The 144,179-nt window shown below is 34.2% G+C and overlaps 3 protein-coding genes across 5 annotated transcripts; 2 read left to right on the top strand and 1 right to left on the bottom strand.

Moving 5' to 3' along the window:
* Nucleotides 1-7: 7 nt before the first annotated feature.
* TRMT44 (tRNA methyltransferase 44) lies at nt 8-9,857 on the top strand (the record flags this gene model as incomplete). The annotated part of the gene is made up of 9 exons (XM_051219619.1): nt 8-18; nt 165-372; nt 409-477; nt 513-596; nt 671-703; nt 2,368-2,703; nt 3,736-4,063; nt 6,868-6,984; nt 9,634-9,857. The coding sequence occupies 9 exons, from the start codon at nt 8-10 to the stop codon at nt 9,855-9,857; spliced, it is 1,410 nt and encodes a 469-aa protein (XP_051069255.1).
* A 29-nt stretch (nt 9,858-9,886) lies between these two features.
* MS3_00005261 (uncharacterized protein) lies at nt 9,887-53,260 on the bottom strand. 2 transcript variants are annotated; one of them, XM_051213290.1, is made up of 27 exons: nt 53,011-53,260; nt 52,756-52,980; nt 52,517-52,719; nt 51,788-52,069; nt 50,114-50,302; nt 49,730-50,002; nt 48,188-48,508; nt 47,875-48,066; nt 47,615-47,767; nt 47,119-47,412; nt 41,509-41,814; nt 39,843-40,272; nt 36,319-36,532; nt 34,994-35,222; nt 33,454-34,077; nt 32,833-33,056; nt 31,514-31,651; nt 30,669-30,805; nt 28,634-28,889; nt 24,180-24,495; nt 19,300-19,531; nt 15,525-16,025; nt 14,084-14,250; nt 12,706-12,996; nt 12,341-12,590; nt 10,738-10,996; nt 9,887-10,495 (listed from the first exon to the last, which is right to left on the bottom strand). In XM_051213290.1, exons 1-27 carry the CDS (start codon nt 53,198-53,200, stop codon nt 10,210-10,212), a joined length of 7,182 nt encoding a protein of 2,393 aa, XP_051069254.1. In that variant the 5' UTR covers nt 53,201-53,260; the 3' UTR covers nt 9,887-10,209. The 2 variants fall into 2 exon arrangements, with proteins under 2 accessions (XP_051069254.1, XP_051069253.1); XM_051213289.1 differs by having other exon boundaries at nt 9,887-10,996; nt 12,706-16,025.
* Nucleotides 53,261-67,612: 14,352 nt separating this feature from the next.
* On the top strand, nt 67,613-132,388 carry DAPK1_1 (Death-associated protein kinase 1). 2 transcript variants are annotated; one of them, XM_051213287.1, is made up of 13 exons: nt 67,613-67,691; nt 67,726-67,787; nt 67,825-68,046; nt 71,030-71,168; nt 71,255-71,378; nt 91,123-91,198; nt 108,429-108,581; nt 113,293-113,338; nt 117,946-118,092; nt 119,080-119,437; nt 123,415-123,791; nt 125,599-126,084; nt 130,807-132,388. In XM_051213287.1, exons 1-13 carry the CDS (start codon nt 67,674-67,676, stop codon nt 131,083-131,085), a joined length of 2,487 nt encoding a protein of 828 aa, XP_051069251.1. In that variant the 5' UTR covers nt 67,613-67,673; the 3' UTR covers nt 131,086-132,388. The 2 variants fall into 2 exon arrangements, with proteins under 2 accessions (XP_051069251.1, XP_051069252.1); XM_051213288.1 differs by lacking the exons at nt 108,429-108,581; nt 113,293-113,338; nt 117,946-118,092; ... (2 more) ...; nt 125,599-126,084; nt 130,807-132,388 and adding an exon at nt 104,485-106,301.
* Nucleotides 132,389-144,179: the final 11,791 nt, after the last annotated feature.

The following is a 144,179-nucleotide window of genomic DNA, read 5'->3' as shown; positions in this document are numbered from 1 at the left end:
GAAACTGATGAATCCTGCGTAAGATTTATCTATCCGAAGCTCCGTACTGGGATCAGTGAATTCACTGAAGTTTGTTCCAAAGGACCAGCTTATAAGTTTTCATCGATCTCCATAACTTACATTATCGAGGAAATAAAGTAATTTTACTCTATTATACTGAGTAGTAGTGGTCGCATTCAAGTTTCCGTCTTGAATGAGTCTCCTGGGTTTCTCCAGAGTTCTTGGCTGAAAGACGTCCTTGAACAGAAGCTTAATCTTTGGTATTCTTGTGATGCAAAAGTTAATATTCCTTCCCTCTCACTAATTGATTGCCGTTTATATCAATTGCAATACGAACGCTTGAAAAATACCTATGGACCTACTCTAGTTAAGGTATCCATTAAAATCGTGATTGATTATTTGTAGTAGAACTGGTCGGAGAAAACAGACCCAATGAAATTCGTGTATGAAGATATTGGCATAGCTTGCTACCTTATAGTATGTCAAATTGCACAATAAATTTGCTTTTTTAGTGTTTATGGAAAAATGAACATGTTAATTTCGTCGATCTTGGTTGTGGAAACGGATTGTTGACGTACATACTTTCGTCGGAAGGAGTAAGTTACTTTGTCCTTTATTCAACAAGTTCACTGGCATAGGAATAGATGTACGTAGAAGGCACATTTGGAAGTCTTATCCACTAAGTGTACAACAACGTTTAAAGGTATGTTTTTTGTGCTTTCTCAATCCCTGAATTGCATGTGATCTTTAAGTTCTCGGTGTATTTCACATTTAAAATCCCGATTCTACACCCTACCAAGATAAAATGTGATTTTCTTACAGGATACAGAACGGTGTTTTAACTTCTTTGACCTCAGTAACTCTCAACCATTGTTTTAAGTGACATTACTACGTGATATTTAGTTTGTATAATTTTATCTAATTTTAAAAATAAATCCTAGGACGGTGATGTTAATATACAGCTTCCGATCATTTTAAATAAAAGTGGCTTCCCGTACACCAAATATTTTTTTCCCATAAAACTAGCTAAGTATTTTGTTTTTTAAAATATTCGAGTTGTAAAAACCGCAAGTAAGGATGTTATACTTGGGTTTAGCTCGTGGCAATTTAAATATTATGGTCGATCTGAAAGTCACTTTTTTCTATCTTCAAATGGCTGATCTCTTAATTAGTAGGAGACCTTGACATCATATATAAGTGATATTGTCGTCCTGTGTAATGAATAACCAAATCTCATTTATCTGCAAAGTTGGAAAAGCCATGAATAACAAAGCAATAAAAAATAGCGAAGTATGACATTAATTTCAGATGTCTTTAGGCACAATGGTCTAGTATTGTCGGTAAGGTTAACTAGGAGTTTAGTTTGAGTTCGGGATCTAAACGTGATTTCATTTAGTGAGCCTAAATCGATAATTGATCTATGTCGTAAGAAAAGATAACAACGCTCTCGTAAAATAACCATAGGACAACCGATTAAACCAATACAGTTTCTAAAATCATCTAAATTATGAATGATACTTTGGAACAGTAAACTCGAAAAAAATCGATTTGAAGATCAAAAGAGTTGATCATAGGAAGTTAAGGGCAGCTCAATCATCACGTGGCACCGGTTTATGAGGCCACTGGTTGTCAAATCGATCATTGTTGATAAACGCAGATTTCTCGATCGCGGTTCATAATTATCTTAACATTCCTCGTTCGCAGTGATACATATCAAGTCATATATGGCTGGGATCTGTCGATAAATCAAGACTCCCCTGTCGGGTTTCCAGAGATCTAGCAGATCGCTGACTTGAAACGTTATCAGACATGAATCAGCATTGAAGCCAGTGACGATTGTAATGTAGTTTCCTACTACAATGTTACCACTATTAAGATAAACTTTCTTAACTAAAAGAAGTGTTGGTTGTGTTCTTAATTGAGCTCTATCCCATATTAAATACTCTTTCTGTTTATTTATTGATTGTACGACCCTTCTCTCATTTCTTTACAATATTATAGCTTCATTTGCTTGGCACACTTATTTATGCCCTATTATACCAGAATATAAATATATTTCTAATGGAAATATGAACAAAAAATCAATGTTCTTCATTTAAAAAATCCAGACGAATTCATACTCCCTTTTATGACCCTTCGGATATTCGACCCAACTCTAGTTTTTTTGGTTGTTTCTATTTTTCTATGGTTACCTCCATATTCTTTCCCATTATATTTGTGTAATATTGGCTAGGAGTAATAGTTTTATTCTGATCCAGTCCATCAGCTACAGCAATCCAGTTTTTTCTGAATTGTATTTTTAACTAAAATTCATTTATAATGTTACTCAACTCTGTAAAATCTCGCTACCATTCTTTCATATTTTAGGAAATTTCGTTAAATCCAGAAGAAGTTTGTGGGTTTCCACAAGCCAATTGGCTAATTGGGAATCACAGTGATGAACTTACACCTTGGTTGCCTATACTGGCATGTAAAAGTGGACCATCATGCAAGATATTTGTTTTACCATGTTGTCCTTACAGTCTTTTTGGAAAATTCAATATCCCGAAAAGTTCACTTTCATTTTTACCTGACGACATAAATGTCAAACAGATAACAGAAAATAGTCGATATGGTACATATCTTAATTATATACAACACATTTTTGCCATTTGCAGTTTTATACCTGAAGTTGATGCGCTCAGAATACCATCAACCAAACGTGTAGGTTTGTAACTATTAGTTATTTGTCGAATTTTTGAGTATATATATAAAGAGAGAGGGAAGGAATGTAAAATTGCAATATACTCTGCTGTCAGTAACTCAACAAAATATCTATTGTATTTCTACGAACAACCTGGTGGCTGAAAGACGAACCACGATCACGTGTGAGTTACGTCACAAACCTTGCTAGATTCGAAATGCACCGTAGCTATATTGCCAGTTGCAGCCGTCTACAGTTGTGTATGTCATCCAAAAACGAACGTGAAAATTTCTCATTTGGTATTGTTGCATAATTTTACTCTGTGGTCATTAATTCACTGGTTGAGATAAAGCTGATGGCATACCATATATGACAAAGAGAGGTAGTTAAAACGGTTGCTATAGTGTCCAAATCATGAAAATGGATTCTATGAGACTGCTTAATTTGATCACAAACTTAAGGCTATAGGCGGACAAGCTAGTAGAGACTTTATTGTTGGAGACAGTCATTTGTTTAGTTTAACATCGACAGCTGTATCTTATCGTCCATTGTTTGGGGGGTTCACATAAGATTTTTAGTCTTAATTAACTTTACCTGCTTGTTTTTTTATCGGATTTTTCTTAACTACTTTAGCTAATATCATAGTCGTCTCTAGCTTTTGTAGTGCACTATAGTATGATATCGCGGCTGTCTGTAATCTCACAGATCACAAAAACGAAGCTATTGATTCAGTGACCTAGTTTGTCTTTAAAATCCACTAGCCAACGTAATCTTTATCACTAATTGATAGAAATAGTTTCGGGACAATAAATGGTTTAGTTTTCTTCCAAAACCAAAGAACACACACTAGCATTAGATAGTAAACATTTGCTTCGCATTGATCCAATGACATATTTCTGTAAGTCAACAAATAAAATGAGTTTCCCGGTAATTCCACCTCGTTTTAAACGATGTATTCCGACTGTTTATGAAATTCACATAACTTTCTACTGAGTAATTGTTAACTCCAGTTTCTGTTTTTTGCATGTTATTTTTATGTTTCGTTGTTCTAGATATGTATTGTTGGTCGAGATATAATCGATTCAAAGTGTTTTGGAAATAATGAGCACTCAAATCGTTTGTCTGCTGTTAATAAATACATTGAATATGAACGTGATATTACTTCAAAGCCTAACAAAACGTTTGTTGCACGTCCACCCACAGAGGTTCCCTGTAATTGTACAAGAGTTTCGAAATTTGTTCTTGACAAAATATCACATACAGTTTTCAAAGCCTTATTAATCTGTAAACCAGATAAATATCGTTTACAATCCCATAATCTTATGCTTTCTGATAATTTAAGAATAAGAACTTTGGACAATCGTTGGTGGAATCCTGGTGGTAAGTTTCCATAACAGTTTTATTGGTAGATACTTTTCCAAATAGTATCCAATTTTTCACTGTAATGTTGCAAGTTCAATAAGTTCAAGGGTATTTTTAGCGTAAGATAAATAGGGATCTAAATTATCATACGGATCACTGGGCGGTTAAAAATGCGTTTCACACTATTGACGGCATGATACATAACCTGTCTCTATTCATTATGACAGCTAACGTAAAACAAAGAAGGTGTTAATAAGTAGCTCAGCTTAAATTCTCGAAGAAAAATGCTCATTACTCTTATTGTATACGATCAAAATCTAATCGCCGTATATAACTGGTCTGATATATGTCTACTGATTAATTATATGAAGACGACTCCTCATGGAATTAATGTACGCATTAAACTGTCGTGCCAATTATATTCCGACTTTTAGATTTAAGTCGGTTTGGAATCTTCATTTCATGCCTTAAATATTGTTTGCATATATCCGTATAGTTTCATCTAAATATTTCATTTTATCAGCATAATCTTTTCATGTGGCTGGCGCTTTTTTACTGTATATAAACAATTTCCTAGAGGTTATTACCTAATAATACCTAATAAAAATCGTTTAAAACAGTGAAGGTGGTGATAAAATTTATATTGTTAATATAGATTACGTATAATAATTTCAGGTATTAGTTATTGTAAACTGTCATATGTGATCACAATAATTGCAGTATATAAATCTCTCAACAAGGTATACTCATCTAGCATTTATTTGTGACAGAAATTATCACAAGATGCAGTAGAATACAATATGTGAAGCTGCCGTGAAGTTTATTTGGATGGGTGTACTGAAATATCAGGATAAGAATTGTTATTAAAACGTAGATTTATGAACTGACCAATTGTGGTATAATCCATAATAACGAGTAACTCACTTCTTTTGGTTATCCGTTACTAAATGACAACATCTAAACTCGTCAGTACTGACTACAGAGTTTATTCTCATCCTTTTCTCACCAGAATTTATCAATCAAATCGATAAGCGAGTATAACGATTTCAAAACTTTCTTTGCGACTATAAAAAAGCTCAGGTACATATTTTGTATGGTTATGTGTTCTCTGGACCGGTTGGTTTAGTTACGAATCTCCCATTGTCGTCTTGGGCATCATCAGAGTCTACTTCAAGCAGAAGTGAGCTGTTTGAAGATCACTCATCAGGTGATCAATCAGTCTGTTCTCATTATGCTTTTTGTGATTGATGATCTTTGTAGGTTTTGTCATTTTCGAGTATCTATACATACTCGTTGACTGTGCTGTTCAGTTGACCATTGACTGTATGATTGGTAAGCATCCTCTTGTTTAGCGTTTTTTTAACAAGGTTGTTTCTTATTAAATGAAACTGCTACTCCTCTGTCCAATACTCCACTTTTACATGGACTTGAAACCGGTAGTAACTCTAGAAAGGCTCCAGGCAGTTACGTTATTGGATTAACAAGACTGTATTTTATGCCGGTGTGTTTATTGATTTCATGTTGAACAAATTATCATGCTTTATTTGGGATTATTAGAATGTCATTGATTACTACTTTCCCGATCAAATTCATCCGGACAGATTGATGTAATTGATAATATGTCATGTCGTTCTGCTGCTAGTCTATGTTCATGTATAGATCGGTTTGCAAGTGATGTGTCGCCGAACATAACGATGATTGGTTGTTTGCTTACTCAGACTTGTAGATAGTCTGACAGGCGTTAAATGAGTTATATATTCTCCTATCCCTATTATCATTGATTGTTGTTGGTTTTTGGTGTGAAAATATATCTACGTTCTAGTTAGGTGAATCATGTGTCCTTGATCTGAGTTGTGTTGAAGTCTTGTAGAATAGACATTAACAGGGAATCTAGCGTAGATATTCGTCTAATATCCCGGAGAGAGACACTGGTATCTAGTGTGAAAAATTGATGATCTTTCACCATATATACGTGTCAGGCATTCGATTGTTTTTCTGAAGGTCACATCGGCTGGCTTCTTTGGGAGAATAAAATTACAGGACTTCTCATGTTCAGAAACTCCGAGCCTCCGTAGTAATAATCTTAGTTTCGACCCTTCATCCCGCTCTTTACAATCATTAATAAACAAATCCTCATAGCACTTAAACCACGCCTCAAAAGTAGTCCCACTTTCTGGGTCAAATCTAAATTCATTTATTGAATTCGCAGTAGAATCCGAAGTCATAATGGAATTAGATACTTGGGTTCTTGGGGATACTGACATACTCTTGACCAATAATTCGATAAGAGCATTTTGCTGTTGCAATAAAGAATCCAGATCATACACTTTATTGTTACAAAATCCGCTTTAACTGAATATATAGGCGTAGATGCGTTTTAACCACCGTCGCCGCTGTTATAAAGGTCGGTTTCCCACGTCTACACGAACGGAATGTTAGACGAATATCTACGCTAGATTCCCTGTTAATGTCTATTCTACAAGACTTCAACACAACTCAGATCAAGGACACATGATTCACCTAACTAGAACGTAGATATATTTTCACACCAAAAACCAACAACAATCAATGATAATAGGGATAGGAGAATATATAACTCATTTAACGCCTGTCAGACTATCTACAAGTCTGAGTAAGCAAACAACCAATCACTGTCATTGTCGGCCACACTTAATATTTTTCTTGTACTAACTTGAGTATTGCTAGGTTTTTTCTTTTTCATGGTTGTATTGATGCTTTTCTCTTAAATATATTTACTTATTATAAAAGATAGTATATGAAAAAAAGTTGGAATAAAATATTCTTCCCTCTTTCATAATAAGGTACATTAACTTTATCAGAGTGCAGTGAACTTGTGTCACTAGAAGATATGAAATTATTAAAATCTCAGCATGGTGGTTTGCAAACTGTCTTGAGGAATCACCATCAGTGTTTTCGAAGTGAGTTGACTTAACATGAAATTAATTAATTAGTCTATGTGACCTGTATATTTTCATGCAATTTTACATTGTATATGTATTAGCAGTTCAAACTGTGACTAGTGTTTGAATGTAGTAAGTGCATACCATTTAATCGGATAAACAGTACAAAGAATAAAGGATTTTAAAAGTTCTAGGTAGTACTCTCCAGCTGGAATGAACTGGGTGCATAATCTTTAGAGGGGTATATATATATACTTAAATTCACGATGCAGTTAGAGCTAGAAGTACTGGACGGCCGTTCCGTGCTAGTATGAGACTCATCAGCAGTCCGCATCCACGACCCCACCCCGCGGGATTAGAATTCAGGACCTATCAGTTTCGCGCGCGAACGCTTAACTTCTATATATGTATGGATGTGTGTATGTAAATTTATTACACTTTGACAGGGTGAGTAGGTGTACATATGACTAGATCCGAAATCAAACCTAGTGATTAAATTTAGACAAAGTAAATGAGTATTATACCATCAAATAAGTTAGTAGTGACCGATCAAGAAATTTCTTAGCAGTGTAGACAGGTGTACAATAGTGAAGGTATCTAAAAATGTAGAATAAAGTAGAAATCACAATACTTCAAAAATGATTCCTTATTAATCACCAGAACCTTTTATATTTGTCAACTTAGTTTATTGAGTTAAATCAGAATGATTTGTGTCGGTTCATATACTTTCGTATTCAGTAGTCTGTTAACAATCGTAAATGGCTAAGAATTTTCCTCTCCGCTTAGCTAAAGGGGTTAAGCAAATACTCACTCATAAAAGTGGTTAGCCATTTTCGAATGTCTTTAGTTTTCTTGTCGCTTAAGATAATTTGAAGTGGCGATAATCAATGTAATATGTCGAGCTAATCGTTGCAATATACGCTCGCTAGTGCTCGAAAGATGAGCTTTGAGAAGTATTATAAGAATTGTTGAACCTCAATCTAGCCACTTCATGTATATCATTCTTACATGGTAACTGGTTTGTAATTGTGGTAGCAATTTTCTTATTTCTTTATTGGTAAGTCATTCAGGATATTTTTAGAAGTGATATATTTAACAATTCGCATCTCGTATATAAATGCTGTCGAATAGATTTACTAAATGGCTAACTATTCTTTCCACAGATACCTCAGTTTTTATGTTATCTTGATTTGTTTAATATTTCCTCACATTAATTCTCGACGCATATAAACTATAAGGGGTATTTTAACTAAACGGCTTTACTGAAACCCGTTAGATCTTGTTTTCCTTACCGTGGTTGCTAATTTTATCTTTGTTATTTAGTGAAAAAATAATGAATTCCCTTATTTTTTAAAACTTGGTGGAAATTAGGAATCCAGAAGAAAAGTGTATATCGTCAATGTGTTTGCTTTACGTGTGATACGATTAATAAACAATGTTAGGCCAATGAAATAGTAGATTCTGGATAGTACATAACGGTGTGCTAGATTGGTTATTTTTTGCCATTATTATTTTTCTAGGACAGTTGTAGTAGAAGTCAGAGAGACATAAGTGTGAGTTCAACGAAAGCATCAAAAGTATGTTTTCGAAGACAAATTTGTATTGAGTAATATACTGTATGTTAACTAAATTAAGTCCGCATTAAAGATTACCTAGTGATTACGGCACTCAGTTATACACATATTCAGAAGAAATGTAGTTCTTTTCGTCCCTAGCTCACATTACTCGAAAGTTTACAACTTCTTTATAGTGTATTGTTTCTGGCCGTAGATTGCCGAAAGATGTAGCATTTCAAACGATAAATTGGACAAAGTAATACTAATGCAAATAAACTAGATAAGATGGAAAACCTTACTAAAATCTAGTGGTATTGTAATAAAAATAATATACTTATAAATATTCCAATCCATAGAAAAACTAAATTTTTAAATTTTCCGACTTAATTTTCCTGCTCATTTGGACATTACAAATATATTGTTATTGATAATAACAATATACTTAATACTCAATTTATTTGAAATTATCAAGTCACACCTTGGTAATGATACCTAATGGTATTTTATTTCCGAGATATTATATCATATCTTAATGTTACACTGTGATACGAACACGCTTGTAAGCAGCTGATGGGAAACCATAAGATAAAATGAATTCATATTATTTTGCTTCAGTTGTTGTTTTGGCTTTATTCAAATTCGTAAAAGAAACCAATCGTATGAAAAACTTATTTATTCGATTGGCTTATAATTACTTTCTAGCAACATAGTTGTTTACTTAATAGCGTAATGTAAAATAAACTTCAGTATGTGATTAAAATACCCCTCGTGTGAACAACAAAACAGAATACTTAGTTATCACGAGATGGGTAGTTTAAAAACTCTACTCACCTCTACAGATAACAGTGACCTCGTAAAGTCTGATCATTCGTCTCATTGGATAAAGGTGCTTAAGAAATCCGCTTCATTAAGGCCATTTCCATTTTCGCATTTCACGAATCGCAAACCAGGACGATGTGTTCATGACAAGAATCAATCTGTCTACTAAGTTTATTCTCAACTATGCGTTATTAAGATCTAAATGTTTGTTCTATTCCCATGCTCATGTAAAACTGGTTATTTTTGCGCCTATGGAACTTTGCTTATAGTATTTTTTTGTTTATTCATCAAGCTATCAAAAACACCGTTCAGTTACGTTGGTTACCAGATAAGATGGCGAAGCTTAATGATTCTGGAATTCCGTTATTCAATAACAAAAATGGGAAGAATCGTAAAACAAAACTCTGCTGGATGTCACTTAACCATCCAGATGGTTGTCCATACACTTCTGAATTGTGTGACTTTGCCCATTGCGAAAATGAAATCCTTATAAAAATCGGTTCCATGAAACAATAAACAACAAAGCATTTTCAACCAAATAACGTCTTTGTTTTCTCTCCACAATGTTTTCGTTACGCAATGAACGTAGCTTATGAACTGTGTACTGGCAAAGATTTTGGTATTCCAAACTTGTTTAGAACATGAAACTGCACTAAGAACTAATTTTATTCTTGATACTACTTATAGAATGAATATAAAAAGTAAATAATTAATAGAGTAACATTTCCCATACAAAGTACTAGATTAGTTTAATATTTCACATCATGAAGTGTTTATGTATCAAAGTAATAAACAAAATAGTGACATTTTTAATATACCAAAATAATGTTTAAGAAATATTGTTCATTGTGACTGAATCATAATTAGTTCATTTCTGATTAGCCAGCACTATAGCCAGGAGGGCCATGCGAACATGCGTTCCATACTCCGCTTGACGGAAGTAAGCTGCTCGAGGGTCGGAATCGAACTTGGGGCTGATTTCTCCAACACGAGGTAGCGGGTGCATTACAATCATTCCTCTAGGCTTGGCTAGTGTCATCAGTTCAGGTGTAACAACAAATTGGTCACGCCGAGCATCTCTGTCATCACTCATTCTTTCTGTTTGCACACGTGTCATGTAGAGAACATCGGTATCGGGAAGTGCCTCCTCCAAGCTATGAATAAAAAATAATTTATTAGTTTAGTTTCAACTTTAATCCTGAATAGAATCTTGGTTTACACAGTTGTGTATTGTAGTCGTCCAACGCATGATCTGATGTTTGTGATAGGCTTTAGGAAAGATGGAATGCATCGAATTGTATTTCCGCATCTCTGGCTTTACAGAATATTTAAATAGAATAGTTTTTATAGATACAAACATTCACAGAAATTGTAGTCAAGTTCAAACTAAACCTACCTAGTCATCTCTTCTTGTGGAATGCCACGATCAGCAACATACGATTTAACTTCTGGTGGCATCTTAAATTCATCTCTGTGAGTAACATAACGTAGTTTGACTTTATATAAGCATAATAATCGAGCCAAACTATGTACTGTGCGTCCATTAGCGAGATCTCCGACCATAGTGATAGTTAAACCATTCACTGTCCCGATCTCCTCTCTAATTGTGAAAACATCGAGGAGTGCCTGAGTAGGATGCTCGCCTATTCCATCACCTGCATCGATAAGAAGAAAAACATGAAACCTTAGGTTCAAAAGACGAAATACTATAGGTAATAAAGGTTAATAGTGACAAAAACACGTTTTGTTTGTTTCAAGAACAAGCTACTTTTATAATTCAACCATATATTTAAAGTAGTCTTCGTTGTAATCCCAGCTGATTTCACAGAAATTTGCATCCTCTTAAAAGTCGAATATTATCATCATACTGTGGTTGATAAGTATTAGTACCAAGAATTAACAACACCAGATAAACGTTGTTTTCGATAGTAAGAATAATAGTATTATCTAAATATCAAAGGCTTTGTGACTGGTTAAATTGTTTGCTCAAAGAATAAATAAAAATCTTAATTTTAAACAAGCTTAGATGGCAGAAAAAGAAAAATCAAATAACTTAGTTAGAAGTTATTAAGATCTTATTGTAACTCAGTGTTCCAGATCCATTAAAAGCAGTGTCTGGTCGCACTTATTGCGGCGTAAAAATCAAGGAGGGTGTCGTATACGTTGAGAAAAAACGAGCTTTAGCCATATGATATAGTTTAATTACTCATTCCACAATATCAAGCACCATATAAGGTATACGATTGTTTCCTACAACGCTCCATTCATTTGGCGGTGATAATACCCTGTCCTGAGTGAATAGTCAACAAAAAAGGAAGTCTTTGTAACAATTGTCGACGATTCTATGCATCAAATATGAACAATGTCTCTTGTTCTTTTGCATAATGACACATGAAATAGCAATTTTGTTTTGGCCGTTTGCATTTGATTAACCATAAAATGTAAAAAGTATTTCTCTAAACAAAGAAATTTTAATTTTATCATGATAATATCAAAGATCCTAATCACTATTTTCAGGTAAGTTATTAGTTACAGTTTACTTAATGATAACTCGGCTGTGATCACTTTATTGTTTTGTTTGTACTTACAATAGTTCACTATATAAACAACAAAGTTTTACGCCTCCGTTATGACATTGTTTTTGTCATTGTTATTATTTTTAATAAAATAACTAGTCGATAAAAGACTTTCATCTACATAGTACATTTAATATTCGCGAAATATTAATATATTATCATGGGATAAAGTTATCCATAAGCATATCTTAGAGAAAAATGCCAAAATTCTGTCATCTTAAATAAAATAAGTGATGAAAACTTTACAGATCTTAGTTTGGATTCGTTTATTTCGGAGTATGCTGAAACTTTTGTATTTATTCAGGGGCATTTAGTTTTGAAAACAGCAATAATTAATTTTAGTTTAATACTGTAGTCAGATTACAACATATTCAATTGCAATAGACACAACTCACCAAGAATATAAAGACAATATGAACTAACCTGCATTTATAATTGGTTTGTGTACTATTGAATTTGCTAAAGCGTGTATAGCACCTTTTCCAGGATGCCTAATTACCAAGCAATCACAATAACTGGCCAATATCCGTACAGTATCTAAAACAGTTTCACCTTTTGTCTGGGAGCTGGTAGATTCTGAAAAATGCATTACAGTGCCGCCCAGTCGTTGCATTGCTATAGCAAATGAATTAGAAGTACGCGTACTTGGCTCAAAAAACAGATTTCCCATTACCTGATAAAGAATTATGCAAAGTGAAGAGATAAATATACTAAAGAAGAGTTGGTGAAGTATAAATATTTAGTGAGTTGTTTTTATTTAATAAAATATGTATTAAAGTTTTACATACTTTTCCACGGCATATCTGATCTAAAGGTTTGTTTTTATTTAGAGCAACTCTAAAACTATGTGCTAAGTTATACAACCGACGAAGATGATCTCTTGAGAAATCCAGAGAAGAAAGTATATGCTTCCCTGATAAACCTTCTAACCACATACTTGGAAGGGTTTGGTGAGTTTGAGGTAGTTGGGCAGTTGGAATCAGACCAGATACGGAAGGTTGGTATGCAACAATTGGACTACGAGGTCCCTCATCGCTTTGGGTGGTAGCTGGGATCGGTGTACCAGGTTCATCTTGAGACTGAAGAACAAATACAGATGGATATACACACGAAAAGTAAATATTATTTATCAGTTTTACGGACAGATATTTTCATAATAATAATTGCAATTATGTATTTCCTTATAGAATAAGTTATGAAATGAGATCCATGTTGCTACTAATCGATTACTTTCCAATTTCAGTGAATATTTCCTAAGGAAGTGAATCAGCACTAATTGGGAAGTGCTGTATAAATTTAAAAAGCTTCGATTAGGAATACATGACTTGCTTTTCTATTAAATAGATATGAAGCATTACAAAAGTGGTTTTAATGGACATGTTACCATTAACTGAGTTCGGGGGTAACAACCATTCAGTGTTAATCTGGATAACATTCCTATGCAAGTGAGTAGTTTACTTCTCAAAATTGGTCGAAAATGTAAAATGATTGTTGTCAGACACCTCTATTAAAATTGGAATTATTTACCCCGAACAAGCGAGTAACCTTGGTGAGTTTAAAATTTTTTCACCAAACTCTTACTATCTGGTTACAAAGAAAATAAATGGTAACACAACATTCATGTAGATATATGTAGTACTGTAGTGAACAAGAACATAGGTGGTGACAATCGAATATATTCAACACAAAATTACAGGACTTGTTAATAAAATCTAACAATCATAGAGTAAATGCTTAATTTGCAAAATGTCCACCAATTGTCTCAAAATGACTCAGACTTCATTGTTCTTGCATTTTCATACAAATTGCATCCTGTTTCCATTCGTTACTGTTCGATCCTCTTGTCTCTCTGCTGCCAGACCTTCTGTTCACGACTAACATCATATACTACTTATTTCAATATAAGTAGCACACACCACAGTACTAGCTACTTGAAAATACCACACCTTAAGCTGCAAACTTTTCTTGTGCTTAGCTTCACGACGTTGTTAATTTTCAAAATCTAATGGAATGAAATTTTATCAAGAATTTATCTAATTGTTTAAAGCAACAGATAAACTAGATAGTAAAGTCACGAATATGATAAAATGTCACATGCCTTGGAATAATAATTTACAAGAATACATAAGTGTAATCAACGATAATTGTACACAATAGGTAACTTACTACCTGAACACGTTCATTAATTGAATTATACCGGTTTCTTAGAGTGGGAGAACCAGCTGAGACAAGAATATGTTTCAAAGAAGTGTCAATTGTTAGTGGGTCGTAAGAATTCTTAGGCAAGGATATGTCTGACGACACATCTTTACCGAAACCAGGTTCTACCAAAACTGGAACAGGACAGAAAAAGAATTTATTCACTGGAAATGTACATTTTATATATATATATATATATATATATATATATATAAATAAAAGAAATGTAGTTCAATTCAATAACTTTCAACATTAGAGACGAGGGGAAAAGACAAGTTGAATTGCGAGGAAATTTTATTCAGTTGGTTCTCTTTATGAATTTGAATAAGACCAAAACAACGATTGAGGTAAAATAATATGAATTCATATTTCTCCTCAGCAGCTTAAAACCATATTTCGTATTAAGGTTTAACACTCAGTCAGAGACTGAGACTGACTGACACTGGAATATAATATAATCTGAGATAACATACATAGGTGACGAAAAGAATTGAAATAATGATTATCTACACAATATAAGTGAATAAAAGTGCGTGAAGTCATTTGTAGAGTGGATGAAAGAGTACTTGTTTAGAACTTGGAAACTGATAAAACGGATTACTGAATAATTGTAGTAGGTTTGAGGAGTTTACATAAACATGGGGATTAGGCGAGTCTATCATTTCATCAATAATTTCTATTGTTTTTCTAAGACCATATTCCCAGCAGTGGGGAATAAAAAAATACCCTTTGATATAAAATTTAGGAAATGGGAGCAGCGCATAGTTCATCATACAGCTTCCAATCAATCAGTGATACACGACCTATAACATGGTACATGCGTGCACTGAAACTGATAATATGCGAAATAATAAAAATAATTTTAACTAGTTTTCTAGGATTCACATAGGTATCTAGATATTTATTTAACGTGGAAACTCAAAATCAAATTATTATTAACACAATTTAATTGATTTATCCTCCGTGGTGCTTTAATGCCACTGTTTACTGTGCCATTTTATAACCAAGGCATTTATGTTGTAATGAATTTCCCAGCCACACAGAACCACAGGCTAGCTATTGCATTACATGTTTCTAGCAAAACTATTTTTGAGAAATTAAACAAAAAAGAGGTGTATTAATCAGCAGATGAGGTCACTCATATTGGCGAAAAATATTAGCAGAAGTATGAAATACTCTTAATTATAACTTAACACAGCGACTATGACTATGTTTAAATAGTAAGCGATAAGGCTCACTGATTCTGTATCCCCTTGAGATAGTACATAGCTTCCTGTATCAGAGTAGGTAATACATAATTTAAACGCGTGACTTTGAACCGACCAAACGCGACATCCTAAATATTACTGCCGAGAAAAACTATGATTTAAACAGTGAAAATTAAAAAAAACGAAAAGATTAGTCATACCACGTCCATCGACAAACGCTAGGTGACCTCGGAGCATGACCCGACGAACTTGACCACGAACAACTCTTCCAGCGAAGGGGCTCCAATTAGCACGAGTAAAGAATGAAGGTGCAGATTCTGATTTGGTTTCCCATGCAGCTCCAGGGATACGCCATTCAGCACTCATATCCACTTCAACCCATGTTTCGCCATATATCCCCCGACTAACTGAGTTTACAGCTTCATATAAAGTGTGAGCAGTCGGTATTCCAAATATTTTGTATGGATTTATATACAGGCGTTCAATCAGTTCAGTAAGCGTAAGCCGGCCATTATACATAGCTGTCAGTAACAACGACAACATTGTTTCCAAACCTGGAAATCCAGGAGGTGCCCCTGACACTTTACTCTTTTCAGAAATAGTGTGTGGTGCATGATCAGTTGCGAAACAATCGATTGTGTTAATGTTAGCCCAAAGAGCGTTTATATCATCTGCTGTACCCAGTCTTGGGCGCACTTCATCTGGAAAATAATATGTGAAATATTTTTAACTATTGACGAAATTATGTCATGATGAATGTCAGTTATATTCATAACTAACAAATCAAATCGTTGTTCAAGCGCCCACCACACTGATCTGGCCTGATGTGTCTGTAAACTATCCCTGTTGCATAGGACCTACTAATTGAAAGACATTATTATCCTATTATATTAGTGTGATTCATAATTTTATTCATTTCGATAAGACACGTAATACTGGTTTGTATGTTTGTGCATTTCACTTAATAACTGTAATTTCCTTAATCATTATACTAATCTAATTGTTTTTAAGTTCAGAAACAGATGAAGTTTAAAGTCAAGTTGTCCTTGTTCTGATTATAGCTTTTACATAGACTTTGTGCTCGTCAGTATCGCGTTTACGGTTCTGGTAGTATATCTATAGGACAAATTAAATCCTACAATGAATATTACAGTTGTAAGTCATATGCAACGTAGAACGTGGTACATGTATACGTCAGTTCACGTTGCCACGCTCCATTAGCAGAGCGTGATGAAATTGTCAAAACAAATCCACAAGTAGTACAGGTAATAACAGTTCTGTTGGTGGCAGAAAGCTTAAGCATAACAGATATGATGCGGTAAGAGAATATGGATTAGTGGAATAAAAAAATTTGCAAGTTCATTTCGGAAATTAGGATCTAAGGGAAAACTAAAAGTGAATGCACCTGCGAGATTGCGGACGATTCTGGGTCATGTTACCCAAAGTATCCGACTGTTGGTTGCAATAATTACGTGGACCCCAAACAGGTAGTCTGCACTTACCTACATGGCTTAGTTCAACAGTCAGTGTCTTCATGGGTTAATGTCATGTCTTGGTTTAGACACCATTAGCTTTCTTCCAACTTACCCCTACACTAGGTAACATTGCCCGTCGAGGTCGTCGGTGCATGGGAATACGTAATACATATCCTGACCATCTCAGTCGATGAAGGTTCACTACAGCATCAATCGATTTTCCATACATATCGAGTGCTCTACGTCTAACTTGATAATTGCACGAGAAATGGATTAAGTACACATATGATCGAATACTAATAACCTACGAATATCCTCTATATCTAAAGGCCACCGTTAAAGATAATCAGGAGAACCAATTGAATACACAATTCACTGTAAGACACGCTGGTTAGGACTACGGCATAACATCACTTGAATACAATAATCAATTACTTTCTGAGGAATTATTTCCATCCATGATGTATTTTTGAGTTGTTACATTTGTTAATTTTGATTCAGTTTGTAAACAATATTACCGTTAATTACTACCTAACTATTAACATAATCCAATACGAAATGCTTTCCCAGAAAGGCGGATTTGCAAAGAAATTTCACTCATGAATCGCTTTTCATTCATGGAACTAAGAAACCGCATCAAAGCCTAACAACCCTATAAGAATTATATATGTGTTATTCGAAGATAATCTATTTGTGTTCACAGAGTTGTGTAGAGCTTTGTGGAAAATTATCATGTAAGGCGATGATAATTAGATGGGTACATCATGAATCTCACCGTCACCATCTCCGCTTACATTTGTTATAAACATACAAATAAGTGAATCTTGGGTTATTTCCAACTCCCTAAAGATTTATTACTTTTCAAAATAAACCCCATCAACAATACGAAAATCAGCATGAGCATCAGATAAATCAGGAGTAGGAAAGCAGCAGAAGCACTAAGGTCAGATACAGAGGTAACTTCAAAGATGCCCCGCATTCTCTACAGAAAGATTTAGAAGAAGAACCAGTACTAAAAAGCTAGAAAAGGGGATATTTTATCAACATATCGAAAAAAGACGTTAGTAAGAGTTGGGACTAGAGAGGTTGCACACTACTGTCAGTTTCAGACAGTGTCTAACAGTGTTGTTGAACCGAATGAAGGACTCAGTAGACGCTCAACTTAAAGATCAACAAGCTGGCCTTTTTAAAGATCAGTCATGTACAAAACTGAGCAGCAATCAAAATCACGTTTGATGGTGCAGCATTGGAAGAGGTGGACGCGTTTACCTAAGCACCATTATCGATAAACAAGGGTGACCTGATGCAAATATAAAGGTATGAACTGGCAAGGCAAAAGCAAAATAAAAGAACTCAGCCAACACCAAAGACAGAGTTTTCAAGACAGTTCTGTTTTACTTGGAAAACTACCAAAACCATCACCAAAAAAGTAAATATATTTACAAACGGCTGTTTATGCACAATAATCTAGATCATTTGGTTAGAGACCATCAGCAATTACCTATTCTGGCAGAGAACAAACTGGCTGCTAGTTAAGGAGGGAATTAAGAAATAAACGTTGGAGGTGGAAAGGACACGCTATACGAAAACCATCAAACTACCACAAAGCAAGCCGTGACTTGATGTCTTCAAGCTAAATGGGTGAGTGAGAATAAGGATCACAGAGCTGGGAATCAGTAATATCATGAATACCTCTTATCAACAAGTGGAAAGGAGAGCTTAATACAGCGTTGACCGGAAATCCCGGATGGGTGGCCTATGCTTCAGCAGGAATAACAGACTTAAATAAGTAAGGAATAAATTAAGGGACGCTTCGTTAATAATAAGTATATCTGATAATCACACAAAAAGCAAACGGTACACCGAGTTATATACATACTACAGTGACTGATATAACGATGATCTTATAAACTAAAACTAAATTCATACAAGTATTGTAACATCACATAACACGATGATTAAGTAGAAAACCAAACTAAGTCATCACTCGCCAGATTAATTTAAAGTACATTAGCTTTAAAGATTTGCAATGAAAATTAAGCACTTCAGTTTAGGGATGAGTAGATTTCTGGTTATAAAAAATTTACCGGTGTTCGACTAGTCACAGTTCCAAATAAAGTCAAAATAGCAAATCGATGCTGCGTTTGCGGTCTAACATAAACAATAGTTTAAAATAAAACCTGACTTTAATTTATCAATTTACAATGTTGACTAATCATTTGAAAGCATGTAGACATTGTAGTTGTTGTAATCCAAAAAAAGTCTTAACCAACCGTCATCTACCCGTCCCTAATTAGCGTAGTAATTTATTGACAATAAAACTCGAGTGTTCTGATCGTGATGAACTTTTAACATAGGATTAAAATTCAACCTTTCACCTCTTAATCGAATACTTTGAATATGCAAATAATTATTAAAATTTGCAAATTAGTATTAGAAAGAGTGACTAACTATTATGTCAACAGCATGATGACTTTCAACAAAAGAGAAGTAGACTTACTCCAACCACCTTCTTGAGGTAAGTCATCTGCAGTTAAGAATAAATGATGTGGACAAACTTCACATGTGACTTTTAGACCACGTTGTTTAGCATCACGAATTAATTCAATTTCAGCTCTACGTGCAACATGACAAATATGTACACTGCGTCCAGTGATTTCTGCTAAAAGAATTACAGCGGCAATGGTTTCACCTTCAGCATGGCAACAAATTGGACGATCACTTGGCCAGTTCTTTAAAATATATATATATATATATATATATATATATATATATATATATATAAGAGAGAGAGAGAGAGAGATGAAACTTTGTTAGAAATGATCAATAAACGCACTAATAACTAAGTATTTTTTATCAAGATTGAACTTAGTTATTTCAAATAAATTGAGTATAGAGTAGAATGTTAATAATAAAATATCGATATAATTTTGATACTCAATGAATAGAAATCACGGTGAGACTAGTTTATGGACGACCTTTGAGCGACGCCAGACTGACCTTGAGAGTGTCTACCTACTTACTAGGGCTAAATGAGGGTTATAAAGCAGTTTGAAGAATAAGGATTATGATTTACAGTTGATGGTTAGGGTTAGGAATCAAATTTAGGGATTTCATCACGAACTGACATCAGATATAATGCCAAGACTCTATTTAGCCAAATGGATGAGTGAATTTCGCGTCGAAATCTAAGACAAGTTATCGTAAATGTGATTGGTGCGTCCATAAACTATAGTCTCACCGAAATCACATTTTTAATCTTCGTAACTTGATGTAAGCTACCTTTTCAGAATAAATAAATGAATGACCGTTTCAAAGTAACACAAGTTCAATTAATATAAACAGGCTAAATATTTGGTTGAATTAAAATCAAAAAGGGGTCAATGTCATGCCATTTTTAACGAAGTGATTCGGTGTGAGGCATCATATTTTTGTAAAACAGCCGACACTCTTCGAAATGCTGCAGTTTGACTAAAGGAAAAGATCGTTTTTATATCTATGCAGAATTGTGTCCATATATTATAATCCCATACTAGGACGAAACGCCCATCCAGTGCTTCCAGGTCGTCAATGGTGGTCTAACATTGAAGTGTTCGTGATTTTAATGGAACTCAACATTCTCTACAACCTTATACTGATTAATACCATGCGTTCTCTGGTGACTAGCTTCGAGAGGTAATTCTCAGAGTTCTATTGAGAGGCCGTCGTCAGTGCAGTTGAACAATGTCAGGTTTGAGGTAGTTAACCAATGAAGACAATGGAAGATAGTCGCGCGACATCGTGGGTTAGTTGGAGTCATACGATGAAACCGTTCGTGCAAGACCGGAGTTCCTGGGTCCAACTACCGCGTGAGGGGCCTTGCATGCGCACTTCTGAGGAGTCTCATTCAGGGACGAAACGGCCATCCAGGGCTTTCAAAATAATTCAGGAAGGTTTTTCCAATAATAGAAAAAATTGAGCAACTGGGGTGTTTCGAATGATAACTAAATCCCTCTTCCCTCGATAGAACGATTATTCATTCGACTTGGACCGTTCAAACAGAAAACTATACTTAATTCTACTGTTTTCTCACATCACTAACACACAAATACACACGGTAATGTCTCACAAAATTACCTTGACTAAAAATGGCATAATCAGATGTATTCTGATATTGGTTGAACTATATAGTCTGCCTGTTCCTCCGTACTTTTTAATTGGCTTAATTTTTAATCTCAAGAAGTGGGTTACACGAAATGTCAGAAATTCTAGTTTCTACTCATTGATGTATGACAAATATGTTATTATTTTATTATCATACTAATAAATGTCAACTACATACCTGAAATTCAAATACAGCTTATGCAAATTTTTAAACATAGTTAATGTTTAGTAGGACCAGATAGAATAGCGAGGTACAATTCGTTTCGTTTTTTTATTAAACAAAAGAGATGTGTTTAAGCAGTAAAAAAAGAACGGAAGTGTACAAGTGAGGGGTGGCATAATTCCATTGCACTAACATATCAATAGTTGTTTACCATATACAGCTTATTTTAGTGATGAAGGTATGCACTGGTCATAAAAGGTTACTGAATACATTCCATAAAAATTTTTTACATGAAAGAATGCAGACAAAGTACGCATATCTGCTATCGAAATTATCTGAAATATTAAAATAATGAGCAATATAGGGTTGTGGAGAATGCTGAGTTTTTATTGAGTTCATGAAATGATAAATGTTAGACCAATATTGAAAACCTGTATGCACTGGACGGCTGTTTCGTCTTAGCATTGGACTCCTCAGCATTATGCACCCACTATCCTGTACGCGGGACTAAAATAATAGATAATGCGATGGAAGCAAAAATGATGGAATTAACGTGGAAAATTCTTTTGAGTTGATAGGATCTTAATGATAGTTAAAGTTAAGTACGATTACTTACTTTCTACTGAGATTATATTAACTAGTCCTTGTTCCTAATTGAATAACACCTCCAGGAATCACTTTTACTTTGGTAATCGATTTATATCTTTCTATGAATTAAGTCTTTCTTCACGTAATATATCCATATACACAATCCTTGTTTTATACATTAATACCATTGAGGGGACTACTTTTATGAATTTGGTGTTCATCTTGTTGTGCTAATGAGATGTGGCAACTTGGACCGTTCCATGTACGTGCCTGGTCCTACGTTGTAGCTAACTGAGCAATAGTTAACACATACAATAGATTTAGACTTTTTAAAAATGTGCGACAACTTAGGCTAAACTTACTAAGAACCATGGTAGCTAATTGCTTATCACTAACATTCATTTCAAGTAGATGAGTTACCTAGTACTCTACATATACCACGTTTCTGGTTTTTAAACCCCTAATATTGTCTAGTTCATAAATTAGAAGGGATTTCAAGTAAAAGAAACTCTATCATGATAAGTAGAAATCCGTCGAGTAATTAAAGCAGTCGATCATTAATTGTCATTAAACCACTGTTTTTGATATAAATTTTGTTCACTTTTAGTTAGAAAAGGTTTGTGAAGTATACGGATTACGTATGAATTTAATGATAGACAGCAACATTATGTAATTTTGTAGTGATAATTAGAACAAGCATTCCTATCGTACGGTGCGATTGACAATATAAAGATATACCTAAAAAGCTTTTATTTGATTTTGTATCGAATGGTTAATTTGTACAGATATTTTGTAAACATTTGAATTTGCATTTGTTGAAAATTCTGGCAGCTGAAAACATAAACAAGTAATGTCTAAACAGGGATGATGGAGAAGACTTGCAGCTCAGGTAGATGATTTCAGTTGAGTTTTGTTCTCTCAGCTGGATGGTTCAGTCGTGGAGCTTTTATTACTATTCTGAACAACAACATCAGCACAAAATTCCGGTAGAGGTGAAATATTCGAATTTTTTAATATATGACTCACAGATTATCCTGTTGACCTCGATCTTGAAAGATTATTGTTGACCTTTAACCTGCCATTGTCTGCATCTTTATTTCGATTTTATTCCCCTTGGGTCTGATTCTTGTATCCATCTTTATCCATGGTTTATTTAAGTGGTTGGTAAATTGGATTAATTTCGATATGCTTGTTGATTGCTCATCGACCTGGGTACCAAGCTCCTAAAAATTTTCTGGTGTTCTTAGTATCAGCTCTATCTGAGATTTCAGTGTTTTTTCAGTGGAATGTGTGTCCACGATTGGCCACATTCATAATAATAAGCAAATATATATCATGGTGTTTGACCGCCAGTTGATGTTTATGCAGGCGAAGATAATTAGGACCTCCATTTCGTCCGGTTTAGTGTTTATTTTAGTTGGAACAGTGCATTTTGTTGATGTTCACTTTTTTTGCCATTTCATCCTTTGGTTTGCTTGCCATAAGATTGATTACAGTGATTTTGACGGTTTATATACTACATCTATTTCAAACGGTTTTAATAATCTCGTAATTTCTTATACATATCGTAGAATTATTCGTTTGTTGGTTTCCATATTTGCTTTCAGTCTGGTCAATGAAATGGGGTTGACATTTTTTTAATGAAGCTGAGTGGATAGCCACTCTTTTGAAAGATATTTTTCTTCATTTTTTGGCTCTATAAGTGTGCTGTTGTGTTTTCAACCTTTTAAAAACGTTTGTATGAAGTTAATTTTGTGAGTTATCGAGTTGTTGCTACTGCAAATGAGAATATGATCTGTATGGGTTGGTTTCCGATAAACATTAGTCCCCAGTTTCCCTGCGTTGATTCTTGTGATCAATACAATCAAGAATTATAGTTTGTTGTTGGACTCCTTTGCCGTTGTGAATTTTATTTCATCGAAAACGTTGTTGATCAGACTGTAGGTGTTTTCCAGCCTGTCTTTTTTGATGATGACGAACGTGTCGTTCACATAAAGAATCCACATTTTCGGGTTGATTACTGGTAAATTCGATGCTTCCAATCTCTGCATCACTGCTTCTGCAATAGGTTCTGATATTGCTGATGAAACTGGTGTTCTTTTCATCTGTTTGTATATTTCATGGCTGAATTGAAAATATTTTGTTAACCATAAATCGATGAGTTCTAATAGACTGTGAAGAAATTCGAATACGTCACCTCTACTTGAATTTTGTGCTAATGCTGTTCAGAAGAACAATGAAAGTTCCATGAATAAAGCATCTGGCTCAGAAAACGAAAATTCACCAAAAACATAAATGATTACTGTATAGTGTTATTTTTCATTTATTTATCAAATAAACTAACGTGTTTTCCTAAAAAAATATCTTGAATAATGAATTATACTCTATGCTAAATTTGTCAACATTTAAATAATATAGATAATAAGAGCTTCAGTACTAATACTGTCAGTTGTAGTGAAGAAAAAGCTTTGTTGCGTCTTACTCACTTCAAAATGTTGACGCCAAATATTAAGCTTATTGCCTAACGATAAGCAAGTAAATGTTTCATTAAGATACATCTTGAGTCCAACAGCTTTGTGTGACAGTGAGCTAATAGTGGAAGCATTTTCCGATGATGCGCCAACATAAAGACCATAATCACAACACGCTTTAGATGTTGCATTTCTGCTCATAATGTTAAATGTATCTTCATCAACTATTGCAGGATCAGTGTTTGGCATTGCTAAAATAGTTACTATACCACCCGCAAGCGCAGCTTTAGTAACAGATGTCCAGTCCTCCTTATATTCCATTCCGGGATCCCTGTATAAGTAATAGACAAAGATGAAAATAACAAGTCATCAATTTTTAAAATACCCAGAGAATAGTCATGAAAATATTTCATTAACTGACTTTTTCATCAGCCAAAACCCATATTATTTGTGGAGGATCTTATAATAGAGGAATTTATAGTCAATCACTTTATCACGTAGTTAAATTAAATGGTCATAACTTTTACCTTGTAAGACAACTTGAAAGGATTATTTGGGAAAAATATCGAAACCTGTTTAACCTGAAAAACATTAAACAGAAAGCATTTAACCTGTATGTGAAATTAATGAAGTGATCGGAGTTTCTTGATGATGACTGAAACAACCTATAGTGAGCGTAATGTTCGTTGTCTGATATTCTAACATCCAAGACAGGTCAGTTGAAGAGTGCTTAGGACCAAAAATAAAATAAAATATAAGGTCCATAAATGATGTCTTACTATCGGTGTGGAGAACCAACACAATTCAGCCATCATCTACATGGAACTTTATTAGTGACTTCTGGTGATCCCATTGGTATGATTCTAGTTTGGAATCAGAAAGTGTAGTGAACATTCGTGAATTAGACCAACGACATAGTCTGACTTGGGGACACTCAACAGAAACTCAAAGATTGACACTAATAAAACTTTGTTGAGGAGGTTTGGTATAAATTTCCAGCTCTTTCCAGAGTTTATTTCTGGATTTTGATGATGTTCATGTACAAGACCAAAGTAACTGGGACAAGGAGGGCTTTTGGAGCTTAGTCTAAAGTTGTAAATGTTACGGATATATCCAAGGAAGAACTAGCTGAACACTTATAGCCACATAAGAATACTCGTCTCTAACTAGTTCGATATAGTATTCAACTAGGTGTAAACACAAACATATCTGTTAGCAACCTACATCAAAATGTTTAGAAAATGAATAGTGAATGTTTAAAATATTTACTGAATTGATTTCTGCAGCTAAATATATCTCGACAGGGTCCGAACGCGATAGTGATTCGAGGCAACTTAAGCGTAAACAAAATGCTTGTGTAGCAATTGAAAGCAGAAAGGATGGAAAAAGCAGCTGCAATAGTTAACATAGAATAGTTTTCCAGATTTATGAGATATATATATGTTAAAAGATCAGCTATCATTGAAACTATCTCGGAAATAGGTGGAGCTGTGATTTACTTTCAATCTAGGCGACTGGAATGATAGATTCAACACTTTGTGAAACAGCCTAAATTCGCTCCAGTTACTCTTCCCACTTGCTACTATTTACAGACACTTTGAACGAAAGACAGATATAAACCGTCTGAATCTAAGTGAATTTTGGAAGACAATAGCTAACTTAAAGCGAACAACAGGAACAAGATTTAATAAGTTGGTTTCAAAAGTCTTTATGAATGATGCATTAGCATTACCATTAAAATTGGTTTAATTACTAATCAGATCTTAAAAGCTGGATGCCGTTACACCTGAGTGTTGCGATCGTCCTCTAAGAAAGGAGATCCTTTTTTGATAGCCACGGACGAATCACTCCAACTAATATGGCGTCTAAAATATTAGCTTTCTTAATCACCTGACGCTTAAATGTAGAATGGTAACATTGAACCAGAGAAAGCTATATAGATTTTAAACACAGTGGTGGAAGTATTAGCCAAATATTTGTAAGTTAAAATGTTCTAAAAAGATATATACGGACGTCAGATTTAGTCATATTAAACAGTCAGATTCCAATCACGTTAAAAAAATGTTTGTAAACCTACTGAAAGTTCTTTGTTTGGGTACTATTGGTAAAGCTGGATATTACGGTAAACTACCAATTCGATTATCTGCATCAAGTGCAGTTCATGAAAACTGATAAATTCTCTAGTTTTATCTAATTTTATGAAAGGTATACCTCCAAAAACAACACTTTTCTATCTGACTTTCCGAGGATTGATCTCTTACTTATAGAGCTAGTCGGTGACATAGTAGGTAGATAACAGTTTCATTTAGTAAAGTAAATGAGTCTTTTCAATAGCTTGAGCAACAATCTGAGATAGTTTGGGATGAGTTTGTCTACCACTAATTCAAAAACTCATCTGTATTAACTTTTAATCTGACTATAGAGATTAACGTAGTCCAACTTGTCAATCAGTTCATTTATCCTGAAAATTACAAGTCTTAGTAAGTTGGTGGCTGGCGAAATCTTGGCACCGATCAAAAGTGTTAATTCGCTTACACCAACTTGCTTTGGATGTATAGAGATGAAAATAATGGTGACAAAATCATTGCCAAATAAAGATTCATAGTCAGAATGTCAATAGCAATCATACACATCCTATTGAACATTAACCTCTATTTAACAGAACAAACAATTAAAGGTGAACATATCAAAGGGTATCAGTAATAGCCTCTGGATAAGTGTTTGAATGTACTACAAAAACATACTACTTGTTGTTAATTACCATCTCATGTGATTAATATAAATGAGATTTATTATCTTCACAATATTTTCATCAGGAAAACCATAATCACTTCTATAACAAGAGGTTATATTACTTATAGTGAACAGTTTAAGTCACTTTTTAGTGAACTATTAACATAAAATCTATGCTTATCAGAAAAACGTTTTACATGTAACATTTTCATCTTCAAAAACGCTATCAAATTGATTTACAAAGAACTCATAAACCTTTCAAATCAGAAGAAACTATCTTGTTATGTCCCGATAAGTATAATGAATGGTAACTTTTGGGATCCATTTATGGACAAATACTAAACGTATATTTTTATCGTATAATTGTTAAGTAACTATACTATGCATATTCATATTCTTCTTATCATAAGCTTTATTTTGAACTATGAACTATTATTATACGTCTCACCATTCTTGAATTATGCCCTGTCTATTAATCACTACCTCCCTCATTCACAGCCACTTTTGGTCAAATCTTGTACAAATGTTATTTTCTATTTTATGGTACGTTGTGGTCTGTTTGATTGAAATGCTTGAAATAAATAATTCATATCGCAGAGGCTGGAATTTGTGTTCTGGACTTAACTGGCTGGGCTAGGCACGAAGCAGGGCCAGTAAGGACTCTAGATTGCCCATACGGGTTTAAGCGTCATTGATCCGATCGATATGTCACTGCTCTCTAATTGGCGGTACCGTTACGTTATACATTAACAGGGCACATAGTTCACAAGTTATAACATATCTAATTTACAACCAAATGAATATGATTTGCCGAATATATTGCCAACACAATGTTATTATAAAATAAGGATAACTTCAGTTAGACAACGGCTCCATTCATTTGCCATTAGAGCTGGTTTACTGAAGATTCTTTTTAGGCCTGTGCACATTTTACTGACTAATTAAATGTAATCTAGTCGACATAATTTTTAAACTAAATACTAATTAAATAAGTCATTTCATTCGATAAATTAGCTTACTCAATTATTACAGTTCCTATTTTATCGATCCAGATGACTTTTCTAAGGCTTTTGAAGGGCATGAAAACGAAATCATCCTGTTAGATTTAGTTATACCCTTATGATATAACTTTCCAGAACGATTTGGGATTTATTTGGTCAATGAGTTCTCAAATTTACAGAATAGATGATAACTTTAGGTATTTTACCTAAATTTAGTAGATTTTGAATTTAAAAGTTCTACAAATAGCTATTGATCCAAACTAAACACAGACCATGTTTAACACTATTCAATCAGCACATTGAACTTCAGTTATGGAATAACCATAAATAAAAGAATGTTTAACTGTAATTCAGTTGTTCAATAACTTGATTTTTGGCACTGATAACAGATTCTAACATTTATCACTGATTTTGATTTGTCTAATACCTTAGTGCGTAACGTTTACACAAGTGTAATTTCAAAGTGAGTACAATAATCGGTACTTCGTTAACAAACTGAATTAGATATAACTTACATTAGGTGAATGATAAATCACTTAATAACTACTCCGTAATTTTCACCAATAATCAAACGCCAGTATTAGAACGAATGTCAAACAAATTGTGAAACACCTCAAGTCGTTCTAATTAGGATAGTCTAATGGCATGTTTCTACGCAAAACTATGTTGCATATTATCAGGTCATCAGTGAATAAATATAAAAAGATACAAGGTGACTATCGCATAAAATATTACCTGGTGTGGACGTGAATATCGATCAATCCTGGCAAATAGATTATTTGACTGGAAGTTATTGAATGCAATGGAAGTAAACGATGAAGGAATGATTGTTTATATACGTTATATTCATTGTCTTCAGATTTTATTACTGTTTTATTTGCATTCTGTCCATGAAAATAACGGTAAAGAGCTTCGATTAGGAGTTTAGCCAGTTTTACATCAGTTAGGAGAGGTACATTTGTGTCAACGGCAAGACGTCTAGTTTGATAGCCTAAATGAATTTTATGAACGAAAAAGTTACTAATAATAGATGCGAATCACCAAACAACATGCTGAGTTTCGTAAATCTTTTGTAACTTGATTAGCTTTTGATTGTAAATTGCTGATGCAAAAAATAAATGTCATATACCAAGGTTAAACCAGAATGAATCTACTACAGGGATTAAAACTGCAATCGAAATCCGTTTACTCAAAGAAATTCAGAGATTTCAATGGCGATTCATAACAATTGCAGTGAAGGTAAGAAAAATGTATCCTTTCATATTATATTCGATTTCATTAAAACAGAATTCCAAAATTTGTTCAGCGTCTTACACAAAAAAACTTCATTGTATATGATTTTTGAATTATAATTACTATAAAGAGACAATCTCATAGCATTTCAGCAACGCAGAGTCTTGAGTATAAAGGAATGTATAGATATTACGTATTTGCTGCCCACAGTACTCTGGTACAGTTGAGAGTGGGAAGGGTCAGTTCTCCCTCTCGAAATACTCTCACATGGCCACGCGTATACAACCTCTCTCAGAGAAGTCCTACTCACTGCCTTCTCGTAGCGGGAGTGTTGTTTACGAAATTCAGAGGACGAAAAGCGGATGTCCGGCGCTTTAACTGGGTTAGTGGACACAGAGAGTTCACCTAGAGAAGTTGGAAAACCCTGATTTCAAACCAATGGTGCACATGGGCTCCAGTATCCTGAAGGAACAAATGGTGTATGAATCTATTGTTGGTGACTGGCTACCACGGGACAGCATCTCTCAACGTTGCTCCACTGTCTTGTGGATCAGACCTTTAGGTCAAAGGCTCCAGGTGTGACCCCTTAAGAAAACCACCTGCTCCGGTCTGGGCAGCTGAGTAGTATCACAGCCAGCACACAAATCAAGTGGCTTGTGTGGTGCATATGTATTCGGTACACTTTAGTACCGAAATTTATGTGTTCAAATAAATAATATTTAAATAAGCTAAGTTGGTAGGTGAAACTCGAAAAAATAAGTTCACGCTTTTACACAGAAAAAATAACTTTTATTAACTGTTACTGCGTTTATCTCAACCTAACATGAGCATAGTCGAAGGCTTCAGGTGTGGCCCCGTAATAAAACCACCTGCTTCAGTTTTGAAGCCCGGACAGTATCCCAGGCCTCGTAAGAACCAAATGATTTGTTCGACGCATGTAAATTTGGTTCCTCTTTGTTCCAATGTTTATATGTCTGAATAAGTAAACGTGTTTGTTCCTAAACTAATTAAAGACGATCTATAAAATATAAGGTTAGGGAACTCGTATAGATTTAATCTATAATTTTCATTTCGATGTGTGGGCGAGAATGATAATGATTGATTGTCTGGTTAGTCAGACATGTAGATAGTCTGACATGTCAGATGAGATACATATTCCCCTATCCTTATTATTATTACTCACTCACTTACTATTGATTGTTCATTGTTGTTGAAATGTGTCGGGGTTTTGGTGCGGAAATATATTTGCGTTGTGGTCAGGCTAATCACGTGTTCTTGATCTGAGTTGTGTTGATGTCCTGTAGAATAGACACTGGGAGGAAATCTAGTGTAGATATTCGTCTAAGACGAAGTCAAACTGAGCGTTATAACACATTTATTTCAAAATACCTACAGTAGTTTATAATTTAGTACAGAATGTCCTGTTGCATTTTACTTGTAATATTTAATTAGTGTTCCTAATTTTAGACACGGTAAGTCTAGTGTGTGAATTGAAAAATTTTGTATAACCTGACAAAATGAGTGACATGTTGCTCACCACGTGTAACAAATGCTGAAAGACGTCGAGATCCCACTTTTTTCAATGATAAACTAACAATCAATGAAAACAGTTTATCTTTAAGATACTGCTGAATTGTACCGTCTTTTGAGTTTGCATCCATATTATTTTGAATTCTAAAAAAAAGTTTAAAGAAACCTAATTTAAGTAAATGTATAGCAACTATCCTACAACCAATTTCGACTGTGATTAATTTTCTGTCGAACCCTTTTATTAGCTTACTTAACAGACCACGTTATTTGAACAGTAACAATTCGTATATTTCTTTGTAGCGTTATGATCATTAGATCATATGACAGACTCCAGCTAAAATGTTGATCGCTTAATTATCACTCGATGATTCATCCTCCTTCCCTTGTACATATGTACTAAAATCCTATTATTAGTCCATGCTTTGCCTTATGAATTTGACTATAAATTTGCCTATGTAATTGCCCGTATATTCTTATTCGCCTCTCGCTTCGAATACGCTCGATGTGCTTATAGCTTTATGATCTACGCCATCCGCTAATAAATTGTAGTTGTCGTTTCTCATTGCCTTCTGATTTATATGCCATTGAGATTTATATTATAACGGTCATCGAGGTGATCGATTAACGAAGCAAAGCCACTAAAAATAGCTAAACAGCACCAATAATACGAGGGAAGATTTCCCACAACATATTAAACAACACGAGGCTAAAGCAAGAAATAGAAGATTAATCATAACATACAGTAAGAACATTTGTTCGAAATTCTCCTGAACATTTTTAAAGACAAAGTGAGCTTTGATTACAATGATAAATACCAAAAAAATTGAGGAAAATGTTACAAAAAGACCTCACTTATTATCAAAAATGCTTATATCTGATTCTTCGTAAGGCCATTCAACTGGGATGATCGAAATGCCTTGAGTTTGATAGAAGTCAGCAGTTCCACAGCTTCCGTATAATTTGTATCCAAGTAGGTGTAACTGTTTAACACTGTGAAACAAAGTATGATAAAGTTAAAAATAGAAGAATTTTTTCATTCCGGTGGTAATGTTACTTATCAACTAGAAATCACTGGATTAAAAACCGTGTCAGAACAAGCTGTTTACACTTCATGCAAATATACCTTGAGTCATTGGAATCAAATGATACAGAAAAGTAAATAAAACTCTTTAACTTAAAGAAAATAGGCTCTTATAGAGTATGATGAGGTGCGGCCAGCAGAGAAGACAGGAAGCGCGTTTCGTTACATTTGAAATTCGTCAGCTAAACATACACCTAGATTTCAATGTTAATGCTTACAACAGAACTCGAACCCAGTACCTTTTCCATCAAACGCCCGAGTTATCTGTTGAGGAACTTAGCTCAGATATCCACTAGCTTGTGCAACAAGTACGAATTTTAATTTAATTTTTAATGGATTGGGTTTCGGTGCCAGTGTGAACATCAATACTGAGATTCACGTACACTCATCTGACGAGACTTAAATAGAATGAAACCCGCATCCTGGATTCCATCTATTGTGTAGAAATTTGTGACAAAATGGCTGTATCAAGAGCCTGTATAGGAAGCACATATGACAATTAAGACTGATCGAAATGAAAATTATTTTTGTTTATTCTGATTGCACAAATCATTCTAGCTACTAGTGATGTAAGAATGAGTTGATATTAAGGCATTACTATACAGAAGATATCATAAAATCCTCATTATCATTAAATTTGTTTGCTAAGCCTGACCAGTTTTTTGATAATTCGGTTTATCAAGAAATTGTTCTGAAAATATGTTGAAACACATTCACAAAGGGTTTGTAAAAACTACTTATCTAATGAAATTCTTGAGTGAGTTCCGATGATGACATCTTCTAAGTTCCAGTTAGTTAGAATTTCCAGACATTATTCTAACTATTGTCAAGCAAATAACATTAGCGCAAATAAACAGTAGAAAATACTTTTCCGAAAGTTTAAGTTTGTTTTCTTAGTAATGAGATGCTAAGTATAACATGTAAAGTGTTTTACTGTTCCCATTCATCATAAAATATAAAAACGTCACAGAAAACACTGGTCTTTGGATAACTTTGATTTAAATGTTCTGACTTGCAGAGAGTAGGTAATCTAAGTTTATATACTTATAAATTGCTTGAAAGAAGGTAGTATTTGAAGAATTTTACTAACCTTGGAAGCATTTCCAATTTATGACGATAACTTCCTATAGATAAGAATACATTATCACCTGGTTTAGGAAGGAGTCCATTGGTATTACACAGTGCAGCAGCTTGTGCTAACAGATAGGCTTCATAGCGATCAACACCAAAACATGCTACTTCACCAGTACTGACCATTTCGACACCCAACAAAACATCAGCACCCAAAAGGCGTGCGAAAGAGAATACCGGAACCTTGGATATATAAATGTTTTTGCAATTTAGATATACATCAGTGAAATAAAAGTATGGTGTACAATACTATAATTTGTAGAATTTATGGCTTAGCTTTAAATGACTGATAGACTGTTACAAAAGAAGACTTAATCTTACCGAACGCTCGATACCAAATATAAAGGTATATAGCTTCTACAACAGATAGCCTTTCAACATATTTCGTTTTGTTTCTTCGACTAAGATCTTAAATCACGAAATACAAGACTGAAAATATGCTTCTATTTACATTTGCTATAATTATTTTTCAAAACGGTTACCGAAGATAGAATAACGATAATAATAGTAAGTACAGACTCAATTTTTCTATAAACCGAGAAATACCTAACACAAAATGACTTTAATCATAGAAGCATACCTTTACACCAACATATCCTACAGTGTTCTCCAAAACGTTGACAGATGGTTCAAGAAAGGACTTGGATAGAGACAATCTTTCCACCTTTGAACTATGTGTATCAAATGGGGGATGTATGGAATCACGTGCCGCACCAAGAATGGCTCGTGTAGCCGCTGCTATGAAATCATACTTTAGTGTTTTAGATACAAATGGAAAAGAACGGGAGACTCTTAAGTTAGCTTCTATGATTAGAAGACGATTGTCTTTAGCAAGAAGTTGTAGGTTGAATGGACCCGATACTTCGAGTTCATCTGCCAGAGCTCGAACTAGTTCTTTAATAAGCTTCAGAGTTTCTTCGTTGAGGTCTTGAGGGGGTGTGACAAGTGTTGCATCACCCGAATGAACGCCAGCATTCTCCACATGTTCAGAGACAGCCATTGCAACTAGGCGACCAGATTGTGCAACAGCATCAACATCTATTTCTTTGGCATCCAAAATAAACTGACTTATAACAACTGGGTGTTCTGGACTAATATTTTTTGCAGCAGTCAAGAATGTAATTAATTGATCATGATCGTTTGCAACATTCATAGCAGCACCAGATAATACGTAACTTGGTCGAACAAGACATGGGTAACCGACCTGTAAATCAAAATAGAACAAAAAGTTCTGAATGACAGAATATGATAAATAGTAGTACTAATAATAAGATATTTTTTATTCACCAATATTATTTTCGTGACTTAAATCAATCAGTTTAGTGAACATGTTGCCAAATTGATTTGTAATGCAACTTCAAGTCCATTCTGGTAGAGGTGAGATCAGTTACCTCCAACTGATTCATCAATCGGTAAGTCATGACAAAAATAGGACCTCACTCTTATTTTAATGTCATCGATGGGTTTTTAAAAATAATTATTTATCCTGAGACATGAAAAACAACAAGTACCAACTTCTTCTCGATACAGATAAACTTTCTTTCAACTATTTAAACTTAGATAATAAATTATCTAAGTTTATGCGTCACTCTAAATACTCTTCTCAGTTCAAAAGCGTGTTTTATGCAAATCGTCTTTTAGATCTACGTGCGTTTACTGTTTTAGTCTTTAATTTTGTATCCAAAGCTTTAAATCACGAATTTATAGACAATACTGCAGAGGTAAAGTATAATAACAGGGGTCGATATCCATTTAAGCTTTATAAGAATTACTGGCTGAGTTCAAACAAGCATCTACTGTAGAACGGTTATTGCCTATCAATACGATCACTGACTGAACTATTTAGTCGACCATAACAAACGATAAGATCTACTAAAAATTGTACGGTTTGTTTGGGACTGATTACAACTCAAATAAATAGATGCCGAGTTGAAAATCTACTTGATCAAATTTTAAAGGGGGTAAAGCCGATTTCTGAGAATAATATTTACCCATCTGGAAAGCACTTTTCAAAGAATAGCTATGGATCAATTATTCACGATGGGAATTACGTCATACTGTTGAAGATAACAAGATTATGAACAAAGTATAATATCAGAAAATAGAGAAACCTTGCTTACTTCTTCACAGAAGGCCTTGGCTGAATCAATATCAGTGAGTTCTTTCCATCTAGGCTGTGACAACCCGATACAGTCTAACAAACGTGAAAACTTGAAACGGTTTTCAGCATTGTCAATGGACTCAGCACTTGTACCGAGAATAGGTACACCCAAACGATGCATTGGCATAGCAATATTATTTGGTGTTTGGCCACCCATGCTTACGATAACACCTATGGGTGATTCGAATCTATAATTACAGTTAGGAATTAAGGATGACACACAAAACATAGTTAAATGATCTCATAGGAAGTATTTCAGTATCAAATTCAAGTTAAATCTCGGGCATAAAAGTGTTTTGTATAAAAGTAGTGATATACAAGAAATGAGTTACCAAAACAATCAACAAGTTGTTCACATCAAAAACTCGCACTCAAAATTTATTGCATCTGAATGATGGCCTGTCATATCAATGTAGTAGCAGTAGTTTTCTTTGTAAGTCCATGGGTCGAGATAAAAGATCTCCTTAGTGAACGTTGAACATTATCTGGATCATTTAAAGAGACCAAAGTACTTTGATATCAGTAGTGACATGGTAAAGTCATCCAGCTATTAACCATGGATCACAAGATCTAATCCAGCTTAAGCTACTTCAGTTCAGGCAGATGAGTAATATTACTAGATCTTGAGAAAAGACTTGTAGCTCAAGGCCTAATAAACGGATTTCTAGATTTCCTGAGTTGTTCTAAGGAGAAAAAGACAATAAAGAAACACTAACTGCAACACATCACATTTAACACAGTTCCGGATATCGTTTTGTTTATACTGAATAGTAAACCTCACTTCATCAACTGAGTGAGTATAAAAAGAATGATACCCAAAAGCATATTGAAATAATATTTTAATAGTATATTCAAACTGATTGAATTGAAGTGGTTGGAAGTTCATCAACCTGAAAATCAGTCGCATCTCATCAGGAGATTTACTTCAAAGGCATTTGCGGCCATCTGATCAACCTGCACACTACGATATATATATTACAGTTCTGAGGACATCAGAGAACTAAAAGTGCCACCAAGAATACAGATCTCACAATACTACATGGTAACTGTTTTTTGTCAACAATACCTTACTAAACGAACTAACAAGTCGTTAGGACGTTTATTTGTTTAATTAGTGAAATAGCAACGAACTAGTAAGGTAATTTTTAATTAAGGTACAGAGTTTCATTCGAATCACTTAAGTAATAACTGGACTGCTTGGAAAACCTCTTTTTTCAGAAACGTACAATTTCTGTGAAATAGAACGTCAAGTTACTTAAAATGATTGGATTATATGAGACTTACTCATATATATCTAGAACACGTTCAAGAGATAGTTCATCAAAATAGAGTCGGTCACACATATCAAAGTCAGTTGATACAGTTTCGGGATTACAGTTGATGATAACTGTTTTCCATCCCAGGCGTCGAAGTTCTTTGACACAGCCGACAGCACACCAGTCGAACTCAACACTAGAGCCAATACGATAAACTCCAGAGCCAAGAACCATAATGCTTGCTTTAAAGCAAAATTAAAACAATGGAAGGATAGTGTATATATAATTGAGAAAATTGTCCTAAATAGTAACTTTCGGTCATTCTCTGTCTGACTAAGGTTCTCTTTACAAACATTTATCTTCCACTCAAAAATCTACTAACTACGACTTTGTCCATTTTACATTACTTTACTCAAAGTGCAAGTGAATGTCTACGCAACTTTAGTGGCCAGGCAATGAACATGTATGTTGAGTAGATTTACTTGTTTGCTGTCTTCAAGCATTTATTTGTCTGTCACTTCTAATTTGCCTGCTAGAGCTAACTGTAGTAGGAACTTTTAGTATTAAATGTCTCGGAATTCATCTAGCTGTACAAATATACACCTAAAAATGTCATTGTCTTGGTGATACTGTCTTTCTTCACACCTATGTTTTATACTAAGGCACAAAACCCCAGCAATACTCTTCAAGAGCAATGAGCGAATGCAAAATTTGACTGACATTATGTTTGTGGGATTTTTATCAGATCCACTTAGAGATATTATCTAGTGGTATTGTGGTGACATGACCCATATTGAAGTGTCGTATATAAAAGTTTAACTCCACCTGTAGCCAATCCACGGTTATAGCTGGTCCTAGGCCAGGGTTAATGAACAGAGTTGAACATGAGTTCGGTAACCCCACCCCGCTGAAAACAACTTTGCCAACAAAACGCCGACTAGATAAAATCATTCAAAAAATTCAGACTCTGTCCTGGAAGTTGAAGGATCTTCATTTAGAAGAGTTATGACGCCTCATAGTGAAGGACGAGATTCCTAGGAAGCCACGAACCTGATGTCCTTTCTAATAACTATAGTAACAATCAACAAAGATACATGGGATGTTTGGGCAATGTGGGAGACCGGCGAGATCAGTAAAATTACTGCGAAAATGACGAGTTACAACTCGGTGGTGTTAGAACAAAGAGAGGAACTGATATAGCTTCGGACCACCACCTGTTTTTGGCCAAGATGAAACTAAAGCTAACGAAGCATTGAGCAATTGGAGAAACAGCCTTACGAAGGTTTAGTACAGCCTTTTGCGACATACTGACAAACTCAGAAAACTCAAGACAGCTCTCAGTAACAGGTTCCAAGTCTTACAAGATCTACAGAAGGAAGAGGAAATCACTATGGAGAACAACTGGAAAGGTAATAAACAAGCTATGGCTTCAACGTGCCAGAAGGCGCTGGATTGCAAGAAGCACCAGTACAACGAGTGAATTTCTATTGATACCCCGGGTAGGACTCAATAAATGAAAAACAAGACGCCAATTAACAACAGCCAAGCAAGAGCAGGGAAACCTAAAGCACAGGTCAGATACACGGAAGTAAACAAGAGAATGAGGAGGTGTAATAGACACATAGGTGGAAATACGTGGGAGACAGCAGAAAAATATCCAAAAGAAGGAAATATAAAACAACTATATGACACAAAGAAGAAACTGACAGGGAAATATTGTAAACCAGAGAGACCAGTCAATAATAGATAAGTCAACTCAGTCACTGACATTCAGAAACAGAGGAACAGGTGGGTGGAACACTGAAGAACTCTTGGATAGATCAGACTCACTGAACCCACGAGACATCGAAGAAGCACACACAGACCTTCCTATAGATGTCAACTCACCAACGATCGAATAAATCGGCATGGTAATCAAACAAATCAACAGTGGGAAAGCAGCAGTTGGACCAGACAACATACCAACCAAAGCACTGAAGTCAGACATAGAAGTAACTGCAAACATGCTCCACATTCTATTCACGAAAAGTGCTTACATACCAGAAAGAAGAATGCCACATCAAGATACGAAAGACAGGAGATCTCAACTAGCATGAGAACTACAGGGGCATCGCACTACTATTGGTACCATGAAAATTTCCCAACAGAGTATTGTTGGACCGAATGAAAGATTTGGTAGACGTCAAACTCTGAGATAAACAGGCTGGATCCCGTAAGGATAGGGCGTGTACAGACCAAATTGTAACACTACTGTTGGTTAATTATTTATTCTCTAGTGAAGTGGTTTATACTGAGCCACGAATCCTAAAAAAAACCCAAAAATTTAATTCATCTACTCATTGGGATATTACAAATATATTATTTTTATTAATACTACGGACCATTGTTGAACAACCAATTGGATGGAATTTATGACTACACATCAACTATGAGAAGGCACTTGACAAAGTGGATAAGGGGACCTTGAGGAACCTTCCTCAACGTTATGGTGTATCTGAGAAAAAGCGTGATCCTAAAATACAACACAACGGGCACTAACCAAATAACACTTGATAAAGAAGCTCTGGAAAAGGTGGAAACTTTCACTTACCTCGGCAGCACCATCGATAAACTGGGACAATCTGATACAGATGTTAAGGCACGCATTAATGAAGCAAACACAACATTCTCACGTTTAAAGAAAATACGGGACTCAAAACAACTATCAGCCAGAATCAAAGAATCTTCAATACAAACGTCAAGACAGTTCTATTGTACGCAAATGCAACTTGGAGAACTACTGCAACCATCATCATAAAGGTACATTTATTTGTAAAGAGATGTCTACGCAAGATACTCGCGAACCATTGATCGGATACAATCAGTAACAACCTACGATGACAGAGAACAAATCAACTTACTTTCGAAGGGGAAATTAGGAGAAGACGCTAGAGACTGGTAGGATGTACATTGCAGAAATCACCAAACTGCATCACAAGGCAAGCCCCAACATATGAACTTCTGAAGAAGAAGAAGAAGAAGAAAGGAAACGAAGGAGACCAAGAAAGAGATTGCTGTGGGAATTGGAACCAGATATCAAAGGAATGAATAGCAATTGGAAACAACAGGAAAGGATGGCCCAGGAGAGAATTAGTTGGAGGATCATGGTGGGAACCCTGTGCTTCACCAGGTGTAAAAGTTGAAACATATCAAATATTGAACAATCATGTGGTACATCTTTTCAAAAACATAGGTTTAATATTTAGGTGTTTATAAATAACAAGCAGACAAAATGCTCTAAACACACGTAGTGATAATATGAAAACATTCGATGTCAGGGTAGGAATATTGAAACTATTCACTGTGATTTGAAAATAAATAATGTTGGAAAACTTTAGATAGGAGCTAAAATTTACATTAGGTGTATTGGCCTGGAAACAAAGAAAACACTATTATTATTGGTTCTGTATTTTTATCAATGAAATATAATAAATCATTGCACACAATCAACATCATTAGAATGGGATTTTCAGCATATAAAAATCGACTAAGGAATAGGTTATATAAACTTACATTTTTGCTCAGGTGAGACATCATGAATTTTGGTCACAGTCATGCACTTTAATAGTAAGTCTATCATTTCCTGTGATACTAAAGTTTCTGTTTGACCGTCGTGGAAGGATTTGAGTAAAAGTTGAATATTTCCTAATGGAATATCTGCATAAGTTGTGTAAAGATAATTTGTAGTTGCAGGCCACTCTCCTGCCACAGTGTCGACTAAGCGGATCAGTGGCTTTAAGTTAAGGTGTTTACGAAACCAACGAACCATGACTGAAGTCGAACGTAAAGCACGAGCTAACTGGATATCACTGAAACCAAGCCTTTTAGCAATCATCACTTTTTCAGCATGTCGCACTAAAGTATGAAAGGAGCTCATGTCTGGAACGGTTGTTGGTATACATTCTAATAACTTCATAGCATTTGGGAGAGCTCCGTCATGTAGCTAAAAGTTAAAGGTTATAGGAATCTCAAGTCAAATACGAGACATAGGTTTATTTATCGTGTTGATAAAAAAAGCAAATAATTATTATTTCAACTGAACCTTCAAAATTTCTGTTAAATTGAGTATAACTTAACATTTTATGGTTTATAAAGTAATAGGATGTCGATTTAGTAAAAGTACGATAAAAACGTATGATTACATTACTGAAAGAACGACAAATCGGTTGGTATATTTTAGCTTGATTCACAGTGATCTAATTTTTGCCACAAAACTTCAAAACAAAACTAATATCATAAAGTTTGACAGACAGTTTATTTTATGCATACGCTTTACTGAGTTCGGATGTTACAATTAAATGACTAGACAAACATAAAAATAGTACTACGCAACCCTAACTTATTTGAGCATTCACGAAGTGAGTGTTTACATATCTTCACTACTAAATCAAGTGTACTGTGTTGCCATGAAACGACAGGAAGCTTGGTGTAAATGTGATAGATGAACCAATTAGTTATTGTACATACCTAGGAAATGTATACTTACAGTTAAAATAAATTATAATACATATAATGAATCCAATATATTACCAAAAAGTTAGATACGTCAGAAAACAGAATAATAATTGATTGATTTTATCTGAGTGTTTAAGTATAATTTTGAACTTTGAACCACTAGATGTGATGGATTTATCGGTACTAAATCGGTTTTATTATGAGTTAAAAATTTCTACTCATGATGTAAATGTATTAGTAAAACGATAGTAATCTCAGAAGTAGTCTTGCACTGACTGGAGAGAACAAGTATGTTTATTTTAATAAACCACTAAGGGATAAATAAGTTATAGCAATTTCAATCATTTTAGACAGTATATACAAACAAATGGCTTTATAGGTATCATTACTAGGGTTTGATTTGATAATTTCGAATAAGTTGAGCATTGGGTAGATTGTCATAAATAAATAATATATTTGTCATATCCCAATGAGTAGAAAAATTCTGAAGTGGCTTACACTAAGTCACGAAACGTCAGAAAATCTAATTTTTCTACTCATTGGGATATTACAAATATATTTATTTACAAATGGTTTTATTTGAGTGATACTACGTAAACTTTTAGTGCGGCAAAAAGCTATGCGAAAATATCCATTGTTTCAATGCTACTCTCTATGGTTAACATAAAAATTTAGTGCACTAAAATATTATTAAATATCAACAACTAAATGATATTAATCTTACCGATTCCAACTCTTTCGCACAGTTAACAATGGAGCGCATACGATAGAGAAACCATGGATCTATGGAAGTAAGCGCGTGAAGACGTTCGACTGACCAGCCAGATCGTAGTGCTGCAGATAATTTGTAGATTCGTACATCTGTAGGATCAGATAAATCATCTTCATCAGGAACTTCGAATGAGCCATCAAATCCAGAGACACTTTCGTTCGTCATTCTAAGAGATTTTTGTAAGGCCTCTTCAAAACAGCGTGCTATCGCCATTACTTCACCAACACTTTTCATGGAACTGCCAATTTTGCGACTCACCTTGATATAAATTTTTAAAACATGTCTTTTGTGAAAATCCGTCTGTACATTCCTAACAACTACTCAATTCAACACAGCTGCTAGCAGTTTTGTCTCAGATGTACTTGTGAACAGTACGAAACAACAGCAAATTAACACTTGTGAGACGTTTTAAGAATACAACCTTATTCAAATACTCTGGTTTATTCATTGATCCCCTCTATCCCAGAATATTCAATTACCACTGAAAAATTAAACTTTGAGCAATAGAATGTTTATTTTCACTACTACGAATATGTCGAACTTGTTTAATATGTGTAACAATTATTAGAACTATTGGTCATCTTAAATACTTCAAGCCATTGAGTTTACATCAAAAAACATAATACCAAACAATATTCTGAAGGTGATTATAAGTTAATTATTTTATTTATTCATTTCAACACATAAATATTGGTACAAAGGGGCAACAAATACATATGCGCCACACAATAACAATGAGAATGTGAAGTGGGTATAAGAAAAAGGAGAACAATAACGAACAGAAATTAGTGTGTGATAGTGAAATAATAATGGTGGGAGGAGTAGTTCAGTTACTAAAGGTACAACCAGAAAGAATTCTTCCAGTTAAAGAAGATAGTTAAAAGAAATTACAGCAGGACATAAGCCACTCTGGCTTTCACTGTGCGTGAATTGATCTTGTTACTCACGCCACCACCAGTACTTATGCAGCTACACAGATACAAGAAATTCCTGACTACTTCTATCCGCTCACTAAATAGGTGAGTGCATGATCAGGGTCTTGACAGTCTTGTAAAAGTACGTTACATTTCGAAGCTGCAAAGCACATATTATACCGACGGACACTAATCGCCAACTGATTAGATGCAGTTTGCATGGGCTTGGGTATCATCGCACAGTAAGACAGTATAATCTACATACTCAAGGTCGAGAAGTCTTTCTCCAGGCAACAGATCCACACTACCACTACCTACATCTATCAGAACTGTCCCCAGAAAGTCATCGGTGGCTAAGTTGTAAAGGAATGGTGAGATTGGGCAACCCTGTCTAGCCCCACTGCTCGAATGGAACAATGGAGGTGGTTGTATGCCCTCACCCTGCCTGAGGTGTTTGTATATAGGGCCTTTAATATGTAAATAAACTTCTCGGGCACACCCCTCTTCAATAGGCAATCCCAGAGAACAGTCCTGTTCAACGAATCGAAGGCAGCCCTGATGCCAAGAAACACTACGATTGTTGGCCTTTGATAAGTATGACGGTGTTCTAACATTTGGCGGAGGGTGAAAATATGATCAATACATCCTCGACCAGAACGAAAACCAGCCTGCTCCTCACAAGTCAATTTTTCTCAGGTTTAGAACAATCTACGAATTATGACTGAAGCAAATAGTTTGGACGCAATCGGAAGTAGACTTATCCCCCGATAGTTGTTACAGGAACGACGTGAACCCTTTTTAAAGATACGAACAACTATCAACTCATCCCATGATGCTGGAACACTCTCTAACTGTAAAACCTTTCTAAACAACCCAATCAGTTCCTTAACCAGAAAGTCACCACCATCTTTGAAAGAGACCGGAGGTAAGTCATCTGGGCCTGGTGGTTTGTAGCAGTTCAAGAGTTGGAATTCCTTGCGGACTTCCGCCTTGTTAAGTCGGTCAATCTTGACGGGTTATGGAAGGCAGGACAGACTGACGACGTTGCCAGCGTAGCAGACCAGTTGAACTGCTCTTCGAAGAACTGCCCAGAATCCAAGACGTCTACGGATGCTGTTAATTGTTATCTCGTAATTTTCACAGATTATTACGCTCACATCAGACTTCTTGCTGCCAGTGACTCGAATGACTTGGAAGAGCTTCCAGCAGTTACCAGATGCAGCTGCTGCTTCCAGCTCATTAGCACGCTCCGACCACCAGACATCTCAGTCCTTACGCAAGCTTTGCCTAATTTCATAACGTAAAAATCGCTTTTTATGGTCAAATTCGCGGTCACCCAGAGTAGACCGACGGGCTTCAATGAGCCTGAAGAAACACAGCGCTTATAAGTAGGACGTTTCGCGAAGTCGCAAACGACTTTACTAGTGATTTTCATGGCGTCATGCGATTGATTCAGGACTGGACCTGCGTCAAAAGCTGAACTAAGGATAGGGAGTGAAGTAGTCGAACGCGTCGACAACTTCACGTTTCTCGGAGGTCTGATCAGCCCCAATGGGTTGGTGTCCAACGAAATCTCTGCACGGATTCGAAGAGCTCGTCTGACTTTTGCCAACTTACGTCACCTATGGAGAAGGCGAGATATCCATCTATCAATTAAGGGACGAGTATATTGATCAGCAGTTCGTCCTTTTTCACTTTAAGGCTGCGAAACGTGGTCATTAAAAGTAGAAGATTCTCGTAACTTGCTAGTCTTTTATCACAAATGTCTTAGAAATATTGCTCGCATCTACTGGGATCATCGGGTAAGTAATAGTGAGGTTATATTCAGGGTATTAGGGAATGATTGTAAATGAGTTGTTGAGGTTGTGAATCTTCATCGACTGAGATAGTTGGGCCACGTGTTACGTATGCCTGAACACAATTACCACGACGCGCAATGCTGACTAGTGTTGGGGATGGTTGGAAGAAACTTAGAGGTGGCCAAACCAAAACGTGTCATCAGTCCTTGGAATCACTAACTTCTAGTCTTAGTCATGTTGGTAGATGCAGACTACTTGGTTGGGGTCCACGTGACTATCGTAATCAATGGTTGAAGACTCTGAGTGACATGGCTCAGAATCGACCACAATGGTGTAGGTGTATACACTCTTTATCCTCCCTCAAACTGTGAGATTAAAATTACTTCATACCAACTAATTCGTTCTTCCTGTAATATATCCCTATACGCAATCTTTTTCAATACATTACTACCATTGAGTTGACTACTTCTGTGAATCCGGTGTTCATCTTGCTGTGCTAGTCAGGTATGGCAACTTGGACCGATGCATATATGTGCCTGGTCCTACGTTGTAGCTGACTGACTGCAACCAAGGCTCATTCATACATTTTGGTGGGATTTCAGCTAGCTCGGTTTGATATTTAGTTGCAGCAGGAGCTGCGACCAATTTACTGACATCAATCCGTTTAGGACGATGGATTTGTTGGCCACTAAGGTAAGATTGGTTCAAACAAGGGCATGATGACATTCCAGACAGGTACTCCAAGAGGAGCGGCAGTATTGTACACAACCAAGCCAGTGGTAGCTGATCGCGATGTGATAAATCTGAGTCCAGGCTTGAGATGCAAAGGGAGGACATCAGGTGGCACATCGGCGACGACTGTCCCGGTAGTTAGTGCTAAGCCTAAACAGGTTATATGTGCGCACAGTTGCAGTAGACGGTCACCGTTACCTGACCTGCGACCAACAAGACCCCATCGACCACCTAAACAGTTCTCTTCTGTACCTAGGCGCCGACTTGAACATTCAAGTTTCCGGCTAGTACCATAATATCTGTAGAACGCACTTTGTGTAAACGAACACTTAATTGGTAGTACGACTCATACTTGATCATATCCGGGCTGCCATCTATCGGAGCATATGCGGCGATGACGAAAAGACACCGTTACTCACATCGATTTCTTCACACTTTGATAGAACTTTTTAATCTAACAGCACATAGGCGACTGTTAATGGTGATCCAATCGATCAGTGCTACCTCAGCTCTAGCGCTTAGTGCGACACCAACGCCAGCAAAACCCGACGAAGATACTACAAGGTCCCCGGATAAACGCACATGAAACACGCTTTTCGAAGTGACAGATGGATAGTGAATATGCAGTACTTCACTAGTGTCTTGAATACGGGTTTCGGATAGACAAGAGACGTCAATATCAAGGCTTTCTAAAGACATAGCCAACCCTATCTGTTGTCCGATCTGCATTAGTGTGAGGACGTTGAGGTAAGCCAGTTTGAATGGTATTCGTAGTCGGTGGTAGCATCCAACTTTTGACCAGTCAGTGACTCGAGATCGTTTAGATAGGACAGGGTTTACAGCATAGATGAGCTGCTGTATAAGTTTAAAAATAAGAAGACAGAAAGTGAGAAAAGAAGAGAATAGACGTAGTATATAGAAAAAATAAAAGTGAATGTTATCAAATGAATTTGAATCGAAGCAAGAATAGTATTTCCACTACTAATCGTCATTTGTGTAGGGGCTGTGATACTGCCCGGGTGCCCAGACCGAAGCAGGTGGTTTTCTTAAGGAGCTGCACCCGAAACCTTCGTTGTAAAGGTCTAATCCACAAGAGAGTGGAGCAACGTAAGGAGATGCAGTCCCATGGTAGCCGGTGACCAACGATTGGTTCATACGACATTTGTTCCTTCAGGATACTGGAGCTCATGTGCACCATTTGTTTGAAATCAGGGTTTTTCAACTCCTAGGTGGACTCTCCATGTACACTAACCCGGTTAAAGCGCCGGACATTCGCTTTTCGTCCTCTGAATTTCGTAAACAGCATTCCCGCTACAAGAAGGCAGTGAATAGGACTTCTCTGAGATAGGTTGTATACGCGTGGCCATGTGAGAGTATTTCGAGAGGGAGAGCTGACTCTCCCCATCTTCCGCCGTACCAGGGAATAATTTAGTGATGAGAGAAGCCAAACGCCGAACTAAGTATCGGGTTTATATATATTTAATATTTTCAGCAAGTGTATGATAGAAGTTATCAGTCAAAGAAGATTGACAAATCTGTGCACTAAGCTGATAATTTATAACTGTGAAATCAGTGATAATGAACGAGATCGCTTCCTATTATCTTCTTCCCTACTAGCTAACAAGAGACAGAAGCCTAAACTTGTTCAAAAGAACAGGGTATAAAAACAATACATCATTTCAGACTACTCATCAAAAGAAATGGTCACTAAACAATTATTCAGTAATCCGTTACACCACTTGCAGCATAATGTATCTAAGACGTTTATGTACATTTCCAAATAGCTTTCTACCTATTCATTATACAGACGATACGTTTATAGGAAATGTATGATTTTTAATGAACAAAATGTTAAGTACAAAATTTTTTTTTAAATTAACTATTTTAAGTTTATATTAACAGGTAGTGTCATACCTTTTTATGAGGACTGCTAATAATATTTATTGATAAGTGAATGTTGTTTTCATTCAAAACTAAATAATTTTAAATCGGAGTTCAGAAAATCGAAAAACTTGGAGAACAGCAGCTAAAATAGCGATTCTTCAGAAATAAGAATGGAAAAAATTATTTGCTTATTACGAATTAACAACAGTCACGAAGATAATAATTGAACTTACCCTGGAAAACTTTGCTAAATCCCAGCGAGGAACTTTCACAACACAGTAATCCAAACTAGGTTCGAAACATGCTGTGGTGTGATCACCAGTTACACTGTTTGTAAGTTCTGGGAGACTCCTACCCAGGCTAAGTTTAGCAGCTATATAGGCTATAGGATAACCAGTGGCTTTACTAGCGAGTGCAGAGCTTCTAGACAGTCGGGCATTTACTTCAATGATGTAATAGTTCAAAGAATGTGGGTCTAACGCAAACTGGATATTGCATTCACCAACAATCCGCAGATGACGAGCAACCTAAAATTGAAAATCGAAATATGTACAAGCAAATTACATAAATGGTATTATTGATAACTACAACTAAGAGATATGTGAACCAATCGTGAATCATAGAATAATAACACAAAGAAGAACTAAGGTCTCATGACAAAGAATATCAATTAAACTATGGTGAAGCTTATTAGCATAATGGGTTAAGGACTAATAAAAGAAGACTTACTTTAATTGCAACAGACCGTAGCATATAATACTCAACATTCGAGAGTGTTTGACTTGGTGATACAACAATAGATTCCCCAGTATGAATGCCTACAGGATCGACATTTTCCATATTACAGACTGTAATACAGTTGTCGTAAGCATCACGTATAACCTAAATAAAAAATGTTAGTTATAATATCATACAGTAGGAGAGGATGTAACTCAGTATAAGTTTACTGATATTACAGTATGATTAGTAATATTTTAATAAAAACTAACCTCATACTCAACTTCTTTCCACCCCTTTAAGGATTTGTCGATGAAAATTTGAGTCGTCTGAGCCAAAGCTTTACCAGCCAGTCGTTCTAGTTCAGTAGCGTTTTCAGCAAACCCTGACCCCATTCCTCCTAATGCGAAGGCTGCACGTACAAGTACAGGATAACCAAGATCATTTGCAACTTTGACCGCATCCTACAAATATTATAGATGATAATCAGTCCTTGTTAACTAATAAATCAAACATATGTTTTGGTGTTTATTTTACTCAAAAAGAATGATTCAAACTGATGAGAACATAAAAACACTGACACACCTGTACAGAGGTTGCTGCATTTGCTGGAGCAACTTTTTCTCCTATAGCCCGCATAGCTATTGCAAATAGTTCTCTATCTTCTGTTATTTCAACGGCAGATATGGAAGTACCCAAAATTCGACAATTATATAAATCCAACACATTTGATGCCCCTGAATCTTCACCTTTAAGATCCGAAATTAAAGAACTTGATCTAACTTTTGTCAAAGCGAGACCACACGACAAGCTAGTTTGGCCACCGAAAGCTATCAGAAGACCATCCGGACGCTCAGCTTTTATAACGCGGGCAACAGAATCTGGGGCGATTGGAAGTAAAAATATCTGCAAGGGTTCAAGGTAATAAAAAACATGCTATGATTTTATTTAATTATAATTGAGAAAAGTATAAATTGGCAACGAAACGACGTAATATAACGAAATTCCTACTGCTCACCATCAATATTTCTATAACTGATAGGTCACGACAAACCGGAAACTTTTTGGAAAACATCACACAACACTTTCTTGTCAGTATCCTTTTCCACTTGCTTACGAAGTGATTTTTCTGTTCATGAAAGCGTCATAAAATAGATCAAAACAGATCATCGTCTATTTTTACTACGGAGTTTTACTGCTGATTGGGAAGACCGTCTCAAAATTAGAGACACGTGTGAATGAACAATTCTGGTTTTCATGAATATACAAGAACATGGTGCCAAGTCTCTTCCAGTCTTAAAAAACTTTCCTATCAAATACATGTAGGATGAGAGATAAGACTTAGCATAAAAATTGACTTTAGACATAGTAGCGACTGACTAATATCTTTAGATAACAGACAATTACAAGACGAGTGATTATGGTCGGTATTTTAATAGTTGAGCAAAACAACTCATTTTGCAACTACACAGCTACAGTTAATGTTGAGTGTCCCCAAATGCCCTGATACGGCCGGGAGTGGGGAGAGTCCGCTGTCCCTCTCGAAATGCTCTCACATGGCCACGCGTATATAGCCTCTGCCAGGGAAGTCCTACTCACTGCCTTCTCGTGGCAGGGGTGTTGTTTACGAAAATGAGAGGACGAAAAGCGAATGTCTGGAGCTTTAACCGGATTCCAAACCAATGATGCACATGGGCTCCAGTATCCTGCGGGAAAAAATGGCGTATGAACCGATCGTTGGTCACTGGCTACCATGGGACTGCATCTCCTCACGATGCTCCACTGCCTTGTGGGTCAGACCTTCAGGTCGAAGGCTCGGGGAGTAGCCCCCTAAGAAAACCACCTGCTTCGGTTTGGGCACCCGGGCAGTATCCTAGCCCTCACACATATCGAATGAGATTTGTGTGGCGCATATGTATTTGGTGCCTTCTTGTACCAATATCTATGTGTTAAAAATAAAAAACAAAATAAGTAAAATGTTGAATACGTGCCGAATCGTTCACACAGAAGCTATCAGATAAAACTAGGATAAGAATAATCAAAACCATCAGAGCTAGTGTGAATGTAAGGAACTAACAAATAACACATTGGAAGAAGAGAATAAAAACTTATTCCATGAAGTCTTACCTTATCAGCCATTCCTTCGGTCGTCTGTACAGTTGCAATGTTCGAATTGATTAGTAACGTTTGAACACCTTCTTCTCGAAGGGCTTTAAGAGCCTGACTACCAGAATAATCAAATTCCCCAGCCTGACCAATTGACAACCCGCCAGAACCTAGAAGCAAAACCTTTCTTGGTTTATTGTCTTTACTGCAAAGCACTCTTTCGAATTCCTCCTGGTTATAGGAAATGTGCCTCGTTAGATGATCACTTAGACTCTGTCCACCGGATGATCGGATCTACAAAAAGTGAAGCAAAGGACGATAAACTTGAACAGTAGTCCTGTTGAAAACACAACAGAATCGCTAAAACCATATACGTTTTTCAAAATGTTAGGCTAATTAACTTACGTAATTTAGGAAAACATCAAATAAAAACTCCAGGTCGCTTGGTCCAGCCATATGTTCAGGATGAAACTGAACAGTCATCCATGGATAAATGTAATGAGCAAGACCTTCATTTGACTGGTCATTTTTATTCCGAAACAATTCATACCAGCCATCCGGAATATTTTTAGTGTCAACTGCATATCCATGATTCTTTGGGAACAAAAAAATAATTCAACGCCAATAAGCTTAGCTATGAAAAGAATAATAAATATACTACAAGATAAAATGACATCACTATATTTTATAAGGCTAACCGAAACCAGATAATTATTTAATTTAACTAAATCTAGTTAGTATACTCAAAGCCGTAGGGTACAATAGTTTTATATCTAGTCGTCTACTGGAAATGAGACGTCAAAGGAACATGAATAACCCAACTCCAGTACTTTTATACTAGGTATTACGAGGGTTAATGTTCAACTAGTTACGTCCACATTTTTACGCTTGGCCCATACCCGATCGCTTTAACGACAGGATTGGTTCTTTTCTAACTAAAAAACGCTCAGAAATACTTAGTTTGTCACTTACGTCATTGAAATACTCATGGAAATTTCGCTTTGTAACTCGTCTGGCTATCATCTTTAAATATATACAGGTTGAAAATTATTTTGTTTACACGATTCAGTTGAGTCAAAATGTGTTAATCAGAAAGATATAAACTTTGTATCATATAACCTTTAAATTCTCAAGGAACCACTCGTTATCTTCGTTTGACATTTACTAAAAATCTGTGTTGTTTAAGACCAGAATTCCACGTCTAGCACTTACATAGTTATTCAGTGGTGGTTGAGGAAACTATGTAGGATATCGCTATTCTACTGTAACTAAAACTGACTTCTACTTCGTACAATGAAAGCATTATTTGACCGTTAGAGTATGTGCTACTTGGTCAGTTGATCGCATTTTAGGTTAGTAAGTCAGCTTATAATAGTCGGGTTTTATGTCAAGCATATATAAAGATGAAGGTTAGCTCATAAGGCCTTCATTGTCTGTTCAGTATGTTTGCATAGTATTTTACGTAAGTTATCAGTGAAGTTGATGGGATATGAAATAGGATTTTCAAGATATAGATGATTTTTAAGTGTTGTCTTTCTGCAGTATAATCGTATTGCGCAATTTTGGCGTATCTAATAGTCTGATTGTTTTTACTAAAGTATTAAGCATATGTATAAATTTATCTTATTGGTATGGGTAATTTGCAAATATAGTTTAAAAGGTGAATAATTTTAACGTTATCTGCAACATTTATTAAAACTTGACCGAGGAATACCTTGTATGTGCAGATCAGCCTCAACAAACTCGGCAGTTTTTATGGTTATTATAACTATTCCATTCCGTAAATGTACCATACAATACCAACCGTCGATGAAAAACTGCTCATGAAGTCCAAACATTATAAAATTTTTAAGACAAGAACAGCACTTTTACGAGAACCCTCCTATAAGACTAGATAACTGGACAAACCACTTAAACAATTGAGTAGAAAGGCTACTTTTATCAGAATACCAATAAATGAAGTATGTGATAAGCAGGATATAATTTGCCGTAGGACTTTACCTTACCACTGAATGTCTTAAACTAGAGGACTTTCTAAAACAATAAAATTAAACTGTACACATTTGAAAATTATCTTACCTGACTGGTTATAAAACAGCGTCCAGTGGGCAAGTGAACACAAGGTTGGTTGTGACCCCTATTCCCGTATTTCATTTTGTATGTTTTGAAGCCACATGCTAAAGCAACTAACTGGTGACCTAAGCAAATGCCAAATAAAGGTTTTTTTGTGGTCATCCATCCTCGAATTTGGTCAATAATACCCTTACATTGAATAGGGTCTCCAGGACCATTACTAATAAATAGTGCATCATAATTTGTTTCGGTTTTAGTCAAGTCACTTGACCAGGGCAAAACCGTCACCTAAAATAAATTATCGAACAGATATTACAAAATACTGTTGGACGATAAAATATGTGGAACAGAAATTTTAAGTGAATCTGACGTTATATAAAGACTTTTTAAGTGAAACAGCTTTGAATACAAATGCTAATATCTGATGAAAACTATGAAAGGAACTAGGACAACTAGAAACTGACTGAGCAGTGCGTACCAAACACTGTAATCACTAGTTGGTTTATATACGTTGTCATTGTGTGAAAAATGCTGGTGGAGCACTATTAAATACCCTTCGTCCCCCAATTTTAATGGGTTGACATCATCGTACAAAAGTGAGCTACATTATCTCTACAGTTGCTAAAAATAAATCATTTAACGTCAAAACACCTTAAAATATGAAATGTCTTCAAAAAAAATAACCCAATACAGAACAGAAGTATAGGCTTCCACACAAACGTAATACAGCCTTACCTTTGCACCTCTCTTAACAAAACAACGTATTTGATTGAACTTCATGCCGCAATCTAGTGCAGCGATATGAACATCACCATGAGGGTTGAAAACTTTGATATCAGTTCTGCTTACTTCTGAAACTAGATTGTTTTTAGCAGGGTCAATCCAATCCAATGTTTCTGGACGTAGTGAAAGGGGAATAATTTTCCCCAGAAGCGTACCTAAAAACATCAAGCGACCAATAAAAATCAAAATACCATGTTGTCTAAGCTTCAGAGTTAGGGATCGCGTATCGATTCCACTTATACACGTAACACCACTTTCATATAACCAATGACTAAGTGACTTGACTGCTGAAAAGTGAGAAAACTCTTCACACAATTCAGAAACAATTAGCCCTTTAGCATATATTTGTCTTGATTCAAACCACCTAGGCAAACCGCATTCATCAACATCGTCCGGTGATGGAACACCATAATTACCTGAGAGATGAAAACGTTAAGGCGGCTTACCGATAGATGGATACGTTAGTACCAGTAGTTGGGAATGGTATGATGGGTCGGTCAAGGATTCTACATAACCCACCATTCCTGTCTGAAAAACCACTTCCCCAGACTGGGGAATCTTAGCACCATACAAGAAGCCATTGAATACAGAACCATCTTCTAATACCAGAGCACCAGCACAGTCACTATTCGACATAGTTGATCCACCAACGTCAACCACGGGAAGTTGACGGATGTTTGAAAAAACGGCAATAAGTGCATCAAAGACCTTGTAACTTTAAACAAACAATCTGAGAAAATTACTGTTTACAGTCACGAATATCTTTAAAATACGGACTAAAAATAGAATAAAACGGTTAAAATAACAATGCTGTCTTATTAAAATTACTGTATGTTTCTATTATTCATTAATATAGGGAAGAGACACATGTCATGGAAATTGACTAGTGTCGACTCATTCCTAGGTGGAAGCCACCCCAATAATCCAGAAGTCTTCTAGCCCTTACAAAATCTTCAGTCTATAAGAACCTGCAAAATTATCTCTTGCTGATAAACCTGATGCATCAAAATAACTAGTTAAAGTGGTTCAAATGGTTGTGGACGGAATAGAAGAAGCTTTCGCTAAACAGGATTCCGTGTCTAGTGGCTGTGGATCACCAATACCTACAGGCAAGAACCTATGTATATTATCGATAAAAGAGGAAAAAGAAACAAAGTTGGTGAGTCATAGTGAGATACTATCCTTAGTCCTTCAGAATATGTCAAGTTTTCTCTTAAAGGACTTATGGGAAGTCGCTTGAACTAACTCAGCCGGTAGCGAATTCCAGCATGTGACTACTCTTTCGGAGTAAAAGATGTGTCTACAATCCGTTCTGTTGAGTTTTGTTTCCTGTTTCTGGGTATTACCCCTAAGGTATGTGTTGGAATTGAGCTTAAGTAGGTGTTAATGTGGATGTTCATAAGTATTTAGAATTATGTAAGTTATTAAAAGGTCACCTCTAAGACGCCTGAACTCTAAAATGTAAAGGTTTAGTGATCGAAGGCGCTCCTCATAAGGCTTGAATTTGAGTCTCCGAACTAACTGTGTGACTCGTCGTTGGATACGTTCCAGAGTGTCCACACACATTTGGAGTGAGTGAGGAAACACTATGTTTTCATACTCTACACGGGGACGGATGAAACTGTTCAATTGGTTCAAATGGTTGTGGACGGAATAGAAGAAGCTTTCGCTTAACAGGCTTCCGTGTCTAGTAGCAGGGGATCACCAAATCCTCCAGGCAGGAACCTGGGTATATGAGGGGGAGTACTATGTTTCCGTACTCTAAATGGGGACGGATGAAACTATTGAAGATTGTATGGAAAGTTCGTCCGTCAAACTGTCCAAAAATGCGCTTCAACGTTACCAGTGCAAGGTTTGCTCGGAAGGCATTTTTGTCACAGTTAGCGTAAGACCTCAAATCGTAGGGTACCAGCACCCACAAATCTTTTCCAACTTGGGATACTTCTAGAGGGCAGTCGCCTAAGTTGTAGCTGTAGTCCGCAACATGTCTCAGATGGACTAATTCAAACTTCGAAGTGTCAAAGATAAGTCCGTTATCATCTACCCAACTTTGAAGTCGAGTTAGATTCCCCTGAAATGTCAGTATATCCACTTGGTTACTCATCTCTATACAAAAATTCACATAATCAGCGAAAAGTAATACATCTGACGATACCTGTTGTGGAAAATGCTACATCGGGACCGCAATCACTAATCGTATTGGCCGGCTGGAACATCTAAGGGCCTGGTTTAGTTTGAAGTTGCATAATCTTCCATTTATTGTCAAGTGGGGTTACGGGTTCTCTGAGAATCAAAGTGTGGTGATGAAATAATATATGATCCACTGTCAGACAATCACTTTTTTGAATCTTCGTAAATAGCATGCCACATTGTTGGGGCTAGGCCATACTTCTTGTTAATAAGAAGACATAGAGATCTTTAGGGTTAAGGCGTTGAATGGTCAATCATTGTTGTTCTTCGGTTGCCTGTTAAAATGGTTACTCCAATCTTTTCAGACAGATATTTGGTCCCATTGTGTTGGAAATATTCATATTGATCCGCTGGTACATAATAGTTATTTATTAATAACTGTTTTTAATGTACAGTACGTTGTTTATTGCTAGTCTAACCTTCAAATGTGTAGTGCAATCCGTACAACTGAAGGAGTTTAACGCTTTTTTTATAATTTGATATCCCCTTTAGAATTGTAGAAATTATCTACAAATTTTTCGTCGGAAATATTCATATTGATTCTTAGGTACGTAATAGTTATTTATGAACCACTGTTTTTAATGTATATTACATTGTTTAGTGAAAGTAAAACATTTAAATATGTAGTGCAGTCTGTACGACTAAAGTATTTATATCTTTGTCCTAATTTGATTGCCTTTTGTACTAAAACCTTGCACTAAGTAAAACTTTTGTGATCAGTTACATTTTAACACGATCGATTCAAAAATGATTTGTACCTCATACGGAAATCGTCGTTTTGTTCCAATCTAACAAACATTGATTTATTATATCGTCATTCGCGTTCAAACGAAACATTAAGATTTCGGTAGTTACGGCTCTCAAAGCGTTCATAGATGGTGATAATTTACTAGTCGTATCTTATTGATCACATCAAACATTCAACCTTGCACTCGTCCTCAAATACACACGGGACACTTTCGTCTATTCAGTAGGATATGTAGTTATGCTTTTTGATCTTATAAAAAACAATAAGCTTATGACTCAGATAAAAACTGATTATAGAGGGCAATCAGTATAACACTACACTAAACTCGGTCTAAATCACATGTAAATGTCTCTTAAAACCGGGGATTAAATCGAATTTGAAGACTTGTAAGGAGGTTTACTCCATTCATATTGCTTAGAAACAACAATATTCTATTTCGAAGTTTGAGTGCGACATACTTAAATCATGTCCAGTGAATTAAATTTACATTATGTCGACGATAGAAACTTCGTCAAGGAGTATCCCAAAGAAGTTCCAAGTTTATGATCCTGAGAGAAAGTAATTGTAGGCTTTGAATTGGTGGAATAGGGAGAAACAACCTCTTTACCAGATCTAACTGGCCTGTATTTTTGCAGCAGCTTCAAGCCGTCTATGTATAGCTCATTATCATCATCGTGCCAAATTTCCCTGAAGTCCATTTAGATTGTACTAAAGCTATCTTGGGCCTAAGCATTGTATTGTTCGATTCACTCGAAAGGCAAAAAGTGGACGCGCTATGACCGGTATGAAACTAAAATGTAAAGTGATATTAAACATGGGTTGCTGAAGAAACGATCAAACGTTTTTACATTCTATATTCATTTACCTTACTGAAATTCAGAAGAAAACTAGTTTGCAGCTGGAAAAGGTTTTTTTATTGAAAAATAAAATTTACCAGTGTAAAAGACGATAATAAACAAAATACGAATATTTAAGACCATCGTAAAGTTTGTGCGGTAACCGATAGATAAATATCTCTGAAACACATGAAACACATGAATCTGTACAAACTACTGAGTTGTACTAAAGAGAAAAAGACGATAAAGAAACACTAACTGCAACACATCACATTTAACACAGTTCCGGATATCGTTTTGTTTATACTGAATAGTAAACCTCACTTCATCAACTGAGTGAGTATAAAAAGAATGATACCCAAAAGCATATTGAAATAATATTTTAATAGTATATTCAAACTGATTGAATTGAAGTGGTTGGAAGTTCATCAACCTGAAAATCAGTCGCATCTCATCAGGAGATTTACTTCAAAGGCATTTGCGGCCATCTGATCAACCTGCACACTACGATATATATATTACAGTTCTGAGGACATCAGAGAACTAAAAGTGCCACCAAGAATACAGATCTCACAATACTACATGGTAACTGTTTTTTGTCAACAATACCTTACTAAACGAACTAACAAGTCGTTAGGACGTTTATTTGTTTAATTAGTGAAATAGCAACGAACTAGTAAGGTAATTTTTAATTAAGGTACAGAGTTTCATTCGAATCACTTAAGTAATAACTGGACTGCTTGGAAAACCTCTTTTTTCAGAAACGTACAATTTCTGTGAAATAGAACGTCAAGTTACTTAAAATGATTGGATTATATGAGACTTACTCATATATATCTAGAGATAGTTATAATTTTTGAAAGTATTTGAATTATCGTATGAACTAGGGATCCCAGAATTAACGCAATTGAATCAAGAAATACTAGATGAGCACGAATAAATTTATTGTATTTATAATTCGAAATCGAGCAATCAACAAGTACAAAAGAATCATTAGTTAATTCAAACACTACATACGCCACAGCTTAAATTGGAATATAATTTTCTGTAATAGGTTGTACGTCTTCTTCTTAAGTTCATCCTGAGTCTGTCCGACATTTTATTGGATAAAAACTCTGTATTATCTAGAATACACTCATTAGTATTAGAATTAACAACTGAAATCGGAACAGACTCATCTGGGTCCTGAAATTGAATACAATCAGCATGTCGATTTTGTACTGAAATCATTAATATATAGAATTCAAACGATAGATTTTTCAACACTATGTTGGATCTTTATATCTCCTAGTTATGAATAATGTGGCTTCATTTAAAACATAATTCTCACATTGATTAGAGTATACATTGGAAGTGGATTTGTGATGAGGATGAACAGCAGTTGATATGAAATCATCCAAATTCTAATCAGAATCGAGGTCATTTAGTACTCGTGCTTCGCATTAAACAAGTTTCCCACGAGACACAAATGAATTATGAGGACAAACAATATTTGGTATGACATCATGCTTTGACTCTTCTGAAATAGTTTCCTCGAATTTATTAAGAAATTCATTGCAGAGTAAAGGATCGTTAGAAAAATTAGCATCTATCAAAACTACATCAGGTTTTCGATGACAATTATGTTCACTCAACATATTCCCTCTAGATTTGCAAGGAATTTCGTCAGAAATAAGTGAATCATTAGGTAAAGCCATACCTGATACAATAATATGAGAATTATGACAAATTGATTGATCAGAAACCGTTGTCTCACAAGGATTCTGAGTTTGATTTACCTCCGAGCTGCCATATGACTCTTACTTACTTACTTGCGCCTGTTACTCGTCGTGAAGGAGCATAGGCCAACCACCAGCATTCTCCATTCGACCCTGTCCTGGGCAATCATTTCCAGCTCCTTCCAGTTGTTATTCGTCCTTTTCATATCTGCTTCTATTATCCGACGTAATGTGTTCTTTGTCCTTCCTCTTTTCCGCTTCCCTTCAGGATTCCAAGATAGAGCTTGTCTCGTGATGCAGTTTGACGATCTGCGTAATGTATGTCATATCCATTTCCATCGTCTTTTCCTAATCTCCTATTCAGTTGGAATCTGGTTTGTTCTCTCCCACAAAAGGCTGTTGTTGATGCTATCCGGCCAATGGATGTTGAGCATCTTGCAAAGACAACTATTTATAAATACTTGTACTTTCTTGATGATGGTTGTTGTAGTTCTCCAAGTTTCAGCTCGATACAGTAGGACTGCCTTGACGTTGGTATTGAAGATTCTCACTTTGATATTGGTTGAAAGTTGTTTTGAGTTCCATATATTCCTCAACTGTAGGAATGCGACCCTTGCTTTGCCAATCCTTGCCTTTACGTCTGCATCTGAGCCTCCTTGTTCATCGATGATGCTTCCCAGATATGTGAAGGATTCTACATCTTCCAGAGTCCCTCCATCAAGTGTGATTGGATTACTGTTCTCTGTTTTGAATTTGAGTACCTTGGTCTTCCCCTTGTGTATGTTGAGGCCTACTGATGCAGAGACTGCTGCTACACTGGCTGTCTTTATCTGAATCTGTTCGTGTGTATGCGATAGGAGGGCTAGGTCATCTGCGAAGTCCAAATCGTCTAATTGGTTCTGAGCTGTCCATTGTATTCCGTGTTTTCCTTCAGATGTCGAGGTCTTCATAATCCAGTCGACCACCAGAAGAAAGAGGAAGGGAGAGAGTAGACAGCCTTGTCTGACTCCGGTCCATACTTGGAATGCGTCTGTCAGTTGTCCTCCATGCACTACTTTGCACTGTAGTCCGTCGTATGAGTTCCGGATAATATTGACAATCTTCTCAGGAACTCCGTAGTGTCGAAGAAATTTCTATAACGTTCTCTTATCTACACTGTCAAATGCCTTTTCATAATCAATGAAGTTGATGTATTGTGACGAGTTCCACTCAATTGATTGTTCGAGGATGATCCGTAGTGTCGTAATTTGGTCTGTGCACGATCGATCCTTACGGAATCTAGGTTGTTGATCTCGAAGTTGGGCGTCTACTGCATCTTACACCCGGTTCAGCAACACTCTGTTGAAGACCTTCCCTGGTATTGACAGTAGTGTAATGCCTCTGTAGTTTTCACATTTGCTCAGATCTCTTTTCTTTGGAATCTTGATGAGGTGTCCTTCTTTCCAGTCCATCGGCACTTGTTCCTCCTCACAAATCTTTTTGAATAGAAGGTAAAGCATGCTTGTGGTTGCTTCGATGTCTGACTTCAGTGCTTCAGCTGGTATGTTGTCGGGTCCTACTGCTTTCCCGCTCTTGATTTGTTTGATGGTCATTCTGATTTCTTCCGTCGTTGGTGGATTGACATATATAGGAAGATCTATGAGTGCTGCTTCGATGTCCGGTGGATTCATTGGAGCCGGCCTATTCAGGGGTTTCTCGAAGTATTCTACCCATCTGTTCCGCTGTTCTTGAATTTCAGTGATTAGTCTGTCTTCTTTGTCTTTGACCTGTCTCTCTGGTTTACTGTATTTCCCTGCTAGTTTCTTCGTTGTATCGTAAAGCTGTTTCATATTTCCTTCTCTAGCAGCTTTTTCCGCCGTCGTTGCTAGTTCTTCCATGTACTTCTTCTTGTCGGTTCTAATGCTCCCCTTCACTTGCTTGTTTGCTTCTATGTATTCGGCTTGTGCTTGGACTTTCTCTGCTCGTGTTCGGCTGTTGTAACTTGCTGCCTTCTTGTTCTTCCTTTCTTTGATCTTGTCCAGTGTTTCTATAGAGATCCATTCCTTATGGTGGTGTTTCTTTAGGCCCAGAACCTCTTGACACGTTGAAGTTAATGCTTCTTTGATACTTTTCCAGTTGTCCTCCATAGTAGATCCTGTAAGGCTTGGAACCTGTTGTTGAGAGCTATCTTGAATTCGTTGATTTTGTTAGTATCTCGAAGGAAGGCTGTATTGAACCTTTGTATTGCTGTTTGTCCAGTTGTCCAGTTCTTTTTTAGCTTCAGTTTTAAATTGGCTACAACTAGGTGGTGATCTGAAGCTATGTCAACACCTCTCCTGGTTCTCACATCTTCCATTGTCCTTCGGAATTTTTTGTTGATGCAAATATGATCTATTTGGTTCTCTGTGGTGTGGTCCGGTGAGATCCATGTAGCCTTGTGTATACGTTTGTGTGGAAATATTGTACCTCCTATGACCAATTTAATGTCGTCGTTGCTATCATTGGTGGGTGCATAACATTGGATAATATTCATTAAAATCCCCTCCTTCTTTGTTTTGAATGATGCTTTGATGATTCTGGATCCGTGAGATTCCCATCCTACAAGTGCATTTCGTGCTACTTTGGACAGCATTAGAGCAACTCCCTGAGTGTGTGGAGCATTTTCCTCTTCATGACCGGAGTATAGCAGCATCTCTCCCGTAGCTAGTCTTTTCTGTCCAGCTTGGGTCCAATGAGTTTCGCTGATTCCCAGTACTGCCAAATTGTATCTTTTCATTTCCATGGCTATTTGACTGGTGTTCCCGGTTTCCCACATTGTTCGAACGTTCCATGTACCTATAAAAATTGTTGCTCTGGTTGCTAGAAGGGGCATCGGCCTCGTGGCTTCCGAAAGAACTCGGCTTTCACCATGAGGCGTCATAGTTCTTCTAAATGAAGACCTTCTAACTCTCAGGGAAGAGTTTAAATGGTTTGAATTATTTTTTCTGGTTAGCGTGTTTTTGGCGAGTCAGTTTTCTACGGGGTGGGGTTGCTAACCCCATGCCCAACCCTCCTCCTTCACCCGGGCTTGGAACCGGCAGTAACCCTAGAAGAGCTATAGGCGGAGTCATATGACTCTACACTGACGTTTAAAATCGTTGATAAAGATAAATGATCATTAAAAATACTCGACTTAATAGAATCAGAATTACAAGACTTAATATTAGTTGCAATAAGATGAACATTATTATTGCGGACTGACTGAATATGTCCAATATCACCATATTTAAAGCACTTGGAATTACGAAATTTACATGAGTTAAAAGAGTGGAACTTGCCACAGGACAAACACTGACCAAACTTGTGCCAATCTTCGTGAAATTCACTGCAACTCCTCAATGAATTATCTGCATAATCTTGAGTATGCACTGGATTGGGATGACGCGATGTAGTAGAATTTTTGATGTCCTGATGAATCATTTTACGAAATTTCCCTCCTTTACTGCAATCAAAATTTGCATACTTGATATAGTCTAGTAGTAGTTCCTTGAGTGTTGTGTAAGGAAGCGAAATGGGATTTTCCGGTAAAGCCAGTTTTTAATAAGATATATGCTTCTTTTCCGACGAATATGAGAAAATGTGCTATAATATTAACATCCTCATCATCTTCTTTGGCCATAGCCCAGATTTCAAACCTTTCAAAGTAGTTCTCAAAAACTTCAGAAGTTGAATGAATATCTAACTTTTCCATCACAGGACCCTGCTCGCGACGCCAGTATAATGTTTGAAAGTATTTGAATTATCGTATGAACTAGGAATCTCAGAATTAACGCAATTGAATCAAGAAATACTAGATGAGCACGAACGAATGTGTTGTATTTATAATTCGAAATCGAGCAATCAACAAGTAAAAAGAATAACTAGTTAATTCAAACACCACAATAGTTCATCAAAATAGAGTCGGTCACACATATCAAAGTCAGTTGATACAGTTTCGGGATTACAGTTGATGATAACTGTTTTCCATCCCAGGCGTCGAAGTTCTTTGACACAGCCGACAGCACACCAGTCGAACTCAACACTAGAGCCAATACGATAAACTCCAGAGCCAAGAACCATAATGCTTGCTTTAAAGCAAAATTAAAACAATGGAAGGATAGTGTATATATAATTGAGAAAATTGTCCTAAATAGTAACTTTCGGTCATTCTCTGTCTGACTAAGGTTCTTTTTACAAACATTTATCTTCCACTCAAAAATCTACTAACTACGACTTTGTCCATTTTACATTACTTTACTCAAAGTGCAAGTGAATGTCTACGCAACTTTAGTGGCCAGGCAATGAACATGTATGTTGAGTAGATTTACTTGTTTGCTGTCTTCAAGCATTTATTTGTCTGTCACTTCTAATTTGCCTGCTAGAGCTAACTGTAGTAGGAACTTTTAGTATTAAATGTCTCGGAATTCATCTAGCTGTACAAATATACACCTAAAAATGTCATTGTCTTGGTGATACTGTCTTTCTTCACACCTATGTTTTATACTAAGGCACAAAACCCCAGCAATACTCTTCAAGAGCAATGAGCGAATGCAAAATTTGACTGACATTATGTTTGTGGGATTTTTATCAGATCCACTTAGAGATATTATCTAGTGGTATTGTGGTGACATGACCCATATTGAAGTGTCGTATATAAAAGTTTAACTCCACCTGTAGCCAATCCACGGTTATAGCTGGTCCTAGGCCAGGGTTAATGAACAGAGTTGAACATGAGTTCGGTAACCCCACCCCGCTGAAAACAACTTTGCCAACAAAACGCCGACTAGATAAAATCATTCAAAAAATTCAGACTCTGTCCTGGAAGTTGAAGGATCTTCATTTAGAAGAGTTATGACGCCTCATAGTGAAGGACGAGATTCCTAGGAAGCCACGAACCTGATGTCCTTTCTAATAACTATAGTAACAATCAACAAAGATACATGGGATGTTTGGGCAATGTGGGAGACCGGCGAGATCAGTAAAATTACTGCGAAAATGACGAGTTACAACTCCGTGGTGCTCTAATTAATTGAAACTCATCGCGTTTGTCCATGATCATCAGTACAAGAAGATTACGTACCAGATATCAGGAGGCAATTGGAGGTTGTAGCGAAGTATATTTGCTGTTGACCTCGTGGTATTGAAAGAAGAAAGGACGGAAGAACAATAGATGTCTTTATTACAGTTAAACAAACAAGTACAGTGAAACAATCACTGGTAAAATTGGTTATTATAATAATTGTTTCCATTAAACCAATCACGTTCTCTTGATAAAAGTAGGTCACTACGGGAGCCCCCCGCTAGAAAGGGTTTACATTTTCGATAGATAGCGGTTTAGTTAGTAGGACTGATCAGCAAAAGTGAGATTGTAGGATGAAATGGTTGAAGGAACAGGAAGCGGTCGTTGATCCTCGAGTTGCCACCGAAGGTCTTTTACGTAGAGCCGACGGCTAGACGTATCGAACAGCGATGGGGCGTAGTGTAGCTGCGATACCTGTATGAGACAGACCATGCAGGGCATCGAAAACGAGACGACGGTAAGCAGAGTGTACGATAGGTCGGGGAAGACCGGTAGAAGTATCACATAGGATAGTACCTGAGCTAGTAGCTAGGGGTACTTCCTGGCACTGAAGGGATGTAGATTGTGGTCCTTCTGTACAAAAGGGGTCGTTTGCTTGAGTGGCAGCCATAGTAGGAAGATCGAGCACCGGCGAAGTAACTTCATTCACTTGAATACGTGGCAGACCATCAGCAACATAGTTCGACTCGTCTTTAATGTGACGAAGGTCTGTCGTGAACTGGGAAATATAGTCCAAATATCTGCACTCTCGTGGTGAGTAGCGGTCAGACTTGGCATGCAGAGCATACGTTAAAGGCTTGAGGTCGGTGAATAAGATGAAATGGCGACCTTCTACTGCGTGCCGGAAATGTTTGGTGGCACAGTAGGCTGCTAGCAGCTCTCGACCAAAAGCACTATATCTCATCTCCGTGGGAGTAAGGGGTCGTGAGAAAAATTCGAGAGGTTGCCAACTACCGAAGATGTTCTGTTGCATAACGGCTCCTACGGCAAAATCCGATGCATCAGCCACTATACTAATCGTGGCTGATGGGTCTGGATGAGCGAGGAGTGTGACTTGAGTCAGGGTCGTCTTGATCTCTGAAAATGCAGTACGTGCTGCATCGTTTAATTCCAATTTGCGTGGATTATCGAGGAGTAAATCGGTTAATGGTCGTAACCGTTCGTGCCGCGTGTGGGATGAAACGACTGTAGAGGTTAACCAAACCGAGAAATGCCTTCAGTTCCATGAGTGAGGACGGTACGTTGTACTCTCTTATTGCACGTACTTTGTCCTCGCATGGTAAAATACTCTCTTGCTTAATGATGTGACCCAAGAACATTATTTCTGGTTTGCCCAATTCGCACTTGTCCGGCTTGACTACTATTCCGTTATCCGAAAGACGTTGGAATAAGAGTATAAGATGTTGATAATGTTCATCTACGTTTGATGATGCAATGAGCAGGTCATCAATATAGACGTGAACAAAATCTAAGTCTCGTAATATGCTATCGATAAACCTTCGGAAAGTTTGAACAGCATTCCGTAATCTAAATGGCATTCGTAGGAATTCAAACAGATCAAAAGGAGTCGTGATAGCGGTTTTCTCGATATATTCAAGAGCGACTGGGATCTGATGATATGCTCGTACCAAATCGATCTTAGAAAAGGTAATGTAGGATCCAAACTACGGTTTGGATGGTGAAGAATAGCCTTCCGAGGACTTTAGACACGCGCCCTCTCCCGTCGAAATCAAAACAAGTAATCGGGTAAATAGCGGTTCTATAATTCATCATAAATTTATAGGTAAATCGTTACCTAAACCAATATTACCACCCGGCTATTCAACCAATAATTGTTCAATCAATCAAATCTAAATTACAATAAATAAAGAAGTTGATAAAAGATATGGGGGAAATTACCAGTCACAACAGATGAACGTTATTCTATCCTGACTGGATAGAACGCACACAAAAGGAGGAACAAACCAATATGGCTACCGCCAAGAACAAGTGTCAAGTAAAACAACACAGATGCAGTTCAGGAAGAAACACAAACTTAGTGAATGCGTAAGAAAAACAAAAACTATAATAAAAAATACAAGTATTAACAATTCAAATGTAATCAAAAGACAACAGTGTACAACTAAGGGGATCAATAGGAACAAAGTACAAGTATATACATGGAGGGATTTTCACCAACACACAAAACATTCAAAATGGATCTTACAGGTAGTCGTGCCCCTGAGTGATGCCGTGATGTCATGTATGTGGGGGATGGGATAGCCATCAGAGCATGTAACCACGTTTAATGCCCGGTAGTCGCCACATGGTCTACAACTAACCCCATTCCTTTTCCGCACCATGTGAAGAGGTGAGGCTTAGGGACTGTGAGAAGGACGAATAATACCAGTAGCTATTGAATTGTCAAACTCACGTTTAGCGAAAGCTAACTTGTCCGGTGCCAGGCGGCGTTGTCTTGCCGTGATTGGGGGTCCGCGGGTGACTATGTGGTGTACTACCCTATTGGTCACCGATGGAATCTCCTCGAGTGGTTAAGTTATTTTGGGGAATTTCTCGAATAAAGCGTGGAATATATCGTCATGCGAATAAAAGGTGCCTAAAATTCGATACGCGTTTGTGTGAGCTTTGAAGCCAATGAATTTGCTGTTTGACGAACTGTCGATTAGCTGCAGCCTACGTGAATCGACTAGCTATCCGTAGTGCTGTAGGAAATCGATATCAAGTATGGCTGTGGGAACATTGGCAATGATGAACGTCCACAGACACTGTTGTCGGTTACCCAGGTTGACCGTGAGTTGTCGTGGACCATAGGTAGGAGTGGCTGAGCCATTCGCAGCGTGTAGTCGAGGCGTCGTGGCTTGTGACTTACTGTTACCAAGAGGGACGACAGAAACTTCAGCACCAGCATCTGCTAGGTACCTAGCGTTCGTGCGATAATCGTGCGCATAAAATAAACGACCACTCTGGGGTGAAGATCGGCGAGTACGGCGGCTTTTACTCGTCGGCTTGAGAATTTCCCGCCTTGTATGGGCACGGGGCTCGACAACGGCGGGCACCGGACCCGAAGGAGCGGTGAAACCGGCACCAACCCCCACTCGCTTCCGAAGCCGCTTTTTGGCGTGGCTTGGAAGATGCCCTCGTTGGGCGAGTGGTTGCGGCTTTCCGAGACCGTGATCTGACTCCAGGGGTGTATGGTTTGCATATATTGCAACGGTCTCGAAGGCTAAGACGTGTATGAATACAACTATCCCTATCACTTTGCGCCGGAAAGTGACTAGCGTCCCTCTTCACGCTCGAACGTGACGTTGAGGCAACTATGTAGTTGTCTCGGTTGCTAGTCCTTGCCAATATTTTGTTTGCTTTGAGTGCCACCTGGTTGAGTGGTGCGTCCTCGAGCAGGGCCGTGATCGTTGGTTGGGTGTGTTCTGGTAACGATTCGAGCCACAGTTCCTTAACAATTTCAGAGTTGGCTGCCGTTGGTCCTGCAAGAGATTGCAGGCGCGTGAGGTGGTGATTCGGCTTAGCAATGGTTTGCAGGGTTCGAATATATTGACGTTAAGTGTGTGGTCAGTTGTATAAATGTTATGACTAGTTTTCTCGTTATCCGTTGCAAAGTTACTGTAACTGTGTGTTGCACTGATAGGGATTTGGACTGTGTTATTTCATTCGTCAGCAGCACAACTATTTAGAGTTAGATCTAAATAAACATTCTCAGGAGTATGGACACCACCTACATCTGGATCGCTTTCTTCTGGATTCTGAACTTTAGGAGATTCAGATCTTATCAGTGGTGGCATATTTGTAAAGTTACATGTCCCCTAAAGTGAGACTTAATTTTACGACCATTAGGATTATGATGCATTTGAGAGTTTGACTATGGTGATCTTTAAACAGCTCTTTCTGCTTTTCGTTGGCATGGTGTTTTATCTGGAAGAATCTTAATATCATTGAAAATCTGCGGACGTTCTCTAAAAAATTGAATTCTTCTTTTTCCTTCACAATTAGATAGTAGGTGCATTTATATTTCTTCCAAATTTCAACTGTTTTCTACTCGTACACCATCGATCCTGACACATTCCAGCAGCGAACACAAATTTTTGTGTCGAGAATTTAGAGTTGAAACTCATCTATTAAATGAATCTTTTATAGTATTTAATATTTCATAGATGGATGGAAATCTAGCCTGTCTACTAAGCAACAGACTGCGAACTTGTATCTCGGGTAGTATGGCCTTAAACGAAAATCTACTGGACATGCTCAATAGTTAATATACATAGAATGTACTGGTCAGTTATTAAAAGCTTCGTCCAGATGTACATTGTATTTCATTGTCGATTGTAGGTTATGGAAGTAAAGGCCTCTATAGTGTCCAGAAAACTTCATTTTTATTCAATAAAAACTCCATGGAACTCTGATTCGATTTTTAGTCATCCCATGTAAGACAAGGTGTTGTTTCAACCCGTCAAAAAGGCTGGTAACAGAAAATTCAGCGTCTGTGCGCGAGGTTTGGTCTTAACGTTGATCCGATGGTTTGATTATTATGCCTCTGCTAAGTCAGGTAGAATATTCTTCGAAGAAATGTCATGTTTTAGGAGCCTCATGTTAATCAAGGTCGCCTAGAGGACTTGTACGATATACAACAGAAAATTGGAGAGTAAGTTCAAATTATATCCTTCATAAGGAATTATCAGTGGACACTTCGCTGACGTCAATCTTTGTGTATGTAAAAGTTCGAACAAGAAATATGCGGCCAAGTTTATAATGAAGCAACGGATTAACACAGGGCTTCATGGATCAAGCGTTTCTGATATAGACCGTGAGGCTTTCATTTTAGCAAATTTACAGCATGAAAATATTGTCAATTTGCATGAAGTTTTCTATCGGGAGGATTCCGTCGTACTCATTTTGGACTTGTAAGTAGTTTGCGATCCAGTATGAATTCATCATGATGTGTATTTTATGGATTGACATTTTGAGTTATCTTCGTATAAACTAATCTGTATGTTTGTATGTACGAATAAAAATCATTTGAATTTAGCGCTGATGATGCGGACAGTATTTGTTGTCAGTTTAGGGCTGTTTCCGGTAGATATTTTCTTACTACGTACTATTCCACTTATCTGCAAAATGTACCTTATATGTGGTGTGAAGTAGTTATTAGGGTTTGTTATTAAAAATTTCCATGGTTTATGCTTATTGCGCCAGCTTACTTCTCAAACTGAATTCTTTTGCATCACCTGTGAATTTTGGAGCAAACCTTTCGACGCTTATTACGTCTTATTGATTGTCTGTACTTCTCTGATGTGTTTAATGTGTATTTATAGGTCAAGAAATGATTAGTCATCTGTTCATCTGTTTATCACCACATACTGTCTGGCCTAATTATTTAGTGAAAACCCGTTGTGGGGATGATGTGTCCACAAAAACCAGACTAGTATATTTTACGAAATGTTCTGAATCGCATGAGATCAAAATGGCCTATGTTTCTTCGCTCACAAAGTGATCCTGACCATACTTTACCTAAATAATTGAATAAGACATTCATTTCTTATGCATCCAGACACCTGTTTTAAGCGTTATGTAGTTTTGAAGCTTTATCAACAAATACTGGTCTCCTCTGGGGTTGTAACCTCCGTTCCCAACCCTCCTTTACCTGAGCTTGGGACTGGGAGTATTTATTCATTTATTTTAACACATATATATTGATACAAGGAGGCACCAAATACATATGCGCCACACAGACCTTATTTGATATTCGTGAGAGCTGTGGTACTGCCTGGGTGCCCAAACCGAAGCAGGTGGTTTTCTTAGAGGGCCACAACGGGAGTCTTCGACCTGAAGGTCTGATCCACAAGGCAGTGGAGCAACGTAAGGAGATGCAGTCCCATGGTAGCCAGTGACCAACGATTGGTTCATATACCATTTGTTCTTTCAGGATACTGGAGCCCATGTACACCACTGTTTTGGAATTAGGGTTTTCCAACTCCCATAGGTGGACTCTCCGTGTCCACCAACCCGGTTAAAGTGCCTGATGTTCGTTTTTCGTCCTCTGAATTTCGTAAACAACACCCCCGCCACGAGAAGGCAGTGAGTGGGACTTACCTGTACTGGTTGTAGCTCGAGATGGGCTCTGTGCTGACTGCCGTAACTGACCTTTTAGTGTTTAAGTTAGTTAGTGGTGTGATTACATGTATATGACTTCATAACTTTAACTGTAGTTATACTATTCATTGTTTACTTTATCTTACCTGATATAGGTAATCCTATGTAATGTTTTGATTGCAAGACAAGTATGTGCATGTGTTTCTTTTCAAGATTTAAACGCAAATCTAGCGGTCGAATTTTGATAGTCTATTAACTGGCTTTTTAACTGTTCCACCAAAACGTCCGCTAAGATTATGCAAATAGTTCACTGTGTCAGTAATTGTGATTATGTTCAGGGCTTGAGTTAAGTCATCCAATATTCGATTCATAATGTTCCCAGTTCTGTTCGACTTACCTTTCCCATATGTAAATTGTAGTGGGAGCCAGTGTTTTGATACAACTGATAGCACATTTATAAACAAATCAGTCAAATTTATTACTCCGGCTCTTCTTGGAGACTGACAGAACAAGGATTTCTCTCCATATCTGCGGAAGACTCATTTTTTGTGTTCTTACTGGTTCTTAAATTTTTTTTCATATGACAAAAGGTAATTTTAGTCCATTGTTATCTCCTGATACATCACACTTTTAAAAGTTAAATTACAAAGACCATACAAATTAGTAGCTAAGCAGGCTTTTAAATGCGTTTGGCAATTGCTGACACTTACGATCATGGCCAAGCTGTTTTAATCATATCCGACCAGTAAATGGAAAGAACTGACGCTTTAGGCATATTGCATATTTAATTTGTTGCGGCTGTTTTCCTAAACTCTCTTACATTTTCCCTTGTCAGTTACTGCTATCTCTCATGGCTTCTAAATGCAGTATATTGTTGACTGAATCACTTGTGAATGAGACAATAGTCAACTGATATCTTGACGTTTTTCTTTAGTGTTGCAGATGCATCAGCAGTTAAATACTTTTCCAATGCGGGTACATAGAGTTAACGTTTGAGCTTTTTTAAGAATTGAACAACATTCTCGTTTTTACTTAAAGTACTGCTAAGTTAGTAAAATAAAACTTAATAATATAGGGTTTTAAAACTCTGTTCAACTCTTCTTATTCTGTATAATTGGTGTTTGTTAACAGTTAAGGAAATACATTGGTTCCCAGTTATTGTCAAGTTGTGTTTCGACATACTGCCATGATCACTGACTCAAATACACTTTCACATAATGTCAAGTGAATTTAAGGTCTATCATTTTTTCACTTGTTTTAATCCATCCAGTAGTTAATAATTATTTCTGAAATGTGAATTAATTTTTTTATATTGCACTAGTGATGAAAAAATAAGGTGGGAAATGAAACGATGGCAATTATTGGTAAGTATTGAAGAATGTTAAGAGCTGCAATATTTGAGCCCTTCTTTCATACTGCATCTTTTGGTTTATAACATAACTGCCACAATAAGTACAAGTTTATTTACTTGACTTTGAACCACACCGTAGATGGGTTATTGTTACTACCCGGCTACCGAAATCAAAGTACGTGTTACCGAGTTTGAAGTTAAATGAAGACGTGATTCCTTGTTTTTTACAGTTAGACCAACCGTTTTACTCTAATAACTCAGGTGTTATCATAAATGTCCATATGTTTATCTGTTTGGGAGACAATTGATGCGAAGCAATAGGCTCCTAAATGTGACGACTTGTGCTGATGAATGTTTGTTCCAGGTCTTAATTTGCTTATGATTGATAACTGTCTATCTAAATATAATAACATTTATTCATGCTGGTTTTTAATTCTTATTAGAGTAACTGGTGGGGAACTGTTTGCACGCGTAGCCGATTGTGAGCGTTTATCAGAGGAGGAGGCTTCAAATTTTGTCCAGCAAATTCTTTTGGGTGTCCAACATATGCATGGTTTGGGTATTGTTCACTTGGATTTGAAGGTAATTTTGCATAATTTTTCACTATCGTTCATGCTTTTTATTTTTATCTCTTCCAATATACTAAGTGATGAAATCTTGATTTTTAGCCTGAGAATATAATGATCGAAGATCTGGCATCCAGAAAGATAAAAATTATTGATTTTGGCCTAGCTAGAGTGCTAAATCCAAATGAAAGCTTTCAAGATATGGCAGGAACACCGGAATTCTGTGGTAAGCGGATCCATATTTTTAATGCTACAGGTAAAGGTTGATTCAATTTATGATCAGAATTTTATGAAAATAAAACAAATAAATGAGACTACACTTTCTATCAGCCATAAAGTTTCAGATAAATAGACTGTAGTAGCTAACCAAATTATAAGCTTAACATTTGTAGTTACTAAATAAGGTTACAAATTCCCATCAAAGACTGTAACCACTTTTTAAACACAGAATTAACTTGATGAGAAAGGTAGATTTCAAGTTATCCTACATAATGACGACAAATTATGCATGGTACACGTTTATCTTCTGGAAACCTGCATTTTCCTTAACTGCAGATAAAAATGAAAGAATTAAAGCCAATGATTTCCTTTTCATATTGTGTCATGTTTTATCAAATGGTACTTCAAAATCCAAAAAATTCATTCAAGTGTTGGATATGAGTTTAAGATCATCAATTAGGTGATGTAGTTATTTACCTATAAAATTTCTGTCTTCTTTTGAAATAGTAATCATATTTGCTGGATATTTTATGCACGGGAAATGTTGAACAGTATAAACCGATATTTCTGGATTAATTTGATCAAATAAAGGTCCTTAAAATCCTTTAATGTCAATTAGCGGAACTCAGCTAGTCTGCATTTTGATATATTCTTTGCTTTGCTGTCTTGACTCAGAAATCCCAATAATAACGCACATTCAATAAAACTTACTGTTTTCACGTACCAAATTATTAATCGTAGCTTTGATTTATAAAATGGGACCAAAAGTTTGTATTTTGTATTCCTCCAAATGGTGGGGCAATTTGATTATATGTTAAAATAATTTTGAGCATTTTATAGTTTAGTTTAATGCCAAACAGTCGTCATTCTTAGAAGACATTAAAATACAGTTTAAGGAGCAAAAAAAGTTGTTTTAATTTGTGCTTGATACCTCTAAACTTCTCAAGCATAAGTGTAGTAAAAATCGACAAGGCGGAAATACAATAATGAATTGGAGGATAGAGAAACAGAAAATAAAGGTGTATGATACTAAAATGAAGAATACTTGCATAGTAAATCCCAGTTTAAAACTCTAAATCTCATACATATTGTGAATTGACTATCAATAGCTTCATAAATTAATTCATTGTTCTTTTTAATCAAGTAGAAATGATTACTTACTACTATAACTGAGTTTATTTAGACGCAATGGTTTCCAACACTTATGTTTCTGTACAAATTAACTTAGGGATATTTTCATAACTTTACATGGTTTCTATTTATTCAAACTATCTCACAGTCTTCATCGGCTAGATGGGTGTTTATGGCACAATTTTTATTTGCCTCGAATGATTATTTCGTTATTATGATTGTCTTTTTCCAGTTTGTTCAAAGACGATAATCTTGAATTCATCATTCGTTTCATCAGTGTAATTATTATGTAGTTTATACCGTGCATATATCTTCTATTTTTATAAATGCTACTTGACTATGTTAACTTTAGTCATCCTGAGTAAACATTCACAAGGACATTTTTCCCTATAAATAAATTTAACTTTTTACTCTTTTCTCCTTATTTTTCTGTTATATCATTTTCACATTCCACTTCTTTTTCCTTAGCACTTATATCTTAAAGCATGTAGAATTTTTTTGAGTAGAACTATGGATTTAAGTTTATTAATACCTTTATTGTTAGTACTGTAGTAGCATAAGTGTTCATAGTATTAAATTATGTAAAATTAATACGAACTACTACACCGAATATTATTCAGTAGGTGAGAATGTTTGTTTATCGACTCGACCGTTGCTGCTACCTTGACGTGGTGGCCGGGCTTGACTATCGCGATGAACCAGTCGAGCTATACTGGCTGGAACAATCGCCCCTCAATGTCCTAGCATACCAGGTAGGTCGGTTGAAGAACGACAAGACTAAAAGCAGCAAACCCAAGGTCTGAGGGCGAAGTCGTACTGCTGACTGTACGGAGGTGTGATGGCAGTAAGGTGTTTCCTTCATGCAACCAGAATAACAGCGATGCTACCTTCTCACAAGGAGGGGTGGAGTTAGAAAAGATCGACCCTAGAAATGCACACCTCGCCTTATCCCACGGATATCCGTCTCCGGCGGTAAGGTCTCAACAAGTACGGAACTAACACGAAAATAACTCACAAAAACGTCTTGTGTGACCGACCTCGAGCAGTTGTCTCTTGGAAACTGAGGTCACGCTCTCAGGTCACTAAAACAACCTCTAATCCAATTTCCTTTTCAGGTACCTCCATAAGAACCCTTCCACAGTGTTGGCAACCGGGAAGTGATAACTGCCCTCATACTTCAAACAGCACTCAAAATCACTGTATTCATATTCATTCCCCCTGTTCAATTCCTATTATTCCTCCTACATCGACTTTCAAATCTAAACTTCCTCTTTTGACTTCCTCCTCAAGTGTCACCATGGCCAATGATTCTAGTGCGCGAAACACTCTCCAAAGTCCACTGAAACCTCTCTCCAAACTACAGATTGGAGCCTTCAACATACGCGCCCTGTGTCAAATCGGTCAGCAGGCCTCCTTAGCTAAAACCCTAGAATCTAGTACTATTGATGTATGCTGTGTCTCCGAAACACACATACAGGGTCCCAGTGTGGTCATTCACTTGACTTCACCTCGGCAAAACGGAGAGCCAACAAGATACACTCTCCGTGTATCTGGCGACTCGATGGCTAGTTCTCATGGACTGGTAGGTGTATGCGTAGCGCTAAGTATGAGCACAGAACAAGAACAATTAGAATGGATCCCCGCCTACAGTCCCCAATGTGTTGTTTGGCTAAAAGGCTCCGTAAGAACTCGGAAGGATAGAGATAGACGTCGTTGCCTTTTTGTCGTTTCTGCCTAAGCGCTCACTGACTGCGGCCCGGATGAATTGAATGATGAGTTTTACAGGAAGCCTTCTGAACTTGTTCATAAAGCTGAACGCTCAGACGTAGTACTCGTAGCAGATGACTTTAATGCCCAGGTAGGTAGCATAAACGAAACAAAACGACATTTAGGTGGGTATTTTAATATTCCGGCTCAACGAACAGATAATGGTGATCGTCTGCTGCAACTGTTCTCAGGCGATAGCTTATTTTTAGCAAGTACTAATTTTCAGCATGAGGAGAGACATCGGCTTACATGGCGACCACCAGCATCAAACCAACGATGGACTCAACTAGACCATATAGTTCGATAGAAGACTGCCGCTCGTTCTGGAGTACATGTTTAGATTCTGATATTGCTTTAGTACGAGCACGCATTTGCTTGCGCCTCACTGGATGCGGAAAAATCACATTAAAAAGACCCAATAGAGTTTAATTCTGTGACGAGAAAGCCGAAAGTAGATTCCAGAAACAACTGAAGTCACACTTAGGTAGTTCTGAGAACAAGGCTGGCCCAGATGTTGCTTGGAAAGATGTACGAACAGCTGTGGAAACAGCAGACACATCTATTAGTGATTCAAATCAAAGGGTCACGAAAAAGCAATGGATTTCTACTAAGTCTATTGCACTGATGGATTCTCGTAAACTCATTTAATCAGGGTATGAACACAATAAAGAGCGAAAACAAGTCGGATCTAGGTTAACCAAAAGTCTAAGGAATGACCGTGAATAGTGGTGGGCAACGAAAGCAAAAGAGATGGAAAAGGCAGCGGCTGTAGGTAAAACCAGACAGATTTTCAGACTAATAAAGGAAAATGGAATTAAGAATTCAAGTGTAAGTTAAACTATCTCGGAAAAAGACGACACTCTTATCTGCTCTCAGCCCAGACATGTAGAACGATGGGCGGAACACTTTGAGGAGCAGTTCAGCTGGCCTTCAGGTATTCTACCACTAGCCACCATTCCCAAATAGCCTTAATGGAACATTGAAGTAGGCGCCCCCATTCTAGTTGAAGTTCAAAAAGCTATAGCTAATCTGAAACGATGGAGAGCAGCTGGTCCAGATGGATTGGCTTCAGAGGTCTTTAAGTATGGTGGTCCAATTTCAACGATTAGTTTGACTAATATTTAAGCTCAAATCTGGAAGTTGGACGTAGTCCCATCTGACTGGTCACAACCACTGATTGTCCCAATGTATAAGAAGGGCTTAAAATCATCCCATGGTAACAATGGGGGGATTAGTTTGACTAGTATAGTGTCTAAAATGTAAGCCTCAATAATTATCAGACTCGTGAACTGCAAACACGAGGAAATCAGGCTGGCTTCAGACCTGATCGTGGCTGTATCGACCACATATTCACCATTCGTCAAATTTTAGAACACAGGCATGGTTATCGGCGTCCAACAATGATAGTTTTTCTTGACTTAAAAGCAGCATTTAACTCTTCCAGGAGGTCGACTTGGAATACGCAGATGACATAGCCCTGTTCAGTGAAGATGCTTATAAAATTCGGAGTCTTCTGGTAGCACTGAGAAACAATGCCAGGATGTTTCGAATGCGTTTCTTCCCCTCTTAATGCAAGTAGTTGCTTCAGGACTGGCCTGCGTCAAAAGCTGAACTAAGGATAGGGAGTGAAGTAGTCGAACGCGTCGACAACTTCACGTTTCTCGGAGGTCTGATCAGCCCCAATGGGTTGGTGTCCAACGAAATCTCTGCACGGATTCGAAGAGCTCGTCTGACTTTTGCCAACTTACGTCACCTATGGAGAAGGCGAGATATCCATCTATCAATTAAGGGACGAGTATATTGATCAGCAGTTCGTCCTTTTTCACTTTAAGGCTGCGAAACGTGGTCATTAAAAGTAGAAGATTCTCGTAACTTGCTAGTCTTTTATCACAAATGTCTTAGAAATATTGCTCGCATCTACTGGGATCATCGGGTAAGTAATAGTGAGGTTATATTCAGGGTATTAGGGAATGATTGTAAATGAGTTGTTGAGGTTGTGAATCTTCATCGACTGAGATAGTTGGGCCACGTGTTACGTATGCCTGAACACAATTACCACGACGCGCAATGCTGACTAGTGTTGGGGATGGTTGGAAGAAACTTAGAGGTGGCCAAACCAAAACGTGTCATCAGTCCTTGGAATCACTAACTTCTAGTCTTAGTCATGTTGGTAGATGCAGACTACTTGGTTGGGGTCCACGTGACTATCGTAATCAATGGTTGAAGACTCTGAGTGACATGGCTCAGAATCGACCACAATGGTGTAGGTGTATACACTCTTTATCCTCCCTCAAACTGTGAGATTAAAATTACTTCATACCAACTAATTCGTTCTTCCTGTAATATATCCCTATACGCAATCTTTTTCAATACATTACTACCATTGAGTTGACTACTTCTGTGAATCCGGTGTTCATCTTGCTGTGCTAGTCAGGTATGGCAACTTGAACCGATGCATATATGTGCCTGGTCCTACGTTGTAGCTGACTGACTGACGACGTCTATAAAAAGGAAAAAATATATTTTTTTAGAAAATGTTAAGCACCATGATAAAACTAAGATAAAGAGACAGCATTGGAGTCCTATTCTTATGTGTGTTTATTTCAATAAATAAGAGTTCAAAAATGATTGTTTTGACTAATATAATTTATAAAATTTCCTATCTTATTTAATTAATTTAGCGTACTCAGCATATATTGTGCTTTTAAACGCTAATTCTTAACTGATTAACTACAATTTCATTAGCCTAAACTGTATCGCATAATGTTATCCTTATAATGAAGTCAAAAAGCCAACAGATGTACATCTCTATCATTCGTTTCTTCAAGGACTCTCCATTGTATGATTAATGGGACAGTTGAAGAAGTGATGATCGTAACCCTACTGATATTTTGAATTAACAGACAGAAACAATTGTATACGATGAATGCATCTAAATTGCTTCTTTGTCAGGATTTCAAAATTTTGATCAACTTAATAATGACATTTCTCACCAATCTTAGGTAGATTTATTGTCGAAAAATACAACAATTTTTTGGTTGCATCAGTCCATGTAGGTGCATCAATATCATAACTGTATCGGCATAAAATGAAATCTGTTCAGACTTTTGAAAAGGAAATTTCGTTTACATTCATGCTACCAATAACTTGTATAAATATTATTGACAAAACCAGGTCCAAGTGTCAGAAAGATTAAAAGTAATACAACGGCAATGATTATGTTAACAGTTGATACTGGCCAAATATATTTGTTTCTTATTCCTTTCAGTTGTTCACTAATGTTAGTGTTATCATTATTACTATTTCACCACGTTTTTTGTTTATTTCCTTTCATTGCACTTACTTATGTAAGCCGTGACAGCTTGGAACAGTGCCCCTTTGCACTAGGTTTAATATTAATATTTTTGATTATAAACTACCAAGGGTCGAGCAACTTTCACCGTTCAGTTGTATTAGTTATAGGTGAAAACTTCTTGTTAAAACTGTTTGTATTTCTTTAATTGGCCCTGCATTATTAACTTTGAACAAATAATACTAGTAACCAGGTACTATGAATACCGGTAATCAATAATAGCCATATTATCCTGAAAAGTTAAGCGAGTATAAAATTGTAGATTTCAAATCATTAATGATATTATAATCAGTGCCTTAGTTTAATAAATAATCTTTCCATAAAACGATTTCGTTTTTCAAAACGCTAGTAATAGTAATGAATCATACCACTTGATATCAAGCGAAGGTATCTTATGTAAACAATACTTGGATTGATTCTCATATAAGGGTTACTCTTGCCATATTTATGTGATTATATTTCGAGAATTTTCTGCGGTTTTTCTCATTTTCCCTTATAATTGTCAATAGTCTTGGAATTGTGTTATGATATTCGTAGTTGTGTTTCTTTTTTATCTGTTTATTATATTAAACTTACGAAATAGTCTTTTTTACGGTAGTGTTATATATATATATATATATATATATATATATATATATATTTGTATCTACATGCATAATAAATTACTTAGAGTTCATATTTGTCATATTATTAATTTTTAATCATTCATGCTGTATTCATTGACAGAACAACTTCTATCAACATTTTCATCTCATCATCAATAAGAATGTACTACCATTAAAGTAAACTATTATTTATCAGGACGTCAATTTCATTTTACTCTAATAAGTATTGTAAATTAACAGCATTTATTACGAGATAACCTTTAACTGTCTCCAAGGTTTATCTTGTTCAAACAAAAAAATTATTTGTAACGACTGTAAACTGTCTCATTGGGGTTGTGGATGAAGAGTCTTATATTAAAACAAAACAATGGTTCAGTGCTTTTTTTAGTTTTGAATCTTTATCTGGTTAATATTAGTCCATGATGCAAACTATGAAAATCGTACAATCTCTGTAAACTCCACTATACTAATAAATATTTTTCTGTTGAACTTTTTCAAGCTTTTTTTCCCGCCTTAAATATTATTTATGATGTTGAGATTTTTACTGATTGTTTAAATGGGAAATTAGTGTAATCATCTACTATTTTTGACATTGGGATTTCTACACATTTGAGACTTTTTTTTATAAAAAAAAGATAAACCAATGTATCCGTGCCTATATATGTTTGCCTATATATATATATTCATGTAAAATTGTAATACTGAATTTATACAGTTATTAACTATGACAATTTATCATATATGTAATTTTGGTATTATATAATAAGAGTTGATTTATGAGCATTTGCCTACATAAATACATTTTGTAGGATTTAAAAATGTTAGATTCTACTAGTGTTTGTTTTTTTTTCTTTTTAATATGATTGATTTTTAAGAAAATCCGGTTTCTGTTATTATTTGAGAATAAGTTCTTGTTAAATAATGTTTTCATTAACACCGATATATTTTCTCTCTTTTTTGTTGGTTAATGTGATATTTTATACTTTTTGATTCATTAAAACAAAACAAAAAATTAATAAAATACCATCTTGTTATCATGGCTATATTGACTAGTTAATACTAACATAAGATCATACTGTACATAGTCATACCATGCTTCAACTCCTAATGGTGTCCAGGGTTGAGGTAAATTGGAACGAATCTAGGGGTGATTAAACAAAGATTTAAGATTAATCCTTATCTCTTCATAGGTTTTCGGTTCTAATGTTGTCCCATACCTTTTATTACACAAATTCACTTTTTATTCTTAAGTAATGTTCTATTTACTTAGTCTTTCTTATTATCATTGATAGTGCAACTAGATTGATTCCTTTTTTTATTCACCTTATCAATTGCATGTCACTCTGATGATGAACCACGTTCTATATCCACTTTGGCTGATTAATCGGCATTATCAAAGCTTCATAAAAGTTTAGGTAACTAATTCAATATAAGTAATGAGGAATGGCTTTCATGAACAAACAAACAATTTATGGATAAAAAAAGTATTCGTACACTGTCAGGTAACTAAATGCATCTGATTGGAAGCCATATACAACTTCTTAGATCCCTTGAGATGGTTCATTGCTCGAAGTGGAAGCCATTTTACAAACTTAACTGATAGGATCCAATCAATTCTAAATATTAAACAGCATGAAATTAGAACCAGCTATATTTCAATGTAAGATTGATTGAACTAACTTCTACAATTGTTAATTTACTCTACTTTTCTGATTACTATTTTTAACTTTAGAGGCTTTCCATAGACTAATATTTCTACTCGACTTACATGTGATTATTGTTTAGACCTTATGAATGTAAAAGGTAACGAAGTATCTAAAGCTTATCATTGATAGGCTTCATTGAATATTGATTCATAATCAAGTCTAGTCTTCTTTATTATCTAAATTTTTTTCTCATCAGAAAGAATGTTTCAGTTCATTTATTCACTTTTGGTTATTTTCTATCATTACACAACATAAATGTAGTGTTTTGAATTAACTATGCAACGATAAATAACACTCATTTTATACAAACATTCGTACTCTTATTTGTATTTATTTTGTATAGGAATATTATTAATTCAGACTTTAGCTTGTTCTTTAGTAGAATATATACACTTAGGTATACAACATTAACAAAGAAATTTTAGTGGTCGCAAACAATAAAATATGTGTATTAGGGTATTTAATTTCTAAAATTATAAACTCATTAATTTATTTCGCTGTTTCATGTTTATTAAATTTCCTAACATGGTTACTGATTTTGCTTTGCTGTTTCCTTCATATAAGAATTTTCAGATGATAAGCACCAATTATGTATGATTGGAGTCTCTAAGTGATAAAACTTCATAGCTCAACTGGTGTAGTAATTGATTAATGGGTTCATAGTTATTTGGTCATAACTGTAGTTCTGGCCAGCACTAGATATTTCGAATCGTCTAGCCACTGGTCTAATTTATTATTGATAAATAGATTTATTCCACGAAAAGATGAGTTTGCAAGTAATATCACCCTATAGTAATCAAAGTATAGTCGTATCCCGCTTCATTGTAACCGTTATCTCGCTGTAAATAGTAGAAACTAAAACGCACAGATACGTATGATCCCGCCTTTAAACTTCATATCTAGCTCCATTTAGGAGGAATACTTGGTAAGGAAGGATCATCAAGACCTATTAGTATGTAATTAGGTATATGGGAAACTTCGATTAAGTTATTAGTGTCATTTTCATGATACCAGGATTTTCTGTTTAGTCACGTTTTAATCGCTTCATACCTGACGAGAACCCCGGTAGGGAAAGCCAATCTACTTTTTAAGCGAAATTACACAGTGCCTTTGTAAAATGCGGAAACCATACATTAAATACATTATTTACACATCTTCCTTCATTTTTTCTGTATATACTTTTTCATCCTTTCAATTCTGTTGTTATTACAATTGCTCTGTGTTCCCATTCCTGTCCTCTTCAATTCAATATTCTGTTAGCAGATATTTCACTTCCGACTGCTGCTGCATACTACTTATATCTATCAGCATAAGCAGTATACACCATAGTATGAGGGATTTGTGCTTAATCAACTTCTTTTCGTGGTCTATGATAGCATTCGATAGCTGATTTATGTCAATGTTTCGTGGTAATATCAGATACAACCAATTATAAAGTTTCTCTTAAATCTATTGAAACATGAAGGACTTAAATTTCTAACTATCTCTATAGAGATGTCTCTATCATTTCGATTTTGAGTGAAGTGTTCGGTCCTTATTCTATTTATATTTTAATAACACTTTGTGTTGTTTAATGTATGATCATTCACACTTATGATATATGACAAAGTTTTGTAACTTGAACTGATAACAGTTATTCAATTCTGTAAATGTATAAGGCTTTATAAAGTTATAACATTGAGAAATGAAGTGAATGGATTCTATTTTGCTTAAGCTAAGTCTTCTATATACGTATTGACTTAGTAAATAAAATATGATTTCGTGTGAATCAAGTTCACTGTTCATGATCATGTTTCTTACTAACAGAATAAGCAAGTGATATCATGACACAAGCGCAGCCACAAGAGTCATGTGCAAATAGACAGTGATTACACAAAAAATGGTATAGTAATCTTAATAATGGTAACAATAATACTGATAGTATTTATGATAATAATAGTTCAATGTAGTACAAGAACTCTGAGATGTGATGAGTTGGATGACTAAACTGGTAGGGGGTGATCAGACGTTTTTGGCTGGTAAATATGTCGATCAAAATAGTCCTTTTAGAACTCAGTTTATTCATGGGTCTATTGTCAGTGTTATATATTTGTAGTTTTTTTTTATGATGAGATCATTGATTGTTACAATATGTAAGAAATAAATATTAGTCTAATGTTGATTTAAACGGAATGAAGTAATGATTAAATTCACTTATGCAACTAAACCCCGAATCCTAACTGAATATATTTCAGTGAATAAAAAATGGCCAACTAATTAAATATATTCTTGATGTAGTATTCGCCGTGAATTGGTCTCGTTTTAAGTCCCATTGAAAACCACAGAAGGCTGGACACATGTTTCCTCTTAGTTCGAGACTTACCAATATTAAATAACCACGATTTCGCCTGGGATCGAACCCAACATCTCTAGGTCTGGTGGTGACTATTTAATAAGTAAATGTGACCAGTTCAGTTGTCTAATGTTTAAGCGTACTCCGGAGGATTTCGATACTAGGATATAACAGTTATCCAGTCTTTCTTGATGTTCAGTAGTACATTAAATGTGATCGATTCATGATGAATACCACCTACAGGATAATACAATCTCCGCAAAACCAGCTCATCTAATTGAATTTATTTTGGCAAAAGAAAAATCCCACTTATCCATAAAAGCTATTCAATCATGAAACTGCAATTACGAAATGATTCAATCGTTCACAAATAAACATACAAGTCATGGAACATATCATATGGTTAGACTTTTATTGGTCGTATCATCGTGGCAACATTCCTATTTCTTATATCAAACATAAATGCACAAAAATTTTTTTCTGAAATTAATCGATTCTGTATTATTTAACTCCAGTGCACTACTTAACATAAAGGTATATTCTAGAGAAAACTTTTTGTTGTATGCCTTATGAATACTTTCTTTAAGTTTAATGTAAAAGAACAGAATTATATTTCATTCTTTTGGATTCATTAAATATTTACTTCTGAAAAACTTAGTAATCGTAAAACATCAATTCTGTTTGTCTATTTTTTTCTCTACATAAACATACAGTAGAAGTCAAATATCTACTGTACTTATTTCTTATCAATATTATCTAATATTTGAAGTTCGTTTATTGTCAAATGCATATGAATGACTGTGTGTATTTATGTATGGATAAGTACATATATGTATATTGTACTTCACTAGTTTACATTAATATCGTCTTAAATTTTGCTTTACATTTATATTTCTCATTCTTTTCTCTTCCCTTTTATATTGGATTAATGTTTATGTTTATTAGTAATAGATACCTTGATTATTTGTGTAAGACAATAATAATAATAATAATCATTATTATTATTATTACTGCTTGATCTTTTACGTTTGTCCTCCTTTTAGGCATTTTCTATTATATTATGTTAGTGTTATAATGTTTATCTTTTCTTCAGAATTAAGAATATCTGAAAAAAATTTTTTTTCATTAAATGAATTGATTGATGGATTGTTAATAAAATGAATGGATGGGGTAGGGAAAGGAGGGGATGGGAGAAATTTGTAAGACATTTGTGTATGTATATATAAAAACATGTTTAATGGATAATATAATCGTATGAATTGATTTGTTTATTCAGAACTAATAGTTGATTGCTTTCTTTTCTATTATAAATTGTCCTGTATCCAGGTTTCAGCTACTCTTAGTTTTTGTTTTCATGTTAAATATCTTACATGTTTTGTTATAGACGTTATATCACGGGAAAAAAGTAAATAAAAATCATAACCATTAACGTGTTTAGTAGTTAAACAATATTGACTTTTTATTATATTGGCATTGTATATATAGCCACAGTCTACAATATTGAATTATTTTCAAAGAAAATGGGTAAAATTATTATTCAGAAATTAAACGTAACCAGTTAATCTCTCTCTCTTTCCCTCTTACCATTACATATTTATATACATATATATGTCAATAGCGGGAAATTGCTAAGTGATATGATTTGAAATCGACTTCATGAATTCATTCATTCTTTTTGAACGATATTTTCTATATTTAGTGTTTCGTATTATTATTGATACTGGTATTATAACGATGCGTTTCACTATTCATCTCATGTATAGTATATATTTTCAAAGATCCATTTAAACTATAATGTTTTGACGAGATATTTGTCTATTATTATTTTGGTGCTGTTAACTACAGTTTCAAGAATACTGTGTTAGTTATATTTTTAATCCTGAAATTTTATAATTATAAAATTACTTATAAGCAGAGATAGATGGTGGCTATCAGTGAAAATCAGCATGCGCGTTTCCATCGATCTTTGTTTGTAATGCTTGTGACTCAATAGTGATATTGAGGCAATCTGCACAGGATGCCCATATTCAAAAAGAGACTGATCAATTGCAGTTCTAACCATCGATGGGAAGATTCAAACAACCAATACGGTTAAGGTAAAGAGAACCAACTCAAATTAAACTCATATTTTGCCTACTAATCTGGGGGTTAATCAGTTGTATTTAGTTAATAAATACACTCATGTTTAACAATTCTTCACAATATTTATTATATAATGCTCATTGCTGAGGAGTCCCACAATAGGACGAAACAGCCGTCCAGTGCTTTCAGGTTTTTCATCGTGGTCTAGCTTCAAATGACTCATGATCTTAACCATTAAATCTTCTCAATTACGATTTTATCTGCTTCTACTTTACTGATGATAATATTAACATTATTGGATATCAATTCTCAACCTGTACACATCTATGTACTTGTTAGCCATAACGTTTTTCAAAGGTTTCACAATATTTTAGTAAACCAACCAGAAAAATTAATATAAAATGATACAAGATCGGACACAAATTGGTAGCAATCCTAATTGATACATTTTGCATAATTACCATCAAAGGAAATTAGCTCGAATGAAAATAACTATACAGTAGGTGAAGTTTCAAAGGGAAAAAGTTGAAATAAATACATGAATTTAGTGAATTAATGATATTGGAATATGCAACGTTCAAGCTTTAGACGGAGATGAAGAATTAGTGCTTCTATATCACTGCCATTGATTTTAAACCTTATTATCTTACGTCTTCAGTCATCGATAGTGTTTAACCTTCATACTCTCTTAAACTCCTTAGGCTAATAGTCATTGCTTTCACAGACTAATCCTACCCTTAGGTTAATCTCATCTAGGTTTGTTTCCAACCTACACATTTACTAGCCAGCATTGCACTTTAATTTAAATAGTGTCTCAGTACAACTCAGGAAATAGTTTTTCTGTTATTCAGTTGGAAAAGATTAGGTAAATAAAATGTTACGATGCACAACACTATTAGTTCGTATTATTACAATTATCATTCGGAAAAAAAATCACCAAGTCATATCAGGAAAAGAAAACATGTGGGTAGACTTTCTTATTTGTTTACCATAAACTTTCATTTTTTTCAACTGTATCGTATTTATTTAAAGCATCAGCTGATTATAACTGAATCGTTAAGTAATGAACTCTTACTTTAAATAATTGATATTCAAGAATACAAATCAATGAATGAAGTTCGGAGTTAGAACAATGGCTATACGTGCAAAGCAACCGTCAACTCTAATGTGTTGACTAAAGTAGAATATCTTTCCAACCTTTGATGTTAGTAAACGTTTATTTGAGTCATTTAGAAACATTTATGCTTCATATGTAAAGTTCAATCGGTATCAGTTCGAATGATAACGTATCAAGCTCTCCACTTATATTGATCTTGATATATCTTTTTTTATATTCCCTTTAAACATATTACTTTGCGCTTATTAATTCATTACCCACTTGGGTTCCTCATCTAGTTTATCTGAGTATTTGCCTTAACTGTTGACAGTTCTACCAACTGGAATCGATATACTTTTGTGCAAAACTCTACACTCGTCATTTTTTATATCTACGTAAATAAATTAAGAATAAATTTACGAATGAAATATACATTTAATAGGTATCTACTCTACGCTATGTTGTATTACTAATAGATAATATGGCTTGAAGAGCCTGAGAGTATTTTTTTATCATAAAAACCATCGACCAGGTTAATCGTAATATCATTTCAATTAATTAATATTTTATTCTTTTCTATGCCACGGATTAATCAATTTTGAATCATAAATTACGACCAACATTATTTCGATTTTCTAAAATTCCCATTGTTTAATCTGTAAACAAGTGATCAAGTAACCTAAATTATTAAGGACAGCATAGATAGTCCTTTTGAATAAAATAGCTTTGAAGTTATGAAATTCTATTCTCTGAGCTGGATGGTTCGGTAGTGGATCTTTCATTGTTCTTCTGAATATCAGCACAAACTTTAGGTAGAAGTGATGTGTTCGAACTCATCCACTTACATCTTGTCCTGTCGACCTCGTTCTCAAATGATTATTTTTTTACCTTTAACCTGTCATTGTTTTTCTGAACAATGAAAGGTCCACGACCAAACCATCCAGCTCGAAAAACAAAACACCTAAATCATTCATCTGAGTTACAAATCTTCTTCACCATCTCAACTCTAATGTCGATAGTAATTGCACAAATTTATCTGTTTATTTATTATCTTACTGATGATAAAAAACAGTTTATTATCATCATCAATGTTTCTCATACATTTGTTGTCTTCATCTTGTCTGACTTTTTCTAGTCATGTTTCTCCATGTTCTTTTCATTATTATCCTCATTGTTATTATCCGCTTTGATTGTTTATTTCTCCTTCTTAAGTTATTTTAAAGTACATTTACATTTGGCAGTACACCATATAATTGTTTCTTGTTTATCTGCCCGTTTGGTTTGATTGAAGTTTAGTTATCACTTTCAGTTGTGTATTTGTCCATTTTGAAAGTGTCAATATTATGTCAACAAACTACTTTTAGATGTGGTGTTCTCCGAAGTGAAGTGATTTTATAGTAGACCAGGCTGGTTTCAGATCCGGACGTGAATGTGTAAACGAGATATTCACCGTTCGTCAGGTCTTGAAACATAATTGTACCTCCCGACGTCAAGCTATAGCTATGTTCCTCGACGTTAAGGAAAAGTTTGACTCTGTTGATCAAGATGTTCTATGGCAGTATCTGTCATTAAAAGTCATACAAACGAAAGCAATCAACCTTATGCAAGCTCTTTACTCAAATACTGCTGATTAAGTTTGAGGTTATGGCGAACTGTCATCAGTGCCGTCAACTTCAGTTTTCCACTTCCCTCATTTTTGTTTAACTTTGTCATAGACTTTCTTTTAGCGAAAACACTCTCGTCGTCTAACTTTTCAAGAATTGGTCTCCCATAAGCAAAGTCACTTGTTGACTTAGAATACGCAGATAATATGCCCCAGGTTACTGAAGACTGATAATTTTCAGAATCTTCTCACCACTTTAAACAACAATGAAACCATATTTGAGATTTGATTCTCTGCCTCTAAATCCGAAATCTTCTTGGGACTGGTTTGGATCAACACCTTAGCTAACGGTAGAGAGTGGAGTAGTTGAACGTGTCGGTCACTACACTTGGTTGAGACATGTATGCAGCATACAAAACTACCGCCTACTTCGTCGGGCGGTGTTGTATGGTATAGGAGTAGTTTGAAATAAAGTTATGGGTGGTCAGATCAAAACAATGGCATCAGTTAATGAAATCATTGACAATCGGACTCAACCGTATAATCAAGTAGAGACTACCTGGTTAGAGTCGGCATGATTATCGTAACCAGTGGTTGGAGGTGTTGGATGAAATGGTTTAGAGCTGTTCGCAATGGCGTGAATGTATTTATTCTTTGCTTTTACTTGGATCTCAAATTCGTACATTATCTTACGGTTTTCTGATTCCACGAATCCATATTTGCTCTATCAATAATATCTTTTGTGTTTTATATTTTCTACTACTATTGATACTGTTACTACTTCTACTACTTATAGATTTGTCTTGTAACTTTATCTCGTTTTGCTAACAGAATAGGGAAACTTGAACCAATGCACATATGTTTCATTCTCTACGTTGCATGTGACTGACTGGCTGTTAAGTACAAAGCTTTTAAAGGATGCTAACCTGTCACCAGTTCGTCATACAACGTTTGAAATATATGATTATAATTTTGAAGTTAATAGTCATTTGATTATAGTTATAGTCTGCAGTGTTTCTCTCATTTGTTTAGTAACTATAATTCAAACTACTGTACCATATATCCTAATGTAACTTCAACTGGTCTGGTTCTTAGCAGCTGAGTAACTTCAGCAGTTATGAGACTTTATTGCAACATTCTTAAATGTATTTTTATTTCAGTATCCAAGATTGGTTAATCTGACTAATTCAGAAATACATTTATTGCAAATGTATATGATGATCTAAAAGAAAAATACATATCGTTAACATGTTGATTCGAACTTCTATTTTTTCATTCTAAAAATAAATTAGCTTTCCAACAGTTCCTCTTTGATTATTTTTAAAAGTAAGAAACCATTTTCAATTAATCTTTACAGTAGTTTCTACCCAAACATATTCGATTGGAATATATTTTTGGTGGGACTATAATTTGTGAATGACCTTTGAGCAACACTATAGTGACCTTGAGACAAGTCATCAACTTACCAGTGTCAAAAAAGAATTATAAGTTAATGTGAGGAATTAGTATTAAAATTTGGAATTAGATGGGACATATGTTACGTATGCCCAACCACCGACTGTCCCGATGAGCGATGTTTTGTGGTGTAGAAGTAGGTTGGAAGAAAGCTAGGGGCGGTCAAACCAAAACATGACACAAATCCATGAAGTCACTGACAAGTGGACTGAGCCATTTTGGTAGGTATAGAATACCTGATTGGGATCCGCGAGACGATAGCAACCGATGGTTAGAGACTTTGAATGACATGGCTCAAAATCGTTTGCAATGGTGCATGTGCATCCACTCTTTATGTTCTCCCAAATTCTAATCTTCTGAATTCTTCACGTCCCTTTCTTTTTTTTCTTTCTAAATCCATTTCACTGGATTATACTCCTTGAATAACATCTTCAAATCCTAATCTTTCCGACTACTGCTTATACTTCTACTACCTCTACCACTATGTGATTTGAATCGACAAATACATCTCTGTGCTAATGTAGTATGGCAACTCGAACTGATGTACGTACGTACGAAGTTCTACGTTTTTGTTGATCTATGTAAAAAATTTCATCACTAATTGACATCAGCTATAATGTCAAAATGCTATTTATATAAATGTATTTTGCACCCAAATCCAAAACTTGCTATCCCTAATTTCATTGGTTCGTCCATAAATGACCGTCTATCAGCTATTATGAACACTTCGGTAATAAAACTATGAATTTTTTTCCGTATTTCCCTGTCTGACTCATAAAATAAACTCTAATAACCACATAATATCCTGTTATATTTAAGACAAAATTGAAAAAGTCTCAATTTTGTGAAATTAATTATGCACGTACACATAAACACACTTCTTTTGCCAATTAATACAAATATACACAAACCTACTGTGTACACGCATGTACATACAGATGCACATACACATACAAATCGATTATTCCGTCTGTGTAAATTCATCGTTCGTATGTTTATTATTATTAATGTTATTATTATTATTATTATTATTATTATTATCCGCATAGGACACTTAAACCTTGTAGGCAATTTCTCAGTTGATCAATATTAAGTTAATTGTCAATATTTCTCCACTCGTTACATGTTTTATTGTTGTTTTTTTCAACTGCGGATACAAACTTATATTGTCGTTTATTTTTGCAGTATTGACGAGAATGAAAAGTTTTTCTCAGAATTAGTATAAGCTACTAATTAATCCCAGTTTTTAACATTAACTACCAATTTCTGTTCTTTTTAGTGTTGTTTAGAAGTAACATCTTTTGATAAGAAGTGTGTAATTTTTGAAATTATATATGGTTTCTACCTGATTGTTTTGGTTACACATAAAAATTTGAAGATATTTACTAATACGAATGACAAAACTATCTAATCTAATAACGCTGTTGATCTTAGAAACGTTCTTAGTAAATTAATGAGTGAAAATAGAAGTACAAATATTTGTTGTAAGCAATTTGAAAATAAATCTGGTTAGATGAAGAAAGTTGTTCTACATGTATATTGAATACTTTTAAAATACTTGTACCAAATTAAATGTCACCATATTTTGTTTAGCTCTCTACATCTGTTGTAGAGACTTTGAATAACTCATACCAATTTTCTAGTCTGATATTCGTTTTGTCCTCTTCAACTTTATATGTTTCCTCGAACTTAATCCTACATGCCAATATTTTAGCATATCTATGAAGTTGACTAACGTAAACGTAATTAGATAGTACAATTTTCGGTACTTTACTGCATCTAAATATAACTTTGTTTTTGCTGTGATGTTCTGCTGCAGAGGCATATCGTAATACTTTGCGATCTAAGCTTTACATATATTGCACAGTTGTTTAACAATGAATTATATAGACTCGCTTTCGAAAATTTTTACGTTGTGTTACAGTTAGTACATTATCCGTTTCCATTTTATTCTGGTTATAGGACAGATGATTATTATATTACTAATAAACACCAATAATAATAAAAAATATTGTAAGCAGAGATCGATGATGGCAAGCAGCGGAATCCAGCACACGCATTTCGTCCTATTTGTGACTGATCAGCTGAATGTACGTGCATCTCAGAGTTTATGTCCACTCCGGGACTCAAACTCTGTGCTGTTCGCTTCAAACTCCATCACGTTATCCACTTAGCTACTGATTCCAGATAGCCACTAGCTTTTACGATGATATGAGTTTTAATTCATCTTTTATTGGACATTCGAAGCCTCCCATTGACGTTTAGGACTGAACTCAGTCAGTCCCGGAGTGAACATAAACTCTGGCTTGCTGGGACATCCAACTGATGAGTCTTAAATAGGATGAAATGCGGATCCTGGATTCCACTTCTAGCCACCATCTTTCTCTATTTATAATGATTGTGACTTAAAGCACTATCGAGACAATCCGCATACGATCCACATATCCCAAAAGAGACTGACCATTTGCAGTATTCAACGTCAATGAGAAGATTTAAATAACCAATACAAGCTGAATCAAAGATATTTGTTTTATTATCGTCGTCATAATATCCTAATTCAGTTTTTTAATCTAATCATTATGATTAATTTCTACCTCTTCTCTCTTTTCATACTATAAACAGCTCCAGAAATAGTCAATTTCGATCCGATAACTTTTGCAACAGATATGTGGGCGGTTGGAGTATTGACTTACATTTTGTAAGTTAATTCATTTGTTTGTTTATGTTATTCTCTCCTTATTATAGTCTTATTAAAATTCCATTTTTATATTTCTTATGTAGTTAGTCTCTAACAATAAAGTTTCGGTTACGTAATACTTTAAATATTTTTGTGCATTCTTGTTTGGAACTTTTAACAATTCCTAGTACTCACTATTAAGTTCATAGATGCTTTGTTACACCGGAAAGCTTGATATGGTAGATTCGCTTATAATTTTTTTTTGTATGTTGAATCGCCCAATCAATTAAAGAAATGACAGATGATTATGTAATGAATATATCCAGCTTGGAGAATACAACTTCATTAAAAGTATTCACCTGATCTATAAATCTTCCTCATCATTCACTGCCTAAACGCTTCTGTCTACTTTACTAGGCAATACATAACTTGTCTTTATTAAAAGGATTGCTTGAAAATTTTCAAACAAATATTGTTTAACATCATTAAAATAAATTACTTTTCATTAATGTTAAAATACTTTCAATTAGTTCTTTACCAGCATGTTTTTGAATAATTTAGATCAATTATCAATTATACCGTTATATAATTAATTAAACGATGAATCACTGCCATAAATATACCTGTTTCTCACATAATGAAACATATGTATAAGGTTAATATATGGTAAAAATTTCATTTAATCTACCGATGACAGGTCATGTTTAATGAGGTGAAATCAATCATTTGATAAAGTTTTAATTAATCCGTGTTGGGTAGAGACAGGTATCTACCTCAGTACAATGGAAGATGGTGGCGCAATTTCGTGGATTGGTTGAGGTTAGACATTAGCACCGTTGGATTCTGATTCAGTGGTCTGGAGGTTAAACGTTCACGTGAGAGATCGAAGACCCTGGGTTCGAATCCTGCGAGCGGGATCGTGAATGCGCACTGCTGAAGAGTCCCACAATAGGACAAAACGGCTGTCCAATACTTTCAGGTTTTCCATGGTGGTCTAACATTGATCGATCCATGATCTCAATCAAAAAATATTTGAGTATTTGAAGTATTTCTATACATATAATAATACTTTTGTATGATTCGCTTTTTTTCCATAACTATCTAATTTTCCTTTTATCTTGTAAAAAATTTATATACGATAATTAATTTCAGAAATTAGATTGTCTTGAATTGCTTGCATTTAGCTTCTGTTGAATATAAGAGTGTGTGTGTGTGTGTGTGACGTTATCATAAAATCTATTGCAGAAACAAGAAAAAACTAATCTGATTCATCAAAAACTTGATAGAATATCTAAGTTAGACAGACTAAATTACAAATCTATTATCAAATGTGGTTTTTGACATGAATTAAGTATCTGTTCGATTATTTTTAACAAGATGAAGAAATCTGGTTTGATGCGATTAGTTTCGTTGAAAAATGTAAACAAATTAAAAATGAAAATATTTACAAAATACATTGGATTCATTGTATTTCATTAATTTCTATTCAGTTGCATATAACCTAATAAATTTGATTGGTTTAAAATGTTAACATAATTGAAATTTTAAGGAATGAATTGTCCATTAATAAACTATAAAGAGTCCCATACTAGGACGAAACGGTCGTCCAGTGCTTCCAGGTTTTCCATAGTGATCTAACTTTAATTGACTCATGAACTCAACTATTAAACTATAAGTTGTCTAAAATTTAAATGACATTGAAAATCATAATTTTAACAGTCTTAAAAAAAATGATCGGAATAATGATTGTAGAATATTTGAAGTAATTTTAGTACGTAATTTAACAAAAATATGAGAGATTAAGGACGAAAATGACATGTTGAATAAAACTCATGTGATTGTAATTACCAGTGGTTTTATAATAAAATGTTAATGTTTAGTTATCATGCTGATTGTATCTGTGATCATGGTAGTTGTATGTTAATCATATACACTTTCCTCGATGCAAACATCATGTTTAGGTCATTTACTACTTATTGATTCCGGGAATCTTAATAAGGGAGGACTGCATCATTTACTGATTACTTAAAATGCACACATTGTATCCAGTTTGTGTCCCCTGTTCTGTCTTCATAGCTTCAGATTTCGGGGAATATTTTCAATAAAACTTGAAGGTGCTTGTTTGTAGTTGAAGAGGAAGCGACGAACTATACCGAATTTATCGTATTCTACGGATGCATGCGCTTTATTTAAGTCTGACTACAATCTTTTGATATACTTGTTATTAGGAAACAATTTTTATGTTGATGATGTCACAGGTATTCAGTGTTTGGCAACGCTTCTACCAGTAACACCTAATGTATTTCGTTCCCACCCAGAGAAATCAAAAGACAGAGTCGAGGAGATCGGAATAGTATATTTGGCGATGACCAATATATCGGAATTCTCTGATCTAATCTGGCTAGCGATTGCGGTTGATGTTGAGCACGGCGTTACCACACGTGATCTGGTGCGGATGCCTGACCGAGCGCCTTCAGCTAGATGAGTCCACTAAAACATATGGTCAGCATCCAATGTCGAAAACTTACAGTGCTATTTATTTTGGGGATTTATTTACCGCTACAGATCACTCCCTCCCTAGTGGGGCAGTGACGACCCTAAGACGTGGCCAGCCAGAAGTTTAAACCCAACGAGTTTGTCGTTGGTAAACACTCTTCTGATAGCTTACTAAATTTAGCAGCGTCTGGTCGTCTTTCCTTACTATATGGGACGGAGGTACAACATAGTAAAAAAGAAAATGTACAATGAAAATTTCGGATCCTCATAAACGTCATCGTTCTTTTCCAGCCGTCCTGGAAAAGAAAAAGAAAATGTAAGTGCATGTCGAAATACACTCGTATGTGCGTAAAAACACAATGTCGGCGGAAAAAAAATGGAAAATAAACTCATGAACACGTAATAGCGTTTAAAAAAATTTGTTTTTTTTGTTTTGTTTTTTTTTTAAATAGAAATAAAAATATATAAGCATATTAAAATTGTTTTTTTTAAAAAAATAATATAAAATGTCGAGAAGTGCCTTACGTGCAATAGTCGTTTAAATGTTCTGGAAATCTCACCCTTCTTCCAGAACGCGTCGTTTTACGTTTATTTTCGGATACTGTCGAAGTATCATCGTGTGTGTTGGTTGTCGGATGAGGTATTATAAGTGTCGGAGTCGTGTCGTTCGATTGTACCGAAGGAAAATCCACGTAGATAGGATTTCCTTCTAAATACGCTGCTTTTAAGCGATCGATGCTGATGCTATCGTTGGTTCCGTTCTTATCGACTATATAGTACTTAGATTCACGTTGAAGAACTTTGAAGGGTCTTTCGTATGCTGATTCGAATAGTCGTCGATGCGAGTCTCGACGAACGAAAACGTGTGTACTATATCGTAAGTCAGGTTGGACGAAAACATCAGTTGATTGAGGTCGAGTGGAAGCAGGTTTAACTGAACGCATTGCGTTTGTAAGCCTGTTCGTGTAGGAGGTTAGATCCATGTTCATTGAAGAGGATGAAGGATCCACGAATTCTCCTGGAAGTCGAAGTGTCGTTCCATAAACGAGTTGAGACGCAGTGTATCCAATGTCAGCTTTCACTGCATTGCGGATACCTAGTAAGACGAGTGGAAGAGCGTCGGTCCACTGTGAAACGTTTGCAGCTGATAGTGAAGCTTTTAGTTGTCGGTGAAAACGTTCTACCAACCCGTTTGCTTGTGGGTGGTAGGCAGTCGTTCGGAAGCGAGTGGTTCCTAAAAGTGTGGTCAGACGACGGAAAAGATCAGATTCAAACTGACGTCCGCGGTCTGTAGTGATGGTTGAAGGGCAGCCGAAGTTCGCTACCCATCGTTCGACGAGGGTGCGGGCCACTGTTTCAGCAGTGATGTCCTTAATAGGTACTGCTTCTGGCCATCGAGTGAAACGGTCTACGCAGGTTAAAAGATAAGAGTATCCATTTGAATCTGGTAAAGGTCCTACCAAATCCAGATGAACATGGTCGAAACGAGCATCGGGAGTTTTAAACGAGCCCAGGGGACATTTATTGTGTCTGATAACCTTAGATTTTTGGCAGCTTACACAGGAGCGTGCCCACTCCCTCACGTCTTTATTCATGCCAGGCCAGCAATACCGTTCTGCTATAAGCTTGATGGTTGCACGAACACCTGGATGAGAAAGTTTGTGCAATGTATTGAAGACATTGCGTCGATAATGTTTAGGCACGATTGGGCGATCCCTACCTGTAGATGTGTCACAAAGTAAGGTTTCCTTACCTGTTCCCATCTGTTTGATGCGTAGCTTGGTGGTTGTAGACGATAACTCGTGCTGAAGATCAATGTCTTCTTTTTGAAGCTGGGCGAGTTTAAGAAGGTCGATTCCTTGGAAACTGTTCAAGGAAGTTATGCGAGATAAGGCGTCTGCAACTACATTGTTTGCTCCAGAGATGTGTTGAATGTCTGAAGTAAACTGCGAAATGTAGTCCAGTTGTCGAGACTCACGGAGAGAGTACTTGTCTGAAGGAGAGCTTAACGAGAAAGTGAGCGGTTTATGGTCCGTGAAAAGAGTGAATTCACGGCCTTCGATATAGTGTTGAAAATGTCGTACAGCACAATACATAGCTAGGAGTTCCCTACCGAATGTGCTGTACCTCGATTCGGTGTCTAGCAACCTTCTAGAGAAAAATGCCAAGGGTTGCCATGAGTTGTTAACCCATTGTTGTAGGACTCCCCCGATTGCCGAGTCGGATGCGTCTACTGCGATACTAATGGGTGCTTCGGTGTCCTGATGTGCGAGCATTGTTGCTTTAGCGATCAGTTCCTTAATTGTGGAGAATGCTTTTCGTGCGTTGTCGTCCAAATTAATGGATTTCGCATTTCCACGAAGTTGGTCGGTAAGAGGTTTCATGAGTAATGCGCATTTCGGTATGAAACGTCTATAGAAACTTACGAGGCCGTTAAACGTGCGTAATTGCTTGACGTTTGTCGGTTCTGGGTAATCCAGAATGGCCACCACTTTGGTCCTAAGAGGTCGAATGCCTTGAGCATCGATAGTGTGTCCCAGAAAGTCTAACGAGTCGGTTCCGAATTGGCATTTCTGAACGTTTACAGTTATGCCATGTTTTTGTAGTCGTTCGAAAACAAGATCCAGATGCTTGAGATGTGTTTCTCTGTCCGGACTTGCGATTAGACAGTCGTCAACATACGCATGTACGAAGTTGAGACCTCGAAAAACGTCGTCTATGAATCTTTGGAATGTTTGAGCAGCATTTCGTAGACCGAAAGGCATTCGCAAAAATTCATAGAGTCCGAAGGGAGTTATGATAGCTGTTTTCGGAATGTCGTCAGTAGCCATAGGGATTTGGTTATACGCTTTAACCAAGTCGATTTTCGAAAAAACAGTTGTACCTTTCAAGGTAGCTGTCAAATCGTGAATGTGAGGCAACGGGTAACGACCGGGAATGGTTTTCGCGTTCAATCGCCGATAGTCACCAGTTGGACGCCAATCGTTGCTGTCCTTTTTAGGGACCATGTGCAACGGAGATGCATAAGGGCTATTTGACGGTCGTATGATTCCTAAATCTATCATGTGATCGAATTCGTTTTTCGCTAACCTTAGCTTTTCAGGAGCTAGTCGTCGTGCTTTAGAGAATACAGGTGGTCCTGTAGTCGTGATGTGATGTGTAACATTGCTGGTTACACACGGTAGTTTCGGTTGAGTTTGTTGTATCCCAGGGTACTTATCGAGTAGTGGCTGATAAAGTGGGTCGATCATATGCTTAACTGTGACTGGGGATAATCTGCAACCAGAAAAGGAAGTTACGCAAACGGACAAATTAGTGTTTCCGTCTACTAGCCTCCGTTTGCGCGTGTCGATGATCAGATTGTGGTGTTGTAGAAGGTCCAATGTAATATAGTCTTCAATTAAACTTTCATTTCATTTTTTGTTAATGTCTCAATTATACCCATTCTTTGTTTACATGCTTAAATAAATAATGAATGAATGTAGTGATACTGGAATATTTGGATGTACTGATAAAATCAAATGATATGCTCAACATATAACGAAAATAATAAACTGTTTCTCTTTTCTTAGTAAGAATGGGATGTCAAATAAAACAAACCATGCAATATAATTAATTATTCCATTTGGACAATGAAAAGTGTATACAAACTATTTGTAGTATCAGTTATTTTATAGAAAGTTGTCTGTTTGAAGGAATATACATTATCTATTGTTAAAAGTTGTCTACCGAAGAAATTCACGTTTTTGAAGCAGAAATAAAACAAGGGATGTTCATCCTTAAAAAACTCAAAGAAAATACTCGTATCGTAGTAGGTGGGACTGTTTTTTTTTTCCGGAGACCTATTGCATTATCGAACTTGCGCCTGAGCTTGTTCTAATTAAAAGAGATTTTATTTTCTTAACATTTAACCTCCTCTTTCTACATCCTATTATTTTACTGACTCTCCAATTAATACATTTCTCACTAGAGTTCCGTTTTAATGTATGTTATTTCAGAGCATGGAAGTTTAATTTGGTAGATAGATATAGCACTGTTATAACTGTAGTCATAAATTTTAACTCTACCCTTGTCTTATGAGTTGTACAAGTTAATCATAATACATGTCTATAATGATGATATTAGGCGTAAGTAAGTAAAGTAAGTAATAATGATGATATTGTGATGAAGATACTTATGGCATAAATGTTAGTGTTCAACTAATACAGTTCAACTGTCAAAAATTATTTTATCAAAGTTATCTTCTTGATTGTGTTTACCGGTACAATATGTTATCTTTGAATTCTAAATGCTACATTCTATATTCGAAACAGTGAATTTACATTCACCTTTAAAACGTTTTTTTGGTAACATTATCAATAATCACAAGATATTCTTAATTCCTCAACATATTTTGTAGCAAGCTGTTTAATATATATCCTTATTTTGTTTTTCAGAACCATTGTTTACCTCAATTTCCGTCAGTTATTATCGTATAATCACGATAATAGTAATGGTAATAATAATAGATCAGTTATTTATAATACTGACAACAACTTGTAGTTAACGAGTAATTGCTTACGTAAATAGGCTTAAAGAAATAATTACTTTTACTGTTAATCACTTATGGAACTCAAAATGAAAGTTTAACATTTGGTAATTAAATTAATCTTTATTTCGTATATACTACGTACTGGTATGAATAGTTTTGATTCATTAGTCCTAGTTCTGATGTTGTTCAATTTATGGTTTATTTACACAAATTTCATGATGGTATTCTTGAAATCATTAAATGTATTCATAATATCACGCGTTGTGATATAAATATTCTGGTCTCCACCATTTGGTTTCATCTCTTTTTATTATATGAATCCTAAAGATGTTTACTCTAAATAATTCTAAATTTCAGTAAGTTTAAACGGGTTTCTAAAGCGAGTTAATTTAACCCCTATCACCTCACTTACTAAAACGTATTTCCATGAAATTCTTAATTGTCACTATAGAATTTATCTAAAAGGATATTCGACTAACCATTGAATTTAAAGTTTATGAATGTTGATAACTGTTATTACTCGGATGTTCAAATATCGGGTAAAATCGTTCTAAAAAATTTTTTAAATCATTACAATTATATAACCGTTATAATCGATTTTATGTACAAATCCAATACTGAATCTCTATTAAAGCAACAATAATAAATTTAATCGAATAAGATTTTTTCATTTATTTTGTGATTTCTCTTCAATTGCATACAACTTACCAACAACAACAATAACAACAACAAAAATGTAAAATAAATGTACATATTTTAAATCATATAAAAGTTAATAAGGGCAATATACATGGAAGAATTAAGAAAGTATTCAATATTAACTTGTGTGAAAGTTTCAGAAGAAAAATTTTTAAAACACTTGGCAACAAGTTTCTAAAACAAATTAAAATTGATGTCAAGTTATGTAATAACAAATTAACAGAGTAAAATTTGGAAAAATGACTTAAGAATGAAGAAAAAGGTTCTATAATATAAACAAGAAATAAGATATTACGCAATTCCATGTTGGAAAATAAGAGTTACCTAGGCAGTACCATATTTAGAAATGTTTTTTTGGATGCATAATTTTGATTTCAATCTTTCAGTAGTGATGGCCTTGGCGAGATATAATAAACTTGAATTTGTTTAGGTAAAGATTATTTTAAAACATTTTGAAATATCAACCAGAGGACGAGAAATCGCGCTGTCAATGTTATTTTAATCTTTTAGTGCCATTTGTTATATAATGTAATCTGAAAAGCGAACAAGAATTATCTTTTCTACCCTTTCAACTTGAGAAGACTGGAGTTTAATACGACTTTGATTCAAGAGTGATGAATGAGCTTGTATAATTGATTTAGACTAAATACTGCGGTGAAAAAATATCCAACTGTTAAACTGGTCTTATTGTGTCAAACAAACTCCCTATTGAGACGGGCAAAAGCAGACATTTCTCACTTAACTTTACTTCACATTACATTTACCGGCTAACACGTGTGTGCTGAAGCACTTATATTGAAAGAACAGAACAGATGGTTCCTGTCCTTATCTCAGATTCTATTCTACAACAATTAAAATATATGTATTTTATCCCGTGATTAGAACCCAAGTGTTTTAAACATTTAAGTTTGCTCACAATATCAATTGTGCTTTTTAATCCAATCAATTATCATCAATGTACAGTCTGACATGTGTTCATTGGTTACATTCTCCAAATCTTATTAGCACAAAGAAATAAAATTAACAAGATTAACAGAAATAAAGATCGAAATAATGTAATAGCAATCACATTATAAAAGACTAAACATTGGGAATATGGTACGAAGAGACAAAATGGAAAAGTATGTATCGTGCTATATTGGAACTCAAGTTCAAGAGGAAAGTAAAGAGTGAACTATTGTGAACGATTCTGGATTATATAAATCTAAGCTTCTAACCACCGGTGCTGTTATCTCAAGAACCCCGATTAGATAGTCTGCGCCTACCAACATTCGATGGCTTTATGGACTGAAGCTATATCTGATATGGATGAAAAGCCTGATTCAGATCACAAATTCCTTGGTGTGTGAGGGAAGTAATTGGGAGCTCAGATGAATGATGCATTTTCGTCCCTATTTATCGGACGGCCACATCGTATTATTACGCATCATCTATCTATCTATATATATTCTGTTCATCATCACAACAACCAAGACATAAATTATTATTATAAATCCTAATAACTTCATAATTTCTTAATTAACAGAATATTTATGTCTATAGTCGAAAAGGTAAATATTTTCCAGCCAAGTTGTAGGTATATTAGTTGACAAAATATTTTACAGTAAACTAAAAAACGTCAGTTGAAAGGAAAAAGTGATATATATGTCACATTACATTCACTTTTTCTACCTTATCTCTTCTTATAGCTAGACTTCAGGAATTTATCGATAATTCTCCCTATATATATATATATATATATATATATATATATATATATATATATTGCATACGATTTTTATCATATTTGTACTACCGAGTGACTGATTTTATGATGTACTTTCTTTCTTAGGACAAAATCTTTGTGTTACATAACCCTTTATCTTACCAATTGAATTATATTTCTTTATTAAATATATAAATGCTCCTAAATTACAGTGTGTTACTAACGTATCTTCTATCTAACCATAGTCTGCCTACTTACCGGCTAGATATTTTTTAGATATGATACTGAATCAATATAATCGATGACTTAATGATCTAGGCGTTCGACTTTCAGCTACCGATTCCCAGATTCGAACCTATATTGACCTAATTCTGTTTGAGAAATCGAGTTGTATCACCAGTCCTCACACCTAAGGTGCAACTCATATCCAGGTACCTGATGAATGAGTTTATTATGACTACTGCCATTATTATTACTGAATCAGTAATTTGGTTAATTGTCATGAAACACTATTTATTATATTCCTTTTATCTATATTTAGTTTGTTCGTTGAAAAAAAACGCTTTGAATTTTTTAAAACTCCGTGATATTATGATTTCATTGCTTTCATTTCAGCTAGATTAAATTTAATCAATCACAAACCTTTGTAAAAACTACCCGTACTTAAGAATTAAATAACAGTAAATCGTGTTGTAAATCACAATCAACATATAGTTTGAAATCAAACACATTTGTAAAAAGTAATATGAAGTGATACTTTTTGGAAAACCATAGATAATTTCTAGGGGAAATTTCTGTTTCTGAGTAACAGTATTGTGGTGAACAGAACACGGGTGGGGACAATCGAGTGTATTAGACACAAAATTACAGGACTTGTGAATAAAATCTACCAATCATATAGTAAATGCTTAATTTGCAAAATGTCCATCAATTGTCGCAAAATGACTCAGACTTCATTGTTCTTGCATTTTCATACAAATTGCATCCTGTTTCCATTCTTTACTGTTCGATCCTGTTGTCTCTCTGCTGCCAGACCTTCTGTTCATGACTAACACCATATACTACTTATGTCAATATAAGTAGCATGCACCACAGTATTACTTTTCCAGTTTTGTTGGCATATGTATGTAATTAACGAAGTCGAATTTTTCCATTCTTTTATTTGAGATTTATCACAAATAATAATTAGTTTACACTTAACGACTTCAACATATATTACAAATAAACAAATTATGTTTATTCAGAACTGTGTTCTTTTCTTTTGTTTTGTTTTCATCTATCAAAAAATTTCATTCTTTTATTCATAATTCTCACCGATAGTTAATAATGATCAAAAGATTATGATCATCATAAATTAATGTCATTTAAGATCCTACTGAATTCACCGAAGCACTGGATGGCTTTTTCGTCTGCGCTTGGGGTTCTTCAACATGGCTGCCAAATTTCGTGGGGAAAAAAGAAGCGTTCAGACCATCAAGTTAAAATCTATTGCTCCTTGTTTTCAACTTCAATTCACTCACTAGATACCAGGATTATAGTTCGGTCTCATCGGCTGATAATTACCTCAATGCCATCTCGGAATTTGTCACTAGTGTACACGCCATTACTATTTAGTCAAATAGTTTTTGCATGTTAATTTACTATGGGGTTGATTTTTTTCATATAATAACATAAGTTAAAAAAAACAGTCGTTAAGTCTAATGCATGACATACATACACCTGTAGTTAAGCAGTAAAACTGAAGTCACAATGAACAACACTGTTCAAATATTCATCATTTTCCTTTAATCATTTGGCAGAATAAAATCAGCTCAATTCAGTTGCATATGTATAGATACTGTAAACTGTGTTGTCAGTACGATTGTTATGTCTATTTGTTCATCGTTTTAAACGATCAATATCGACTCATATAGAAAATAAAACTTTTCTGGCACTATTCTACAAGTTTATAATCTATGACACTAGGAACTGTTAGTTCAAACTGTTTCACGGTTCTAGCTAACAAATTCAATAATTATATTCGTTTAAAAGAATGAATCAACCTCTTAACTTACTATCCATTGGTTAATGATAAATACTTATATTTCTGCCAATTTTTCTCATATATAAACTCAGTCCGTATTTATTTATGTGTATATGTCTAATTATTTTTAATAGTTGAATTCATAAGTGGACCACCATTGAAAACCTGGAAGCACTGGACGGCCGTTTCTTCCTACTGTTGGACTTATCAGCAGTGCGCCCCCATGATCTCGCATGCTGGACTCGAACCCAGGGCCTTCGGTTTTGTGAGCGAACGCTTAACCTCCAGACCACTGAGCCGGCATTCAACGGTGTTTATGTCTAACTTCAATCGATCCATGATCTTGAGCAACCATTTATCTATTGTCTGATGCAGTTGCCTGTATCTGCTCGACATGGACTGGACTCCACTCATGAATTCAACTACTAAAATTACTATAATTTCCACAAACCCCCATTCTAATAATAATTATTTTTTATTAAAATCCCATCGAATTTGAAGCTTTGATAGATTTTTCTTTTCCAGAATTATTTGAAAAATCTATAATTTATTTGTTTCCATAATAAAGACCAAATAAATGAAGTGTGCATTTTTTTATATTTATTTAAAGTTTAATTACCGATTCTTTTAGTTTTCACCCTCAAGAATTTCATGACCCTGATATCATCACAGCACCTGTTAATATTTCGCATATGCATATCCTATATATATATATATGGGATATCACGTAAAATGTATTAAGGCTAATCTTTTGCCTCATGCATATGTCTTGTCATTATTGTTTTCCATAAATGGATACATTGAAAATGTATGTATGCATTCTGGCTAGAAAATGAATGGGCTAAGCTAATAAAGGTGGAAATTTATAAAAACTCTTAGGAATTCCATTAGATTTTAAGAGCTGTTTATAGAGATAATAGGTTAGAAAAAATAGCTACTTTTAAGTTTTTAGAGCGTTTTAGTGATAAATATGAAAATTGAGGATAACGTAAAGTCTGTATAACAGTCGATTAATAAAAACCAAATTTATATGGTCTGTTGTGTTTTACAACACTCGATCCACTGTCCAAATAATTGCTAGCAAAGAGAATCTTGGTAAATCGTCTGTACACATTGCTCTAGCAACACTTGAGTTGACTAAACAGCTGAATAGTCTGATTTCTCTGGACTTAACAATAAAAACAGAATTGTAAGAAGTAAACCGCTTAAAGTTGGAAATTTTTTAAAGTCGTCAGAGAAATAGGTTTGAAATGCTCTAAATTTCATGACAATAGTTTGTACAGTTTTTACATTGAGTTTCGCTGTCACAGATTATAATTTGTTATCCTGTGCTGCTAAGTCTCCTAGTTAAGTGTAATTTTTTTATTTTTGGAAGGGTCCTCGAAAAATGAGGCGAGACTATAATTTATCGACGACCTTTGAACTACTCTTTAGTGACCTTGAGAAAAATTAGCCAATACAAAAACAGTTAATATGGAATAAAAATATATTATGCAAAACCAAAGAATTAAAGTGGGCACACTTCTTTTACATGGTTAAAAAATTTGTCAAGGTTTGAAAGAGGTTCAGAGTTTCTAAAATCCTAATGCACATGGTAGAGGGACTCATCAATATGGCTCCATAACAGTCTGCATCTAGAGCCACGATAAGGTGGGAAAAACTCTTTCAACCTCGACCACATAGCCTCAGTACTGTTTGTGTACAGTCCGGTGGTTGAGTTCACAAAGTTCCGCTTATGGATAGCGATACGATGCACATAACCAAGTCTATATATGCATCTATACGCACTCCAATCATCTGTATATATTATAGTACCCGGCTGTAGCCAGTGTTACTTGTGTTTTTTTATCCAGTGTTCAACAATTGTCAAAGTTTGCCATAGTCTCAATCTGGATCGAGCGAAAAATCCTATTCTAGCAGACTTTTTCCTTCAATACATGTTACATTGAAAGACAACATCATTACGGTAGTCTGCACAAGGTCCGCAAGTCATTTGATTATCACAATCACAAATAAAGTAACTTCTTAGTAGTCCCATTTGTTGTAACCAGTCAATTATCACGTTTTTTTCTGAAATCCGCTGTGAACCGATCTCACCTGAGCACCAGGTACTGAAATTGGCGCCGTGGCCTTGAAATCCCTCAGACGCTTCAAATTTGTTCGTCCATAAATTATAGTCACGCCGAGTTTTTGAACAGCAACCTTTTTTTATTTCTAGAGTGAGCAGTTGATGAAATTGATGAGATTTTTTTTCTCAAAATTTCAATTCATTCATATCTATTAACAAACAGAAAGAAAAAATACATGCAGACCAAATTTAACCGAAATAATATGATCAAACATATTTCAATTTTGATTGTATTAAATTCATTCTAATTTGTGTCCTACTGGACTATTTAAACTTTCATCAACCTAATTTGTCATGAAACGTCAGAAATTTCATTTTCTACTCAATGGGACATTATAGTTATAATTTAAATATATCCAATGCTCAATTTATTCGCGAATATCTAATTAATCTTTGGTAATGACACCTGACATTCATAGAAGCTTTTAAATAGAAAAGTCCCTTCTTTTTTTCTGTCATCAAAACACTTTACATTATTTTATTATTGCATGCAAACATCATAATTCTTGTCATACATATGTTTTTATTAATCTTCTTAATACTAGCTTCCTTGTCTACAAAAGTAGATCATTATGAAGAATAAAAGTCTGATTTTTTCTGCTTCGAAATTTAGTGTGTTTAGCTTTGTACGTATTTGTTGTGCGCTACGATTTTATGATGAATATTGAATGAGTTTTGCATTATTAAAATGAATGAATTCAGTACTGGTCGATAGATAAAATGGATTGATAGTATGTTACCGAGTAATAGCTGCTTCAAAAAATCAAATCATCGCTATCAGTCCCCAACTAAATTGATACCGGAAGATAATACACCTGTCTGTACAATAGAATTTTCCTTAAGAAAAATAACACACTGAAATACAAAACATTGAGAACAAGAATAAACATGACTGCAAGTCATTTATGTCAACCATAGTCTATTCCTTTTTCGATCGGACTGATGCCTAACTATAAGGCTTAATACTTTCTTCGTCATATCACTGTAACTGTAACATTGATAGAAATATGAGAATATATTGAGAATATCCCTATGATCGGATTTAAAACTAACGTTGATTCATCCTAGGAAAACATAAATAATTTACGATTATCACATATTAGCTACAATCAATAATTATTGTAAAATATTTCCATTAAGTTTCATTTCTGAAAATCCAACCATGTCCTAATAGTAATTGTAATAGGTTAAGGTATTAGAAATGTAGATATTTTGACTTGATATTAGAGATATAATAATTCTTATTACCACTTTTCTACGAGTTGTTGTCATGCCTAAATATTGTAACAGTGTCTGTCAGCAATCTAACGACATATTCCTTACTAATCTTATTTTACCGAATTGTTTAATATAGTACTCATTATCGTTGGTTTCAACTAGGTTGTTTAAATGCCTTCGAGTTCATTCATTTTCTGGGTATAATTCATTCAAATATTAGTATAGAAAGTTGCATAATACCATTTGTTTAAGTCTTAATTAATTAATTAATTTGTTTCCGGAATCCATATTGTTGATACACATAGTGAACATTTTGTAAATAACACGTTAATTTATAGTTAATTTTATCTTCTTAAGAATCTCCAAAATATTCAACGTGATTGATAAATTCGTATGAATGACAATGGATTATGTAACTAATTCCTATTGAAATATATAAATATGATAATCTCGTGTATAAGATACACTTGTGACGTTTTATTACCTTTCAAAAAAGTATTCTTGATGACGGTAATAAACATTCATTTTGGAATTGATGCAATATACTGTTGTTGTTTTTTACATTACGTTATATTATATGCTTCTTTTATCTATTGAGATTTATTATTCATCGTTGTTTCTATTTCCCTCGTTTTATTTTATAAAAAATGTCATGATGGGTTTCATCGTTTCTTTTCTTGTTGTTACTCTGTCACATTATTATTATTTTGTTTCATTTCTTCTGTTGGTATGCATATTCACTTTTAACTTATTTCTTGCATATATATATATATATATGGTCGCATCATTTGTAGAAATTCTTGTTTCCATCTTTTGTTTTAAAGAATACTAGTTATTACTTTCATTGTTTCATCGTGTGTCTATATATTATTTGATAATTTTGATTATTACCCTAAAAATGCTCAGACCAGTTCGGTGGGGGGGGAACTTTGTAATAATCCAAATTTCAATTAAAAGACTAGCATTTGAACGAAGAATATTCTTTTCAATTAATTGTCTTCATGTTCTACAATTATCTATCCAAATTAATAATCCGAAAAATGGCCAGGTTAAGGGAAAAATACATCGTTTAAAGTATGTGAATTTGGGATTGTGATAAACAAAATAACAACAACAACCTGTATTAACAATAAAATTGGTAATGTTGATATGACTCATATAGAATGTTAACTTGAATCTGAAGGAGTAGCCCTCCGGATGAAGAAACCGGAGCTATGCGTACAGAAGAAATATATTCAACAACTCCTCCCCTGGCCAACATCAAGGCCAGTTAATCGATCGTAATCTTAACTATTAAATGACCTCATTTGACCATGACCTTTCGTGGTCAATTGTAATTGTCTCTGTTATCTTTATTCATAAATCTTTGTTTTATTATTATTATTCGTATTATTGGTTAAACATCATTATTAATCTCCCCTATACATGATTCATTCACTTCGCATTCATCCCTCCGCATTACGTCTTACTTATTTGATCGGATCGTAATTGCACTATTATTTCTCTTTCACCCTATTTGACCCATATTTATTCTGATCATGGATCTCAAAATTTCACTTAACATATATGCAGATTCAAGTTAACATTCTATATGAGTCATATCAACATTACCAATTTTATTGTTAATACAGGTTGTTGTTGTTATTTTGTTTATCACAATCCCAAATTCACATACTTTAAACGATGTATTTTTCCCTTAACCTGGCCATTTTTGGATTAATAATTGGGATATATAATTGTAGAACCTGAAGAGAATTTATCGAAAAGAATATTCTTCGTTCAAATACTAGTCTTTTAATATGACGGGGATCTTTAAGAGATTAGATTTCAATTGCTGAGATTATTTTAAATGTGATTTTTATGTATAATATCTCTTTTTACACTGGGGACCCTAATCTATGATAAATTATTTGCTCATATTTTGATGAATATTCATATAAGTTAGTTCCTTTGATAAAGTTAGACAAGATAATGAAAAGACAAAGTTTATCAGAACTATGTTACATATGGGCACAACGCATTTTGAACAATATTATCTGAAAAATAAAGGTCAGATTTGACAAATCTGAAGATTATGAAAACAATATGAATCACATCACTTTGGATAATAAGTCTATTTTTTGCCAGGTTAGGGTTAGCATAAGTACATATTATTTTTGAACACACGTAGTCGTAGATTGGGAATTGAGTTGTTATATGAATAATCCTTCAACAAATCTAAGTATTTACCATAGACAAGTTTTATATGAAATGAAAAGGTTAGGTTAAAATCAATTTTTCATCACGTATCCCAACCATGTATTTTCGTAATGATAGAAAAAAAGACTATATTCACTTTCTCATGTTGGTTCATTGAACAATATTTCTTTTCATAGTCATTTATTTTACCTTGTCACTGTTATTGACATATTTTGTTCTCCTTTCTCTTTCGCTCTATTTTTTAAAATACAGATTGACCGGTATTTCACCGTTTGCTGGAGATACACAACTTGAAACATTTCAAAATATTCTCGATTGTATTGTTGATTATTCAAGAGAGGAAATACAAAATGTTAGTGATCTAGCTAAAGATTTTATTCAGAAACTGTTGGTGAAAAATCCCAGGTAATACTCGTATATATATATATATATATATATATATATATATATATATATTGTTATGTGGGTCTTACGTAATTAAGATTATGTATAAAAGTGTGAGTGATGATACAAATTCGTTGTTTTTCATCTAGGTAATTGGTTCAAAACTTGTACCTATGGTGCAATAGTTTAAACTTAAGTACTTTAATCTTTAAATTACTAGTCCTATGGTATTACATTTGTATACACGGGTTTATTCAAGTGATGTTGCGTGGACTGTTTTACGATTACTCGTTTTTATTCCACTCTTCATGTAATTTCGCTATTGTTTACAAAAAGCCAACAATATTTTAATTTTGATATTGATATTTTTTAAAATCAACATTGTTTTATAATTTTTCTTCTGTTTGTTCGCGATAGATATTCAAAGGTAAAATTTCTTTTTTAATTCAGATCATGAATTGGTCGATGTTAGACCTCTATTAAGAACCTGAAAACATTGGACGACAGTTTCGCCCTAATATGGAACTTCCCAACAGTGTGCATTCACGATCACTCCCGTGGGATTCAAACCGAGGAACTTAAGTCTCATGCACGAACACTCAATCTCTAGACCACTGAGTCGGGATCCAACAATGTTAATGCACACTGTTGAGAAGTCCTATACTAGTACGAAACATCCATTCAGTGTTTTCAATTTTTCAATAATGGTCTAACACCGACCAGTTCAAAATCTCAATTAAAAACTCAATAATGTTCAGAACTCTATACTGATAAAATGTAGTTATCTTAAGTGAAAGACCAATAATTACTGTCTAATTTGTATAAGTACTATCACACCAGAATACTATCTCAGTAATTCTTCATGATGTTATTGAAATGTCATTTGATTAAATGGGATAAATGTTTTAATCATCTAATTGATTATACTCATTTAATAGATTTAATCAAGTTCAAAACATGTTTTATTCAGTTAACTTGTTAAATATGTAAATAAATACATCAGGTGTTTCGACTGACTTTCATTATTTTGTCATTGTCTTCTAATCATTCTGTTTGTTCGTTTCTTTGTTTCTTTGTTGTTGTTTTTTAACTAACGTTTTGTAGTACTGAATTGTTTCCTATCATGAAGAATGTAATGAAATCAAGCATGTTTATTAGGTTTTATTATTTTTAAAAATCAGTTGTATACAATGTACATGAATTTATTGACTAGTTTAAGGCGTACATGCTGAACATTAGTTTTCTTAGTCCATCAGTGTTTTGAATTACTCTCTCAACATCTCTTGCTGAAATGAAATTCTTGAACTGACATAATAACTTATTAACTGTTAATATTCTTCTTCTATATTTTATTCACATCTTTATCATCTGTATCATACTATTCTATCAGTTTGGTTATTTACTGAATTTATGCCTCAGATCTGTTTTGTGTTTGTTCGTTTGTTTTTATGTATAAGGTAGTTGTAATAATAATTAAAAACAACATTCTACATGATCGAATGTTATTCAATGTATTTCTACTGGTTTATTTATCTTTAAATGAATTATAATAAACTTTTCATTTGCACAAAAGTGATTGAATCAATACATATAAAAGAAAACATAGTTTGAAATCATAGAACAATGGAATGAAATGGAACAGTTCTGATGTTGTTCTTATTATTGTTACTGTTTTATATCTTATTCTCATGTGTCAAATATTCATCTTTATCTTATGTAATATTACTAGGTTTAGTTCTTTGTGAATTTCTTTGTGTTTTTTTCCCTTACAATTCGAAATGTACTTTTAAACTGTGATATATATATACGATTTATTTATTCATTTAGATTATATCTTGAAAGACCTGTTTAAGTTTAAGTGGATATATATATGAATGTATGAATAAATCCAATAGTTGTTATCTCATTTCATTATATGATTATCTATCGTTTAAATCGAATTTTAGAATATTAAAGATTCCCATTGTGAAAATTAGAACAACACATATAAGCGAACAATTGTTTTCAATTAGATCGTCATCAGGCTTTATTCTTGTATATTCATGTATATTAGAGTAAAGCCTGATGACGATCTAATTGAAAACAATTGTTCGCTTATATGTGTTGTTCTAAATCGAATTTGCCCAATACATTGATTGACAAAAAACTGTTTCATATGGGAATGTTTACTTTCTTTAACAATCTCTCTTTTCCTTAATAACTTTTTCATTAGACTCTTGATAAGATAAACTATATATATATATATATATATATATATATATATATATATATATATATATGTATATATGTATATATATGATTCCGTAGACATGTGTGCACATACCGAAATACACATACTCCATTATACATGACCAGTCCATCCCATTCATAAAAGAAATTCCATTCATGTGTACATTTGTTAAATTGATTAATTTCTATATCGAAATTAGCACATTTTTTCTTATAGTTAAGAAAATCAAGGAGAAAGAATTATTTTATTGATTGAATTTAGACTGAAGGTCATGTTAAACACATTCCATTCGTTATTATAAAAAGGATATTAATAATAATGATAAGAAGAATATGAAAAATCCAGTTATTCCACGAATGTCTGTGTGCGTGTGTGTTGATGCATGTTTGTATGTGTTCCATTTATTGTTGCTTATTATTTGAAATGTTACTAATTATCTTAATTGCTACCGTTGTATATAAATATAATCCCTCTATTTTTATTTACTAAAGTTTTTCCTCAGTTAACAAACTGTCAAGCATAATTCATTTACCAGTTCAAACTGTCATACTGTTTAAAAGATAAATAAAACAACATACAAAATATATTTAAAAAATAAGAAAGTTTATCAAAATACATATTACTGAAATAATTTAAGCATAATATATCTGCAACTATTTAACTGTTGATGATTGTGAAGCCACATCATTGATGATTTGCCCACAGCACCTCAACAAGCAACAACTCAAACACTGCACAAATACCTGTTTCCGAGCGATTTCAGGGTTTCTTTCCTATTAACTCAGGCCACCACCTTATATCTCAATATGGTGGACTGCGATATTGTATTACTTAGTCTATTGGTCACACGGCCACTACATTAATAGAATTCGATTAGCATTGAGAAAGACTTGACATACATGAGACTGATCACTACTCAGTGATCGATCAATTGTAAAAATTTTATATGGTCTTCGCTGTATCAAAATCTTAGATCATATTTATTTCCGCATTACTAAGTGATGACTTTCCAAGTTACGTAAGTGAACATCAACCATAGGTGTTTATCCAATAAAAGAATATAGCCGTTTGAACAATTAAAGTATAACACTTTGTTTCCTTAGTCTACAACAGACGAGTTTCCTTGAAATTAGTTTTTTTTGGCTTCAAAAAATAAATTCTAAAAAATAATTAGTACTCAATTTATCTGGAAAGAAAGAGAGAAAAAATTTATCCGTTCATCCTAATTTTAATTAAAAATAATTGTGAAACTTTTAAAATGAGAAAGAAACGAAAGCAATTAAGCTAGTGATAGAGATTAAAAAAAATTAAAATTGGTTGAATTCAGACATTAACACTGGTGGATGCCTGTTAAGTGATCTAGAGGTTAAGCATTCGCACATGAAGCCGATAGATCCCGTGTTCGAATCCTGCGGGCAGGATCGTGGACGCGCACTGCTGATGAGTCCCATAATAGGGAGAAACGGCCATCCAGGCTTGCCATAGTGGTCTAGGTTTAATTGACTGATGAACTCGACTATAAAAAACTACAATATCCAAATATGACTTCATTAATTTTGTGTTATATAATTTTTGATTATAATGCTTGTAACCTATTGGCAATATCGTGGCAAACCGTACAGAATGCACAAATGCCAATAAGAGACTGATCAATCGCAGTCCTAAACATCAATGAAAAGATCCAAATAACCAATAAAAAGAGAAATAATGGTTATTTTATGTATTTATTTATTTATTTTTATCAATCAAAAATTAAAATAACAACAGAATATGGGATCGTTAGTCGTTTAAATGTTTAACTGACAATGTCGCTTATTTATGAACTTTTTCTATCTACCAAATTTGAATTTTAAGTCCAGTTAGTTTGTATTTTATTTTCTGACATATTGATGCAATGCGATGTGAATACTCTAACATAGTAATTTATGATCAGTTTGAAAATAGAATACAGTATGTTTAAATGTATATTTTTGAATAGAACAATGTGTAAGAATTGTGATCATTTAGTGTATTTGAAGTATTAATCGTTTAGTCATATAATTTGTGAATACGGATATGGTTGTGTTTTGCCAATTTATTCTTACTTTTTGTAAACATAATAACAGCAGCTCAGAGAAGAAGAACCGTAACTAGGCTTTCACCCTAGTAGATTTTTACTGTTAACGATGATGGTGGTAATTGTAGAAATATCGATGGCAAGGATATCTTTGCTACTTTTATGTTGAATACTCTGTATAGATTTCACTAGAGTAAGGTCAACGATTTCAATGCAGTAGTCTAATAGAAGCTTTCATAGTAGTCTGTAAGCGCCTATAATTTAACAAAAGTCATCATAAATTTTATAGTTAGATTATGCTGTCAGTAGATATTGCTCTTAAAGTCTTGTATCATTTTTACACTCGTGTATACTATCGAGCTATCTAAAACCGTTCAATATACATCAAAGAATCATGATCATGATTGTAATAATTTTTTTTTTCAAAATGTTACTATTTTTGTTAGAAAAAGATCTACGGTTAATGAATGTCTTCAACACCCTTGGATTAATGTAAGTATATAGTTTTCTGTCATATATTTATATAACAGTGGGTCATTTTTTTCTTGATTATAAGTTAAAACTTTGGTGTGAATAAAAAACACTGTTACGAAAACGTCCCATGTTGAATAAATGTCAATTTCTATTATCACTTATCTTCAAAAGTTATATTTAAATTCCATTGAGTAAAAGAGAGGAAATTCCTGTGTTACATATATTTCAGATATTGAAAATATCTCACTATTAACACAAATTGGCATAATATGAGCTAATTTTGAAAGGTTTAGTCGTTCTACACTAATTGCTGGCCTTAACGTATATTACACGTTCAAGTACACATTGTTTACTTTTCATATCTCTTTTATGGGATTAATTCAATTGTCTTCCTATCAGAAATTCAGTAAATAAATATTTAGTACAATTTTTTTTCGGAAATCCATTTTCCATCTGATCTGTCTAGTGAGTAATATTGTTTACCTTTCTTAAATTTACTATTTTACTAACAATATCTAATGTCTGGAATTTCATGAGGAAGTGTTATTATGCAAAATAAAAACAATCATCTCAGGAAGCGAATGAACAAATAAGTCTATGAAGTTATGTCATGCCTGTACAGTTATTGAGCAGTTCACGCGGATAAAAAATCATTTTATCATAGAAATAATGTGATTGCAAGATACTAGCAATATGTAGGTTAGTATTTCGTTTACTTAACAACTTCATAGGAGCCACTCCTTCAAACACGTGAATAATGCACCTACTTAAATAACAATGTAATAACTGTTATATCCGGATGAAGATAAATGAACGGTAACCGTTAGGAATTACTTATGAACAAATATTATACAAATATTCTGTTAAGTAATTATATTATATGTACATTCATATTCCTTTCATTATAAGCATTAATTTGACCTATTGACTATTATCATACGATTTACTATCAGTAACAGTCTCTCACAGTCACAGAAACTTTTTAGTTTGATCTTGTATAATTATTATTTTCTATTTCTGGTATAATGTGGTCTGGTTTGTTTGTATATAAACCCATTATGTCTATCATATATGATTCACATTGCGGAGGCTGGTATTGGCGTTCGGGACTAAACCGGCTGGGTTAGGATAGAAGCTGTTATCTTGCTGAACTAATAAGAATTTTAGACTACTCGTATAGGTTTGTGAGTCATTGGTCTAGTCGTATAAGTCGGTGTCACTAATTGGCGATCGTATCACGTGATACAATTAATCGGGCATAAAGACACAAGAATAACAGTGATATATACTCAAATAAGGGATAAAGCTTAACTGAACGACATCTTTTAAGTTAAAAGTGATAATCCACATTGGTTTTGGTATGGTTGAATGTAAGATTCATAGTGGAAACCAGTCATTTTGTTGATAGTATACATGTAATCTTGTAGAACATGAAATTGTTCCTTGTAGATTTTATGTATTATTTGATCAAAAAATTTCAAGATGTTACGCATTCCCCCTCCCTTATTTTAATGGGATTTTGAGAATATGATACTATTATTTCTCTCTGAAACATTCCTAGCCTTAGTTTGTACCAAACTATTCAGTCAAGTTTTGTTGATATTTATACACAATTACTATTGTCATTATAAAAACTACACCTTGAAATATACAATTTATTTTAAACTGTAAAAGTTGAGAAATGCAGAAAGCGTATATTAAAATACATTTTATATCTGACTTAATATAAAGTTTTGTTACAGAAACCGTAAGGAAAAACAACTGTCTACAACAGAAATATGCTAAATAAGTAACTTTTTAACAAAATTCAACAGGTAACATTTGATTGGAAAAAAACACCCAACGAAATTGAAGTTAACTCTTTTTTTTCAAATGTATACAGAATACTTAGGTAATGGTTAATATATTTCCTATATTATACACGAGCATACAATAACTTATGTTAATTTGTAATGTACTTACTAAGATTTAAATTAAATCCTACACTATGTGAAAAGTATCCTACTGATCAAAACAATAAACATCCTTATTTGAATAACTGTTTAGAATATGTTAATCTTTTGAAAGTGAATAATTATCTAAGTAAGAATTCTTGTTTATGGAAGAGATATGTTCAAGTTGATATCAGTGAAAAATAAAATCAGTAAAAATGGTCATTTTCATCAGTCTATGAAAGAAAAGAATAAAAATTAACTGAATAGTTTAACTTCAATAGTTGAGATCATGAATCAATTGAAGCTAGATCACAATGGAAAACCTGGAAGTACTGGACGACAGTTTCGTCCTATTGTGAGACTCTTCAGCAGTGCTCATCGACGAATTCGCCCCGCGAGATTCGAACCCAGGACTTATAGTTTAACATTAATGGATTCGATCATGACTAGTTTTGAAGCTTAATTATTCGTAAATTAATGAATTTATATAGTATTTGATGGTTAGTTATACTGTTTAGCAGTAATTTGACAAGTAAACTCAAATAATTGAATTTTCTACAGAACAAATGAACCACAACTCTGTAATTTGGCCTGTATTTCTGAAGTGTAATTCAGTTATTTTTTTGTAGCATATGGTCGTTGCCTAGTTCTGTTTACTGTTATCACTAATCAACAGCTGAGTATCTTTCAAGACTAAAGCAAACTTCGAAATTTCACATTTCGGTAGAATCTGAAAATAATCACTACTTAAAACAATTAACTATGATGATAGAATTTGCAGTTTCTATAGAATATAAATCCACCTTCGTTCCTACCAGTCAAACATGTAACATTGACAATTTTACAGAAAGAATTATCCGCTTGAAAAATAATTTAAATTGTCAGATTTAAAAAAGGCAAAACAAGATTATTGGTCGGTAAAATATCCGATACTTGTTAAAGATGATATAATGTGATAGTAACTATTTTCCAACTGAATGATCTATGTGTATGATATAGCCCTTTATTTATATAATTTATGGTGAATCGACCACGTCTTCAACATATACGTATGACCGTGTTCGTTTCAAGTATGTGAAAATGTATCAGTTTGTTCGCAGTTTCGATTATCAATAAACATGAAATAGTTGTTTAACAGGACTACTATTTGACAACTGTTTCCATTTATCTTTCTAAAATAAAAATAGAGAAAATTTTTATACCATAAAGAGAGAGAAAAGAGAAAAAAAAAGAAAACACTAATGAGTTACCAATATCTCAGTGTAAAATGATCTACTACCAATATTTTCTTAATTCTATGTTTTTCTCATTAAGATCCATATGATTTGACTTGTAGTCAGGTAGGTAAATGATACTGTGTGTGCTAGATTTCAATTGATTTTTTCATTTTTATTCATACTTCCCCATTTTTAACCATATATTGCTTATTGCAAGAAAAAAGAATCATCATCTGTTTTGGTTAGAAGAACAAAGAAAACAAGATATTTATAAGTGAACATGATGTGATCATTAACTAAAGTATTGTTTGTGTATGTTAGAGAGACCAACTAAGAGTAGTCAATGTATAGATAAATGAAGTTAAATAAAACAAAATGGAAATTTTTACTATCCTCACTCCCCTTCAAAAAATATTTTGTTATTCCATGTCATACACATCGATATCATTTTATTGCTTAGAAAAATTGTATAAACCAAAGAAACCATTTTTCAGTATTATCTCCACAAAAGAAACAACACTTATTCCGTAATATTATGTTTTAATTTGATTATTTAAAGAAAGAAACAGTGATATTTGATCATTGAATAAATAAGTCAGTAAAATTTACTAAGTTTAAACAGAACAAACTACTTATAGGTTGACTATATTTATTGACTTTGATACCTGTTTAACACCGTCTACTGTATCTTTCTATTATTTCATCATATCCTGTAAAAAAAAACCTCCCGCCCAGTGCTATTTACTTTGTATGTCTAAGTACTTAAGTAATTCGGTTATGTTTCTGTTTTTACGCTAAATAATGTATTTCAATCGTGTAACGTCTTTGTAACTTATTTTTCCCTATACACATGGCTAATAATTCTGCTTGGTTCATTAACTGTTCTTTCTTTTTTGTGAATAATCCAATATTTCAATTCGATTATCGTATTATCTATTTAAGCATATCATTCATTAAATAGATTTATTTCATATATACATATCTACTTCCATTTTTTGTATTTAAATAAAATCTTCTGATGTTTGTAACTGGGGCCTTATTTTAAGGCATTCTAGTCTAATTTCGAGTTAGTTCATTGAACTAGACGAAATCTTAACTAAATATATAGGATAGTTAAGAAATTAATTTATTTACTGAGTGATATATTACATTTGTCTAATTCATCTTAATACTGATAGAACTCTGTCGATCAAGTTGAATGATAGCCAAAGATTTTGAACAACTCGATATTACATTGATTCATGTGTATTACTGTTAATGGAAAATCTTTGTTTAACTTTTAATCTTCTGCATTAAATTGTATACTAATTACTGAGCGATGTAGATTGCTTTATCCACGTTTTTTTATTCGTATTAATTAATTAGTTAATTAATGGGTTTCATTGTTCTTGTTATTATGACCATAGATACATTGTTTATTTTATTTACTTTTTAATTTAGTCTTCATTGTTTTCTCTTTCCTCTCCCATATAAGCCTAAAGACAATAAACAGTCCAATTATCGACGGGATAGCTTAATAAGCAAAGAAAAATTATCCAGTTTACGACATTTTATAGCTATCAATCCAAATGCAAGTGTCTTATCTCTGAATAACAATAATAACAATACAGAAGAGCAAGATGTAAGGCAATAATCCGTTGATTTTATCCCCCTTTTTCGTATCATCCCGTTCATTTTATTATGACATCATAGTTTATTCTTGTTCCATATCAATTCGAGAATGTTATTTTTTTTTGAAGAAAAAAAAACGAAAATTCACGTTTTATCTTGAAATGCCAAATAAACCAGTGTTTCGTTAAAGTAGTATTTTATTTATTCTATGTACGTACAGAAAATGTTGATCATTTAGATAAATGTCTACAAGAATTAACTCTATACTTGGTTATTTTAAATGATAATCAAATATATATTACTACAACTAATGAAATAGATATAATCAGTAAACATTCTAGTAGGTTCACTTGGTATTGTTTACTTGAATCTTTCTATTGATGTTTAGGACTGAAATTGATCAGTTTCTTATTGGCATATGTGCATACTGTGTGTATTGCCTCGATATTGGCTTAATTCACGAATAGGACGAAACGTGCGTCCTGGATTCCACTAATAGCCACTATCCATCTTTGCTTATAATTCTAGTAGGTGTGGAAGTGAACATGATTAATAAGTAAAATACTGTGCGTTGAATTTACCCAGTTAATATCTTGATAAAGTGAATATCAGTACGATTTTTGTAACTTTTAATTAACTAATCCATTCGTGTGGAAAATAGTCTTTAATACGCACACAATGCTTAACTATCATTCTTTGAACAAAGTGCTAAAGAATATATTTTAATTTCTAGGTAGTCATTTGGCTAATGAATCCTAACAAGAGAACAATTCGAAGTTTAGGATTGAATTTTTGATCTAAATTGCTCAACACCAAAATAAAACTTATTCCATGAATTCACTAAGTACATATCCTTAACTTGTATAACCTAACTCCTGATATTTCAGAATTTCCACATCCTATGTCATTAATTAGTTCACTCATATTTTATGCTTCCTTTAATCATTATCATTATCGTTAATCAACAACATCCGTTATTTTATTTTATTTTTCATAGAAGTCTCTGTCTTCGCCTACATCACCATTATCTTCTGTTGGCATAAATGATAGGGTACGATTTTCTTTGCCAGATAGTTCTGCTATTAACAAAGTTCAAGATACAGTGCCATTAGACAAAATTACAACTGAATCATCTTCATTGAATCAAACACTTGAAAATAAACAGTTTTGTAAAAAACAACCAAATCAGAACAGGAATAACAGTAATAGTGGTAGTAAAATGATAAAAAATGAAAAAGTCACAGTCATAAACCACATATTACAAGCAAAAAATCTATCAGCTTTCAAAACAAATACCAGTGCTTGCTCAACGAATTCTGGATCTTCTGTTGTCTCCCATGTAAACAACTCCCAAAGTAAGCATTTGAAAAAATGTACGATTCACGGCCTACATAATCCTACGTAATGTTCGAAATCGGACTAAAATTTAATCATTTGACAGATACTGTTATTTTCACTCTAACTATTTTTCTTATGAAGAAGCCGTTTTTTTTTAAATTTCCCTAAATTTGGACAATTTCGGCCGGTATACCGATTGTACTACACTGTTTTCCTAGTCAAATAGTGTTAGTGCCGGACGAAATTTGTATACGTATTCAGGAAACCCAGTTGGCTTTTACCAAGTTACGTCACTTTTTGGGTAGACGATATATCCGTTCGCTACCTAAAGAACACATTTTCTGTCCAGTAGCTTGTTCTGTACTTTTTTATAGGTATGAAACACAGTCTTTAAAAATGAAAGATATTCTTAGGTTACTAGCATTCAATAATAGGTGTATTCGAAGGATTTCTAATGTATTTTGAGACCATCGAGTTAGCAGTGTTGACGTTATATGCAAACTACTAGATGAGGTGAGATAGTGAAACTTTATCGACTGAGATGGCTGGGATATTCATTATTGATGCCCACCCACCGACTATCTCGATGCGCTATGATTGCTGATGTATGAGTTGGTTAGGAAGAGAGCAGGGACAGCCAATATATGACACGATATCAGTCCATGAAGACATTTATTGTTGAACTGAGTCATACGGGTAGGCGCAGACTACATAGTTTGATTACCGTCATTAATGGTTGGAATTTTAATGGTGTGGTTCAAAATCGATTATAACCCCAAAGTTGTATTCACTCTGTTTCTTCCCCTATATCCTAAGTTTTTCTATTATCGCACGAATTTTTTTATTCCACTAATCCATATTCTCTTTCTGCATCGTATCTTTCATGTATAAACTTCTCTACCATCACTTATACTGTTATGACCTGTATTACTCTAGAATTTTTCTGATAATTTCATCTTACTGTGCTTATGGGATCGGGAAACCTGAATTGATGTACACATGTACCAGGCTCTACTTTGCATCTGACAGACTCAGTGTTGATTAAGCTATTTATAAGATGTCACTTAACCAATGAGTACTTACAGATAATTTCTTGTCTAAACCCTGATATCATGCTAGTTTTGCAGGATAATTGCCAAGATGGTGAAAATTTTGATATGATCAATTAATGGCAATGGTTCGAATCCATCAGTGGGTGGGAAGGGGGATAGTTAGAAGCATAGAATTTATTTAGATAATTTCCCGCTAACTTCTTTCAAATTTCTGGCTCTCAATAGTGAATGTTGACTAATTAATGTAGTATTTTACATTGAATACAATAATTAACAGCATTTAGTTATCATTTGAAGTTAGTTCACTGCACGAATTAAAATAAAACGAGTGGAACAGGTTTTCTTATATCATATAAACATTATAACTATGTATAATTGTCTTAAATATTCTATTATGAAATATACCGCCCACTTAATTATTGGGATATTTTTGTTTAATGAAAAGAGAAAAAAAGTTTTTTTTTCGTTGTTGGAGGTGAAATAAACAATTTTTTCTTTGTATTTCTTATTAAGTTAACACTATAATTGAGTCGTTATTATTTTCCTAAAATATCATCTTACGTTTATTTTTCTTTTCTAAGTTAGGTTCAATTAACTTCCACCTCGTTTTTTTCTCATTTTCGCTAAACTGTATTTCTTCTTTTAATTATTCTATGTATTATTATTACTATTATTATTATTATTATTATTATTATTATTATTAGTAGTAGTAGTAGTAGTAGTAGTAGTAGTAGTAGTAGTAGTATTAGTAGTAGTAGTAGTAGTAGTAGTAGAATATTCAACTAGGAAATTTCTGTTTTTCTTATCATTTAAATAATATTTTGAAATGTGTAAATCAGTTGTTTTGATTTTGGTATTATTGTTAGTTAATAAACAACTTAATTAACTTGTAACCAATGTTTAGATAAATTATCTACCGCACTTTTATTGCATATTTTCGATACATTACTAACATTCTTAATAATTAGCTTTTTTTCTATATATATAACATATGTTTATTGTCAGAGTTAAATTCACGAGTCAATCTAAGCTAAACCACCACTGAAAACTTAGAAGCACTGGAAAGCCGTTTCTTTCCATTATGGGACTCCTCAACAGTTCGCATCCGCGATCGCACACGTGGGATTTGAACCCAGGACACTCGGTTTCGTGTGTAAACTTTTAACATCTAGATCACTGAACCGGTATCCAACGGTGTTAATGTCTAACTTCAATCGATCTATGACTTTGCGCAATCCTTTATCCATTGTCCGACGTGTACGAGATTGTGAATGCGCACTGCTGAGTGGTCCAATACTAAGCTGAAACGGCCATCCACTGTTTACAGGTTTCCGATGGTGGTCTAGTTTAGAATGACTCGTGAATTCAATTTTCAAAATATCGGTCTCCACAAATCCCCATACAGATATTCATTGTTTTATAAACTTTCCTTATTTTACTTTGAGGTTAACAAACAAGCTCTCATTGCTTACGTGAAGTACATCGCTATCAGTTAATTTTAAGAAGCTTGAGTACATCACAATCAATTGACTGATTATATATTTCAACTGACAACTTTTCTTTGCATAGCAGTTGGATTTACTCATCGCAACTATCAAGTTCACTTTAGGTTAATCAGATTTTTTGTTTCTTTATGGTCTTGCTTTATCGGGAAGATCTGTTAGGGGTGTATGAGATTAAAAGTAGTTACTGTCGTATTCTGAGTAATAATTACCGTGATAGCAGTCTATAGTTAAATTTGTATATCTGATTAGTAAAATATTTAATGATCCTAGGAAATTGTCTACAGATAGTTAGCATTTTCTCTTTTGCAAAGTAATTATCGTAAAAGTGGTCTTAGGAACTTCAAAAGCCATCAATATCTACCGCCTTTCTTAGGAAACGCAAGAATTTCTTCAACAAAGTTTTAAAACGCTTTGATGTGGCTGTTTGTAATTATTGAATGGATGGATAAGTCAATAAATGAATAAAATTCACTTAGTAACTCGAACTGATCTCGGTGCCTTTATGCTTCACTGAGCTTGTGAATATGAATGCTCCAATGAAGCATACTTTTATGTGTATTCTGATCCTACATAATAATACCATGGGAGACTGCTTAAATAATTGCCTTTCAATGGTTCAGTATGTAATTACACTTTCCATTGTGATTATTTAGATTGCTCAGCTTCATGAATCAGAATATGAACCGTAGAGACTATCTCTAATCACTGCCCTAAATCAGGTATCTTTATAACTCTAAAGTTACGCAATAGTAACCTGTTTTATTTTTAATCAAACACAGGTTAATTTCTATATTCAAAAAAATGATAATTATCAAATGTTTGTACACTTTCAACAGTATACACATTTATTTAGTTACCAACATAAATGGTAGTGGAAACTAGCAAAAATGAAGAACAAATAAAAAGAGTAAACTCTTGATTTTTGTCAGCTTTCTTCCTGTTTTCACCACTATTTGTCTTCATTATTTTCTCGTCATTAACATATACTTCCGCAAAGTTATCATACACTTTCATACAACGATTATTAATAAAGAGGAAAAACAACACAAGCTCACGAAACAACATTTTAAGCTTCAGGAAATCTTGTTTCAAATGAAGTAACATATTGTTTCTGCTCATAATCGTTACTTATTAATTATTCATCGTATCTTATTTGGTAGATGTGTAAAATTCTACACTTTTTAAAAAAATAAAAATCCTATGTTATTAATTATAATTGTCTTTTCAATGGTTCTTATAATATGTTTGTGCTAGGACGACGTTCGAGTGCTGAAGTTATACGCGGTATATTGAGAATCTAAGCTCCAGATGTAACAGTTTGGTTTTATAATATCAGGTTTTATGGTTATAGATGTAATAACTTTCTATTGAGTGTTTTTTTTCTTATATCCATCATTATACTACTAATCGGTTTCATTTTTTAAATTTATTTTATAGACGCTGAAAATCTAAATAAACAAAGAAATAGTGATATCAGCCTGTCAGATTACTCCATTCCAATTGACAGTGTAAAAAAGTTGAATCCACGCAATTCACTTTGCGATACTGTATCTAAGACTAGTTCTTCCCCAATTATTAATAAAATCAATAATAATAATAATAATTCGAGTACAAATATCAATTCAAAAGTATTCAATGATTTGACTAATGACAAAACTTTATCAGATTCTACTTCAAATAAATCTATTAATAATAGTACTACTGTTAGTGGTAGTTGGCGTGTAAACTTTCAAAATAATATAATTGGTCGATTAGGTGCAGCATTTGCCGCAGCAACTGGACATGTCACTACTTCAACACATCATCATATTTTAGTAAGTGTAATACATTTTAAATTGTCCAATGTATTAAACTCAATAACAAGTTATTATAATTATATAAGAATCAGAGGATCGATTTTGAGAATATGTAAAGATATAAACGTGAAAGAAATTAGAAAATTATAAACAGAAATGGATAGTGGCTAGCAGTGGAATCCAGGACACTCGTTCTGTCTTATTTGGGACTCGTCAGTTGGATGTATCTGTACATATACCAATAAAAGACTGATTAATTACAATCTTAAACATCAATGGAAAGATTCAAACGACCAATACAAAAAGGAATTAAATTAAACAGTTGTTTGATCAAAGCCCATCTAAAACTCACTTGTATACCGATGACTAAATTAGCGAAAAGTAGTTGTATAAACTTCTTTTGAATGCAAAAGTTAGTTTTGTGAACATGGATTCCTATAATTACAAAATTTAAGGTTATCCACTATATTTTGCTCAATTTACCACTTGGTTTACGTGTGCGTCTATTCTTTATTGCCGAAACTATCGGAATCCATTTTCACAAATAAATCATTTATTTCAACTAATATGAACTATTTAATTCAAATTCAGTTCGTTGTTTAACTAAATCTATAAATAAATTAGAACGTGAAAATGATAAAGGTATTGAGGAAATTATTTGAAAATACTAATCTTAGCAAAATGGACTACTCTAGTCAATAATCCGTTAATGAAACTGTGATGTCAAGTAATTAGGTTTCTGAATTTGAGTTTACCAAAAGGATTCCTAGATTGATTATGTAATATGGAAGGAGCATGATCTTACATCACTAATATTGTCACGAACAAAAACGCAGTCGGAGACGACCAGTTAACTGTTCAATACAAAATTACAGAATATCTTGGTAAAATATGAGAACCATACTTTGGATACTTCATCTGCAAAATCCCACCATTTGTCCTTCACATTATGTATGATTCTTCCAATTCACAATACCTTTCTATTTCTGTTTCTGTTTTCTTCAAGTTGACCTTTATAGCCTTCTGCTGCTATGTATTCCTCTTTTGACTGCGTTACATACTACTGATGCCTGTCAACATAAGTAGCATACACCACAACATCATTAGAAGTGATTTGAATTATCCTGTTGTCGATCATCTTGACTAAGTGTTAACCAGCTTTTGTCGTTATCTTGAACGATGTTAAATAAGATCTAGACGTTCTGGATTACCATAAAAACCACTTTTGTAAAAGATTTTATGTTCAGCACTGAATCAGATGGAATTTGTGGCTTAGCTAAACACTTGATAAAATAGTATTATTGATTCCATCGTCTACATCACAGACTGGCCCTTACTAACGTTCAAACTGCGAACCACCAGACCTTGTGATAATTGCTTAACCTTTGGATCACTGAGGGGATATTTACTTGTTTACATGTGTAACTAACTAGTTTGCAATGTTGGACATTCATCATCTAGTGTCACTGGTGTTTACCTGCCTCACATTCGGTGTGCTTGAACTTTACTGGTCAAGGCTTCTTACTAGAACTCCAGGAATTACTTCCCGAAACTAGTCTCTAGTGAGTACAATTATTATTACTATGGGAGGGAAGTTTTTGAGAATTGTTGAATTTCTTTTTTGAATGAAGTATCTTTCCAGTGTTTTCAATAATTGTCTAAGATCATTCCATTATGTAAAGTACGAAATTGAACACTACACAAACCTTTTATAGTAATGAGTACAATTGACGAAGATAACTTCATTGAGTTGATTTTTTATCCTCTGTATAGTAAGTGTTCCTATTCTTTTCTTATTTGTATTCTTTTCTTCCAATCTTCTTAGAATGAAGTTAATTCTTCTTGTGATCACCAGTTACCTCTTCCAGTTAAGTCAACTGGTAGTTCTTCCTCCACTTCCGCTAATACTACCACCACTGCTACTACTCCTAGCAACAACAATAATATTGCTTCTAATACTACTGATACCATTATTAATACTACCAATAAAAGTTTCAATTTTGTTCAAGTGACTAATAAAGAGGTGATTGCCAATAAAACTAATTCATTGAAATCTTCAAACGAAACTAATATTAAACAATCCTATTCATCTTTCGGTGCTGTTTCTAGAGCAGTTAAAGAATTAGAAATTACTGCTAATCCTTTGAATAATAATAATAACTCCATAACTACTACCAATACTACTACTAACAATAATGGTAATATGGTTGACTTGAAAATTGTCCGTAGGTTTCAAACTTTAGGAATGAATCAACTAACTGAAGCAACATGTGTTAACCGTCCTTTGATAAATGGATATCCAAATGAAAAGGTTAGTTGATTATGTGTATATTTTTAATAAAGGAGGAGGGAGCTGGAAGTTAGAGTTAAAGTGCTCTATCTTTATTTTTCTGTCTATCATAATCTCCTATCTTAATTAAATAATCATATGAACTATTGTTTTCCTTTTTTAGTTTTCATTATAATTTAATATTTCTTTTAATTTGGCGAGCTGGACAAAAACTAAGTCTGGTGAAACTCCTATTCTGATTACCCTTAAACATGTTCAGTACATGTACATTTCGGTTTATTTAGTTTGATTGACATTGAAATTAATGTATATCTTGATTTGCTGCATACTTCTATTGCAAGTTAAGATTGTTAATGTTCTGATTAACGATTTCCTTTTGGTAATTAATAAGCATTAGTACACTGGTAGCATAAGAATTCAAGTATGCATGTGGATTTTCATGGTAAATTGTAAGAACATAATTTTTTTTTAAACAGTGAGTAGATAGAAAATAGCCAATAATAGGATCTTGGACCCGTGTTGCATACTCGTCAGGACTCGTTAGTTGTGCGTAACTTCATCCCAAGGTTGATGTCCTCGCTTAGGAACCTCAAGGCATTATTCACTTAGCTACTGAATTCAGATAACTTCACGGCTGTTACTTACTCACTTACACCTGTTACTCCTTGTGGAGTAGCATAAGCCGCCCACGAGCACTGTCCATCCAACCCCGTCCCGGGCTATCCCTTCCAATTTTTTCCTATTGTTATTCATCCTTTCCATATCTGCTTTTATTTCCCGACGTAATGTGTTCTTTATCCCTTCAAGATTCCAAGTTAGCTCTTATCTCGTGATGCAGTTCGATGATTTCCTCAATATGTGCCTTATTCACTCCCAACGTCTTTTGCTGATTTCCTCCTAAGTTGGAACCTGATTTATCCTCTCCCACAGTAGGCTGTTCCTGATGGTATCCGGCCAACGGAGATTCTGTATCTTATGTGGACAATTGTTTGTAAATGCTTGTATGTTTTCGATGATGGTTGTGGTAATTCTCAAAATTTCAACTCCGTATAGTAGAACTGTCTCGAATTTCGTATCGAAGATCTTCACTTTAATATTGGTTGACAGTTGTTTTTAGTTCCATATGTTATTCAATTTTAGGAATGCGGCCCTTGCTTTGCCAATCCATGACTTTACGTCTGCATCAGATCCTTCTTGTTAAACGGGTATAAATTTTAATTCAATTTATGATGGTTGGAATTATCGCGTTGTTAATATTTTGACTGAAATTTAATCAGTCTTCGTTGGTATATGTGCCATTCTGTGTGGATTACTTTGATATAACCATTATATCACAAATTTCTTTTCTCCAAATCCCATATTACCTTTATGAAATAAATTTGAATAAAAGCAGTTTGAAAGTATCAAATATAATTTCTGTGATAAACTGAAAAAGTAAAACCTGCAGAAACTATAAATCCCCCAAGTACAACTGTTTTATCTTGTTGTCTTTTTTTTTATTAAAAAAATGCTGATTTTACAAGATAACTTACAAGATAAATTCATATAGATAATAATCCCTACACTATAATAAAATAGTTACTTGAATAATTTTTCTGGTTAGCGTTTTTTAGCGAGTTAGTTTTCTACGGGATGGGGTCGCTAACCCCATGCCCAACCCTCCTCCTTTATCCGGCCTTGGGACAGGCAGTAGCCCCCAGAGGGACTCCAGGCGGAGTTATAATAAAATAGTTATTCAGTGTTATTTGATATTTATAATTTATTATTTGTTTGACATTGTTTTTTAAAAAATTTCTAAATAGTAGGATTCTATGATCGTTGTCAAGATATTAATAAACACTGACTTATTACTCAATTTTGATTGTTTATTCTCTCCAATAATACGGATTAGAACTTGACTAAATTTAGTTATACAATTGTATTATGATATTTACAACTCTCCTGTGTAGTATTAATGTATATAGATTAAGATCAGAATGGATTCCTATTAGTAATGTGTTTGAATGCCAGCTAATCAGTTTTGTTGCTGAATATGACTTTTTTTAATAAATATGTAGTTAATGTTAATCAATGTAGTTTTATTTACTACTTTTTTTACTACTCGAACAACCATCGATCTGTATACATATTTCTTCCTAGGATGTTAACAATTTAGGATAGTAATATATATATATATATATATATATATATATATATATATATGATTTACATTATTGAATTATTTCACAAAATATATTTCGGTTCCAATGCCATATATTTTCACCTCTTTATAGTCTTGATCCTTGCATTGTTGAGCGCTTCAGGTGGGCCTTTTTAACATTTCTGAGTACCACTGACTGCTATATGGAGTATTATTATTCACTTAATCGTATTTTATTTTGTAATATAAAATCTTCAAGCTACGAAACCTTTTACTGTGTGCATTAAATACAATTGAATTTTTCAGTATGAAATTTACCGAATTCTTTCATTAGAATTTTTTAAGGCTTCATTCTTACCTACAATTGTTACTGTCACTATAGGTTGCGAAATTCCTCTTTTTCTATACACTATTTAAAAACGTTACCTCGCAAAACTATACGTAGGTAGTTTCCTGATTTGCCGCATACATTCGGTTGCATCACAAAGACTATTCACTTAGTAAGTTATTATCATTTGTCAATGTTTTATCTGTAAGCCTATATTTACTCTGTACATAAGTAAATCTAACACAGAGGAATCTTGTGAGTGGTATTTGTATTTTTTTTCATGAATCTCTATGATTCTCCACAGTTGTCTTCTTTTACCTCAGTGATAATTACTAAATAGTCACATATGAAACATCTCGTGTTTGTATTGATTCATTAATACCTCTACATTAGTTGTACGGAAAATGATTTAGTAAGACTTTTTTTAAAAAGCTTATGGTTCCTCTCTATAAATGTACTCAACTGAAGTTAGTATTAGTTTATATGCCTTATAGTTTAATAGTGATTAACTTGAAGATAATTTTCATCTCAGAACTTTTTGAGCTAGAGAGGAATATTGAGAGCCAAATATCGTCAGGAAGCTACTTATTCTATTATGTAGAAGTTTGCAGTTTCGATTCCATACTGTAACATACTAACTATGAGACTTGAACATCTTATATTCGATTCTATATAAAGTCAACGTTTGCTAACATTTTAAATGTTAGCAAATAATAGAAGAAATTTGTTCAGTAGGTCTTAATCTTTAAGGGTTCCATAGTTGATTTCTGTTCTCAGTTTAATATATCTTCAATTCCGTCTATAATTTGAATAAAATTTGTATAGATGAGTAAATCTTTCTCTATATCAACAATCATAAGTGGCATATTTCGTGAAGGTTGATAATGCTTGAAGATTCTCTAAGTAACAGTATGGACAGTGATGTTAGGAATAAGTAGTCAAATGTTCAAATCAACCACTGATCTATAGTTCTACTCTTGTTCACTGTTATGTACATTACAAATGTTTATCTTTGGAAGTTTAATATTACCAAAATAAGCAGTTTTAATTTATGAAGCATGCATATTTCATAATTGTTTTTTTCATTTCCTTTACTAATTAATTTCCAGAAAATATAGTGCACTTGTCATGTATTTGTAGGGGTAATTTAATCAAACCCAACCGAATATTGTTTTATCCTCCTAATGGCATATCTTTTATAACGTTTTATTTTGTGTTTAGTCAATTCGATTGCTTTTAAATAACATCTGTCTATTTGTTTATTCATTATGTAATTTAGTGCATAATTTTCTCCAAAGAAATCCAATAAAAAACTGGTTAGTAATAAATCAATTAATTTGATTATGATTAGCTTTGAAGTGATGTAACTAAGTAAAAGAAGCTTTACATTATTTTTGTTTATGATAGCACTAGTAGTAGTCTAATATCTGTAATATCATTGAGATCGTGAGCCAATATAAATTAGACAAACATTGAAAACCTGGAAGCACTGGACAGTCGTTCCGTCTTAGTGTAGGACTCCTCAGAAATGCGCACTGACGATCCCTTACGCAGAAACCGAGTCTAGGGCCTTCGGTTTCGTGCGAACGCTTAATCTCTAGACCACTGAATCGGCATTAAACGGCATTATTGTTTAACTTTAATCAATCTACAGAATCGCGCAGCCATCTTCCATTGTCTTTGTTGGGTAACCGTTTCACACCCAATACGGTTTAGCTCCACTGGTCAGTGATTGAAGTTAGACACTAATACTGTTGAATACCAATTTAGTCGTTTAGAGATTAAGCGTTTGCGCGAGACCGAAGGTCCTGAACTCGATTCCTGTGTGACGGGTCGTGAACGCGTGCTTTCGAGAATTCCTACACTAAGACGAGACGATCGTCCAGTGCCTCTAGGTATCCAATATTGGTCTATTTTAGATCTGTTTATGATCTCCATAAGATTTAACACTTTCCATAACCCCTTATTTACAATCAGTGATACAAATATTAACCCAGTTAACCAAACAAATGTAAATGTTTTTATTTATATTAGATTAATACAGTTTAGCTTGCAGGTATCGGGGCTAACTGTCTTTTTTGTGTGTGATAATGCGTTGTTGCATGAATTATTATTTGCAGTAAGTCATATTTACACTTATGGACTGAAGTAAATACCCTATTTGTTTTTCATTGTCGTTGTCCCAATAACAAACATAAAACCAATATTACTAACTTCTGTGTGTATTAACATTGATAGTTTTGTTTTCCTTGTTCTTATAATTTCCTTCTCACAGCCTAGCTCACATCGTGGACCATTATCTAACTCATCGAATAGACTGATGGTCAGTAGATTACAAGAAATATTTGAAAGTGGCAATACAAAATCATCACCGAGTTGTCAAACTAATCGGACTAATAAAACACTTGTGTCTGTTATTCATAATAATAATAATAATAATAATAATAATAATAATAATAGCATACCGGTTAAACTTAACACTACTACTAATACTACTAACTGTACTACTGCAGTTACAACTACTTCTACCAGTAAACGTCTTTCTATCAATTAATAAATCATCCTAACATGTATTGTATCATTCTCTTCTTTTCCTTTCTGTCCATATAACCCTTTCTTCATTTAACCATATTAGAAAAATTTTTTCATCTTAATGTGATCTCTTATTCTAAAAATTTTTTGACCTGATCATATTTAGTACATTTATGATGAACACATTTTTTTTGTTGTCCTATACCAAGTATTATTTGTTCCTTTTATTAAATATTATTAATAATAAGAAAGTCAATGAAATAGCGCCGTATTACAATGTTTGCCACTGTTACTTTTAATATTCACCTTCTTTTTTTTTTCAAAAAATCATAAAATGAATTGTAAAAACAGTGACATAATATCATGTACATTAATTAATCTTTTACTCAGTGGTTATCTTTTTTGTTAGTGCCTTTTGTTCATTATTTTAATCTGTTCCTTATATATACAACACTTTTTTTTTCTTACATTATGTACATATTAATTATTATCATTATTATATAATATCACGAGAAATCTATTTTTAAACAACAATACAAAAAAAACGTAGCGAGTGAACACACGTAACACAAAAATATCTTACGTTATTTTATGTTACTATCATCTTTAAATAATTATTTCTTCTTTTTATTATTATTATTATGTATAACTCTGTGTTTGTATGTGTCATATGTGTGTACTCTTTTCATTTACATCTAATATGCTCCAATTAACTATCACCAACTTCACTCTACCTCCTCTATCTTTTTGTGTGCATGTTTGTTAGTTGTGTGTGTGTGTATGTATGTGTGTGTATCCTTTCTTTAATATAGCACATATGGTGATCACTTTCTAATGTCGATGTTTGTTCGTTTTTTTGTTTTTTTTTTGTCCTTATTTTTAAAATATGATTATTTGTAATGATAAATGAATAATTCACAATGAATAGTACTGATTATAAAGTGTGTATTAAATCTATCGTACAATTCTTTTAATTATTTTGTTCTAGATTGTATATTTTTCATCAATGTCGAACTGTTATTGTCTTTCTCGTTGTTGTTGTTTTTTTTCGGTTGTCTTTAAGTTGATGAAGAAGGAATGTATAAGAGACAATATTACACCTATTAGTCTATTCTTCTAAAATTCTGATGAGAAAAGAATTTTTAATGTATTCGTCATATTTCTTGTTTGTAGAATATAATTATATAAATAATATAACAGATCGTTTTTTTCTGCTTTCTTTTATCATTGAGTATGTTGTTGTTTTGTTGTTTTTTGTTTACCAGTTAACATGGGTTACATGCAGTTATGGAAATTCACTCAGTCATATATAAGCAACATTAGTAATCTTCGATTGTGTTAGTCTATCATCATAGACTAATAATTTTCAAAAACAAAACTGAACCATTGAATAATAACTCTATGTGGTTTAGATGTAATGGATGTGGATATATATATATATATATATATATATATATATATATATATATATATATTGGTGAAAAATCCGAGAAATATAGTATAGCAACAGTTCATCAAACAACGATTGTGTAATATATCATTATAAAGGTGATATTAATATCATTATTAAATGGACTCTTGATCTTATCTCAGTAGTTGACTTTACAAATAAAATTCCTGGAGTGTTACGTAAACTTCCTCTCTTTTAATAGCCGTCCCTTTCAATGTTACCGTCTTCTGTTTCGTCTTTACTCTGAAGATATAGGGTCTTGTCCAACTAGTTGATTTGTTTTCTCTCTTAATCATATTGACCCCCACCAAACAGCTATACAATGTCTTGATCAGGCCCTGATTGAGTACCTTTTCACTCTTGAGACTGTAACTCACTTATCTGTGACAAAATAGATGCTACGTAGAAATGGTTCTTCATCATGTTGTATTCTGAGGGACTCACATATCGTTCAGAGGATATTCTTTAAGGCTTGTTAAAACTTCTAAGACTTTTGCTATCTCATAACCTGGTTATATGTGCTAAGAGATGGTTTAGTACACTAGAAGAGATGTATATGTGTGTGTCAAATCCTGATCAGCTAAAGGAAGTGCTATTACTTGCAAGGGTTTAATAAGAGAGATCGCCACTTGTTACTACTCCTTATCATGACAATTGATGCGTTACATTTTGATATTGAGTAATAGTAGAATTCCCCCTTTTTGACAGTCATCCCTTGAATTAAATTTGCCCTGTTAGATGACTTAGTGACTTGAACACTTAGTGATAGACTGCTTCATTTGAAAACCAATAATCTCATTGATCTTTTATTGGAAAACGGGTTATCTATGAATGCGCTGAAATACAAATTTACCAACCTTATGCCCATTAATCAAAGCAAATTGATTATGCTTGGACTGAATCTTTCTTCAATCATTTCATAAATAAGGAAACGATCACACTTCTTGAGATTTTATTAAACTCGGGATATTACATAAACATTCGTTTTCATGGTTTTTGTACCCTTTAAATGTAGGACTTCAGGCATAAGAATATTGAAGTATATGGATAAAACGATTTATCAGTCACTAAATATTGTAATTTATCAGTTAGTGATAATCGATTCCCTATGGAATATACATAAAAAGTAACGTTTGATAATATCTATTTCATATTATATATATACATTATAACTTGTGGTCTTGTGCCCTATGAAGTTATGATGTAATGATACCAATTAGAGAAGAGTGAATTATCGACCGTACAAGTGACGCGTAAACCCATACGAGCAGTCTACAGTCCTTATCAGTCCTTCTTCCTGCCTAGTCCTGACTGTTGAGTCCAGAACACCAATCTCAGCCTCCGCGATATCAGTCATATATTTCAAACATATTGGGTTTATATACAAACCAAACAGACCACTTTGCACCATAAAATAAAAAATAACATTTATACAACATCTAGCCAAAAGTGGCTGTGAATGTGGGAGACATTGATTTAAGAATTTGGTAGTTGTTTTTATTCAGTTTTGTTAATATTCCCAAGTTCAATTAGCAACATTTTCAGAAAACAATATTTTAAATAATACTTTCCTTATTGTTATATCCCGATAAGAATAATGAATGGTAATTTTTGGGATCCATTTATGGAACAATACCATGAGTATATTTTTATCGTGTAATTGTCATGTAACTAAACTGTTCATATTCATGTCGCTCTTATTATGAGTTTTATTTTGACCTATGAACTATTATTATACGATTTACCATTCTTGAATTATTCCCTGTCTGTAATCACTACCTCCCTCATTCACAGCCACTTTTGGCCAAATATTGTACAAATGTTATTTTCTATTTTATGGTCTGTTTGATTGGTATATAAACCCCGTATGTTTGAGATAAATGATTCATATTACGGAGGCTGAGATTGATGTTCTGGACTGAACTGGCTGGGCTAGGCGGAAAGCAGGACCAATCAGGACTCTAGGCTGCTCGCACGTGTTTTATGCGTCACTGATTCGGTCGATAGTTCGCTGCTCTCGGATTGGCGGTACCGTTGCGTTATACAATAAACAGGGCACACATGTTCACAAGTTATAACACTTATATGTTCATTAAATCAATCAATCTAAAATGTATTTCATGAAATAGATTTAAGAAAAGTAGTATGATTACAATGATTTCTTTTCTTTCTTTCATCTGATATAACAAGTGACTTTGAAATAGGGAAATTTATGATTAGCATAAATGAAATGAAATACTTATGTTTTAAATTTATCTATATTTCTCTATCAAATATTTATATGATAAGTGAATGTACTAATTCTGGATAAATGAAATAATAAAGTTATTTGATTGACAACTTGTTAACACTCACAAGTGAACATAATCAATATAATAAAGTGCAAATTTGTACATCTTATGAATAATTTTTAAAAAAATGTTTTACAATGTTGTTCGTATATGTGTAGATGTACATACGAAAGAGGATGTGTGTGTGTGTGTTTGTAAAATGTCATTTAACACTATGGTCTCATAATACATTATGTATATATGTAAATTTCAGTTTATAACATTGATGAAATCTCACCCAGTAAAATCGCTTCATATCTTTCTTTCTACGAACTAATTCTTTCTTCCTGTACTATGTCCTTATATGCAATCTTTCTTTTATATATTACCACCAGTGAATTAACTACTTCTATGAATCCGGTGTTTATCTTGTTGTGTTAATGAGGTATGGCAACTTGGACCGATGCACATATGTGCCTGGTCCTACGTTGTAGCTGACTGACTGAGTAGTTACCGTAGTTCTTTACAAAAGACGCTTCAAAGTCATTACATTCTGTTTTTAAAAAGATCACATTTCCATCAATTTAAATGCTTGTTATTATATTTCATCTCACTCACAGAATTCGTTCTAATGAAGTTCCCATAATTTAATTCATTTTGATTTTAATAATTTAATTAAAGTCGATTGAAAGAACTGAGAAAAAATATTCAGTTCAATAAATAGCTTTAAATATAATTAGGTATACAAAATGAATAAACTGTTAATTTCCCTTTTTGGTGGAATTTTGTTCTGTGAGCTGGATGGTTTGATCATGCACTTTTCATCGTTCTTCTGAATAACATCATCAGCATAAACTTCAAGTAAAAGTGAAGTGTTCTCCACTATCTCAAAATCGTATGAGTGTTAATTCACCTAATTATCGAAACTACTTGTTATAACTTGTGACCGCCGATTAGAGTGCAGTGACTTATCGATCAGACCAATGACGCGTAAAACACGTGCGAGCAGCCTAGAGTCCTGATTGGTCCTGCTTCCTGCCTAGCCCAGCCAGTTAAGTCCAGAGCACCAATCCGAGCCTCTACGATAGGAATCATTATATTTCAAACATACTGAGTTTATATACCAATTAAACAGACCACAACGTACCATAAAATATGAAACAACATTTGTACAAGAATTAGCCAGATGTAGCTGTGAATGAGGGAGGTAGTAATTAATATACTGTGTATAACTCAAGAATTGTGAACGTATAATAATAGTTAATGGATCAAAATAAAGCTTATAATAAGAGGAATATGAATATGCATAGTTTAGTTACTTAATAATTATACAATAGAAATATACGTTTAGTATTGATCCATAAATGGATCCCCAAAGTTACCATTCATTATTCTTGTCGGGACATAACACTACTGAATAATTCCAATAAACTGTATACATTTCATTTGTTTTTAAAATTACATACCATTATTTTAAATTATTATATTCAGTGTTTCTTATTATAGTCACTTTGGAAATTCCAAAAAATTTCCATATTGTAAATGCTATGATAATTCAGTTCTTATCTGAAGTTATTTTATCGTTAATCGAAATAGTTATTACCCCTAGTAGAACCAAAATATCTGAATAAAATAAGTAATATTGTAATTAATAAGCAAATCAAATATTCGACATTAGGTTATAATCGTTTCAAATATAAATATAAGTTCTCAAAATTTATAAAAATACAAAGGGTATATGTACCATCGAGATGATTATCTACTGATGAAAGTGGGAAAAGTCTAATTGCCTTCTCTTATTTGCAGAGCTCCTGTTGTTTTTATTATTTATTCAACCATTTATTCTCTCATTCGAAGTATTCGGAATCTGATCATTTTTTGGCAGATTACTACCACCAGGGCAGTTTATTGAAAATGACTAACTTATGGTCTTTTTTTTACCTGAATATAATTAGATTGAGCTTTCTACTATCTTAATTATATTCTTGCTTAGCCATTTAGGAAAGTGTTCACCAACACGTATATTCTCTTTAAGCCTTCCAATCATACGTACATATTCAGAAAAGACTTAAATTTCGTGGTCATTAATTTTCAATCTGATATCATTTATATATAAACTGAATTTTAGCACTATATGTTTTCACAAATTGACAGAATTTTCATAAACAACACATCCTTAGTCAAATTACTGAATCACTTTATTTTGTTATATATATGTGAATATTAGATGGTTGAAGGTAGTTGTCAGGATGCTCTGAACTAGGTTTCGTGCTTGTTGACACTCGTTAGCAGGATGTGCCTACAATCTTGTAGAAACTGATGTTCTATGGCGTATTTGAATCCGAGTTATCCAGTTACATAGTCTGAAATGTTACTGCTAAACTATTCTCACATTAATTGATCATTGAGCATTTGTCGATCTCTTGCTTGTCTAGTACTTACTACTAATCGAATTCTATATTATGTTTGGATTCTATGCGTGGTAATTACATTTATCTGATTATACGTATTTTATCTAACATTTTGTTTCAAAACATAATGCTAATTATTAATATAAACATTTGTTGAAACTATTCCATGGAATAGTACTTTTTAAATGAAGCGGAAAATATTTTATGTTATATACTATTTGACTACTGATAGATCCACCTTAGAATCGCTTAAACTAATTTTAATCAAAATTGATCAATAAAACAAGAACTGGAATCTATATTTATTGAACGAATTGTATTTACAAGTAAACCTTTGAAAATAATAATGGTCAACTAATGATTAATATTGTTTGTTCAAATTGTCTTTATCAATAAAAAAGAAAGCTTATCCCAAATGTTATTTACATTTATATAAGAGAATATACTAAATGACAATAGATAAAACAACCTTGACTTTTACACGTGATTAGTTACATCAATCAAATAAGAATTTTCTGTTTCTGGGCTAGTATTATTCCATATATACATATAGATTGAAGAATTCACTAGAACACATTGACAACTAAACTCATAAATCATTATGTAAAAGTTATGCCTTACTTTCATTTATAGTAACATAGTTAAAATATATAATATTATGTGTTATAGATTCACATTTCTCTTAGGAAAAATTAGTCAATATTAAATCAATATTTCCCATAAAGTATATCATTAAAAGAAAAACTATTCACTTCAGAATGAATGTTCATTTTGAATTGAACTCTTTAGAACTTGACAATTGTTTTATGTTCTTGACTTTATAAACAAAATGGTACAAAAAAGGTTTTCCCAATTACAAAGAAAGGAGAGTAGCTGAATCATTGTATATAATGCTTAATCCTACTGCTCTCAATAGAAAAGGCCGTACTATACATCCTACTTAGACTATCTGTCCTAGCCACCTAGTCTGATATTATCCACATTACAGCAGAATATTGAACATACGGTGATTTTAGGATTTTTTTTTCTGATTAATTTCTGTTTCGTTCAATTAAATGGTTAGTTTTAAATTGGTAACAATTGGTTAGTTATTTCTTAAAATTAATATAAAATGTAAGTACTTGCCGACTGAGCATCTTTCCTTCAAATTATGGACCTTAGTAACGTACAAAGTACAAGGTGTATCGTTTCTCGTGTTGTCACGGACATGGATAACACATTCTTGAGTACATTGCATCTGGTAACGTTCTAATCACTTGAAGCGTTAAAAAGAGCCATCAGAACTTATGAAAGGGCGACGTACTGCGATTATGCAGTATGCTATTCTCATCTTCATAAGGACCAGAAGCCGTATATTAAATTAGTATGTTTGGGAAACGGCTTTAAAACATCTAGCGGATCCCTACAGTCGGTTGTACGAAGGAAGTAATTTGAATAATGTTATTATATTCATGAAGGACTGCTATGAGCATTCATCTATTGTAGGTTTATTGAAGGTTGTCGGACTGTTGTTCGTGGGAATGTGCATCACAATCATAAGTGCAATTTCCTGAGGTATGACAACAATTCTTGGATGCGCAGGTTAACGTACGTGGAATTTGAAACAGACTGTGTGACATTTTAGTGGCCCTCAAATATCTGACTCCAGACAGATCGTACGAGTGATTGTCGTTGAAATATACATGTTGCCAATCCTCGTATACAATCATCAGCTTAAATCTCGTTGGTGAATGATGGAATTAAATAAGTACGAGAATGGATTTTTGAATATGTATATTTTGTACACTCATTGACCCGGACAGACAATCAGAGGGATGAGATAAAATGATGCGCAGTGGAGGCGTGTGAGTCAGCTCGAATTAACCAAGCGTGAATCGATACTTATAGTCAGAAAAAAATAAGTTACAAACATGTGATGAGTAAGACAAGAAATGCACACACATACGCTTACATAAAAACGGTCAAGGTTGATAAGCGAATAATTAAAATGGTCAAAATGTGACTCAAGAAGAATGGATAAACTGATCTGTCCAGAAGCTAGAATAAGTTACGTGGATTCGATATATCAACCGACACTACAACATATGAAATAATGCTCAGCCGCCAGGTGAGACCACTAATAGGATCAATTTGAATTTTTTGCTGCAATGCAACGTTTCATTCATTTTGTGTCTGGGACCTACAACTACAATTCCATGGATTCCATTGTCCCATTTGCGGCGCGATAACGAAATAATAGTGACGCCGTTGTTCGGGACAATCGAAGATGTTAAGAGACCGAGTGAAGGTCTTTTTAGGGTCACGCACAATTTGATTTAAATTCTTTCTTTTTTTTCAATTCGTTACAAATTGTACCAAAATTTTTTTTTGTTAATCTCATTCCATATACCTTCTCCGTTTTTTGTATACGACAGTTCCGCCATCATTAAGTTTAACATAAATTCTCACTGAAGTAGTTTAACAGTTTCATCTGATACGTTTCGTATTATTTCGGTTAGAAATTCACTGTGTGTTCTTCAAACACGAAAGTTTAAGACAACTTTCAGCCTTATAGTAACCAAATATTTATTATCTGTGTCAAGGCTCATTTATATTAGTATTCTTAGATAGCCAATATCTATTATCTTGGCATTATGTTAACTGTGAATTAAATGAACTAATCATTTTCTACGTAAAACAATTCAGTCATTACTGACGTTTAAGTGTTTACTGAAATATTAGTAAGCTTAAGTTATTATTAACGTTGATTTATTGTATTAGAAGTTGGAAATTATGTGCTAAGATTAGTTCACTGGTACAACAACATTATGTCTATGAGAAAGGTCAAATGAAATAACACTGATGAATTATAATCAAGCCATAGTGATTAAGCTGTATAATCATTTGAAATTAATAATGATAATGTGATTATCGCTCACATATAAGTAATACTATTAATGATTTTTCAAATGTTTATATCATCTAATGAACATGGGATTGTCTAACAATAGTACATACAAAATTTAATAAGGATGTTTCAATGTTTTCTATATTTTTGATTAAAATCATGAGCCTATTGAAGCTAGACCACCATGGAGAACCTGGGAGCACTGAACAGCCGTTCCATCCTACTATGGGACTCTTTGGCAGTGCGCACCCCGCGAGACTCGGACCCATGACCTACCAGCCTCGCGCCAGGCGCTTAACCAACTAGACCACTGAGTTGACATCTAATGGTGTTAATGTCTAACATCAACTAGACAAATATAGTCTTCTATTTATTACATTGAAATTAAAACTTTGCTAAATGTCAATTGATACAGTTGAACTTATTCGCATTTAACAGTATAACTGACATAAAAATTTATCATGTCAAATGTAGTACTGTAAATTTGCACTTAATCCAATCAATATGTCAATTACTTGTCAGAAATGGTTACTTTTGTAACGTTAAGCTATTTCAGGTTTAATATGAACATATTCAATTACTACGAATATGTACATCGAATTTGTTATTGTGCTTCTAATATGTTTAACAAATAAAACTGATGATTTAAAAAAAAACGTAATTCCAGACTTTATTAATAAATAACGTATACGATGTCATTTACAAATGACATCAAAAAATTAAGATAATGTTCTGGTCAAACTGCATACTTACAAAACATTTACTATTGACATGATGTGAAAACAAAAACCTACCGCGCATTTACTTACGCCTGTTACTCCTAATGGAGCATAGGCCGCCGACCAGCATTCTCCAACCCACTCTGTCCTGGACCTCCTTTTTAGTTCCATCCAATTCTTGTTCATTTTCCTCATGTTTATTTCTATTTCCCGGCGTAATGTGTTCTTTGGTCTTCCTCTTTTCCTTTGGCCTTGAGGATTCCATGTGAGGGTTTGTCTTGTGATGCAGTTGGATACTTTCCTCAATGTGTGTCCTATCCACTTCCAGCACTTCTTCCTGATTTCTTCCTCCGCTGGGATCTGGTTTGTTCTTTCCCACAGTTGGTTGTTGTTAATAGTGTCCGGCCAACGGATCCGAAGTATTTTGCGTAGACAACTGTTAATAAACACCTGTATCTTCTGGATGGTGGCTTTCGTAGTTCTCCAGGTTTCTGCCCCATACAGTAGAATTGTCTTGACATTTGTATTGAAAATCCTGACGTTGGTGTTGGTTGACAGTTGCTTTGAGTTCCAGATGTTCTTCAGTTGTAAATATGCTGCTCTTGCTTTGCCGATCCGCGCCTTCACATCTGCATCAGATCCACCGCATTCATCAATGATGCTGCCCAAATACGTAAAGGTTTTTACATCTTCCAAATCTTCTCCGTCAATTGTGATTGGATTGGTGCATTCTGTGCTGTATCGGAGAATCTTGCTTTTCCCTTGCCACTTACCAAACACAATAACTGAATTGAATTACTAAATTATAAACTGCTAAACTACACAGAATGAACAATGTATAGTTTGAAACAATTTTTATTTTTAATGGATTTGCAAAATAATACAGTTACAATCTTACGTTCATTTATGATACCCTTTTCATAGCCAAACTAAACAACTCTTTTGTATTAAGAATAACTTTTGATAAAATCATCCAATCATAAATCTTCTTTGCCTCTTTCTTAGAAATTAATTTAGGAAAGCATAAAAGTTTATTCATTCACTAACCCTTGACGTTTAGCCTGATTATTACATACCTTATTCATTATTTTATCACGATGATTTATTCATACGTTTACACTCACATGACGATTAGCATAAGATAAAACTCGAAAATACTACAATGAAAATTAGTTTATTACATGTGCATTAAACATTTTGTCACTTTTAAAGTTCAGTAATCATTATTATCAACTAGTAAAAACGGTTATCAATTTTTCCCAAATTATCTTTTCATGATATACATATTAAAAAGCTTGTGACTTAAGGCTATATCGACGCAATCCGTACAGGATACATATATACCAACATGAGACTGATCAATTGTAACAATCACAGACAGGAGTTTAAGAGGGCAGTCGAGTAGAAGTGGTGTCTTTTTTTTAAGAGCTTAAAATTTTTTTTAAAACTTGAATGGAAATAGTCAGACAGAATTGTTTATTCGGAATAAAATTCAAGTGTAAAAATGTAAACTCTCACATCTAATCAAAGCACTTTATACTATTTGGATTTGGATTAGGATTAATCACATTAAAAAGATGCACAGTTCATAGACAATTAACAAATTATTACAGGCGACAAAATGTTTGTTCATTATCACATGAGCATACACTTTCAAAAGAATGTTCACCAACCACCTATTTCAAAAAAATTTTCACTACACCCTAAAATTTCTCAGTCGGAGGTGGGGAATCATAACCGCCGTACAACAATTGTCAACTTTATGATGTTTGTTGAAAACACAAAATTCTTGCATTAAATTAACATGAACTATGCTTAGCATGACATACAGCGTGTAATTTGTTATAACTCAGAGTATTTTTCATATATGTGATTTCATCCTAATTATTAATCAAAATGTTTCTACGAATCAATATATGAGTGTATTTTTGACTAGGGTCGTCGTCGTGTTTTTGGGATTAATAAATCTCCACTTGTACCAGTCTTTATGTCCTTACTTTCGGGTCGTCGGAATTTCAGCGGTTCCTCGTTTTAAAAATATAAGCGATGAGCGATTCCGACATAATAATTAATGACAGTCAGATATAACAATTGGCGATGCAGCCATAACAGTCGACCACCAGTCATAACAATATTATACCACCTTCATAAATTCTAATAATACTGCTTGAAGTAATATATTCCTCACATTAATGGTTATAACATTTTTTTGTTTTCCAAATGGATAATAAACATTTCTATTGGTTAATTTTTCCGTTGAGCAGTTTGTACAGTAACAAATTTAGTATCTGATATTACTTCTTAACAGTTTATTACAAGTGAATTAACTAATCATTTTGTAGTCATATATTTTCATACTCATGGCAATCTATCTGCTTATTGAAAGATTGTTAACAAAAAAACTATGTCATGTAGTTCACTGTTCTGATTTGGTGGAATATACTACTATCAATTAATTTTTACAAGTTTTTGATCAGTTTATTGTATAATTTTCGATATGAATACAATTATTTTATCTAAAGTACGTATAGATAGTGTTGAAAATACATATGCTAGAAGTACTGCTTAGTTTTTTACTTCTATTCAGCATGTTTTTAACCGCTAAGTTAGTTTAATGATTCAGATTAGATGATTGAATGATGCGTGAGATTTCTAAATCAAAACTCGAGATTTGTCTAAAATATGGTGCTGTTGTAGTAGGTTATACTCGCAAGGATATTGTGGGTATTGTGTAACGGAACGCGGTGTCGAAATAAAACTAATTGTCGGACAGAGTGTAGAGTTCTGGTGCAGCGAAAGTACGACGTTAGCAGAACATTTGGAGGTAAGTCAAGTAGACAGTGAAGACTGAAGGTCGTAATAAAAGATCAAAATGGATGGTTGGAGAATAAATATATATTCATTGGTTATCTGAGACATCAAAGTATGATCAAAGAAGAATTGCTTCGATAGACTAAGTGACACCCAGTAGCTCTTTTAATCCAAAAATATCAGTCAACATCCGAGACGAGAACTAACCACACGAAACGTGAAATCTGTTATCAATAAATAAATGTTTAGTGCACATACAGGAAATGATAATATGTTTTAAAATGTCAAGCGGATATTACTGCAGTGACGAAAGGTTCAAATGTTACAAATTCATGTATATAAATTTATCACATGATAGCGAAGTGTTCAAATGAGCTATACGTTTAAAAATGATTAACGGTGACATAAGTTACTGAATATTACTAAGTAGCATAATTAAAAATACAAAAGAGAATTAAAACAAGAGAGAATGAAGGTGAGGATATTCAACATCATAACACTGTTATTGAATAATATTCTGTGGATTTCGATGACCATTAGGTTATTAGTTACTTGTGATGTCTGAGAC

The sequence above is a fragment of the Schistosoma haematobium genome, chromosome 3, assembly GCF_000699445.3.
Source record: "Schistosoma haematobium chromosome 3, whole genome shotgun sequence".
NCBI lineage: Eukaryota > Metazoa > Platyhelminthes > Trematoda > Strigeidida > Schistosomatidae > Schistosoma > Schistosoma haematobium.
This window is presented reverse-complemented; position numbering and strand designations above follow the sequence as displayed.

Excerpts from the sequence above, each read along its gene's own strand:
- MS3_00005261 (XM_051213290.1), bottom strand. The coding sequence starts at position 53,200 with ATGTCGAATAGTGACTGTGCTGGTGCTCTGGTATTAGAAGATGGTTCT. Across the intron at positions 50,303-51,787 it reads GCTGTTTTATAACCAGTCAG|AATCATGGATATGCAGTTGA; the intron begins GTAAGATAATTT and ends TTGTTCCCAAAG. Across the intron at positions 10,496-10,737 it reads CCACAAGAAGAGATGACTAG|CTTGGAGGAGGCACTTCCCG; the intron begins GTAGGTTTAGTT and ends TTTTATTCATAG.
- DAPK1_1 (XM_051213287.1), top strand. Across the intron at positions 67,788-67,824 it reads ATACAACAGAAAATTGGAGA|TGGACACTTCGCTGACGTCA; the intron begins GTAAGTTCAAAT and ends AGGAATTATCAG. Across the intron at positions 113,339-117,945 it reads TTCAACACCCTTGGATTAAT|CCTAAAGACAATAAACAGTC; the intron begins GTAAGTATATAG and ends CTCCCATATAAG.